The sequence below is a fragment of the Neophocaena asiaeorientalis genome, unplaced genomic scaffold (genome assembly GCF_003031525.2).
Source record: "Neophocaena asiaeorientalis asiaeorientalis breed wild unplaced genomic scaffold, Neophocaena_asiaeorientalis_V1.1 scaffold59, whole genome shotgun sequence".
Classification (NCBI taxonomy): domain Eukaryota; kingdom Metazoa; phylum Chordata; class Mammalia; order Artiodactyla; family Phocoenidae; genus Neophocaena; species Neophocaena asiaeorientalis.
The window spans coordinates 3,407,804-3,519,684 of NW_020174268.1; the positions used below are offsets into that span (position 1 = coordinate 3,407,804).

General features: G+C 46.5%; 1 protein-coding gene across 1 annotated transcript; it reads right to left on the bottom strand.

The window, feature by feature from the left end:
* Positions 1 to 24,086: 24,086 nt before the first annotated feature.
* On the bottom strand, positions 24,087 to 92,588 carry SIAH3 (siah E3 ubiquitin protein ligase family member 3). The gene is made up of 2 exons (XM_024755303.1): positions 92,380 to 92,588; positions 24,087 to 24,761 (listed from the first exon to the last, which is right to left on the bottom strand). The coding sequence occupies exons 1-2, from the start codon at positions 92,512 to 92,514 to the stop codon at positions 24,087 to 24,089; spliced, it is 810 nt and encodes a 269-aa protein (XP_024611071.1). The 5' UTR covers positions 92,515 to 92,588.
* Positions 92,589 to 111,881: the final 19,293 nt, after the last annotated feature.

Here is a 111,881-nt window from a genome sequence, read left to right on the forward strand (position 1 = left end):
ACCCCGTTCCTAGAGGCAGGGCCGGCTCTCTACAAACTTGAGCTTAACCCAGGGCCTGGCTCAAAACACTCGCTCTGTAAATGTCGTCAAATTACCGTGTTGAAGAAATGTCCACAGGCAGAAAGCAGAACCTGTGTATATGACTTCACTGTGGGGTAGGGGTGTATGAGGAATTATATCCCTAAGAATTGAAACTGATTTTTAGAAGTCAGACTCTAGCACTTGATTGCCAGGAATCAAATCCTGGCTCTGTTCCTTACTGGCTGTGTGACCTTAGCCAAGTTGCAAAACCTCCCTGTGCTTAACATCTCTCCATCTACAAAATGGCACCTACCTAAGAGGTTGGTTGTGATAGAGTACACACTATGCATGAAGCACCTGTAACAGTGCCTGCCTGGCTCACAGTAACAACGTAACGTTGCTTCTCAAAGTGTGGTCCATGGACCAGGTGAATCCGTAACATCTATGAACTTGTTAGAAATGCAGGAATCTCGGACCTCAACACAGACCAATCAAATCCTAATCTGCATTTTAACAAAATCTCCAGGTGATTCATGTGCCTATAAAAACTTGAGAAAGACCGCCTTGGCAAGCCTTAGCTCTTATTATGGTGTGGAAAAGAATTGTCATGCATGGGGAAAACCCCTTCCTAAAAATTGTGTGTTGCCCCAACATGCAGGGGTTTACAGAGTGAGGTGACTTTGGGGATTAGGCCAAGCGAAGGACAATGCCAAGGGCCGCCACACACTTGGCCAGCAGAATCTTCTTCCCTGGCCCCCCTACACTCCACCCTTCAGGCTTGCCTCTCTTCTCGATTTCAGGCTAATGCACGCCTTGCCACGTGGCTCCTGGTTTATTTCTGGGCCTCATTCCTCTCTGCAGTACAAGTGCGGCTCAGTGTTCAGTGCGTGTTCCAGATGAAGGGAAGTGGTATCGTCTGCCATATCCCATGCCATGGAAATTTACTTTACATTGTCAGAGGCACCCTCCTTTGTTACCACTGTAAGTGCACCTGTAATTTGATCTCAAACCAGCTGCCCATTTAAAAAAGTATTCCTTTGTGTAAAGCCAGAGACAGCCCCACAGTTAACACCTCTGCCACTCTTGTGCAGAAATAACGATCGTGGCCTATTTGTGGACTGGTTCTTTTTAAATTTTCATTAGAGTACAGTTGATTTACAATGTTGTGTTACCGTTAGGTGTACAGCAAAGTGAATCAGTTATACATATACTTGTATCCACTCGTTTTTAGATTATTTTCCCATAAGGTCGTTACAGATTATTGAGTAGAGTTCCCTGTGCTATACAGTGTTGGGAAAATAGGAAATCAATGGATTCTGCATTAGGAGTCCTTGGGCCCCTATGTTGTCATTTGACTGATAAGGGGCCACCCAGGGCTGGGAATGCAGTTTCTTTGAGGGCATGGTGGTGGCTGGGTCTTCCCCAGGAGCAGCAGGCGGGCTACAGCCACCGCACGGCTCTCTGGACCTTGTGATGGGGTTGGGAGCCGGCGGGGTTGGGGATGTATTGTCTACTCCCCCATGGAGCCGCTCCAGCCTCTCCCTGCCCCATGGACTCCCCCTCACCTCCTTTGCTCACAGCCGTAGCCTCTTAAGTAAGACACCATGAGATGCCAGACGCGAAGTGGTTTGGAACAAAAAGGGAGGAAGAAGCGACAGCTTCGCTGAGGCCCCTGCGCTCATGCCGCCCCCTCCTCCCGCTGTGGTTTAAAGATTCCGTTGTGGGCACAGAAAGCTGCATGTCTTTATGTCCCCAAAGGGAGTCGTTCAAATTTGCAAAGCCTTCATCCCAGCACGCAGGAGTCCGAAGGTTTTCTGGACCAAATGATCTCCCCCAGTACAAATGTTATTGTTTTAATATAATGAAAAATGCAGTGACATCAAGGGCTCACAATAACCTCCATCATTCATCCTTTCAAGCCCTGCAAGTGTATTTAGTAAACGGATAGAGTAATCAGGGAGCACAAGGCAAGCTGCTCTATTATTGAGGTTATTATGGAATCGGCAATGTTTCCCTTCTTATTATAGTTTTCCAATTAGTGGGAAAGCAATGGCAATAGCCCAGCTTGGGGTCTCCAGGGAGATGCCTGAAATTTTGCATGGGACTTAAAGGGGTAGTAGGAGTTATCAGGGCTGCGGACTTGTGCTAATCTTTCCTTTCACCAAGGGATTAGGTGGAGAATTGTGGATTTTCAGTTTTAATCAGAGGAGCTGCTGGAACTTTCATCACAGCTCTGAATTATGCCCGTGGCTCCTTCCCTCTCTGATGGAACAGGTTCACTGGATCCTTTGTGTGCAGGATCTAGGATTATCAGGGCTTTCTGGAATTGGCAGCCACGTGGGCAGCTGTTTCCTGCTCTGCGTCTGAGGAACCTTCACTCCACTCCAGGCTCTGTGCCCCCCTGTTCCTCCATGGGTGTGTCCGAGGACACCATACTTAGCTGGGCACCTCCCCTGCTCCAGCCATCCTGGCCAACCCCACTGCCTGTGCCCATCGTCTTCCCCGGAATGATGCGTCTCCTTCCTCTCGGGCCTCTACTAATCTGTAAATAGATCCTTGCTTCTTAAAAAATAGAGTATGCTGACATCCGATTATAAGAACAATTCATTTTAGAAAATGTTGATAATACAGAATATAATATAAACCACCATATATCCCACTGCCCCCAAAGGTAGTCATTTTTAGCTCTTTAACGAGGGTTTTCATATATGAATATTCAGTTACTTTCCGCACTTGACAGTGTGCCATGAGCTTTTCCTCACATCATCAACAGTTCTTCTACGGCAGTGTTCTAAAGGGCAGAATGGTATTGGCTTGGCCAAAAAGTTCATTCGGATTTTGCCATAAGATGTTATGGAAAAACCTGAACGAACTTTCTGGCCAACCCAATATTTTATTATATGGATATCTCGTTATTGTTTTAAAATCAGTTCCTTATTTTGGGCCATTTAAGAGGCTTCTAAGAGTTCTCTCATATAAACTATGCTGTGATGAATGTCTTTGCACATATCTGTTATTATTTCCTTAAGATAACATCTTAGAAGCAGAATTGCTCTGTTAAAGTGCATGTGGATTCTGAGGGGTTTTGAGCGATATTGGCATTTTAGGTTAAATAAATATTGCTCCAACTTCCGTTGGCCCAGCAAGCAGTTGTACTGTTAGGAGTGCACCCTAGTTTCACCAGGATAAACCTGTAAGTTTGTGAAGGGCGGGAACCACGCCTCCTCCTTTTGTCCCTGCACCAAATGTGGGGCACTAGGTCTCTTGCCCAGCTAATCGAGGCTGGACCAGGTGAGGAACTCACTCTCAGGGTTGTACAAAGTTCAGGGTCACATCTGGTCTTTATTTATAATACTGATCATTTTTTTCTGCATGGAATTTTGGGGCATCAATTTTGATTTTTTAAATAATATTGCATTAAAATATTATTTATCTCGATTACTAATTTTGGGCACTCCCTTAAATTTTGCTCCCGAAGTGAATGCCTCGCTCCCCTCACCCTATTCCTGCCCTGTGCCAGCTTTCAAGGTCTTCCCCAACCTACTGTCACTTTCAATGCAGGGCCTTGACCGTGTTGTCCTGCCGGAGCTGACCATTGGCCGAGCAGTCAGCCATGTCTCTCTGGTCCTCTTTTTGCAACTGTAAATGTGTCCCGTCCCTTGTAGATGTAGCTGATGAAAATGAGAGCTCTAAGGTTGAGGTCATCTTTGCCCCACTTCCCTACTGGGTGTCTGATGCTTCAGGAAGGGGAATCACTGATTCAGAGCAAGAGAATGAGAGCCACACTTCTTGGTTCTGGGCTTTCCATGTGCAGAGGTTTAATTCTGGCCAGGAGGTTCAGGAGCCTCCCAGCGGTCCTCCCTTCCTTCCCCTGCTTTCTAAATCCACAGGCATCCTGCCCCATGGTCTCAATTAATGGTAATAATTATGATAGTAATAATAGACACTGTGATCAAGCACTTACTGCATGCTCAAGAGAACACAGCCAGGAGGAGATGGGAGTCCTCATTTAAATGCAAGTCACCTGGCCATGGCAAATTGATGGCAGATTATAGCGATTTCAGCTCTGGGCTTGGCCTACTGTGTTCAAAATCTAATTTGGCCATTTTCAAGGTGGGTAACTTGGGGCAAATAACTTAAGCCTTCTTAAGCAAGCCTCAGTTTCCTCAGCTATAAAATGGGAATAACAAGAGTGGCCATCTTTTTTTTTTAAATTTTTATTGGAGTATAGTTGATTTACAGTGTTGTGTTAGTTTCTGGTGTACAGCAAAGTGATTCGGTTTTGTATATATATACATATTCTTTTTCATCTTTTCCATTATACGTTGCTTATTACAAGATATTGAATATAGTTCCCTATGCTGTACTGTAGGGCCTTGTTGTTTATTTTGTAGAGTAGTTTGTATCTGCTAATCCTAAACTCCTTATTTATCTGTCCCCCCACTTTCTCCTTGGGTAACCATAAATCTGTTTTCTATGTCTATGAGTCTGTTTCTGTTCTGTGAATAAGTTCATTTGTATCATATTTTAGATTCCACATGTGATACAATATTTGTCTTTCTCTGTCTGACTTACTTCACTTAGTATGATAATCTCTAGGTCCATCGTTGTTGCAAATGGCATTATGTCATTCTTTTTTTATGGCTGACTAGTATTCCATTGATGTGTACCACATCTTCTTTATCCATTCATCTGTTGACAGGCGTTTAGGTTGTTTCCATATCTTGGCTATTGTAAATAGTGCTGCTATGAACATTGGGGTACACGTATCTTTTCAAGTTAGTTTCCTCTGGATACATGCCCAGGAGTGGGATTGCTGGATCATATGGTAGTTCTATTTTTAGTTTTTTAAGGAACCTCCATACTGTTTTCCATAGTGACTGTACCAATTTACATTGCCACCAACAGTGTAGGAGGGTGTCCTTTTCTCCACTCCCTCTCCAGTGTTTATTATTTGTAGACTTTTAATGATGGCCATTCTGACTGGTGTCAGGTGATACATCATTGTAGTTTTGATCTGCATTTCTCTAATAATTAGCAACGTTGACCATCTTTTCATGTGCCTATTGGCCATCTCTATGTCTTGTTTGAAATGTCTGTTTAGGTCTTCTGCCCAGTTTTTGATTGGGTGGTTTTTTTGATTTTGAGTGGTATGAGCTATTTGTATATTTTGGAAATTAAGCCCTTGTCAGTTACATCGTTTGCAAATATTTTCTCCCAGTCTGTAGGTTGTCTTTTCATTTTGTTGATGGTTTCGTTTGCTGTGCAAAGGCTTATAAGTTCGATTAGGTCCCATTTATTTTTGCTTTTATGTTTTGCCTTGGGGGACTGATCTAAGAAAATACTGTTACGATTTATGTCAGAGAATGTTTTGCCTATGTTTTCTTCTAGGAGTTTTATGGTGTCATGTCTTACATTTAAGTCTTTAAGCCCTTTTGAGTTTATTTTTGTGTATGGTGTGAGGGAGTATTCTAACTTCATTGATTTACATGAACCTGTCCAGCTTTCCCAACACCACTTGCTGAATAGACTGTCTTTTCTCCATTGTATATTTTTGCCTCACTTGTTGAAGATTAATTGATCATAGGTGTGTGGGTTTACTTCTGGGCTCCAAGAATATCTGTCTTACAGGTCATGCTTTGCCAATAGAGTACCAAGCCCAACGTTCAGCACACAACAAGTGGTGATTCAGTGTCAGTGTGGCAGAAGCAGTAGTGATCCTCCAAAATCTGTTCTCTCCTTCTTTTATAGTACCAGAATCTCCCATTTTTACTAGGCATATGGTCATACTGAATAAAGACACCTCTTCACAGCCCCCACCAGTCAGTGTGGTCACCCTACTTCTAAGCCTTTAGAGAATTATAGGCTCAATCCCTGCACAGAAGGGGCCTTAAGAAATCATCTTAGTCTTTTTTTTTTTTAATATTTATTTATTTATTTGTCTGCACCGGGTCTTAGCTGTGGCACGCGGGATCTTCGTTGCAGCACGCGGGATCTTTGTTGCGGCACGTGGACTCCTAGTCGTGGCATGCAAACACTTAGTTGCGGCATGTGGAATCCAGTTCCCTGACCAGGGATCGAACCCGGGCCCCCTGCACTGGGAGCGCGGAGTCAGCCACCGGACCTCCAGGGAAGTCCCTCCGTCTTTATTACACAGTGTGTGTGGTCTGAGGCCCAGCAGTGCAGCCGTCACCCGTGGGCTTGTCAGAAAAGCAGTCTGAGATGCTGCGCAGCCCTGTGGAATCAGAACCTGCATTTTTACAAGATCCCCAAGTGATTCCGGGGCACCCTAAAGCTTGAGAAGACTAATCTAGTCTAATCCTTAGCTCTGCCTCTCCCTCCCCCATTCATCACCTCTGCCATCTCTCCATTGCACCCCTACCTGCTCTTTCTCCCTCTCCTTTCCCTCTGGTGGCCCTCCTCCCGTATGGGGCAGAGAAATAGGACAACTTGATGCGATGTTCTTGAGAAGTTGCTTGCTTGCTTACCTAGGCTCTCAAGGTGCTCCTGCCTTGCCTCACATTCTGGATGTCCCCATACCACCAGGCTTGGCCCTGACTTACAGAGGAATGGTGGTTGCTTATGTGGAAGCAGAGTCACCAGCTTCTGCAGGGACTGCAGCATCCTCAAACGTGCATGAGAAGAGAACATGTCCCTGGTGGGCCCTAGAGGACATACTGTCAACATAGGCGCTGGGCCTGGGGATAGGCCTGGAGAGGGAGCTCAGTGAACCAAAGAGCTAGGATAGCTGAGTGACGACAGCACGGCACTGATGTCACAGCAGCCAGTCCTCAAATCTGCAGACAGGGACCCAGTAGATCCTGTCAGAAAGGCCAACAGGTGTGGAATTATTTTTTCAGAGTTTGCAAAAGTCAGCTTGCTCCAGACGTAAACTTCTGCACACTAGCCTTCAAATTCAGCTTTTTCAAAGATGGCAAATGTTAATTGAGCTCCTACTGTAGGCTGGGCAGTGTGCAGGGTTGAGGAAGTGATGGTTCCTGTCTTCCTGTTCACAAATGGAGACAGAGACACTTGTGAATCCCTGGAATTGAAGAGAGCCTGAGCTGGAGCTGTGGTATAGACACGGAGAGGACAGGAGAGATGAGGCTGGCATGGGGGAAGGTGGCCCGTCCGCTGGCTGTCAACCCCTAGGCCGTCGGTCTTGCTTCTTCCCTACTGACGTTACCCTAATATCGTGCAGGTATTGGGTGATCATGGCCTTCAAGGGAGTTGGGATGTATGCAACTTCGGCAACTTGAACAAGTTAATAGAGAAAGGGAGGATTTTACTTTTTCAAAAACATCACTGTTGGAAGTAATCAGGTTCCTTTTTCATCTGTTTATGTCTTTTTAAAATCTATCTCCTCCCACTGCAGTGTAAGACCCTTGACAACAGAGATTCTGCCCGCCTTGCTCAGAGCTGTTCTCCAACACTGTTGGGAACAATGTCTGGCCCGTGGTAGATATTCCCATGAAACCTGAAGACCCACGCAGTCATGCAGCTCATTTCAATTCAGCAAATAGTTATTGATCTGCTGTTGTGTGCCACACCCTGTGTTGGGCCCTGGGGATACTGTGGCGAACGGACACACACAAGAAGACAAACGCAAAGCACTACAAGTGCCGGGAAAGCCCTGCGAGCCTTTCGTTAAATCAGAGGTGCTGGGAGAGCCCTCCCTGAGGCTCGAGGCAGAGTGAGAATTACCCAGATATCTGGAGGTGAGTGGGCAGGAGGGAGAGTGTTCCAGGCAGAAGCAACAGCATGAAGACTTTGAAGAGAGAGGGGACACCGTGCAGGTCCCAGAGCCTGAAAGAAGGTCAGAGCTGTAGGAGGATGGAGTGAGGAGAAGACGGGTGACGTGAGAAGGCAGAGGGGGCCAGGTGGACAGAGACGACAGAGACAGAAGGGAGAGCAGGTGGGGGGAAGGATCCAGACCAGGGCTGGGTGACCGTGGAGGTCCACGCGGGGGCACACGGCAGAGCTGCGTGCTAGGCACTGCAGGTGCGCGTGCCTCAGTGTTGCTGAGACCTGACTGCACGGAGTGCTTCCCCCATCGGCCCAAAGCCCACCGCTGAGTGAGGAGCGTGGATTCCATGCTTGGCTGGAAGAGCAGTGGCGGGAGAGTCACCCCAACTCCAACAGCACCACCGGGAGGGGCTTTGGGGCAGAAACGGTGATGGTGGTGGGTTGCTATGGAGCGGAGCTCTGGCAGTCGAGCTGGCCTGACAGTATGGGCTTTTTAAAAAAAAATTTTTTTTTTAATTAATTAATTTATTTTTGTCTGCGTTGGGTCTTCGTTGCTGCGCGCGGGCTTTCTCTAGTTGCGGCGAGCGGGGGCTACTCTTCGTTGCGGTGCACAGGACCAGCAGGCAGGATCTTCATTGCAGCATGTGGGATCTTTAGTTGTGACATGCAGGTTCTTTAGTTTCGGCATGTGGACTTTTTAGTTGTGGCATGCGGGCTTCTTAGTTGGGGCATGGGGACTCTTAGTTGCGGCATGCATGTGGGATCTAGTTCCCCGACCAGGGATTGAACCCAGGCCCCCTGCATTGGAAGCTCGGGGTCCTACCCAGTGGACCACCAGGGAAGTCCCAAGAAAATGCTGTGTGTATTCCTTATTATTTTATTGACATGTGCCTTTAATTTTAATTAAAATAACAGGAAGGAAGTATCTGAGGCTTTTCCTGGGGGCTCTAAGCCCTGCAGTTAGCCTTGTGAATAGAGCTGTGTACACTTTCTTTCCCTGGGTCTTGCTCAACTGATGATCTTTGTTGAAAAATGCTTCTCGCTCTGGCAGGACTTGCTATTTCAACTGAACTCAAGAAGTATTTCTCGAGCACACACTATATCAGAAGGGTTACAGAGGTAAATGAGACAGTCCTGGCTCGGGGGACCACACCGTAGGGAAGAGGTATGTAATCACCAGAACTGTGGTGCAGGGAGGAACTGTGTGCTCTAATGGGTTTAAGTAACATGCTTAGAGGAGTGGGGGACCTGGGGGCAGGGAAGGTTTTGCTGAGGGGTGACTCTTGTACTGATGCTTGGAGGACGGATAGGCAGTTGAAGCGGAGGGAACAGCATAAGTGAAGGACCAGAGGAGTAAACACACCCCAGTGTCAGAAGCATAGAATGTGTGCAGGGACACAGCATGAGATGTGGCAGTGACCCCCTTGTGATAGCTTTGCACTCTGTGTTCAGGAGTTAAAACTGCCTCTCGAGACAGTGGGGAGGCATTGAAGGAGGGTAGAGACACAGTCTGACGTGTGCTATATAATGATCACCTTTCTCATCAGAGGGAGGATTGGAGAGGCAAGAAGTTGGAGATACGATGGGGCAGGGGACGGATGAAAATTTTAGTATATGGCTAAGCAATTGGAAAGGACCAGTGGGTCTGGAAAGGAAAGATTAAATACTAGCTCTACAAGAGAGAGGTGTTTACCAACCTCACCTGAAATGAAGCTCACAAATAATCTAACCAACCTACTCTCGTAATTTCAGAAATTGTAATACACTAAGTGTAGTGTAAAGGAGAAACACCAAGAAAGTCATTTATAATCAAATAACATGCATTTCAGTATGAAGTAGTCAGATATTCTCACCCACACTAAAATCACTGTGGAGGTGACAGTCACAAATACAACATGATGTGAAGTGGAGCTCTTTACATGCGATTTGAATACCTTGAGGGGTTTTCTGAAGTGCAGGACAGTTCTTGGAGAGCCAGTGATGTAGGGGAAGAATCAGTGGATACCAAGGTGGACTGGAAAAGCCAGGGGAGGGTAAGGGAAGGTGTTAAGATGCCTCTGGCTTTCTAGTCTAGGTGACCGGGAGGAGAGCGCTGCCTCGCCAGAGGCTGGGAACTCAAGAATGGAAGGTTGGCGGGGTGGCTCCCGTGCAGGTAGAGGAAGCAGGTCAGCATTGACTTTGGGGAAAAGCTGGGTGTGAGATGCGCAGTGGACCTCTCTGGGTAGGGCTCAGGAATTTCCCGGAAATCCATGAGCACTCCCTCTGAAACAAGAGGTCACTGAATTTGGCAATAAAGCAGTAGCTTGTGATGTGAGAGAGCCGAGGTAGTTACAGTAGTGAGGGATGAAGCTAGAGCACAGATAAAGGATGACATTAGCGGTTAAGGAAGTAAAGCAGCAGGGTTTTTTTTGTTTTGTTTTGTTTTTTGCGGTACGCGGGCCTCTCACTGTTGTGGCCTCTCCCGTTGTGGAGCACAGGCTCCGGACGCGCAGGCTCAGTGGCCATGGCTCACGGGCCCAGCCACTCCGCGGCATGTGGGATCTTCCCGGACCGGGGCACGAACCCGTGTCCCCTGCATCGGCAGACGGACTCTCAACCACTGTGCCACCAGGGAAGCCCAAGCAGCAGGTTTTAAGCATTGTTGCAAGGAGTGGTGAGTGGGAAACTAGTTTGGATACAGAGTGTGTGTGTGTGTGTGTGTGTGTGTGTGTGTGTGCGCGCGCGTGTCTAGCGTTAGGGGTGGGTGGCATAGAGAAGGGGACTTACTATTCATTTGGCATGTGTTCTATTTAGCATTTGGAGAATTATACCCTAGCCAGCATTTTATAAAATTTGTTGAATTAATAAAAAACAATATCAAGGCTTTTTTTTTTTCCTTAAAAAAATTTCAAAGGCATCTGGCCCCGTGTTCCTGGTACACATCATTACCACTTGATCATTGTCAGTTGAATCTAGGCGTTGACTGGCCTTCCAGTGAAACGGAGGTAACGTAGTTAAAGGATGTGTTGGCAGTTTAATTATTGTTTTCTAATGACCAAGCCAAAGGATCTCCTGGGATTGGTAGGAGATTCTGTTGGGCTAAGGCTCCTTGAAGAGACAGTGGGCAGATCACAAGTATTTTTCCATTTGGACATGGACAAAGAAAAATGTGATTTTTTTTTTTAAAGGTCACCTGCCTGGTACCAGGACAGAAACTCACGTAGGTTTTAGTCCTGAGATTAGTAGAATAGGTAGAGGCTGACCTTTGAGCTCATTCAAAGGCAACATAGCCCCCTAGCCCCTCCCTCTGAGCCCTCGGTAGAAAAATTCTTCTAATCCCATTTTATAGCTCTGACCTGCTGGGCTTATTACCTTGGTCTTCTCCTATTCACCCAGTTGTTTACTACAACTGAATCAAGCTGGTGTTTCGATAATAAACTCCAGGACAGGGAGAGTTTTCAAATTTGGTGTCTTTTTCCCTAATGTGGTTTTCATTGATTCCGAGAGTTGTTGGAACAGCAGTGGCTGGTTTACAATTCCCAGGCAGGGACTGAGGCGGTCTTGTGGGCTGGTGTGCGAGAACACTGTCTCCCTTTGTACAAAGATGGCTTAGGTTTCTTCACAGCTTCCTCTCCTGCAACAGCTCAGGAAGCGTAAATGGATTGGGGGATGGGGCATGTGTCGAATGGAAAGGTTTTGTAATTTCAAGGCAACCAAACAAAATAGATCCTGCAGAAAGGTTTTACCTCGTCACTAGCAGACAATAGGATTTCTCACCTACAGATGGTGAGGAGAGAAGAGCCTAGCGAGAACATTACGTAGAAATTACTTGTCAAGTTTGATCAATTCAGAGAAAATCCAAATCCCCTTTGAAAAGGCACAGTTGATATTCGAGGATTAGTGGGGGATGTCCTTATAGATCCATTGTTTGGCTAAACGGTCTGCATATGCAGCTTGTTTGCTAAATGAATGATACATTTGCATCTAAATGGTCCAGAAATAATTTGATTCTGCTCTAGACAGGGTAATAAACAAGCCCCCTCTCCACTGTTGCACTTGTGAGCGGGCTGGGAGTGTGGATTCCTCTCTTACTGCTTGGACTGTGCTATTATTTGACAAGGCACTGGGGAAGGAGTACATGAATCTATTAAGGAGAACCAATCTCCATTATGCGCTGGGATTTGAGGGAACTAGCAGAGGAAGCTTTCATAATGTACAGCTTTTGGTCTCCGGCTGTCTGGGCAAAAATTAAAAAAAAAAAAAGAAAAAGAAATCAGAAATCAGAGTCGCTGCCACTGTAGCAAATCTGCCTTGTGCGTTTGGGGACAGTGTGAGGCGTTAATTACCATCTGCGTGCTGCTTTTTATGAGAGCGTTAAGTACCTGTGCCTCCCATCCAGCACCTGAGTGAGTATTTAGAGCACACATGTGAACGTGGGACCCAGGATCTGCGTTCAAGTTGATACTGAGGACTTTAGCTACTAAGTGGACACAGCCAGGTATTAGGATCACACAGATCGTTCCCTCCGTGTCCAAGCTGATGAGTTCCAGCTCTTAATTTGGAAGGCAGGGAGCTTAACGGCGGCACTGCCAACTGCTAGTTTCCATTTTGCAGTTATGTCGTGCCTGTTATGTCAAAACTGTGACTCTTTATGGCATCCTTTCATGAGATTTGTGACGTTCCGTTCTTTCAAAGGCTCCAGGGGGATAGCATACCTCGATTTAAGAAAGCTCAATCTATTAAATCCAGCTTCGCGTGAGAGAGATAGAGAAGTACAGTTACTTCGCAGAGGACACACAATGGGGTTCTTTAAGTAGTAAATAGTATGTGTGGCACTTAGCATGTGATTTAGTCCATTGTTTCAGGAATAGGTCTATTGGCAAAATGCAGTCTACTTCAAGGATTTTGGTGCTTCTTACTTCGGGTTATTCACCCCTTGTTTCCCAGCCCACGCCGGCACTGGGACAAGCCAGAACTCAGGCGATCAGCCCAGTGGTAGCTGCTTTGAATCCCCAGTTGTGTTCCTGGAACTCTAAGCCTCTCATTCTTTACTGTGACGGGTAGTGTAAGTTGACTTGTGTAGTACAGATTCCAGTCCCTTTCAGTTTGATTTCTGGAGCTTAGAGAGCCTGAAAGCTAAGACCAATTCTGCCTAGTTTCCCTGGCATTTAGAACTCCTCATATGATTTAGGGATTTGATCTCCTGGCAAGCACAGCGGCAGGGATAGCTGGCCTTTGTAGGGGAGGAAAACTACTTTCCCTCTACCCTTCTGAGTTCTTAGCTGAGATCCCTGTAATAAAACACAGATGGACAAGAGAAAAGCAAACAGCAGTTTATTAACATGTACACCTCATGTATACATGGGAGACACCCAGGAAAAGTGAGTAACTCAAAGAGGTGGCTTAGAATTCAGGCTTAAAAACCATCTTCATAGGGACAGGGAGAGGCGGGTATAGGCCTTTGCGGTGGGAGGGGGAGAAATTGACTTTCAGGAACGATGAATGGACCCTTAGAAGCACAGATGGGAGGTGTGGTAGTTTGTGATGAAGTTTGTCTGAGTGTGGTGTCGACTTCTAGTTCTCTCTCCTGTGATGAGTCCATCTTCCCTGGTTGATGAAACTCCTGGAGAGGGGATTTATGACAGTTGAGTTCCTTCTGAAGGATCTTCTTTAGGCAGATAAGGGGAGTTCAGAGAAAGCCTTTCCTTGTACAATGTTTGAGATTTTCCAAGTGTCTAGGGCTCAAAATAATCAATATACCAAAGTGGCATATTTTGGGGTGGCATGTCCTGAACTCCTATAGTCACATTTTGGGGTGCCGTATTCTGCTTTGGGGTGCCTTCACTCTTCTGAAGCAGCTGTGGCAGAGTTTCTGACCCTAGCATCCGGCCTCCTAGCATCAAGGTATCGAGAAGCAGAAGTCAACACAGTGGTATTTCTGCTGGAAGAATTCTGTGCAGTGGCTGGGTGTTTTCCCTGGCTGCTCTGTCCCTGACTTTGGGACTCTCTGGCCTGCCTGTGAACTACCTCATGTATTTTCTGCTTAAACTAGCTGCAGTAGATTTTATTGTCCACAACTAAAAATCTTGCCTGATATACTCCCCCATTCCTGTGTGTCCTGGGTGGTTCACACTCAGGCCTCTGGTGTACAGCTGTGCAGGTGGGGCACTGCACAACTCCAGAGGGCAGCATTCACCTAGGCTGAACACCTTTTCCTTATGAACTGTTCTCCTGCAAGGCTGTTGTCGGTCTCTAAGCTCTGCTGCTCCCACTGCCTTAGTTTGGGCCTCACTCCACAGCTGGTACTGTAGCCACCCAAGTGTGAAGGGAGAATTTTCTACAAAGATGACAATTCTTTCAGCCCACATGACCTTCTCCAAGGAATTAAAACTCTTTTAGTCTATAATTTCTTCTGTCCAGACATTTAGAACAAAATTTTCCTGGGCCTGGAAAATTGTATTAGTCATGTGTTTTATTTTTTATGATGTTTTGACATCTTGGGGCCTTGAGGACCTAGAAGAGGGACAGCCCCTCCTAAGGTTAGATAGATAATTCCTAGAGAGAGCAAACAACTTGCCTGAGAGCAGGCCCTTGATATGCAAACCAACCAATCCTGAATCCACACCCCTACCCTCCTCCTTTTATCAGGCCCCTGCCCTAAATCACCCCAGGGGCCAAGTGTCCAGCAAATAAGAGACAATCCTTGTAGCCCAGAGGCCACTGAGCTTCAAATACCTAACTCTAAACCTGCTCAGTGTTTCCTCTGCCTCACCCATTCCTTCTCAAAAAATGTACCAATAATATTAGGCTTTTGCCCATGACGCTTTCCCCTCACTCCTGCCTCCTGATCAGCCCTGGTGCTTCCTTGTGTGGCTCTGTGTGGCATGGTGGGTCCCCCCTCCTCTTGGGAATTATAAATAATAAGCTTTTCTTTCAAAGGTAGTTGTCTCTGTGTCTACCATCTTATCATATCTGATTAAAACAAATCCTGGGCATCTTAAAGCACTGGGGAGGAAAATATTTGAGTGGCACTAGATAGTATTGTATTCCAAAGTCTTTATGTCTTATGACAACCTGGATTTCCCAAGACAGCACCCTTGTATTTTGATTGTCCTCTGCTTCCGGGAAGTTATTTAAAGAATTCCCCATCAATGCATTCCCCCTCATTGTTATAATGAAGCAGTAATCCTGGTGTTTTGGACAGGTCACTGACCATCAGACTCAAAGTCCCCTTTATCATTTACTTCAGAGAACCTAGGAGCTATCATGAGTAAGGCTCTCTGTGGCCTTCTAGAATCTCTAGCTCTTCTAGAATTTTGGAGGTGAATATATAGATTAAGATTCCAATAAGACTCTAACTTCATTCTTATATCTGGAAGAAAACTCAAAATGCCTTTAGAGTTTATAGTTACTCTACCAAGACCCTAAACAATTACGGAATCTCAGAGTGATAAAGGATCCTACAAATTACCTAATCTAGATATCTCCTCTATTACTCTCTTCATTATTCAGTGCTTCTTCATCCAACTCTCTTCCCATTGCATGAATCCTTTCTGTCATTTCCAACATTTGATCATCCCCTTGAATCTGTATTAAAGTTCATTGTTGTGTATTCCAGTGCCGGAGTTGACAAACTGTAGCCCATTGGACAAATCCAGTCTGCTCTTTGCTTTTGTAAATAATGTTTTATTGGAGCACAGCACACTCATTCATTCATGTATTGTCTGAGGCTGCTTCCACACCACAATGGCAGAATTAAATAGTTGCCACAGAGGGCATATAGTCTGCAAAACCTAAAATATTTATTATCTGGCCAGCCCCTGTCCTAGCAGATAGAATGGGCTGGAGTCCTGGACATTATTTGTAAGTTCTTCAGGGACAATGTCAAGTTCATCTTCCTCCGTGAAGCATTTTTTAAAATCATATAAGCTTCCATCAAGCTCCTCCTCAAACCATGCCAGTTAAAGTCTTTTTTTTTTTAAGTTTATCTATTATTTTATTTTGGTTTTGGCTGCATTGAGTCTTCGTTGCTGCACGCGGACTTTCTCTAGTTGCGGCGAGCGTGGGCTACTCTTTGTTGTGGTGCGTGGGCTTGTCACTGCGGTGGCTTCTCTTGTTGCAGAGCACGGGCTCTAGGCGTGCGGGCTCAGTAGCTGTGGCTCACAGGCTCTGGAGCGCAGGCTCAGTAGTTGTGGCGCACGGGCTTAGTTGCTCCGCGGCATGTGGGATCTTCCCGGACCAGGGCTCGAACCCGTGTCCCCTGCATTGGCAGGCAGATTCTCAACCACTGCGCCACCAGGGAAGCCCCAGTTAAAGTCTTGATCATTTCATTAGCTCTTTATTATCTAAGGCTGTGTGTTTCTACTCGTCTAGGCGTGGAGAGCCTGTTTGCTCTAGAACTATCTTTTTAGGAATATCAGTGTAAGCATGGAGACAGTGGCTCCTTCTAGAACAAATTTATTTACATTCCTGGGTAGTAAAAAATAGAGGTATTCCCTCCTCAGAGAGATTTGCTTATATTCCAGAGTAATAAAAATAATCTCTCTCTCCAGAAAGGAGGAGGGGCAGGTTTGCTAGCAACCCCGTATAAGATCAGAGTCTCCTGATCTCAGGGTTCCTCTCCCTAATTCATCCCCACTCTGTGCACAGTCAACACCTGTTCACCGTTCTTTCGGAATTGGGGCTCAGGGAACCTGGACTAAAATGTTCTTCTCACTGTAAACTGTAAATCGTCTAAATCCATCTGGGCTCTTTGTCTCCTTCTGGCCAAATCTAGGGATGCATGTAATCCAACCCAACCACTGCTACTGGGCTGCTGCTTAGCAACTGCTGGACCATTTGAGAGTTGCTTTATGCACATTTAAATGCATTTATTTTGGCTCCTTGAGTCCACTAAGACGTTCCTGAGGGCAGGGACCAGACCCTCTTTTCCCTTTGTATCCTCCAGCAAACCCAAGGTACATAGGCATTCAGTAATATTCTTTTGCTTAGGTTGAAGGCACTCCTACATCCTGTCTTGAAGCATTCTTCTTAATGGCACATGAAGACTTGCGACTATTTCTAAATTGCCATGGCTTCCCTGTGCCCAGGTGCCCCTGAGACTCTGGGATCTCAAGCCGTCCTGGGCTTGTTAAGAAGCAGAGGCGAGTTCCAGCCCGCCAGAGCCCACCCAGAGAACAGCCCACCGTGGATGCGGCAGCGAGGCCTAGGGAATACCGCTCCACCAGCCCTGTGGCCGGAGAGAATTGGCCATACACTCGGCTCCCCAGATTACAGGCAGAATTAGCAAGATGGGGACACTCCCCCTGAGGGCCTACTGTGGCTAGTAACCTGCACCCACAATAAAACAAACGCACTTTATGGACTCTTTCCTCCTAGGTGTGCCAGATTTAGCAAATAAAAATACTTTTTACTTTATTTACTAAGCAGGCTTATTCTCTGCCCTCTCCCCTCTAGAGCCCATTCCCCAACTGAGCCTCACCCTCAGGATGTGGCCACATCACTAAACCAGACCCAGTGACAGTGGTTTTCCTGATTCTCTTTTTTTACAGAGCACCTTTCCCGGGTTGGTGAAGATGCAGATCTGAATGTTTAGGGGATGGACCCAGAGTTTCAGGAGACCTTCCTTGCGTTTTGCTGACTGACCTCGACCTCCTGTCATTGTTCGCAGGAAGCAGGACCACAGGGTAGGTGGTGGGCTCACCTTCTGAATGATCTGGAAGCTTTTCTGTTGCAGGAAGGGCGACCCCTTCCCGGGCCTGAGAGTGGGCTCTTGTCAAACACTTGGAAATGGATTGTCCGAGGAGACACACGTACTGATAAACCAAATGATTTTATTGGGAAGGGGTACCCGGGTGGAAAGCGGCAGGGTAAGGCAGCCCAGGAGAACTGCTCTCCACGCGGCTTGCAGTCTCAGGTTTTATGGTAATGGCGTTAGTTTCTGGGTTGTCTCTGGCCAATCATCTTGCTTGGCCCGTAGCTGGTCTGACTCAGGGTCCTTCCCTGTGGCGCGTGCATCTGTCAGTCAAGATGGATCCAGCGTGACGGTTTCTGGGAGGTTGGAAGGGCATGTTGTTTCCTCCCTCCTCCTTTCGGCCCCTCCCGAATTCTCCTGGTTAGCTTTCCTCGGCAGCGCTGCATTCTTCATCGCGACTTTCTGGTGAGGTCCTTCAAGCGGTTGGCATCATGCCTGGCCAAGGCGGGCGGTTTCCGTCAACGATTCCCTAACATTTCGATGTATTGGGGTGCTTGATTTCCCGTTTGATTGTGTTTTGTTTTTTAACTCTGTAATTGCCAGAATTACGCGTCAAGTCAGATGTAAAAATCAAGAAATGTCTATCTCTGTGTATTAACAAAGTTGATTTGGAACCTAGGAAGAGGCAGAGAGAAGGGAAGATTGAATTATCTCATGGATGGGTGGTAATCCATGCCCCCAACTTTATCCTTAATAGATGCTTTTCCCAGTGGCCCCCTTACAGAGGGTGTACAGAGTTTATCTTGTCTACCTCTAGGCTAGTAAGAAACTAGTTCAGTGATTTCCTTTTCTCTCGCCCCACAGGCAAGGCTTACATGGGGCTGAGCTCTGAGCGGCTGCCGAAAGAGGCTTGATAATTCGCATTCCCCACAGAGGGCCCTGAAATGGTGACCCCTGTTCAGGCATCCTGGGGAGATTTGCAGGATAAATAAATGCCTCCCTGGGGATTTGCGAGGTATCTCCCTGTCAGGGCTGGGGGCAGAGATTTAAATATGAATTACCATCCCAACCTGGCAGGGATTTACAAGATAAGCCCCTTCTGTGCTCCTGGGGAAGATTTACACAGAAGGCTGCCTGCCCAGCCTTCTCTCGCGCCTCTGTACATACCATCTCTGCCCCCAAATGACAGGAGAATAGAGTTCCCTCTGCCAACTTGGTTTACAGGGAACCCCTACACAATTGCCGTCTGCTCTCCTTTTTGGACTCCATTTAAGTGTTTCCTGCTTCTCCATCTGAAGGTAACTGATCGATTCCCATCACCTCCTTTCCTGCCTTCCTTCCTCCCGCAGAAAGACCGGCTTTCTTCTTCAGGTGGCTTTATCTGCTCCTTTATTATAGTCTCCTGTGGCCCCTGTTAACATCAGTGTGTTCAGTTCTGGATTTGAGAATCTAATCCTCAGCCACATACGTCCAGCAGAATCCTCTGGGGGAGAATGTTAAGTCAGAGCCCTGGGTTCCACTCTGGACCTCCTGAAGGAAAATCTCTAGTTTCTGGGGCCCAGAAATCAAGTTCTGTTGATCATTTTTAAGCACACTCAAGTCTGAGAACTAACCTTGCGTCCCAGAGTGGGTTCGGGGCTGGGCCTCCCTCCCCGGCTGACTTTCCGATGGGTGAGTTTCCCCCTTCTTTAAGTGGAGTGTCTCTCTGGCACTCAGCAACCTTACTGTGCGTCTTTGAGTGTATTTTTAGGGCAAGGGCAAGTGTTTGGGACACCATGGTGTGCAGAACTGTCCCGAGAAAGGCCGTGGCCTGGAAAGTAACCTGGCTCGTGAATATTCATGCTGGCCCTGTGGTCAGTTTTGATCACTCAGATCAATTCGAGGCGCTTTCTATAAACCTTTGTGAGAGCAGAAAACAGGTTCTGGGACCAAGAACGTAGGGAAGAAGATAGAGATTAAGATGACTTGACAGGCAATAGGATTAAAACTTGCGCAATCCTGATCTTGCCAGTAACTAACAGTGGCCTGAAACTAACGAATTAAACCATGAAGGCTCCCTTGACAACTGATCTGATAGGCCCAGAAGTAAATTTCAGGGACACTGTTGTCAGGCAGAGGTAGGGGAGAGCTGAGATAAGGGGCACTGGGAGGAAGGGGGTGGGCAGTGACGGCCAGCGAGGGAGGCTTTGGTCTCTCTTCTCAGGGTAGCACCAGATGCTGAAATAGTACTGAGGGCAAATTAGCTGCCACAGCATTTATTCACCTTCAGCCGTACTTTCTCCCCTACATCCAATTATGACTTTAAAATGGAGGCAAAAATGAAAAGGGGAGGAAGATAATGAAACATAAGTCAAACGTGGCAGCTGGTGAATTTCTGATAATTGCACTGTCCGGTATCGCGTTTCATTTCTATTCCCTCACGTCGCACAGTAGCCTATGGAGAGAAAAAAAATCCCAACAACGACAAACAACTCCAAAGGTTCGAGGAAACAATATCAACTGCAATTTAATGACATTTTCCATGGGAGACAGAGTAGAGAGAAAGTAGAATTCTAAATCTGCTGCTGCTTCTTGTCTTTAACATCATAAGAAAGCCTAGAAAATTATATACACATCAATTCAGATCAAGTAAAGTGATTCTCAATTTCCTTTCTGTGTCTCATCTCAATACCCTGAAAAAAGGTTGAAAAGGGGAGGGGAGTGTTTATAGTACAGTACTCGAGGTTAAATATTTTCATACAATATTGGAAAACACAAACCCTAACCCATGTAGGTAACCCATGTGATAATCTGATTTGGGGGAAACAAATCAACGCTTATCTACGACAGATTTCTTGGATCTCTTTTTAGTGAAGTTTTTCTTGGCTGGCCATTGTCCAGGTTAATACACTAGAGAGCTCACCAATCCTTAAAGGAAATCTTCAGAACAAATAATCTGAAGGTCTAACAATCTACTAGGAGACTCTACTCTTGATGCTATTTGTAGCTGAACTTTAATCGAAGCATAATTCTTTGATGTCCAGTCCACAATCCCTTCCCCTTCCACCAGAAATTGCATCCAAGTGGAGGCTTCAACAAGCCTCACTTCTTTCACTTACGTTGAAGCCACTGGGATCAGAGTAACTGATTCACTATTGACCTTGGAGATTCTGCCTGCTACAGGGCACTCAGCCTGGAGTTCCTTGTGACTTTTATCCTAGTGGGAACCATACCCTTAATTTGGAAAGAGTATTGGTCTGGGTAGGCTATGGATTGTGAACAGGCTCCTTGTTGGGTTGCAGTGAAGTAGCCAGATTAGCGCTAGGCTCTGTTCTTCATGTAACATCCCCTGATCTGTTCCCTTTTTTGTCCTTCAGCTTTGAGGATGTGAGGGTCCTATTTCTGTGGTCATACATTTTATGTGATGTTTGCAACTACTGCCCACTGTGTCATTCTCAGATGTTGGATATTTCCAATCTCTAATAGCAAAGTAAAATATTTCTTTAGGTTTTGGTCTATGTACAGAGGTAAGAAAAATGACCTATAAGAACAAGCAATGGGAGATTCTAATTTTGTAGAGTTTGGTCTTACTTTTGGGATTGGGATTGCAATAGGTTGGTTTTGTGGAACCATAATTTTTCCATGAAAGTCATCAGATAGAACTTCCCACACTAACAGCAGTAGGGAAGGATCTGGAATAGGGCAGGGAGTGCCCTTGAAGTTGCTTAGAGGCCTCAGACCCCCTTCTCCGGAACAATTTGTGTTTTCCCGAAAATTTGCTATTTGGCTAGCTTGGCTGTTATCTCTGTCCCTGTCAGTGTGGCCACCAGGATCTTGTTTCTCCTTCCAAAGTCCCCTCTCCCCACCCTGCCATGTGCATCAGAACTGTCCAGGCAGTGGTGTGCTGGTAAAGGTTTTCACAGCTAGTTCTCCAAGTGGGAGACACCCTGGCTTATAGCATTGACAATTTCCATGGGGTAAACACTGCCACCGTGGCCAGTTTCAAGCTGTTACCATGATGTCACCAAACATGGGGTTGGTAGCGCATCATTATATAGTATGTTCACCACACACATATGATCAAGGTAAATAATCTTGAGAGCATAGAAAATAAGAGTAGTGAAATAATTAGGAAGTGATGAGTTTTGAGTATTTATTACCTTCTTTTTAATAGAACTTATTTAATTGTAAATTTATATAATTTAATTTTTAATAGTGGCTGTGCTTAACAGTTTGTAAAATTCCTAAAGAATTTAACAACTGTTACACAAGCCGGCTCTAGCACACCGTTCTATCTTGGTCTGGGAAAAGAGGGAGAAAGGGAAGAAATGAAAGGGCGCATTTAATACAACTCTACTAAAAGGCCTCTGTATGCCATTCAGTATTTATGACCGGTCCTTCTGAGCCTTGGGTCCATGAATTTCTAGAAATGACATAGTTGGTATTGGTCTGAAGCCTGGACTTTGGAGCAAGACACGCTAAATTCCAGACCCAGCTGTACCATTTGCTACTGTGTGACCTTAAAAGTGTCTAATCCCTCTTAGCTTAAGTTTCTTCATGGGTGAAATAATAGTACCTGCTTCATAAGGTTGTCATGGGGATTAAATGAGATAATATACTCAAAGTACTTAGCTCACTAGGTTACATAGTAAACCCTCAATAAGTGGTAGCCATGAGTACTATTATTATTATTAACCTGATCCGTTTCTTAAAGGTCCACAATAGCCACAGGTAGTGATGGGGTCTATCGCAGCTGCAGGTACATGGAGAGAAGGATAATTAAAGGCAATCTTCTTTGCCTGGCCTGACTTCCATTCTGCACTGACCATTTATGTAGGCTCAGCCTCAAGGGCTAGCTTGGCTGTTATCTCTGTCCCTGTCAGTGTGGCCACCAGGATCTTGTTTCTCCTTCCAAAGTCCCCTCTCCCCACCCTGCCGTGTGCATCAGAACTGCTGGAGCTGTGGGTTGGCAGCACGGGTGGCTGCAGGATGACCCAGTTGTTGGGGGGAAGGGTGTTGTGTTTCTGGATCAATTATTTTTGGCAGAGAAAAGATTGCTGATGGCCATTCAGGGCAAAAGCTGCCCGAAACTAAATCCTCCCTGGGAGGCCTGCCAGGACCCAGCCGAGATGGCCAGGGGAGGGAACGGGACCGAGAGCAACGTCTGCTTGGCGAAAGGTCCACTGGTGAGCGTCGTGTGGGGTTTGGGGGCCCCGTGTAGCTGCTGCAACCAGGGATTGGCCGAGGGGAGAACAAAAATGACCAAAAGGAGGGGGAAGAGGGCCTACTGGGAAGGCTTACAGGTATTCAGCTTCCATCAGACGAGACGGGGTCGACTGAACATGCTTACTTTCTTCAAAAACACGAGAGACTTCCACAAGAAGAGCTTTGGCAAAGTGTTCTGACAGCCGAATAAGAGAAGGCCATCTACCTGGAGGCAGTATGGATTTTCGTGGCCTCTTCATTCATACTGCAACGGGGCGCTGGACGCATACTGACCAGTGATAGCGTGTGTGTGCTGAATGGGGCCCTCGGAGCATTTTAGAAGTAAGGGAAGGAAAGAGGACCCTCTCAGGTGTCTGAGTGATGGGGACAGCCCTTCAGGTCAGAGGACCTGGTCGCACCCTTCAAGTTCCTTGTGTTTGATGCCGAATCGTGGTTCTGCTTATGAACTGTCAAGGGCACAGAGGGCTCTTTGCCTGATACAAACGTGCTCCACCCCAGGGAAAGGATTGGTGGATTTTATAACTTGATAATAAAGCTCTCTCAGGAGAGAACGCCCTCCCAGAGGTGGGAGATTCATTTTATCCTTCGCTTTTTCAGCTGCTTCTCTTCCCCTGCATCTTGCCCATCCTTTTCTATGAATTGCTCAACAGACGGCAAAGAGATTTTGAAGAAAGCACCAAACCCTTGAGTCCTTTGATTTTGGAGCAGGAAAAAGATGGTCCGGGCTGACAGCAAGCTCATAACAGCCTGGCAAAAGAGGGTTCGACCTCTGCCCGTTCCCCCCAGCCCCGGGATCAAGCCAGAGGACACATGGCGTGGTGGTGCCTCCAGCCCGGCGCCCTGGCCTTCGGAGGAGACGCCATCTCCTTGTGTCCAGGCAGCGTGGCCCCTGAGGTTCCTGGGAAGGTGGCAGACTTGCGTCTGGTTGGTCTGAAATACATACCTCTGAGCTGGCCAGGTCCCGTTCCCTAATCTGCTGTCGGCACGCATTTCAGAGTTAGCTCACTCTGAAATAGATTAAAAAGAGAAGGAAGAAATGATTTGGACACTGTCTCCTTTCAACCCCAAGAGTCTGCTTCGTGACCTTGGTGACTTTTGCTCAATTTAGAAGCAGCGGAGAAGGGAATTGCAAGGAGACGGTGGCGAGAAATCACCATTCTGACTGAATCCGATTAAAAGTGTTCTATAAAACTATACCAACAAATCAGGACAAACCTCACACCCAGATCTTGAATCACAAGATGTTTACCTAACATAATGCCCATGGCAGACGAATATCAAATACCACAAAGTACCTGAGACAAAAAAAGAAAGGAAGGAAGGAGAGAAGGAGGGAGAAGGATAGAAAGGAGCCTGGAGTCCTGGCCTTCTGAGATCCAAGGGCGCAGGCAGAGTTCCTCGGGGAAGGGGGTGCTGCACGTGACCGTCCGGGGCCTCTGCTTCACATCTCAGCTTCCGAGGAGCAGACCTCCGTCGCCGCAGTGATGGCAATCCCGATGGCGAGGCTGCCGTTGTCGGAGAAGAGCTGGGCCAGCGAGGTGTTGAGGACGAGGCAGTCCCCGTCAGTGATCACCGAGTCCACGCACTCCAGCACAGACCTGGGGGTGGCCTCCCACTTGAGACGCCGGTGGTTTCTGTTGAGCTCCAGGCGGTAGGTGAAGCAGTCGGCCTGGGTGGGGGTCCCGATGAGCATCATGGTGGCGAAGAACTGGGGGTGCCCTGCGTGCCTCTCCCGTTTCCTAAGCACCAGCAAAAAGTGGTGGCCGAGGCAGGAGTGCATGCTGATCCAGTCGGCCGGTGCCGGGAGGTGCATGTCCGTGGCCAGGAAGACGATCTCGGCTCCCTGGAGGATGGCCACCCTATGCATCTGCCGCAGGTGGGGCACCACCACCTCCAGGTGGCCTTCCCACTGGCAGGAGAACAAGGGGCAGGTGCAGGGCGTCACCTGGGCAGCGTGGAGCCCCGCCTCCTGGTGTGGGGGGTGGTGGTGAGGGCAGGCGTGGTGGCGGAGGTGGGGCTGGCGGGCGTGGTGGCGGAGGAGTGGGGGGAGGAGGTGAGGGGGGAAGCTGCCGGGCTCCGGGGCGCTCTGGGTGACGGCGCATCGGCCGGACACATACTGTAGGCGAAAGAGAAGAACGTTAGTGGCGGTGAGATCAGTCTCTCAGCCTGGCTGAGACTCCCCCGGTGTTCAGAATGTGGAAAGCAGACTCTCCCTTACCGGTAGAGAAAGCTCTATTTCTTAAAAAAATGAGACCTGCCAGACTCTTTTCCAAAATGGCAGCACCATTCTACATCCCCATCAGGCATCTAAGAGAGTTCCAATTTCTCCACGTCTTTGTCAACACTTGTTATTATCTGTTTTGACAAATATTTTAATGAGACGGAATTCATTGTTTTGAATGTTTTGCCAGATTTAGATGCTGAAGTCTTCTCCAAGTCATTTCATTTCAGTATAGAATGTAAATTTACCCAATCGGAAATAGAAGCTTCTTCAAGAGATTCCTCCTGCAAGAAGAGATTTTCCAAATGTATTAGTATATTTAAAAAGGAAAACAGGGCTTCCCTGGTGGCGCAGTGGTTGAGAGTCTGCCTGCCGATGCAGGGGACGCGGGTTCGTGCCCCGGTCCGGGAGGATCCCACATGCCGCGGAGGGGCTGGGCCCGTGAGCCATAGCCGCTGAGCCTGCGCGTCCGGAACCTGTGCTCCGCAACGGGAGAGGCCACAACAGTGAGAGGCCCGCGTACCGCAAAAAAAAAACTCATCCAAGAAAATGCAATATTTCTGCCTTTCTGATTCTTCAATTAGATACTCAGGCAATTTTCCCCTTCAAATAACTTGCACTGATGGTCATTAGTCAGAAAGAACAAAGAAATCAATTTTTTGTGTGCTTTTTTGATACTGTTGATATTTTTGTGCGGGGACTGGAAGTCAATGGATTTTTCCCCCTCTATTTTATCATTACTATGATTTTTAGAACAAAATTTTGGAAAATACCTATTTGTCCTTCCAGTGCTGCCAGGGGTTGTGCTATCTGCGGTGCCCTTCTAGGTAGTAAGGCAACCATGGGACCCCGAGCTGATTGTGTGCAGCTGGACCACAGTCCCCAGGGAGGGAGCCTGAGCTATGACTCCTGGGACTTTGCCCCACCAGGCACACTTCTGTCCTGCTTTAGGCTCACTGTTCCAGAGCAACTTGCCAGGGGCTCACCACTAGGCAGCTTCCCCCCGAGACTCTCTTGACCTTTTGTTCTTCACGACAGCGTGCCCACCAGTGCCCTCAAAACGTCAGGAGCTGTGACAACACATTCTGATCAGGTATCAGTAAGCATTTACTGAGCACCTGCCATGACCAGACCCTAGAGATAGAGCTGTGAGCAAAATCAACACTGCGTTTCTCGGTGTAGGTGGTACAGACATTAGTGCGTATCTAATTAATTACGGTTTTGAAAAGGCTTCTCCCTGGCACAAGGACTGTGATTCCTGTTTTTCAGTTGAAGAAACAGGCTTCAGTGGTAACATGCCCAAGGTTACAAAGCTGGGAAGTGAAAGATGGGATTCATTTTCACGCCTCATGACTCTGAGCACAGCAACTGCCCTCCCCTCAATAATCCCACCTCCAGCTCCCTCCCCCATTCTTTGAGGTTTTTTTCTTTAATTAGTCTGTGGGATCTGGGCTGTGCAGGGAAGGTGGCTGGTCTGCAGGGTGCTCCAGGCATGAGGCGTTCAAGTGGCAGCCTTCTCTGGGCTGCCCTCGGGTTCGCTCTCCAAGCCCCTCTGGACTTCGGGTGCCTTTGGGCAATTGCCTCGCTTCAGTTCCTTCCCAGCATGACCAGGGTGATGGGTGATGGTCTGTCTCTCATACTCATCACTGTTACGGCCAGTCTCTATCTCCCCGGGCTCAGAGAGTGGCTGAGAGTGGAGGCCTGGCGAGCTTCCCTTTCTTTAGAGCACCCAGGGACACATACACACACACTGGGGGCCCAACTAGCTCTGTTCTGGAGTTGTTCGCCCCCGCTCTCTCCTCCACCAGGAGCCCAGCTGACCTGGAGGGTGAGTTACAGGGCCCTTCCAGTAGCTCCTGCGTGGCAGCTACTGGGCAGCCTGTCATCACCCATCCTGCACACCCGCCAAGCCACCTGTCCCGAGGGGGACAGTGTCTTCCCCTTGATGGAAAGGCTGTGTTCCAGAATCCTGCTAGTGGTGAGTCTGACTCAGCCTTTAGTGTTAAATATGGGGAAGGGAATTAACTAGTATGTAGCATCTACTAAGTGTTAGGCGCTGTGGAAAGTAGATATTTTTTGTGTCATTATTTAATTTCTCACAGAAAAGATCAATTTTCTTACTTTTTAAAAAAGTTGAATCTGGCTTAGTTCCTACCTGCTTGCTGGTGGCTGATATCATTTAGTCAACAGGTGAAGGAGGGGGGCCAATTCCTAGGATCCCTTGGGATTGTACAAGTAGCCCAGGCTCATACACTCCACCAGCCAGATGCAAGAACCCCTCCCAGGTCCTCCCAACAGGCCCGGCAGAAGATCAGCCTCTTCTGTTTCGCTCAAGAGGACCTGGTGTTGCCTTCTCATGGAAAGCCCCAAACGCTGTCCCCTCTCCTAGCCTCTGAGAAGCCCCCCACCCTCATTTAGGTCACAGCAGTCACGAGAGAAACATGTTATGTGTGTCTTCTAGATGAAGAAACGGACACAGAGAGGTTGAGTCACTTGCCCAGGGTCACACAGCTTATAAGGGGTGCAGATGGGAATGGAGCCCAGATCAGTTAAAGGTGATATGGATCATAGCCTGGGAAGATCACCAGCTGGATGTTGGCCAACTTTGGTCTGTTCCACCGTTTACTTGTCCAGCAGCCTTGATTAAGTCAGTTGCCCCATCAGCAAAATATTTATTTCATAGGGTTGTCGGGGGATCAAATGAAACAGTGCCTGTCAAACGGCTTTAACAACCACATCAAGTATTACATCAGCAAGGCATTTCCGTTTGGACACGGTTTGGGATGAAGCGTTTCGGTGGCCTTCCCCCTCGGTCCATGGCTGCCTGCCTTGGTACTGGTCAGCTGACCCTCGCACCTGGGCAGCACTCTGGGCTGAACACAGGCCACCGGAAGGGTCTGGAGACCCCAACATAGCACTTGGCTGGGGCCTCCTGTCCGATGCCAATGCATGATGATGGAATATCCTGAAATTCCCATCTCAGAAATGGCCTCTGGGCTATTCTCTGCCCTTCTGCAGAGGCACCTTCCATCTTCTCCATCCTGTTCTGTGCAGCTAGTATCAGAGATGTGAAACCGAAGTAAGGAGGGCATGAGGAAGAAACACCTCGACCTCCCTTTCTTCCCCGACTCCAGTCTCCTGCCGTACCTCCCATTGGTTAAACGCAGTCAGAGACATAGCAGAAGGAAACCCAGGTGGTGCACTCAGTGAGGGTCAGCCCCCGTTGGAAACGGCGCTTCACCAGTGAGGAGCACATGTGAAGAGGGAATGCCCACCTGTATGCAGATGGCTCAGTTCCCTCCTTTGTGATGTTAGCTGATCCCACCAGTCTGGGCCTCCTAGGCTGAGCTTCGATGAGGCTGACAGTGGGGGAGGCAGGGCGGGCTATTATATGCCCACGATCATTAAGCCGTTCGACAAGAATGGATGCACCAGCTGACACGTGCACCGCCTCGGCACAGGCTGAGAATACTGAGCAGAGTACAATCCCAGTTCCTGTCTCAGTAGCTCACTGTGATTAGTGTAATATAACACAATGCAAAAATGCAGGACCGGAGGGACTCTGAGTGTGCAAAGTGGGGGCCGTAGTTATTCTAGTCAGTGCCCAGTGCCATTTACCCTGGGCGAAGCAGGAAGGGTGATGCTCTAACAAAGTAGGCAAAAGGTTTGCTGATGGGGTGAATAACAGGTTCCAAGGAGCTTGATCTGAAAGACCATGGGATTTTTTTTTTTTTTGCGGTACGCGGGCCTCTCACTGCCGCGGCCTCTCCCGTTGCAGAGCACAGGCTCCGGACGCGCAGACTCAGCGGCCATGGCTCACGGGCCCAGCTGCTCCGCGGCATGTGGGATCTTCCCGGACCGGGGCACGAACCTGTGTCCCCTGCATCGGCAGGTGGACTCTCAACCACTGCGCTACCAGGGAAGCCCCAACTATGGGATTTTTAAGAAATGAAGAGTTCCAAGTGGCTGTCACTAGAGGATCTGCCAGAGATGGTGAGGAGGGGGGCTGGAGAGCCGTCGGACCATATTGCCAAAGTCTTGGCACGGAGATGACACCCAACACTCAGGGGCCATCCGTAGGAGGGCTCAAGGGACACAGCTTCACACTTTAGGGAGCCCCTGCGGGCAAGCATGATGGCCCAAGCCCACCAGCAGAGCCGGTTCCAGCTGTCACTCAGGATGGGGCAACAGTGAGTCCTGGCACTTGTCCAACCCCTGGACCCTAGGCTTGGCCATTCCACCCAGGCTCTCCCCTTGCTTCCTTTTGGCCTCGTCTTCCACCGGCCTTTCCGTTGTTTAATTGCTGCAGGGTAACAGAGCAGCCAGTGGTATAATCCAAAGTGACCGAAGTGAGTGACTATGCAAATAAAGCGAGACATTATTAACTCGCGGAGACCCCTGCGCTTGCTGTGCCCTGAGAAGGCACTAAGAAGAAACACAGCCTTAATTCTCCATCTCTTCCTGCTCTGTCTTCTGACGCAAAATATGTTTCATCTAAATGAGCTTCGGCTGAGCGAGGTCACAGGGCTGCTGGCAGGGAGAAGGGATTCTTTTAATTGGCAAAATGCTAATCGTTTTGGAAAATGAATTCTAATCTTCGCATCTGATACAGCGGATGTGTGAGTAATTACTTTCCTTCACTAAACCGTTAATGCAACATTAGTGATTACATTAATTAAAACTCTTACAGGCTGATAAACCCCTCAGTCAGTCTGAGGATGTCTTCCTTCCATTGGCCATATTTAACTTCCCATTTGGAAGAGAGATCTTGAATCAACCTTTAGGATAATTCGCAAAATTGGGTTTAGAAACGTTAGGCTTTATGGACTGGGTATAATTCTCTCCCCAAGCATTAGTGAGACCATTTCCACTGAGGGTGTAATTGAATTTAAAAATGCCTTCCTTAATTGCATCAGCCACACTCCCATGGTTGGTAATGGCTATCCCTACAAATCCTGGCATCCAAAGAGGAAACCTGCCCCTGGAAAACCACGTGACCCTTTCTCCAGCATCTGTTCCCTCTGGTCAGTGAGCTCATTTGGAGGACTGCTCTCTCCTTCCACTCGATTCCAGGAACTGTGCCATGATAATTAATGCATTTCAGCTGAAGGCAGATGTTTTGCACCCAATTTCAAATGACAGGCACGTGCGGGACTTCCCTGGTGGTCCAGTGGTTAAGACTTCTCCTTCCAATGCAGGGGGTATGGGTTCGATCCCTGGTCGGGGAGCTAAGATCCCACATGCCTTGCAGCCAAAAAACCAAAACATAAAACAGAAGCAGTATTGTAACAAATTCAGTAAAGACTTAAAAATGGTCCACGTCAAAAAGAATAAATGCTCTGAAAAAATAACGACAGGCATGTGCTTTGAGTTTGCCCATGCCCTTATTTGTGAGAATTAATGAAGTGAAGCTTTCAGTACAGGGGGGAAGGGGAAAGGCAGCGATGCTATCGATGTATCTCACACACAGGAGAGAAGAGCGGGGAGGAGTAACACTTAAGGGCAGGTATCAGAACGTTGGGATAAAGTCAAGGATGGAACTTAGTTGGGAATCAGGTCTGCAAAGAAGGGAGGCTGATACGACCCAGCAATCCCACTACTGGGCATATACCCTGAGAAAACCATAATTCAAAAAGAGTCATGTACCACAATGTTCATTGCAGCTCTATTTACAATAGCCAGGACATGGAAGCAACCTAAGTGTCCATCGACAGATGAATGGATAAAGAAGATGTGGCCCATATATACAATGGAATATCTCTCAGCCATAAGAAGAAACGAAATTGAGTTATCTGTAGTGAGGTGGATAGACCTAGAGACTGTCATACGGAGTGAAGTAAGTCAGAAAGAGAAAAACAAATACCATATGCCAACACATATATATGGCATCTAAAAAAAAAGGTTTTTGAAGAACCTAGGGGCAGGACAGGAATAAAGACACAGACCTACGAGAGAACGGACTTGAGGCCACGGGGAGGGGGAAGGGTAAGCTGGGACGAAGTGAGAGAGTGGCACTGACATATATACCCTACCAAATGTAAAATTGATAGCTAGTGGGAAGCAGCCGCAGAGCACAGGGAGATCAGCTCGGTGCTTTGTGACCACCTAGAGGGGTGGGATAGGGAGGGTGGGAGGGAGACGCAAGAGGGAGGAGATATGGGGATATATGTATACATATAGCTGATCCACTTAGCTATACAGCAGAAACTAACACACCATTGTAAAGCAATTATACTCCAATAAAGATGCTAAAAAAAAAGGAAGGGAGGCTGGAACCTAGTTGGGAATCGGGTCTGCAGAGAAGGGTGAGTATCTGTACCCGCTCCAGGTCCCACTCTGTAGTCTTTAAAAATCCCCTCCGTTTCTCAGAAGGACGGTCAAGGCTGAAGGTTTAGTGTTCCGCATTCCATTTTCCTGGGACACCCACCTCTCCACCCCTCTTCCGCAAAACCTAGCATGACTGTGTGCATATGAAACCCAGGAGGACTCTGGAAAGCTTCCAGCAAACAGTTGAGAAATAAGTTACACGGAGATAGGAAACAACGACGGGCCTTTTATTGCCTGGGATAGACTGTCTTCCTTAGAAAATGTGTCTCATGCTCCTTTCCCCCCAGACGGTTATACTGAGAACACAGAATGAATGAGAGCTTCGTGTGGGCAGCATAATGTCTGTAATTTTCTTTAAAAGGCTTTCATAGAGAGAATGTGATAGGAATGTGTACATTTTTAACCTGCACTCCAGGGGCTGTCAATTCCCTAATCAGGAATTCTCACTTCAAGGTGATCGCCTAACATTTTATCGGAAAGACCACACTCCAGAGATAACGACTACAATTGCTTCAATTAGCACTCGGATTTCTGATCCACACCAGATGCTGCTAATTAACATTTCCACAGAGGTTTCCATTGGTGAAATTAGTAGTTTGTTCCTCAGCATAGTAGATGCTAGAAATGGACTCTCCTTGATGAAATTCCTGATTTTCAAGCTACGAAGATTGTTTAAAACACTTCAGAGGAATTCCACACTTTAGGGATGAGCCCGGGAGCTTGTTCCCTGACTATTCCTGCCTCTGGCCACTGAGTCAAGGACTTACCGTGGTCTGGTACCATCTCTAAGAGTATCAGAATCTTGCTCCTGGTAGATCACTGCATACAAACTTTCCTCACTGGCAATTAAAATTTTGTGTAAATTGAGCAAGGAGACACTTGTTAGCAAGCACACAGAAGCCTTGGGTCCTGAGCGTTATATGCCAGAAATAAAAAAGAGGAAAGTGAGTTATTACTGTGAAAAGAGGAAGATAAAAATGTGGGTGGATCAAATTTTTAGAACCCAAGGTCCATGGGTGAAAAACAATGAAAGGGGTTCATACAGATGTCTACACCGGCACTGGTCCTATGGTCTCAAAAGGCTCGTGACTCAGCTGGTCGTCTTATGAATTCAGACCCTGGCAGTGTGAGAGGCTGGGAAGAAATGTGTGGACGACATTGTGAAAACAAAAAATATGACTCAGTCCTCAAGCACCCCAGGCCTTTCTTTAGTTCCTAGATCCTGGCCCATTACCGCCCAGCATGCCTCCATCATGTCCCAACTGGTATTGTCACTTTGAGACCATCAGCCCCTGTAAGATGGAGATGCTGCCTCCCTCCCTGACCTGAGAAGTCAAGCAGTGGTCAAGATCTGTCCGTACAATTCATTTTTAAATTTCAACTCGTTTTGAAAATCACTAGTGCGTGGCTTTCTCTTCTTAGCTAGGTTGGAAGTCAGAGGGCAGAGACAGGGTTTAGTTTGCTCAGTGCTTAGCCCCGTGATGGGCAATGCCAGCACCGTGCAGTGTCTGGCATCTACTAGACTCTCCCTGAGTATTTGTTGCTTGAATGAATGAATGAACGATTCATAAGTGGAACCGTGTCCTGCACTATATCCATGGAAAGGCTGCTTGTCTTCAGTCAGAGGCTCTGTTCTCTACCCTTCCTTCCTGTAGACATATGTGTGGCGTGGTGTGTGTATGTGTATGTGTGTGTACGTGCACGGGAGTCCATAGCTGTTGACTTATCAGGTAGGTCTCCTGGTGGCTCCTCACCCAGACCCCGACAGTGATGGGACAATGGGACCTGACCAGGAGCAGGACACTGAAATGTACCCAGCTGCCATCATGGAAAGTCAAATAACAGCCTCGAAGAAGGAACTTCTCATGCCAGCGAGGTACTTTCTTTGCTTTTACTTTGTATAGAGATTATTCGGAGTCCTAGGCATTCCCTTTATCAATAGCAGATTGTTTCTTACAATTTGTTTGGGAAGGACAACCCTGGATCCAGCAGACTGTCTTAGACTGTCTTAATCTAACCCTCTTAGATTGGGCTAGACCCGCTTTCCCCTCTGGCACTTCGGCAGGACCAGTGACCTAACTAAGGGTTGGATGCCCCCATACTTCCAGTTTCTGTTAACAATCAGCAGGAAGTAACTTCAATCCAACCAAAGATTATGGGCCCTCCCCCAGTTTTCCCCTTCCCCATAAGGTGGGGGGACTAATGGGTTGTGCCCACCCAGAGCCCTGAACTGGCCCTTCCAGACCATACTCCAGATAACTGGGATCCTGGAATTCCCTACCCAGTGGCTCTGAGTCAGCTTCTGGGAGCCTGTGCTATTTCTGGGATCCATTATCCCGAAGGCGGACCATTAGACATGAGGTGTGGCCCATGGGGGACTATTTGGGGCTTGGATGTGTGGGCTAGGGTGTCCACTTGCCTTTGCCTGGGACTCATTTCAGTGCAGCATGAAGCCTCATTAGGAAGAAAGTGAGACGGGTTGCGGACGGGGGGGCTGTGGCCATCCAGATCGTTAGGAAGGGTTCATTATTAAAGTAGGAGGGTACGCCGTAGTTTAAGTGCCTCTTACCTTGATCTTTTAAGTGTTTAGACATGCAGTGTGTGGGCTTCCGCCTTCACTTTTGCCTAGAGCCCCGCAAACGTTAGGGGCGGGCCTGTAGTCAAACCACACAGCAGAGGAATCCTGCTCATTTCCATTTATTCTTCGACTCTGCCTTTCATCTGCGAGGTTTTGAGATGCTACTGAGTTTTGTGAATCTCACCGATGAAAGACCTTTCCTGAAAAGCAACTTCTTGAGTAGTCAGACTTTTATATCTGCAGCTGGCAAGTGAAACCCAGGGTCTGTGTGAGCAATTTAAAGGTTAGGATTTGATTAACTGCAGGGATGTGGGTAGGATTCCTTAAGGACCCTGGGGGTGACTCAAGGGTGGTGTACGTAGCACGCTGGGAGCAGCCTCACCTGATCTGGATAACCTCGGGTTGTGGGCAACGGTTTTGCTCATGTACCTGGTGTCGCTATGGTAGGATCCGGGGCCATAGAGTTAGGGAGGGGGTGGGTTGCTAAAATGATTACACATGCAAATGCAAACTTCAGAAGCAGATGTGTTGGCAGGCTACGAGTGGACAGCGGTATGTCCTGGGTGGTCTGAGACATTCTGATGGCCAGGCTGCCCCAAGGCCACATGCCACCCTTGTTTGTCTGGTTCTTTAAAGACATTGTGACCAGGAACTCCACAAATTCAGCTCTCTCCACCAGGGCTCTCAACCCTCCCCATCTCCCACCCCCGGGGTACCCTTTGGCCTGGCTAAGTTGTATTCCTCCTTCCAGTGTTCGGTACTGACTAGGGCTGCTCTGTCTGCTGCGTGTTCCTTTATGACACATAGCACACTTATGTGTTTTGCTGCTGGACCGTGACGTGAGCTCAGGTGGTTGAGTGTTGCATCTGTTTCTTCCGTGCTGTATCCTCAGTGCCGGCAGTGCTTGGAACATGGTAGGAACCCGAGAAATATTTGTGGAGATGATGAACGAGTGAATCCTCTCCATTGAGCTGTCACCCTAATACAATCCGACCACTTCTCACCATCTGCCTGCCACCACTCTAAGGCAAGTCACCCTTACCGCCTTTCTGGGCTACTGTGATAGCCTCCTGACTAGACGTAGTGGGTTGAAAGGTGGCCTCCAAAAGGTGTCCACATGGTAACCCCTGGAACTGAGAATGTGACTTTATTTGAGAAAACGGTCTCTGTAGATCTAGATAAATTAAGAATTTCAAGATGAGATCGCCCTGGATTATCCAGGTAGGCCCCAAATCCAATGACAAGTGTTCTTAGAAGAGACAGAAGAGGAGAAGACACAGACACAGACGAGAAGACCATGTGAAGGTAGAGGTGGAGGTTGGAACAATGCTGCCACAGCCAAAGAATGCCCGGAGCCACCAGAACCAGAGCAAGGAAGGATTCTCTCCTCGAGCCTTCAGAGGGAGCATGGCCCTGCCGACAACTTGATTTTTACCATTTTGGCCTCTAAAAGTGTGTGAAAATAAATTTCTGTTATTTTGAGCCACCAAGTTTGTGGTTTTGTATGGCAACCCTAAGAAATGAATACACAAGTCTTCCTGCATCCATTTTTGGCCTCATACAGACTGTAACTTTTCTCACAAAATCTTTTAGTAGTTTTCCATCAGTATCAGAGTGAAACACAAACTCCCTATCCATGCCATCAAGAACCAACATACTCTAAAAGACATACCGATGGCCAATAGGCACATGAAAAGATGCTCAACATCACTAATTATTGGAGAAATGCAAATCAAAACTACAACGAAGGGCTTCCCTGGTGGCGCAGTGGTTGGGAGTCCGCCTGCCGATGCAGGGGACACGGGTTCGTGCCCCGGTCCGGGAGGATCCCACATGCCGCGGAGCGGCTGGGCCTGTGAGCCATGGCCGCTGAGCCTGCGTGTCCGGAGCCTGTGCTCCGCAACGGGAGAGGCCACAACAGTGAGAGGCCCACGTACCGCAAAAAACAACAACAACAGAAACTACAATGAAGTATCACCTTACACCGGTCAGAATGGCCATCATCAAAAAGTCTACAAATAATAAATGCTGGAGAGGGTGTGGAGAAAAGGGCAGCCTCCTACACTGTTAGTGGGAATATAAATTGATGTAGCCACTATGGAGAACAGTACAGAGATTTCTTAAAAAACTAAAAATAGAGCTACCATATGATCCAGCAATCCCACTCCTGGGCATATATCCAGAAAAGACGAAAACTCTAATTCAAAAAGATATATGTACCCCAATGTTCATAGCATCATTGTCTACAATAGCCAAGACAAGGAAGCAGCCTAAATGTCTATCAACAGGTGATTGGATAAAGAAGCTTTGGTATATATACACAATGGAATATTAGTCATAAAAAAAGAATGAAATAATACCATTTGCAGCAACATAGATGGACCTAGAGATGATCATACTAAGTGAAGTGAGTCAGAGAACAGTATCATATCACATATATGTGGAATCCAAAAAAGTGATATAAATGAACTTATTTTCAAAACAGAAATAGATTCACAGACATAGAAAACAAACGTATTGTTACCAAAGGGGAAAGAGAAGAGGAGTGATAAGAGTTTGGGAATAACAGATACACACTACTATATATAAAATAGATAAACAGTAAGGACCTATAGCACAGGGGACTATAGTCAATACTTGTAATAACCTGTAATGGAAAAGAATCTGAAAACGAATATATGTTCTTATATGTATAACTGAATCACTTTGCTGAATCACTTTGCTGTACACCTGAAACAAGCACAACATTGTAAGTCAACTATACTTCAGTTAAAAAAAAAAGAAAAAGAACCAACATCCTCTGACGCCCAGCTAACTCTCTGCCTTATCTTTTCCCCCCTGCATCCCTTTGCTACTCTGCCCTAAGCATATCGGCCTCTTGCTGTTCTTCGAACACGCTGTCTACACACTTGCCACAGGGCCTTTGCACTGTCTATTCCCTTTACTTGGAACAACACCAGCTACCCACATGGCTCACTCTCGCACTTCATTCACGTCTCTGCTCCTCTACTCTGAGGCTGTCCTTCACTTATCTGTTAAAGAAACCCTCTCAATCCCCTTAACTCTGCTTTATTTCACTTCCTAGTATTTTATCAGTTCTATACAATTATAACATTATATTATAGTATATATAGTGTAGGTCATATATTTATTTGTGTACCGTCTGTCTTCCCTACTGCAATGTATATTTCTTGGGACTAGGAATTTGGTTGTGTTCACCATTGTATCTCTAGAACATTATCTGATACCTAAAAGAGCTCAGTAGGTTTTTTTGGTTTTGAAAGAATGGATAAATTCCTTTGGGTCTTAAACTTTTCCATCTTAGAGAACCTGGGTAAAGTGCACTTGTCACTGGGATGTTGATATGACAGGGATTCTCCCCGCTCCCCGCTTCCTCCACCCCCCGCCCCCAGGTCTCCCCATCAGGGTTTTGTCCAACTCTGACCTGGCAAATTTCTCATAGCTTGTGGCTGCCGAGACCATGAACTTCTGGTGTCTGTAGGGCACTAGGGCGGCACTGGAGAGCAGTGTTCACTCATGTGCGTCCCTGACTCTGGGTGTATCTTTGACCTGCTTATTTGCGGATTCAAAGTAAAATGCAGCAAAAACAAACCTGACCTCACTCTGACCAGACTTTGACCCTGAACCTGTGCTTGCGATCAGACCTAGCTTACTGTGTAAATATGAGGCCTGGCCTCTAGGACTTTCAAGCCTGTCCCATCCTGGTTCCCAGTCTGTCTCCAAATCTCCCAGCACTGACAAACTCATGCCTACACACCTCTATTCCTCTAAATCTTCTAGGCCCAAGACGACAAGGCTGTGAAAGAAGCCGGGGGTCCCTCTCTGTCTGCTTAGGACCTCTGCTCAGAATTCTGGTTTCCTCCCTGAGGACTTGGCTGAGGACCGCCTCACTGTCAGGAAACACCGTGTCTGCCCCCGGGCGTGGAGGTAGCAGTCTTTCCCAGGATGATTGTCAACTTAGTATCCATGTACTAAAACCAGAGCTGCACAGATCTAGAGCAGAGAATCAGGTCATTTCACACACACACAAATCCATCTTCCAACGGCAGGCTTAATTCTCAATAATCATCCTTAGCAAATTAGGCCTTCCTGTAAGCCCATCCCTAAAATAAGAAGCATGTCGTTTGACCAAGCGTAGATGGAAAGACAGTGCTGCAGAGTAGAAAGAAAACATTTTTGAAGTCAGACCCACTGGGGTACGAATCCTGGCTTTGCTACTAAACGCTGTGAGACCATGGACTCATTAATTAACCTCTCCATACTTGTTTCCTCCTCTGTAAAATGGGAGTTGTAATATCTCATAGGGTTGAAGTAAGGACTGAATGAAATACAAAGTACATTGTATGATGCCCAGCCCAGAGTCAGAAGATCTTATTACTGTTATCATTATCACCGTCATCACTATTGTTATTATTGTTATTGAATAGTTAGCTAATTGAGATGTGAGCTAAGGTAATTCCCCCTACATAATTTCTAGACACGTAACTGAATTGGATGGAATCATAAAAACACCAGAGCCCTTCCAAATCTCTCTTAAAACCTCCCTGACAGCTCTCATCCAAGACCAGTGTTTTCAGTAGCAGAAAGCCTTTTACTAAATCTTTTCATCCCATCACTGGCCAGTGGGTGCTGGCTGCAATGTACAGAGTAATTTAACACACGTAAGGAGCCTAGCTTAGTGCCTGGAACATAGGACGTACTCAATAACTGATTGCTGTTATTTTCATCATCATCATTGTTTTCATCATCTACTAGCATTTTGGTCAGTGCAGCCCCGCTAGAAGGTTCAGGTGATCCTATGAGCAGGTCTGGTCATTGGCCCTCCCGTGTTCCCACCATCGCACCCCTTTCTCCTCCACTGAGCAAGCCTGTCTCCTCGGGCCCCTCATAGTGGCTGGGCCTGAACAGCAGTGCTTCCCCTAAGACCAGCTCCCCCTGCTTAGGAACCACATCCTACTTGCTGTCTTTAAAATGTGTTTCCCGAGAGAAGTTTGCCCTGTGTGTCTGCCCCCCAGAGCCTCCTATCTACATTGCCCACTGCTCACCTGGCATATGGCTGGTAATATGTAGTTGACAAATGAAAATTTGGTAAAGGCAATAGTATTCATGTTGATCTGAACCATCATTATAAATAACATCTAGGGGCTTCCCTGGTGGCGCAGTGGTTGAGAGTCCGCCTGCCGATGCAGGGGACACGGGTTCGTGCCCCGGTCCGGGAAGATCCCACAGGCCGCGGAGCGGCTGGGCCCGTGAGTCATGGCCGCTGAGCCTGCGTGTCCGGAGCCTGTGCTCCGCAACGGGAGAGGCCGCAGCGGTGAGAGAGAGGCCTGCGTACAGCAAAAAAAAAAAAAAAAAAAAAAAAAAAGCATCTAAACATCTGCCATGTGGAAGAGTTCCTGAAAAAACAAAGGCATGGCCATAGTGAAACAGATCAGTACGGCTGTTTGGCTTAAATGAAACAGATCAACAACACCAGGTGCTGGCAAGGATGTGGAGCAATTGAAACCTCAGAGGCTGCTAATGGGAGTATAAATGGGTACAATCACTTTGGGACCCCTTCTTTGGCAGCATCTGCTAAAACTAAATGTAGGCCAGCCCCTTTGACTCAGCAGTTCCACTCCTGGACATTTACCTGTTGGGAAACAATTCTCTGTTGGGCTCTTGCAGTTCTGTACACCTTGTAAGCAAGGCATTGAATGTCCTTTGTTCCAGACTATGTTTTCAAGGCTGTTTGTATACTGAACAGCCTTGAGATACAGAGCTAGTGTCTCCCTAGCAAAAGGCAGATTTGCTTACAGTCTTGGGACACAGATATTGTATCTCCCTCCAGAACTAAAGGCAGGCATGCTTACTGTCCATTATAAAAAAATGTGGGTTCCCCAAGCATTTGTAATACACCCTACTGTGTGTGTGGGCATCATTTGTCCCTTTCTGCATTAATTACCCTTCAGGGATTGGGTCTCAAAGAACTGGTGCAAAAATGCAGATACTCTGCCTGCTGCTCTTGCTGTGGGTGAGAAACGTCCCTTCACCTCTGGCCCAGGAGTGTTGTGTCTTCTGCCAGCATCCATGAAATGGGCAGGCTACTCTGTGAGCCTGTAAATTGAATAAAATCTCAGACGCATCTTGGTTACATTCAGACCCTGACAGAAGTGAGCATTGTGTGATCAAAAAACATACACATGGATATTTATAGAAGGATTAATTCATAGTAGCCAGAAGTCTATAAACCACCTAAACGTCCTTTCAATGGGTACACTGTAGTATATTCCCACAATGGAATGCTACCCAGCTATCACAAGACAATGAAAGACTGCTACACATATGGCTATATTTCAAAAACATGTTGATTAAGAAAAGCTAGACATAGAAGAGCACATACTTAATGATTCTATGTGTATGAAGTTCAAAACCATGCATAACTGACCTATGGTGACAGGTCTGAACAGTGGGACCTTTGTGTGGGAGCATATTGACTAGGAAGGGACATGAGGGAACCTCTTGGTGGGGGGAGATGGAAATATTTTAACTTTTGATCCAGATGGTGGTTAGTTGGATGCGTATATATGTAAAAATCTGTCGGGATATATACTAGAGCTTGTGTACTTCACTGCACGCTATACGTGAAAGAAGAAAAACCAAACAACAAACAGAAAGAGAGCGGTAGAGTGGGTGTGCATGGCTGTTGTCTCCAGGTCACTGTTAAATGGGCCTATCGTACGGGGCTTAAGGCAGAACCCAGAAAACCTTTTCTTTTATGTTCCCCATGTGTTCATTTGATCCTCTAGTGATCTGGTTGCCTGGGATGCTAATAACTAGGGCAATCAGAGGACGGGGATGGGAGTCACAACAGGGACAGGCTCTGAGTATCCAGGGAGAGTTAAGAGTTCCTTGCTCTTGAAAGGTGGGGTCTGGCTGATACTCCCAGGGAGACTGGAAACCAGAGGAAAGGATTGAAGGTATTCACAGCTGTGCCTGGAGTCTGGCAAGCCTAGCCCTTTGGTCCTTGGGGCAGAAGGCTGTTTCCTGAGACCAGATTGGGGGCTAAGGACTGAAACTAATACCACAGCAGGACCAAGGATTAGAGGAGACTAACCCCTGGCTGCGGTCTGAGGCCTGGCTGAGTAAATGTCTCCTCCTGTCTCTGCAGGGAGGCTCTCCCCACCCCTGCTGATGGCTCCAAGTCAATCCCCTTAAGTGAGGTGGGGGCCGGTGTCTCATTGACTCTAAAGCTCTCCCAGTAGCTGCGTACATATTTAACGCAAATCTTAGTTAGGCTTAAAGGGGAAGACACAGGAAAGCAGAAAGGAGAATTGCTGCCCCCTGGGCTTGGGAGGTTAGCAGTCTGGCCAGTCCCCAATAACTCACTCATCCAATATTCATCTTTGAGTTATGACAGTCACCGTGCGTCTCTAAGGAACATGTTTATTAGTGTCCGCAAAGATAATTAGCCCAACGTACTTCAAGGCAATTGAAATTGTCCTCAGAGGTGTATGTCTTTACAGAATTCACCGTGGCTACATTTCAACATTGGTCCTGTTTTGGTCCCGTTTCCCCCATTGGAGGGTGCTCTCTTTCTACAAGGGTCCCAAACTCTCCAGCTGGCCCAAGGGGAAGGAGATGGTCCCCGGGCTCTGGCTCGGCCCTCTGCAGGCTAGGATGGCAACAGCCTGAACAGCGCCTGCAGCGCGGGTCCCCTCTGGGGTCACCCCAGGAGGTTGGGATGGCTTCCTATTTCTCTGCCATTCCCAGTGCTCTCAGGGGATGTTGTAGAAGGGAAGGCACATGCCCTGCACTTGTATAAATCTCCTATAGTAGCGGTCCCCAACCTTTTTGGCACCAGGGACCGGTTTCGTGGAAGACGATTTTTCCACCGACGGTGGGTGTGCGGGGTAGTTCAGGCGGTAACGCGAGCCATGGGGAGCGGCAGGTGAACCTTCGCTCGCTGGCCCGCGCTCTCCTCCTGCTGACCAGTACCGGCCCGCGGCCCAGGAGCTGGGGACCCCTGTCCTATATCATCTCTTGCAGTTTCATAAGGCACAAAACTCTCCTTTCACTGTTCCGCTGAGAGTGGGCTAGACCCGTCGTCCTCAAACACTGCAGCGTGCATGCGAATTACCCGGGCATCTTGTGAAAGCAGGTGTGCGCCGGGGCTGAGATTCTGCGCTCCTACCTGGATGCCAAAGCTGCTGGGTCACAGACCACACTTTGAGGTGGAGCAAGGGGCTAGGCCCACTCTTCCCCGCCTGCTTAGATCCTACTGGGCATCTCTTTTGGAATCAAATAGATGGTCCTTAAGGACCTCAGACATTCCTCTTAAGTCTCTGCTTCTTTTTTTTTTTTTTTTTTTTTTTTTGTGGGCCTCTCACTGTTGTGGCCCCTCCCGTTGTGGAGCACAGGCTCCGGGCGTGCAGGCCCAGCGGCCATGGCTCACGGACCCAGCTACTCCACAGCATGTGGGATCTTCCCGGACCGGGGCACGAACCCGTGTCCCCTGCATCGGCAGGCGGACTGCGCCACCAGGGAAGCCCAAGTTTCTAATTCTTTAACGTACTTTGAGGGCACCTTCGTAATAGAGGTGATCTGGCTCCCCTATTCTGCAGGATAACGGCTTGATTTGTCAGTTGTATGGGGTGCCCAGTACCCAGACAGAGCCTGGTAACACGGGCCCACTTCACAGGAGGAGCAGGGGGGGAGACATAGCTCTGAGGGAATTTTGTGTGTGTGTGTGTTATTATTTTTTTAAATTTTATTGGAGTATAGTTGATTTACAATGTTGCATTAATTTCAGGTGTACAGCATAGAGATTCAGTTATACATATACAAGTGTTCATTCTTTTTCAGATTCTTTTCCCATAAAGGTCATTACAGGGTATTGACTAGAGTTCCCTGTGCTCTACAGTAGGTCCTCGTTGGTTATCTATTTCATATGTAGTAGTGTCTGTATGTTAATCCCAAGCTCCTAATTTATCCCTCCCCCCACTGACGTTTCCCCTTTGGTAACCATAAATTTGTTTTCGAAATCTGTGAGTCTGTTTCTGTTTTGTTAAATAAGTTCATTTATATCATTCTTAAAAAATTAGATTCCACATATGAGTGATATCATATTTGTCTTTCTCTGTCTGACTTAATTTCGCTTAGTATGATAATCTCTGGGTCCATCCACCTCACTGCAAATACCTCAATTTCGTTTCTTTTTATGGCTGAATAATATTTCATTGTATCTATGTGCCACATCTTCTTTATCCATTCATCTCTCGATGGACACTTAGGTTGCTTCCACGTCCTGGCTATTGTAAATAGTGCTGCTATGAACATTTTGGTACATGACTCTTTTCGAATTATGGTTTTCTCAGGGTATATGCCCAGTAGTGGGATTGCTGGGTCATATGGTAGTTCTATTTGTCGTTTTTTAAGGAACCTCCATACTGTTCTCCATAGTGGCTGTATCTATTCACATTCCCATCAACAGTGCAAGAGGGTTCTCTTTTCTCCACACCCTCTCCAGCATTTATTGTTTGTAGATTTTTTGATGGTGGCCATTCTGACTGGTATGAGGTGATACCTCATTGTAGTTTTCATTTGCATTTCTCTAATGATAAGTGATTTTGAGCATCCTTTCATGTGTTTGTTGGCACTCTGTATATCTTCTTTGGAGAAATGTCTGTCTAGGTCTTCTGCCCATTTTTGGATTGGGTTGTTTGTTTTTTTGATACTAAGCTACATGAGCTGCTTGTATATTTTGGAGATTAATCCTTTGTCAGTTGCTTCGTTTGCAACTATTTTCTCCCATTCTGAGGGTTGTCTTTTCCTCTTGTTTATGGTTTCCTTTGCTGTGCAAAACTTTTAAGTTTCATTAGGTCCCATTTGTTTATTTTTGTTTTTATTTCCATTTCTCTAGGAGGTGGGTTAAAAAGGATCTTGCTGTGATTTATGTCATGCTCTGAGGGAATTTTTAAGCACAGAATGGGAAGTTGGTTTATCATCTTTCTTTTCACAGTATTTCAATTCATTTTTTAGGAGCGAGTTTAGCTTTAATTAATAAATTCTTCACTTTTTATGGCTGCCTGTAATTTCCTACTGTTTAGTTTAATTGGGTTTTCACGTTTGGAATTCAGGAACAGCTTCCTCCTCCGAGTTTTAAGTAGTAATACATAAACAAACAAGCATCACCCTCTCCGGCAGTGTCCGTTGATAGCCATGCCGTTCTGCTGTCACAGAGTGAACTCATTCATTCATTCACTCACTCATTCATTCAACAAATCTATATTGAGCTGTTACTGTGTGCCGTGGGACGTGCACAAGACAAGGTGGTCCCAAACTTCACAGAGCAGACTTTCCTAGCAGGGAGAGCACGTGCTCACAGGGGTCAGCCAGGGATTTGTAGGAGAATGATCAGGGCAGTACCCTGTGCGGTGTCTTGCAGAGAGAAGCTGAGTGCAAACGGCCCTGTCTTTTCTGCTTTCTCCTTTCTTCATGTCGAACCCACGGGGAGGGGAGGGAATGTAAGGGGGAAAAGAAGGTGCCTTGGGTGGGAGGTGAGGAAGGAGCTAGAATCCGCTCTAGAATCTAAGGGTCTGGTCTCTGTATAAATTACTTGCAAAGGCAGGGGGGTTTGGAAGGACTTTGTCTTCCTCCCTGTACCTTCCCCCATTCCACCGTGGCCAAAAATTTATTCCATGAATCTAACACTGGAGAATATGTCGGAAAGGAGATAAATTGATAATGGCACAAAGGCCTTCCTCCATAAAACACAGAAATGAGGAGTCCTCAATTCTAGCTCTGCTAACGTGCCAGCCTCCTGACAAAGAGTCAGAGTGAATGGAAGTCTCTTCAGTTCCTCCCTATTACTGGAACTCGGCATTTCCGCAGCATTTGATCTTGGCCGAGCACTTAACAGTAATTTCTTGGCTAATTTTCCCAAGTCTTAGTGGACAAGCCTTGGGATGAAACTTACATTTCCTTGTGTTGGCTAAGAAAGGAACTGAGGCGTAGAGTTGAACCCCCGACCATGTGTGATGGGGCGAGGACAGGGGCACCTGGCCATAAAGGCTCCTAAAGAAATGAGATGTGGTCCCAATTCTTCCACTCCTTCCAAAACCCAAAGCAACTCTTTTCACTTTTCCAGGTCTTCATTTCCATAACTGTAAAATGAGAATGTTGGCACCTGCCCTCCAACTAGAGGAGAGAAAGGAGATGTGAAAATGTGTTTTAAATGGTGAAATCCATTTGCAAGAAAGTATAATATGGATGCAAATCGTGGGCTGCTTGCCCCAGTGTAATTGTCCTGGCTGACACGTGCTGAGGGCCTGGGCTAAGTGCGTTACACGCATCATCTCCTTTAATCCTCCTCTGGCTCCAGGAGGCGGGGACCATTATCACTAGCAGTCTGCATCCCGGGAAACTAGAGCACAGAAAGGATGGGTCTCTCCCCAGCAATCCCACTCCTGGGCATCTACCCGGAGGAAACCATAATTCAAAGAGAGTCATGTACCACAATGTTCACTGCAGCTCTATTTACAATAGCCAGGACATGGAAGCAACCTAGGTGTCCATCGACAGATGAATGGATAAAGAAGATGTGGCACATACATACAATGGAATATGACTCAGCCATAAAAAGTTAACGAAATTGAGTTATTTGTAGTGAGGTGGATGGACCTAGAGTCTGTCATACAGAGTGAAGTAAGTCAGAAAGAGAAAAACAAATACCATATGCCAACATATATGTATGGAATCTATAAAAAAAATGGTTATGATGAACATAGGGGTAGGACAGGAATAAAGGCACAGACATAGAGAATGGACTTGAGGACACGGGGAGGGGGAAGGGTAAGCTGGGATGGAGTGAGAGAGTGGCACGGACATATATACCCTACCAAATGTAAAACTGATAGCTAGTGGGAAGCAGCCGCATAGCACAGGGGGATCAGCTCGGTGCTTTGTGACCACCTAGAGGGGTGGGATAGGGAGAGTGGGAGGGAGACGCAAGAGGGAGGAGATATGGGGATATATGTATACGTATAGCTGATTCACTTTGTTAAACTAACACACCATTGTAAAGCAATTTTACTCCGATAAAGATGTTAAAAAAAAAAAAAGAAAGGATAGGGTCTCTCCCTATAACTTTGGGGTTAGCAGTAGTGAAGCTGGGTTTTGACCCTTGGGAATCTGGCTTCTGAGCAGGGGAACAGAGGCCCCCAGGCCTCCTGCCCCCTCTCTGTGTGCAGCCAAAGCTCAAGTATCTGCCTGTGGATTATCTGCAGCTCGTATTTCATTTTACTCCAAGCTGACTTTTTCTTGCCATCCAGTTCAGCTCATTAGTCGGCAAGGGAGCTCAGGGACTTAGAACTAATCCTGATATTAAGTAAAGAGCAAAGCATAATTAGGAAGATAAATCTTCTGGGGGAAAAATGCATGTAACATATTCCAAAGTCAAGTGTGGATGATTTTCCCCATCTTCTAGATGATCTACACCACTGTTCTCTTTTTCTAGCCCAGATAACTATGGCTTGATGGTGGATTTTTTTTTCTTTTTTTTTTTTTCTCTGATCAGAAGGGAATGAATTCTGGTCAAAGAAATTTCAGAAAATTCTGCATAGTATAAAGAAGAAAATAGAAAACTCAGAAGGCCACTATCCTGTTGGTACCACTGTTAATGTTTTGGTGGGTATTTTTTTCAATGCCTTTTAAACATAAATACCTAAATATTATATGTATGGTCTTGTACACTGTTTCTTCCATTTGAGAGCTTATGGAACAATACAGTACATGTCAAACAATGTTGATTAGCACCAGCATTTTTATTGGCTCCATTGGCCTCAGAGAACTCATGGAAGACTCATATGGAGGGTGGCATAATTGGCTGAGAGATACAGTTGCATGCCTCCAATCGTTTATTCATTCATTCAGCAGACCTGCCAGATATTGGGCTTGGGCATAAAAAGAAAACTAAGATTCAGTTCAGATCTTCAAAGAGTTCACTGTCTTGTTTCAGAGTCTCTGCATCAATTTCTTTTGTGGCCTAATCTCACTGTCCTCTGTTGTCCCCTCCGCCCTTGTCCACAGGGTCCAAGAAGTAGCTTTGTCCCTGGAAGCAGCCAGGCCTTGTTCACTGACCCTCCCCCCCCGACCTCCAGTCCCTTCCCCTTTTTGCCTCTGGGTTTAACAGTAGCATAAAACTAATTTATAGCTCTTGCCAGGAAGAGGACAAGTTTTCATCTCAGCCCGTCATGCGAAAAGCTGTAGTACAAATGAATAATTGTTGACCCATGCTACCTATTAGAGATTGTGCTGGGGTCACCTCGTGTGTTGTTTTAACACAAGAAATTAAGAGCCCTGGCAAAGGTTTTCCACGGGGACTGAATTGGTAATGAGGTAGAACATTGTCTTTGTGGGTGACCTCTCCCGGTGCCATGTTCACAGCGGGGAGGAGGGGATGGGACCTCGCTTCCGCGACCCTCCCACGAGAAGGGCCAATTCTGCCTGTGTCCACTTTTGATTGTAGGCTCAGAGCCATTTTCTCCCAGGGTCCTTATCAACCAGCTTGTGCCTGTGAAGCAACTAGAGTATGCTGGACACCACGTGATGTGTTGAAGGGGACACGCACAGAGACGTCGCTGTTTTGGCCATCAGGGGGCTTGCCAGCACAAGCCATATGTGAAGCCATATGTTTCTGTGATATAAGAGAGCGTGGAGTGATGCAGGCTGCGTTCCCTCTAGTATCAAATGGCTTGGGTCATAGGAAAAGGCTTGTGCAGGGGTTGGCCCTTGAAATGGACCAGAAATGATGGGTGAGAGCTGGATGGTGGAGGGTTGGGAAGAGAGTGCTTCCGGAGGCCAGGGAACAGCGTGAGCTTGGTGAGGAGCTAGTCTTTTCATGGACTGGTGAGGCCTTAGCAGAATAATGAGAAATAAGGCCGAATGAGAAAGGTGTGACCACATTACCGAGAACTTTAAGAGCAAGATGGGGTGGGGGGTAGCATGGGGATTCACTGTGGATTGGTTTCATATCCTGGATACATGATCATGATACACAGGGTGTACTGAATATGCCATGCTTTCTAATATTAGTGACTGAAAATTATAATGGAAATAGTGTGCATAGAGCTCTTCACACAGCAGGAGCTCAACAGATACTTAATAACACGTTACATTATTCATTGTTTTGCCTTGTCTTCAGTCAAGAGCTACTGCCTTAAACCATCACTTTAGCATTTGAAAGTGTTTTCATGCCTAGTGTCTCATGTACTCCTGAATATAGGGAAGGTCAAGTGCACTTGTCACCCAGTTGATGACATTTGCTGATATTCCCTACATTCTAGGCATTGGTCTAGGCTGGCAGCAAAAGACTCTGGCCTAGTGTCACAGTGGCAGGGAGGCTGAGTTTTGGTGCGGATTCTGCCCGTCCAGGCTGACTCTGGAAGATGCAGGTAGCAGGAGGGGAAAACGCTCTTCATGGAGATTGGGACATTATGTAAAAGAATCAGCCAGAAAATTGGTTAAAAAAAAAAAAAAGGAGTTTAAGGTTCAATAAAGTGGCAGAATGACAGGAGTCTAGTTTTTTCCCAGCCACTAGGCCCTGACCTGATGATGAGGGTGGTGAGGTTACAGAGCAAAGTGGGGTGAGCCAGGGAAGGAACTATTGAGTTAATCTTTCTTTTGTATCTTGGAGTATGGTCCCTGAGCAGAAAGGAGAGTGGGAAAAGCTTCTGGATTATTAGGATAATTCTCAGGTAAGGTATTCATACGCTAGACTGGGGAGTCACATTGGCTGTCACTAGGAGCCACGGTTCATGTTTTGGGATAGGGGGTGGGCTTCTCTGGGATGATGCACTATTTTAAAACAGAGAGCAGAGACCTTGGAGAGCTTCATGAAAGTGCCCTGCTAGCTCCAGTTCTGCATTCAGCACATTGCTGTCCCCAATTAGTATTGCACTAGGCAAGTGAAAGATGGCAGAACCAGGAGTTCTGGGTTGAGCAGCCTTGGATTACAAAGCCTGTTCAGTAGAGTGTGGGCAGGGGCAACTTACTCTTTGAAGTAGTTTGAAATGGGGACCGCACTTCATACAACTCTGACTTTCTCAAGTCACTGGTGGGTATGTAGAGGTGATCAAGAGTGTCTGTTGATTTGCCTAAAGCTGGAGCGTATGGATTTCATTTTATTCATTCATTCACTCACTCAGCACACTTTATCAACCATCTTCCATGTGCCAGGAACTGTGATACATCCTGATGATAAAATGATAAATAAGGCCTAGTGTCCGCCCTCTAAATAGAGGACAGTCTGATGGAAGGACAGGCTGGAAAACAGACAACTACAATACATGTGTGGTCAGTGCTATGGTAGAAATATGGCCAGGAAGTGATGGGAGCAGAGGAGAGACAAGGAGAGAAGTCCAGCCAGGGAAAGTTTCATAGAGGAGTTGATAGTTGAGCCTAGCCTTGAAGGACAAATAGGGACTACCTTGGCAAAGGGCAGGTTGTGGGGAGAAGGAAAGGACGTTCAGGTAGACAAAAAGCAAGGACATGTCAACAGAGTTGAAGGCTACAAATAATTCAGCCAGCCTGGGAAGTCGAGGTGGTCAAGGTCAAGGTGGGTGGGAATGATGAGAAATGACACAGAAGAGGCCATGGAGCTGTGGATGTCCTGCTAAGGAGTTCGGGTCTTGTCATGAAGTCTTTGGTGGATCCACTAAAGGATTTTAAGGGGGAAAGGGAAGAGGCTGACATCAGCAAATTTCTTACTAAAAATTTGACACGTAGATGGGGTGGGATGTAAAGAGGGATATAAGGTTAGTAGCAGTTAAAGTGTATATTTTTATCTAATTATATACATCCCTTTTTAGAGATGCATATAGTTGTACACTGAAAACAGATCGATTCCTAGAAAGTAAATTGTGGTTGGAACTTTTACAAATAGAATGGTTTTACATATTACATTTTAAAAAATAAAATCACTTTATATGTAATTTAGGTGAGTTCATTATTACCATTCCTACTATTAATATATTAATATTCTATAAATACATATGAATTAAAGCAAATCTATTTGTAAAAAGCAAAGACTTCTTTATATTGCACATACTCCATCTTAGGCTGTAAAGTCATACATTCAAGTTTTGTGTACTCTATCAGGTATTTTCTTTAATTATATTTTTATTTTGAACTCATTTTAGACTTAGAGAAAAGTTGCAAAAAGATTTCAGAGATTTCCTATGTACCGTGAATCCAGCTTCACCTAATGCTAACAATTTGTATAACCATCTTGCAATTGTCAATATCAGGAAAATAAAATTGGTGCAATGCTCTTAACAAATTACAGACCTTATTCAAATTTAGCAATAAGCTACTTCCTAAGTCTTGATTAGCATATGTTTGTTCAGGGAATCACTCAAAGGGAATAAGGGGAAATGAGAAGAACATTCAAGAGAAGGAGAGGAAAATGGCTCTTGACTTGGTGGAACGTGTACCAAGTGTGCTGCGTGGAGAGCCTGGGTTGACCAAGCTGGATCTAACTTCTTGTCTCACGTTTAAATTGATCCACTGGGGTTAGTGGGCAAAGGTGGGACACACAGAGGGGTCTCCTTTCCCCCAGAGAACACCTTGAGTCATTACTAAAGGACAGTGTACAAATAAGAAATGAAAATAAGCAGAGAGGAAATTTGTAAAAATTATGAAACACTGTTTTACTTCAGCCTATGCAAATGTATGTATATTTTCCCTAGAAGAGATGAGTTCACAAAAGTAATCTCAGAAGAGATGGAAAATCTAAGAAGCAATAGAGGAAGCTGTCATTCCTCTCTCACACCCTCCCAAGATGCAACCACCAGGCCGAGGTGGTTCCACAGAGGAATTCCACCAAATCTTCACCAAACAGATGATCCTTATCGTATTTAAATTGTTAAGCAGACTAAAAGGAAATCTGATTTTTAGAAAACCATCAAAATATTAACAATAAAATTTAATGAAGATAGCACAAAAAGAGAGCTTAGACTAATCTCACTTATGAATATTGGTGTAAATTTCTAAATAAAATGGTACAAATAGAGTATGGTAGCAGCATGTTGAAAGAATAATACCCCTTGGCTAAGAAGGATTCATATCAGGAATGCAAGAATGATTCAATATTAGAAGGCTGATAATATGATTTACCATATAAATAGATAAAAAAGAATTACATAATTATCTTCCTTGATGTTGAAAAGATATTTGATAAAGCAAAAAATGAGAGAAACTATCTGCAAATCATATATCCAATAAGGGGCTTAAATCCAGAATATATAAAGAACTTTTACAACTCAACAACAAAAAGACAAATAACCCAATTAAGAAATGGGTTAAGGATTTGAATATGCATTTCTCAAAAGAAGATATATAGCCAATAAGCACATAAAAGGAGTTCAATGTCATCAGCTTTCAGAGAAATTCAACTCAAAAGCACAATGAGATACCAATTCACACCCACTAGGATGGCTAAAATAAAAAAGATAGATAACAAGTGTTGGTGAGGAGGTAGAGAAATTGGAACACTCATACACTGTGTGTGGACATAGAATGGAGAAAATACAAGAAACGTTTAACAAGGACCTAGAAGAACTAAAGAGCAAACAAACAATGATGAACAACACAATAAATGAAATTGAAAATTCTCAAGAAGGAATCAATAGTAGAATAACTGAGGGAGAAGAACAGATAAGTGACCTGGAATATAAAATAGTGGAAATAACTACCACAGAGCAGAATAAAGAAAAAAGAATGAAAAGAATTGAGGATAATCTGAGACACCTCTGGGACAACATTAAACACAACAACATTTGAATTATACAGGTCCCAGAAGAAGAAGAGAAAAAGAAAGAGTCTGAGAAAATATTTGAAGAGATTATAGTTGAAAACTTCCCTAATATGGGAAAGGAGATAGTCAATCAAGTCCAGGAAGGGCAGAGAGTCCCATACTGGATAAATTCAAGGAGAAACACATCAAGACACATATTAATCAAACTATCAAAAATTAAATTCAAAGAAAACATATTAAAAGCAGCAAGGGAAAAGCAACAAATAACATACAAGGGAATCCCCATAAGGTTAACAGCTGATCTTTCAGCAGAAACTCTGCAAGCCAGAAGGGTGTGGCAGGACATATTTAAAGACATGAAAGGGAAAGACCTACAACCAAGATTACTCTACCCAGCAAGGATCTCATTCAGACTTGACAGAGAAATTAAAACCTTTACAGACAAGCAAAAGCTAAGAGAATTCAACACCAACAAACCAGCTCTACAACAAATGCTAAAGGAACTTCTCTAGGCAGGGAACACACACAAGGAAAAGACCTACAAAAACAAACCCAAAACAATTAAGAAAATGGTAATAGGAACATACATATCGATAATAACATATCGATAATTACCTTAAATGTAAATACATTAAATGCTCCAACCAAAAGACATAGACTGGCTGAATGGATACAGAAACAAGACCCGTGTATATGCTGTCTACAAGAGACCCACTTCAGACCTAGGGACACATATAGACTGAAAGTGAGGGGATGGAAAAAGATATTCTATGCAAATGGAAATCAAAAGAAAGCTGGAGTAGCAATTCTCATATCAGACAAAATATACTTTATAATAAAGACTATTACAAGAGACAAAGAAAGACACTACGTAATGATCAAGGGATCAATCCAAGAAGAAGATATAGGTGTGGAGAAAAGGGAACCCTCTTGCACTGTTGGTGGGAATGTAAATTGATACAGCCACTATGGACAAGAGTATAGAGTTTCCTTAAAAAACTGAAAATAAAACTACCATATGACCCAGAAATCCCACTCCTGGGCATATACCCTGAGAAAACCATAATTAAAAAAGAGTCATGTACCACAATGTTCATTGTAGCTCTATTTACAATAGCCAGGACATGGAAGCAACCTAAGTGTCCATTGACAGATGAATGGATAAAGAAGATGTGGCACATATATACAATGGAATATGACTCAGCCGTATAAAGAAACGAAATGGAGTTATTTGTAGTGAGGTGGATGGACCTTGAGTCTGAAATGTGTTTTAGAGTCTGCATCCCCAGTTCGTCCATAGAGGCACAGGAGTGAGCTGAGAGCTTATGGACCTGGAGAAAGACACTGTGTGTAGAGAAATCAGGACACAGCGGTGACCTGCTCGGACCCATGACCAGAGACCAGAGGTCAGCAAGACCTCTTAGTGGGTGTCAGTATGGATAGCTGACAGTGGCTAGAAAGAATGCCCACCAAACCCAATCATTGACAGCCCATAGGCAAGTGTCTATCAGCTCACAAGAGCTAATTGTTAAAGTTTCAGGAATTTTATGTGCTGATTGTTAAACCCAGCCATTACTAAAATTAAATTATGTAAACTGACAGGTAAATTACATTAAAACAAGAAAGGCAGTAAATACTCAAAAGTTATCACTTCCTAATCATTTTACTATTATATGTGTTCTTGAGGTTATTTACATATCTCTAAACCTTTGTATCTTTATCTGTATGATGGAAATGCTAAATAATGGTAAACATCTCTTCACAAGTTCAGGTATAATGTCACGTAAGTAGCTTGAAATTAGCCACGGTGAGTGTTTAGGAAATTGGCAAATGCTGGAAACCAGGGCGTGATTTCCTGTTTTTTTGACTGTCTAGAGTAGATTGAAGAAAGTAATGGAGAAAATGTTAATAAGGCAAATTACATTTAAAAGTGTGTTGTGTATATAGCTGGTTTTTTGGTGAGTTAAATAGCGCAAAAAATTGAGGAAATATTCTTGTAGTATTCTAAAATTATTACCTGATTCAGACAAGAGGTCATTCAGATCACTGAGGAGTGAGTGATATTCTGTTATTTACCTTTGCTGGTTTACTTTTATCTTGTTCACATAAAAGAAACTATCAACCAACATTCACAGGGAAATCATACACATTGATCAGTGCTGTGGTGACTTCTCATAGTAATCTGACCTTGTCAGAGGATGGCTGAATTGCAACCATAGGTTGGCTATGGGTACAAAAGTTCAGCAAAACCAAGGCATTCTGTGCGGCTATATGGAATTTAAAATTAAGAATATTGTATATTTTATTATTTTTTTAGAATTGTCTCACATCCTCTGTATAAGTTTATAATAAACTTACGTACATATGTATACGCGTACTTTTTCCCCAGAGAGCTGATTGTTAAACATAGATCAGAATATCACTCCAGGGACTTCCCTGGTAGTCCAGTGGTTAGGACTCCGAGCTTCCACTGCAGGGAGCCCGGGTTCCATCCCCGGTCGGGGAGCTAAGATCCTGCAAGCCGTGCAGTGACACAACTCTGGGCAAAAGTGGGGAATGTTCAACTTGGCTAAGATTGTTTCCACTCTTGACAGAATGGGAGCTCAATATATATATTAAATTCAGTTATAGAGAAAAGAGTCTTGCATTTATTGCACTTCACAAATTATGAATATGTTTAAGATTTGTACTTATTTCTCATCTGAAAGAGCTTAGTTGAATAAGAAGCTTCTGAGACCAGAGTGCCCTTGGTTTATGCTTTCCGCGGCACATCCCACACGGGGAATGAGCGGGCCTCCAACTCTGTTGTAACAATATTGATGGTCCCTTCTCAGTCCTGACACATAAGAGAAGTTGATGAGGGTCACTGAGTCTTGAAGTGGACATAAATCCTGAGGCTGCCCTGCATAACCTTTGACCTTTCAGTGGCTGCCGCCTTAAGGTAATTGGCTGAGTTGTTGGGAGTTAGGGTGGAGGGAATTGGGGATGTTGGGGGTCTATAGAACCGAGACCTTTAAATGGACTCCATAATTTCCATTCCACATTTAAGGCTACCCTGGAAATTTATAGACTATGGTTTGGAAATCATTACAAGTACTAGACATGTTTTTCGTGCCTGCAGATCTGTGGAATGAGAATCTCTGGACGTTGTAACAAATGCCCTAAATAAATCAGATGTGCCCACTAGAGATGGAGAGCTGTGTCTCATGGGGATTTTGCCAGGCATGACTCCTGATCATGGGCAGATCAGTTGCTTCAAGACTGCAAGGAAAGTTTCAGCCAAGGGCATCAGTAATTTGGACCATCGTCCTCTAGCCTGGCTGAGACTCCAGTCAGGGAACACTGGGCTGAAAAGTACCCAAGGTGCTTACCCAAAAAGGTCCTACCTTCATACTGACCTTGTAAAATGTTTACAATATATTAATTTTTTAAAAAGAAAGATAAGACTGTATATGCATAATGCTATTTAATGCTCCTCTTATAAAAATACAATCAAAGGTATTGTGTTAAAAATTTACTGGAGGGCTTCCCTGGTGGCGCGGTGGTTGGGAGTCCGCCTGCCGATGCAGGGGACATGGGTTCGTGCCCCGGTCCGGGAAGATCCCACATGCCGCGGAGCGGCTGGGCCCGTGAGCCATGGCTGCTGAGCCTCCGCATCCGGAGCCTGTGCTCCGCAACGGGAGAGGCCACAACAGTGAGAGGCCCACGTACCGCAAAAAACAAAACAAAACAAAAATTTGCTGGAAGCACGATCACCAGAACTGTGGTTATCTCTGGGTGGGATTGATTATAGGCAATTTTTTTCTTAGTGGTTTTCTATATTTTATAAGCATCCTTACAGAGCATGTGCTGATTTTGTCATTAGAAAAGTAAATGTTATTTTAAAAATAATGTGTGTAGCAGGGAGAGAGGGAGAAAGAGAGAGAGAGAAAGGGACAGGAATGAAACAAAGCAAAAACAGAAGAAAAAAACCACTTCCATTCAGAACTCCTCCTATCAGTAGGCCCCCTATTTGAGCCAGTTCCGACCCACAGCACCCAAAGTTCCTAAACCAGTGCAAAGTCCTGGGGCAACAAGCTGAGGGCACAATTCAGCAAAGGTAGCTGAGGAGCTGTCGGCTTAGATCACAGCGGCCCACAGCCAACATTCTGGACCCTCCCAGGAAACCGAGCTCTGCATCCTCCCCCAGGAGATGCCAGGGCCCTCCGGTTGCTCAACCCAACCTCCACCTTTCAGTGAAGGTGAGAGACAAGCAGGTCCGGCCCTTATCCCGTGTGCATCGGGGATGCTCCGCAATGGCTAGCTGGCTGAATGGATGGATGCGCTTCTGCTTCGCATGGGAGTCAGCTTCCACACAGAGCCTGGGTGAAGGATGGTTTGTACCAGGAGCACACATATATCTTGGCTCGTGTTGTCGGGCTGATGTAGTGCTGCTGCAAACCACCCTGGATACTTAAAATCCAGGAGGTATTTTTCAGACTCTGCTACCAGTGGCTGATTTGGTGGCTTAGACATGGGGTATTGATGTGTCCTGGAATCAGAGCAAATCACACTCAGGAAATAGAAAAATGCTGCCACAGGGAGTGATGTAGGACGGGAATTTTAGCCCAGTGTTTGTGTGGAGCTAGTCAATTTCTCCACTTCTAGTCTTGGAGTCAGAGACAAACCCTTAGAGAAACAATGTGCTGCTCTACTTGTGTGACTGATGGGAATCTAGAATGGTACTCTACCAAAATGATTACTCTGAACGGATTCTACTGTGAAAATTTGACTGTGAATTGTCACTACCGATTCAGTTACAGGCAGTTCTGGAGATACGAAGCAACAAACTTTACAAAGTTCCCCTGGGCCCTCTGGTTCATTTTCTTTAGTTAGAGTGAGGATCTGCATGTACATCACCTGCAAGGGCCTGGGACAGACAGAAACCAGGCCCAGAGTCAGAAAGAAAGAAAATGCACAGCTTGCATGCCCGTATCTCTCTGGTTGGTTTCCACGGGAATATGGTGGAGGAACTATTCTGTTACGCCCAGGAGCAGTAAAATAGAGAAGTTCAGAGCATGAACGTTGGAGTTCTGGTTCAGCTGTTTATTCGCTGTGCAACCTGGGGAAAGTTACTTAACCTCTCTGAGCTTCCTATGTAAAATTAGGACAATGAGAGAAGTTCTGTCATAGGGTGATTTTAAGAATTAAAAGAGAGAGTCATGTACCGTAGCACATTGTCTGGGACAGAGGAGTTGCTAATCAGTGTCAGTAGTGGTAGTGATGATGATGATGGTGGTGGTGGTGTTCGATTCTGGAACTTAGCGAGGCAGGACTAGTTGGAGGGGTTGAAGGGTGGTGGTAGTTCGTACTCTGGCCATGAGGGAGGCAATGAACATTTCCTTAGAGAAATGAATGTTTTCAGGGAATTCCCTGGTGGTCCAGTGGTTAGGACTCTGTGCTTTCACTGCCGACAGCACGAGTTCTATCCCTGGTTGGGGAACTAAGATCCCGCAAGCCGTGCAGCGTGGCCAAAAAAAAAAAAAATGTTTTCAGCCTAACTAGATTTTGAAAACTCTGTAGTGAAAACTCTGTAATTAGGCTTTGTTGATAGGACAAACAGATGTTCTGGAAAAGCATTTTTAGTGCCCTCTAAATGACACCTCTTATGGGTGACTTTTTTTTTTTTTTTTAATTTCAGGAAACCACTTCAGGGTCTTAGGCTATGAAACTGTGGTCCTGGTACAATTCCTGTCCTGAAGTTTCTTGCAGACAGGAGATAACTACTTTTGTTGTCACCTGCTCCAGTTTCTCCTTCCAAGGTTCGCAGGGCCACCCTATCCTGGAGTTTGCTGCTCTTGGTTTAACTTCCACTCCATATGTGTACCAACCTCTACTGACCTAGGGCTCAGAGGTCATTTTAGGGAAAGAGTCTTCCAAAAGGAAGGTGATTCTGTCTCTGGGGAACCAGAGAGCTTTTAACCTGGTCTTGTTGTGAGAAGGGCTCAGGGCTTGAACTCTGCCCTGGAACCCTGTGGGAAGCCTCCATCTGAACTTTCAGAGATTCCTCAGCCGTTGATTGGGCAGGGATAGATGCCGAAGGACATATTCAGAGAACGGGAGCCTAACTCTCCCCATGTGCTCCTTTTAGCCTAGAGCCACTCATCCAAAGGACACCTCCCAGCACCAGTGGAGATAGAGAAGAAACCAGTGAGTCATGTCGAGCAGACCAGGGACTTCTGAGAAGGAGCTGCCAGTGGATTCCCAAGCTGTTTGATGCAGAAACATGGCCTGAGGTTGATAACGCAGGGTCAGGCTTGGGAATGTGTCCCAAGCTTGCTAGTTTTCACAAGGCATTCACTTACAGGATCTCCTTTTGTCCTCACCCAAATCCCAGGAGAGAGGACGGACAAGCCCTGTGAGCCCATTTTATGGATGAGGAAACAGAGTCAGAGGGGTGACACAACTGGCCTAAGGCCTTGCAGCTAGGACATGGCAGGGCGATGGCCAGGATGTGGTCCCGTTCCTAGTTTATCCTTTCTTCCCCCCCACCCGAAAGAGGTTAAAGACAGTCCCTGCTAAAGAGCTTTCCCCAAGGACTTTGTGAACAGCATCCCATTAATCCTCACAGCCATTCTGGAGCAGCGGGTGGCTAATATTATAATGATCGTTATCATGACATAGAATCACTGGGAGCCTGGGGAACAGCTTCCTTACTGCCGCGCTTTTCTGTGACCCATATGGGCGTGCGCCTGTGTGTACATCTAGATATCTAGATATAGACTCTCCCCATGTGCTCCTTTTAGCCTAGAGCCACTCATCCAAAGGACACCTCCCAGCACCAGTGGAGATAGAGAAGAAACCAGTGAGTCATGTCGAGCAGACCAGGGACTTCTGAGAAGGAGCTGCCAGTGGATTCCCAAGCTGTTTGATGCAGAAACATGGCCTGAGGTTGATAACGCAGGGTCAGGCTTGGGAATGTGTCCCAAGCTTGCTAGTTTTCACAAGGCATTCACTTACAGGATCTCCTTTTGTCCTCACCCAAATCCCAGGAGAGAGGACGGACAAGCCCTGTGAGCCCATTTTATGGATGAGGAAACAGAGTCAGAGGGGTGACACAACTGGCCTAAGGCCTTGAAGCTAGGACATGGCAGGGCGATGGCCAGAATGTGGTCCCGTTCCTAGTTTATCCTTTCTTCCCCCCCCACCTGAAAGAGGTTAAAGACAGTCCCTGCTAAAGAGCTTTCCCCAAGGACTTTGTGAACAGCATCCCATTAATCCTCACAGCCATTCTGGAGCAGCGGGTGGCTAATATTATAATGATCGTTATCATGACATAGAATCACTGGGAGCCTGGGGAACAGCTTCCTTACTGCCGCGCTTTTCTGTGACCCATATGGGCGTGCGCCTGTGTGTACATCTAGATATCTAGATATAGCTAGGTAGATAGAGAGATAGATAGATAGACAGACCGACCTCCCCGTCTGCAGGGCATCCAGGTGAGGCAGCTCGCGCTGGGTGCTGAGAACAAGGCCTAAGGTCCCAGCACTTGTGAGCAGGAATTCTGTATGTTTTTCTGATGATCTAGGGGCACAAAAGCCTTTGAGGATGACAGGCACAGGGAGTTAACACGATTAGAGAAATTTGGGGGCGTCTTCACGGGCTCGAGTGCAGGCAGCAAATAAAGGTGCTGAGCCCCTTCCTGACTGGAAATGTGAGGCCACAGCCTGTTCTCAGGAGTGGAAGGGAGCCAGTGTATGGAGGCCCGCCCAGGCCTTCTGGGCTCCCAGGGGGCTGCTGGGAAGTGAGAGGGTACCCAGCCCTTGCTGTCAGCACAGTCCACACTCAGAAGCAGATTGGCCAGACCAGCGAGAAGGTGGTGAGTCTGCCCCAGGACCGGGTCCTCGTTCACTGCCGGCCTCAGCTCTTTACTCTGTGATGCTCTCGTGCGGCTGAGAAGGGGAGAGGGCCAGGTGGGAAGGAGGCTGTTTGGCTTCCACGCGTAAGGGGCAAGAGGAAAATCCCTGCCCTTGGTGCCGGGGACCCTGGATGCTCTGGTCTGAACGTTTGTGTCCTCCACCAATTCATATGTTGAAATCTTAATGCCCTACGTGATGGTATTAGTACAGTAGGTGGGGCCTTTGGGAGATGCTTACGTCACGAGGATGGAACCGACATGAATGGGCTTAGAGCTCTCAGAAAAGAGGCTCCAGAGATCTCCCTGCCTTTTCTGCCGTGTGAGGACATATGACTCTGAAGAGACCCCCACCTGGTCATGCTGGCGCCCTGATCTCAGGCTTCCAGCCTTCACAGCTGTGAGCAATACATCTCCATGGTCTATAAGACGCTCAGTCTGCGGTACTTCGTTTTAGCAGCCCAAACGGACTAAGACACTGCAGGTTGTTGCTCCCGGTGTCCTGCGTCTGAGGCCCCTTTGGTCAGCTTTATGCTGACAAGCCCTTCTTCCTGGCCTTATAGAGTCATTCACTCTTTTTTTTCTTCTTTTTTTTCTTTCTTGGCTGCACTGCATGCAGAATCTCAGTTCCCCTACCAGGGATTGAACCCAGGGCCACAGCAGTGAAAGCCCAGAATCCTAACCACTAGGCCACCAGGGAACTCCCCAGGGTCATTCCTTCTTTCATTCACTCATCTGTCTTAGTTCAGGCTGCTGTAGCAGAATAATACAGACTGGGTGGCTTAAACAACAATTTATTTTTCACAGTTCTGGAGGCTGGGAAGTCCAAGGTCGAGTGTGGGTAGCTCCAGTGTCTGGTGAGAGCCCTTTTCCTGGTTTGCAGATGGCTGTCTTCTTGCTGTGTCCTCACATGGTGGAGGGAGCTCTAGTCTTTTCTTAGAAGGAGGACACTAATCCCATCACGGGGGCTCCAGCCTCATAACCTCACCTCAACCTAATTACCCCCCAGAGGCTCCACCTCCTCATATCATCCCCTTGGAGGCTAAGGTTTCAGTATATGAGTTTGGCGGGGGGACACAAACATGAAGTCCATAACACTCCTCCATCCATTCAAGAAGTGTTTGTGGAACATAGTCCCCGAGGCCCTGACAGTCCGGTGTGAGCAACTGACAAGTAACCAGCAGTGACGTTACATGGGAGAAGTGCCCTGGCACGGCGTGGTCACTGGGTGCCAGGGAATATTTAAGAGGAAAACGGGCACCATTTCAGAGTGTCGGGGGAGGCTTCCCAGAAGAAGTGACCTCTCAGGGAATGAACAAGAACTGGGCAAGCAAAGAGAAACAGGGGAGCAGGCTAGCTGGCACAGTCAGCAGCACCTGCAGAGATAATGCCGCAGCGTGTAGGCTTCATTCTCATCTCAGCTCCTCCCCACAATCCCATGCTGCTCGGGTCCTTCTGGGCTGCAAGTCGTGAGTTTATTTTCCTGCAGAGCTCTAGCAGAAATAAAAAAATCACTGTGGGTGCTTGTTGGGTAGGGCCTGCACTGCTGCCTGTTTTGGATGTGATGGTTAATTTTATGGGTCAGTTTGGCTAGGCCATGGTACACAGACATGTGATCAAAGACCAGTGCACATGTTGCTATGAAGGTAAATGTTTGGGGGACGAGATTAAAATTTAAATCAGTAGACTTTGAATAGAGCAGATTACCCTCCACAACGTGGGTGGGCCTCATCCAATCAGTTGAAGGCCTTAAGAGAAAACAGAACGACATACCCTGAGGAAGAGGGAATTCTGCCTGCAGTCTGCCTTCAGATTCTAGTTGCAACATCAACCCTTCCCTGGGTCTCTAGCCTGCCACCTGCCCTGCAGATTTTGTTCTTGCCAGCCTCCACAATCGTGTGAGCCAATTGCTTAAAATAAATCTCTCTCTTTCGATGCATTGATTGATCGATCGATAGATAGATACAGATCCTATTGGTTCTGTTCTCTGGAGAGCCTTGACTATTACACTGGATAAACCCTGGCGCCTTGAGGTTGCCTTGATTCATTTGAAAGTGTTAACGTTTTATCCACCAGGAAAGACCATGCTTTCTGGCTTTTTCTGCTGATCACAAAGGACTTGGTAGGAAAAAAACAGCCCCGAATTCCATGCCTGCCCCGGGTCTCTAGAGTCCAGACAAGTCAATTAACTTCCTGGGAGTTGGTTTCTTCATCTGTCACACAGCTGACAGCGGCAGTTAAGGTGACATGGCAGCATGGGGAGCCTCATAATAAAAATGACAATAGGTACTACTTACGTAACATTTTTCCAGGAGCCAGCCCTCAAGGGAAGCACATTACATACATGATCTCATTTCATTCTCACAGCAAAGCCACCAGTTAGGAATCATCCTCAACCCCGTGCTAGAGATGAGGAAACTGAGGCACAGAGAAACTTAGCTGCATCACCCAGATTCACCCAGGTGGATTGGAGGCAGGAGTGAAGAAGCCCAGGCAGCCGCCCTGCTAGGCCTGCATTGAGACAGAGGAGGGAGGCTGAAGCCCCCTCTAGTTTGTGTCTGTTTTGCGCCACTCCATTGCTCCGCTCCGGGGGAAAGGCCACAGGCGACCTTCTGGCCCTGGTTCTGCCAGCCTCTTCACCTTAGGATCCTGGTGACCAGACTGGAATAAAGACAGTGAAGTGAGGCTTTATCCGGTGTTCACATCCCAGCAAAAGAAGAGAGGTGTTTACAGCCACTTATCTCCACTAACAAGTGGAGTGGAAAATTATGTGCATGTATCTGTTTTTTAAAGTGTTGTTATAAATTAGACCAGTTGAGTTATAAAACCCTTTAGGAATGGCATTCATCCGGATGGACACATCCACAGAAGCCCCAGGACGGCAGCCCTCTGGGGCGCACCCTCTGATGACGCTTGCTTGGCACGGGTAACGGAGCGCACCGTTCACCTTCGCCTGCTTCCCCTCCTCGAGATGCCGAAGGCTCGTGGGGCTGCTCTTTGCAAAGTGTTGACGTATGAGATGGGGGCTTCCACTTGCCCCAGGCCTCACAAGTGTTAGGGGCAGGTCTGCTCAGGGTGATGGTGCCTGGTGATTCCAGAGTCCTTCTGAGCAGCCGCTGCCCCTCTTCCCACCACCTTCCCATCCTTCTTCACATCCTGAATAACCTGGGGAGAAACACTGTCCACCAGGGCCGCTTCTGTGGGAGTCTCTGGGTTCCCAGGGACTTCACTTTCTCCTCCTCCCCCAGATTCTGGGGTCCTTGGAGCGGCCTCACCGGGGAACAGCCAGCTGTGGGGCATCTCTCTGACATGCTGCTGCTGGTGTCTTCCTGGAAAGTCCTCTCCTTCCCACACTCTCCCAGCAGGCTCTGTTGCTTCTCTTCTGTGTTCCCCTCTGGGCTTTGTACATAGATACAGGTACCATTATGGGTCAGTTGTGTCCCCGAAAAAGATGCTGAGGTCCTAACCCCCAGTACCCGAGAACGTGGCCTTATTTGGAAATAGGGTCTTTGCAGATGATCAAATTAAAATGAGGCTGTTAGGGTGGGCCCTGATCCAATATGATTGGTGCCTTTATCAAAAGATAATTTTGAACCCAAAGACAGACACATACAGAGGAAAGAGGATGTGGAGACACAGGGAGAACGCCATCTACAAGCCAAGGAACTCCCGAGGCCACCGGAATGAGGTGTGGGACAGATTCTCCCTCCCAGCGTCAACCCTGCCTGTGGCTTGATTTTGGACTTCCAGAATCATGCGACAATTAATCTCTTAGGCTCAAGCCCGCTAAGCTGTGGTACTTTGTTATAGCAGCCTTAGGAAACTAACACAGATACTGATAGCCCAATCACAGCCTGTTACATTTATTTGATTTCTTGTCTCCACAACTATAAGCCTTCAGCTCCTTGAAGGCCTGGACCGTATTGCCCCAGGATCTAGTACAGTGCCTGACACATAGTAGGCCATCAGAAAATGTCAGTGCCATAAGAATAATTAGACTTTGAGGTGGAAAACTGCTAGAGAGAATTTTGACCGTTGTCCTAATTAACTATACAAAGATGCAAATTACAAACACGTATTACTTAAACAGCTCTGTAGCCCTCTTAATTATATCATCAGCTAGATGGTGCCCCCAGGAAATACCTGTTCTGGATTATTGGGTTGATAATCAATGAAGTGGGGCAGAAAGGCAGTGAAGGGGGCGATTTGCAGCTCAGCAAGCTGCGTAGGAAGAGAGAATAGAACAAGTGTGCCCTGCAAGATACCTGGAGGTGCTTCTTCACGTGCCAAATTGATTTCTGGTTCTATGCTTCGGCACCACCCTCCAGGAAGCAGGGCTGAGGGCCTGGGGAAGAGGCAGGAGGGATTTATGAGGGCCATCGTCAGGGAATGCATCATACCTGTGTGTTCCTACCTGGGATTACACGCTTTTGCTCCTGGGGCATGTGTGCCCCGCTGCGGGGGACACGTGGGACCCAGGGCGTCTCAGAGAAGTCTGGCTCCTGGAGCTACCAGCCCAGGCCCCCCAGAGTTAGTCCTGACACCTGCTCAGCTACTCACAGGGCACCTTCTAAAGACACTGAGGTCTCAACCCGCACCCGTCTGATATCCTGCTCCCATAACTGGGGAGCAATGAGCAGAAAAGTTGCAGTCTTTCTGGAACGTGACTTGGGAACTTGTTCTTCAACTCTAATGTCAATTTCTCAGAGGTGACTATATTTCCCCAGTAATCACTCATTACTTTTTCAAAGTCCAGGCAGACCTCAGAGATCTCGCCGGTTCGGTTCCAGACCACCGCAATAAAGAGAATATTGCAATAAAGCAATTCACACACATTTTTAAACTTCGCAGGGCATGTACAAGTTACAGTTCACTACACTGTAGCCTGTTAAGTGTCTAAAAAAACAATGTACATACCTTAATTTAAAAATAATTTATTGCTAAAAAATGCGAACCATCAACTGGCAATGCAGGGTGGTCACAAACCTTCAGTTTGTAAACAAGGCAATATCTGTGTAGCACGATAAAACGAGGTGTGCCTGGTCATGTGAAAACACACTGAGCCAAAGGGGTTTTTCTTGTAACGTAATAAACTGCATTTGAATTTGAATCTTTTCTGATTTAAGCTTCCGCTCTGAATTATTACTCAGGAGTGATTAATGCCATGAAAAAGTGAGCTAAAGTTTTCATTATCAAGTGAGTATAGAGAGAGAGAGAATGGGGAAGAAAAGGCATAAATAATGTTAATTAATAAGGATTGCCTCTGGGCTGTGGGATTATGGGCAATTTAAGTTTTTAATATTTTTATTGCGAAATTTTGATAATGAACGTGTATTTTTCATACAATCAGAAAAACGTTGTTTTTTAAAAAGTCGGTAGCCTAAGTACAGTTGACACATATCTGTTGTGTGAGAGCTGGGTGTACGCAGACCTGGGAGATAGAAATTCATCCTCATTCTGAAACAGGAGGAGCTGTTCCGAAAGCTGAAGTGCTCTCCAACTCCACCTCCTGCCGCCACGGCCTCCAGCTCAGCCTTAAATATTAGCTCCGTGCGGTTCTACTTATTTCCTTTATTCAAGAGCAAATGAAGGCTGGAGGTCACATGGTCGTGGAGTCTATGCTCGGGTTGCCCTAGAGAGGCAACCACAAGGGAGTCTCTTAATCCCCCACTCAGGACGGACAGCTCCTCCTTTGGTTTAACTGGTCCCTTCTGCTGTAGATAACGCCGTTAGCTCTTATTTGGACCTCAGTAGAAGGTGGGCAGCGTATTCCATAGTGGTCTTGGGGGTACTTGCATAGTAACATAATCACAGCTCAGATTTGCACGATGCTTCAGAGGGGTGGTTTCTCAGGTCTGACTGCGCAACTGATTCGCCTGGGGAGCTTTTACTGCCTGGCCCACCCCCAGCCTGCTGACTTAATCCGCTTCTGGAGTCTTGTGAAAGCTCCCCAGGTGATTCTGATATGCAGCCAGCGCTGAGAAGCGCTCGTCCGCTCATTCAGCTGATTCTCAGAACCGCTACAGGCAAGGCAAGTCTGCCCCAGTTTCCAAGGCAAATCTTTTTATAGCTACTACTTTAGAAACCCTAAGTCTCGTTCTACCTCTGGAGTTTTTCCCATTTCCTTCGTGAAACCTACAGTTGATATGACTTCCAGCTTTAAAATTTTCCAATTATCTGAATGTAAACTCTCGGCCCTAGAGAGTTTGGTCTATTCCGTGATCCCCCAAGCACTGGCAGTATTTTGGCCTCAGATTTAACACCATCCAAAGACACTAGGAAGCTTTTCCTACTCCTCTCCGCCCACATTATCCTACCCTTCCTTTAAGACAGAGGTCTAAAGACGCAGATGCCTTCAGGGCAACCAGGTACCATGAAAATGTTCATCTGGTGGTTTAATCCTATAGGTCCACAGTAGAGGAGGTGATACGGATTTGTATCTGGAGTGTGTCCGTCCTGCCTGTGACCTTGGGCAACTTGCTTCCTGCTCTGATCCTCAGTGTTTTTCCTCTGTAGTATCATCAGGACATTGTGTTTTTTGTTTTTTTTGTTTTTTGTTTTTTGCTGTATGCGGGCCTCTCACTGTTGTGGCCTCTCCCGTTGCGGAGCACAGGCTCCGGATGCGCAGGCTCAGCGGCCATGGCTCACGGGCCCAGCCGCTCCGCGGCACGTGGGATCCTACCGGACCGGGACACGAACCCGTGCCCCCTGCATCGGCAGGCGGACTCTCAACCACTGCTGCGCCACCAGGAAAGCCCCAGGACGTTGTTTTGATGGCCTACACAGTAGACTCTACAAAGTTCAAAGACACGCTTTCTTCCGTTTGATCTCCACACACTATAACTTAGGCAATTTTTACATCCCATTTTACAAACCAGGCAAATTTGACTTAAAGAGGTTTAAGTGACTTGTTCAAAATCACACAAATAGAAACCGACAGAACTTGGTTTTGAAGTCAGTTCCTATTAGTTCCAAGCCCTTAATTCGTCTCACTGTGCCATATTAAGTTGCCTAAAAGTGTCAATTATGTTCTCCGCCCCCGAGGGTAGTTAGTGGGATTGAGTGTGATAAGGCCCAGAAGCAGGCAGGGCACTTGGCGGTTCTTGCAGTCACTAAAGCATTGATAGTAATAAAAGTAGTAACAGAGTAACCACGGCCCCCCTACGATTCAGCGTCTTTCCCATATTCTTCCTTCTCTCTCATCTCTGTAAGCTCAAAAGGGTCTGGGCCTGACCTCATCTAATTAAAGCAGAATCTCTGGGGGTGGGGACCAGGTTTTGACATTATTTTCTTCTTTTAAAGCTTCCTAGCTGAGTCTAACATGCAGGCAGGGTTGGAAACCACTTGCTAAAATCTCTCCAGACCCCCAGACTGCATCACACAGAGCCTGGCATGTAAAGAAAGGGGTGTGATGGATTTATAAAAACAGTGCACCGGGAATGGAAAACCCAGCTTTAAATCCTGCTCTACCACTTATTAGAGAAAGGGACTTATTCTTTCTGAGCCTCAGATTCCTCATTCTAAAAAAACGAAAATGGAAAACAGGGCATCCTCTCCTGTCTGCAGGGCTGGGCTGAGAAATGGACGCGAGACCTAGCGTGTGCTGATGTGCTCACATCTAGGAGTGCCAGAACGTGGTACCTGGGCAAGGCACTGGGACAGCATCACTAAGTATTTAGTGATTTTCACTAGATCTTTTCTACCCATCTTTTCTTCACCCTTAAATATGAGGCCGGAGGAAATAAATAAGAAATATAATTGCACCTCACACTTCAGGACTCCCCAGGCAGCTCGCATTAATAGGTCTCTTCAGCCATCCTCTAAGTGCTAATAATTCCTGGGTGTTTTGATGGTAGCACTTTCTCCCAGAGATGAATTGACCCCAGCTAAGAGCTCAGCTCCTTCCCAAATCTCATTACAATCAGCCTTGATGGCAGACAGGCTTCAGAATGTAACAAAATTAGAGCTTTTAAATCATTATCTCGACTCTGGGAACATCACATTAATAAATGGGAAGGAAGATGATGGAGAAAAGGCAGGGAAGGGATTGCAGCCTCCACGCCAGAGCTTCCCACCATGCTGTTCACCATAAAACACAGGAGGGGAAACCGATTTCACCGAAGCCGGGAGCCCTGCCCCCAGCCAAGTCGGGGTGATGTGCTCAGTGGTAAATCTGAAGCGACCTTTTCGCACCTCTGTAAATTAGTTTAGTGCTCCAGATGACCACTTCTCCCAGCTTGCTTTCCTGCCGAAGGTAACGGTAGGGAAAACTAAAAAAGTCAGTGTCTTTTATGAAACATCTTGGTAAACAGAAAGTGACTTAGGAGGCAGCCCTTTCTGCTGCTGCAACTCATTTCCCTCTCGCTGCTCTCTGGAGCTGCTGAGCCTCGCATCATCTGTTCATTCATTCCACTGCCGTCAGAGCACGCTTGTAACAGGTAGAGTACCAGGTGGGCCCAGCGGAGCTTCCAAAGATGAAAGCCCGGTCATGTTTTCTACTTGCTACTCATCTCCCAAATCGACGATGTTTCCCACCACCCAGCCCCCTCCAAGGTGTGTGTCCTCGTCGTTTCTTTTCTGGATATTTCGACGCCTCTAGAGGGTCTCCCACTGGCATTCTCTGCCCTGAGTTTAAGACTCCTCTCCGCACTCACTCTCCCCCAGGCAGTTCTCAAGGGTCTAGGACAGGGACACTTGTCAGCGGCCCCTTGTGTCTCGGAGGACTTTCCCTTTCCCCCCCGCGTCACACTTGCCCAGCCACACACAGCCTCTGGGCTTTGCCATTATCCTGCTTTGTCCATAGGATGACCCTTCCCCCTGCTCCCTCCTCACTACCTGGACTCATCCTCTAAGACCCAGCTCTCTTCCGGAGGCTCCACCCATTCGCTGACAAAGCCCAGGACCCTCAGCACTCAGAGGTCCCTGCCTGCCTCCCTCTGGCTCCCAACACCCCAGCCCTGAAGCTTTGTTTCTTGTTTTCTCCTCTGTTTAGCCTCTGCCCGAAAGGTGTTTTCCCCCAAGCCCTGCAGGGCCGGTTCTGGAAACGCTCTCTTCATTCAGATTTGAAGTCAAGTGCAATTTGTTTAGAGAAGGCTTTCCTGGATGACCCAATTCCTAGAAGCTTGTAATTCTCTGTAAAGCGAGTAACGTTACCCTATATATTTGTTTATTTACTTGAGCTTTATTTTTCTTTTTCCCTGGACTAGATTGCGATCAGCCCCGTGAGATTAGGGACCTGTTTATCTTATTCATTAATATATCCCCAGAGCCTAGGACAGTGCTTGGCACATAGTGTTAAATCAACATTTAAACGGATGGATGGATGGATAGGTCAACAGCCTTCTCTGCCAGCCCTCCTTCTCTCTCCAAGTTGTGTTATTACAGGCACTCTGTGCTTTCTCTTATCACTCTCCTCGTGTCTGTGCTGCAGCCTTTATTATGCATTAATGGATTGCAGCAAAATCTCAGTTCCTAACAACTGACATCCTTAAATACATTTCTTCAAATTGAACATGGATATTCCCTCTCGGAGTTTATAGTCCCACAGGAGAGAAAGGGCATCCTTGGAAAGACCTCAGTCCTCTGTGTGAGTTGTAAGTGCCCTAAAGGGAAGAGGTGAGGCGCCACGGGAACGCAGGTCATCGCTTCGAAGACCGCCTAGCTGCCCACAGTCCTGGGATAACAGGCACCCCCAGATTAATACCCAGGCCAACCATGTCCCGAAGATTCCCTAGGACTGTTTCTGGGAGACATACAGGTGGACTGGAATGAACACCGGGCACTAGATTCACCCATAGAGTGACGAACAGGCTGAAGACCTACTCAACACCAGTTCTCTTTTTTTCATGGCAGCTTAGTGGCCAGTTCCAGTGCTGAGCCAGTCACTGTTCTTTGATTCTCCGCCCTTCTTGGCAGTTCTGGGTGGCTGTGACCCAGCTCTAGTCAATGAAATTTAAGGGCCACCATTTGGAGGTGGGGATCCTGAGAAAGCTTTTGCTTTCCCTATTGTGTGTAGTGTCACCCTTTCCTCTTCTACTTATCTTGAATGCAGTCAAGATGGCTGGAGCTACAGTAAGCATATTGCAACCATGAGGTGATACCCTGACAAAAAGGGCAGGAGAATCACAGAGAGGCCAATACTGACATTTTGAGAACTGAACAAATGCTAGAAACTGTCTACTCTTAGACTTTGTTTTGTGAGAAAAATAGGCCTATATTTGTTCAAGCCACTGATGCTGAATTATTCTGTTATTTTCGACGTATTCTTAACTGATAGGGAACTAGTCAGACATGTCCAGTCTAGGCCTGGAGCTGGTCCGGAAGGTCACAGAGTTCTCAGAGGGATTGGGAAAGCTGCAGACAGCAAAGAATTAGACCAAGCACTGATAGCTTGCTCCCGGGACAGACTCTTTCGTCTCATAGGCTTCAGGAGCTACCTAAGCTCCTGGCTACATCTTGCTCAGGTTAAAAAGCACCACCAGGGTGGTCTTGGGTCTGACTATATGAAACCAAAGTGACATTCCCCTTCCAGCTCATTGCCACCCCTATCAATAAAGCTTTTCATTTTATCAACCTTTCCAACCAAGATTAATCTGTCTTTCCTTCCACAATTCTTTGTAGCTCCTCCATTCAAGGCTGGCTTCGTGGGCATCAAAACTGTGCAGGTACACAGGGCCCTGCACTTGGAATGGTCCCATGCTTGATTTTAATGCACTACTGTCACTGCTGTGAAATTCTTAATTTTTTAACATACGGTCCTAGATTTTCACTTTGTGTTGTGCCTCTCAAATGTCGCCAGTCCCGCCTCTGTTACAAACTTTGACTTTGGGCTATGTCTTAGCTTCTCTGAGCCTCAGTTTCCTCATCTATGAGATGAGAATAATCCTAGCTGCTTTGCCCGGTTGTTGGGGAGACTAAATGAGACATAAGCAAAGCGCCGCACTGCGCCTTGCCTCTGTGAGTGCCCTGTTCTGGTTCCTTCTCCCGCCCTTCTCTTGAGTATTGGTCCTGGCCTGACTCACACTGCAGTTAGTTGCACCCACGCCCATTTCCATAGTTGAAGTTCACATTCCTGATACGTCATTTAGGGGGTTGATTGCCAGTTAAGCTCTTTGAGAGCCGAGATCCTCTTTATTTCTTCCCATGGTACCTGTGATGGTCCTTTGTCCTTGGCGGGCACCAGGTAAAGGTTTGATGATGTACAGATGCTGCTCTCGAAGCTTCTAGGACTCTAGGAGAAGCCCACTTCTCCTTTGGAAGTGGGATTTGGAGAACAGCAGAATTTAACATCAGTATGACAAAGAAGGCATAGTCAATATTTTGTGAGACTCCAAACTTGCTATCCTGGCTTGGCTTACCTAACATAAAACAGTCAGAAAAATCTCTCCACATCCTCTGAGCTTACATGTGGAATTAGATTAGAGCTGAGACATCACCATAAGGAATCAATGCAACCAGGACCAGGCCTCTTTTGGGGGCCCAAGGTGAAGTCCACTACAAGGGTAATAAAGGTCTTTTTCAATAAGCCAGTTTCCACAGTGGGCTCTAGTTTCCCTTAGGATTGAATTCCAGTCACATCATAATGCCCGATAGCCAAGGGGAAACCTGCTTACCACGCAGGAAAGTTGACACCTAGACCCAAGTGTGGTTTCCATGGAATCCGTCAGTGAAAATGAGTGGTATTGACAGACTTGTTAGGCGGAGGAGAGTTTTGGACAGAACTAACTCATTCTGTTGCATTTAGAAAAACTCTACCTTAAACAAATCCATACCTTTCAAAGTTTCAAGCATTTTAAGCACCAGCTTACATAGCTAACGCACAGGTAGTTAATGTCGCTGATATAATATAATAACCACCAGTGATGAAGCGCTTGCATGTCCTTCCTCTCCTGCAATACCCTGAGGTAGGGAGTTGACCTTACCTACTCCTCGTGAGTAAATTGAGGTTTAAGAGGATAAGTGACTTGCTTGAGGGCGTGGAGCTGGCCAGCCCCAGCTGACTGACTCCCAAAACTGCTCGTGTGTAAAATGCATTAATCTCAAGTGTGCAGCTTGGTGAATTTTAACATGTGCATGACCCAGTAGCCGCCACTCTGATCAAGATGTGGAACACTTGCAGCGTTCTGGAAGCTTCTCTCCGTCTCCCCCCCACCCCCCAGTAATTCCTCTTCTGACATCAATTAGTTTGAGACAGAACAATCTTGCTTGTTTCCCTTCCTGCATTTTTTCCTCAGAGAAGACGGAGAGGTTCTTCTGTCTCTCAGCCCTGCTAATAAATCCTATCTATATCATGTGTTCAGTTATATGTAAAATCTCTATTTAGAGTAAAAAAAATACCTTGTATTTCTAGAGGCTTCTGTGTTCGAGACACAAGCCCCACGATCCGTGATGCCCCTCTCCTGGTGGTGAGGTCAGGCCTGCCCTTAACATTAGGGAGACCCCAGCCAAGGGTAACATAGAGGCCCACAGACCACTTGTCGAGATGTTTCAGAGTTACAGCTAAGCCAATAGATTGATAAAGTACTTTTTTTTTTTCCGTCTTGATAAGTAAACATCTTCATAACATGTTAGAAGACCAGGCTTGAATTTAGAGTGCTCAAACTCCTCGGAATTCTGAAACATGGTGGTAGAGAGTCAGCTGTGGTTCTAGGCTGGGCAGCCTGCCCTGCCTCTCTTCCTATTTCTGGCTCCATCCCATACCCGATGTATGTACATGGCCACCCCAGCTTGTACGTCTAAGCTCTGTCCACGGTCTCCACAAAAATGGAAGCCTTAATGTTCCTTAATCAGCCGCCCAGCACGGTGGTGGCATGGGACACCTTTGGAAGGACAGATCTGCAAAAGATAAGCTCTGGATACCCAGAGAGAGGCCTGGAAGGGAATGTGCGAGCTCCAGGTAGGAATGTTCACTTGTGGCTGCAGGTTCCTTACCCCTCACAGCATGAGGAGGGCCAGGTGGGACGTGCAGAGCTCGGGGCTTAAAATGCCCTTTTGTCTGGTCCAAGGGTGGTTCTACAGAATTGCAATCATTGGTCTCAAACAAGAGACCATTCTTGTCCTTCTCAAGTTCACTCTGAACAGTTGGGTTTGGTGAAGCCCTTCTTCACTGAGGGCTTGCCATATGCCGGGCAGTGAGCCCTGTCCCGACATGAACGGAGCTTGCTCCCAGCTCTCCTGCCTCGAGTCTAGTGGGGGAGCCCAGCGGTTAACAATTCTGGATCATGATAGAGGTTTGGGGAAGGCATCCTGCAAAGAGATGGCATCTCAGCAGTCTTGATGGGTGGGAAAGTACTAACCAGACGAAGAAGCAGGGAATGGTATTCTGGGGAGAGAGAACAGCGTGGGTTAAGAACGGTCTGTGTAGTGAGCTTAGAGCCCTCCAACCTGGGAAGGTTTGAGCGGTGACATGGGGTGTGTCAGGAGAGGTCAGTGTATGCTCTGACAGGAACAGGGACCATACCTCTGGACCCTCGCTTAAAGCAGAAGTGGGACACAGGCAAATCAACATCTGTAGCCGTATGACTCTGGCGTTGATATGGAGACCATGAAATCGAGAAGAAGATAATCCAGGCAGGAGCTAATGAAGGTCTGCTTATTCATTGATCGAATGGATATCCATTGAGCCCTACAATATGGCAGGCACTGTTCTATATTGGGGGTAGTGCAGTGGACAAGGCAGAAAAGGGCCCTACTCTGAAGGGGTTCGAATGAGAAGGCAGGGACACCACAGATACATAAAGAAATAAATACTTCAGATTATTTCAGACAGACCTAAGTCCTGTGGATAATAAATCATGGGATAGAGATGATGGAGGAGGTGGGAAGAAGACAGACTAGCTCAATCTTTCATGTGTTTCTACAGCCAGCACGTATTTATTTACTGAGGGCCTGCTATGGGCAATGGCACTAAAATGGAGAGATTTAAACAGACACTGTCCCTGGGAGAGCCAGGGGGAGTCAGGCATCATTGGAATATCCCATCACTGGAGGCTGTACTTTGAAGAGAAAGAGTATAGGCTTTGAGAGCGTATAACCAAGGAACCTGACCTAGCCTGGGTGGTCTGAAAAGGCTTGCTTTGGGCGGGTGGAGAAACATTCCAAAGGCCCAGTGATGGGAGAGAGCACAATGGACAGGAAGGCTGAGCCAGGCCCAAGAGACCGGAGAATGAGGGGGAGAGCGGCGTGGCGTGAAGCTACCCATGGTAAGCCAGGGCCCCGCTATGACCAGCAAGTTCAAGGACTTGACTTTTTTTTTTTTTTTTGAACAAAGTATACTTTTGGTATGGTAAAAAAATATATAACACAAAATTCGGCACATTTCGTAGTTTTAAGTGTGCGATTCAGTGACATTTACATTCACAGTGTTGTACCACCACCACCATTATCTCTTTCCAGAACTCTAAAAAATCACCCCAGACAGAAACTCTGACCATTAAGCAAAAACTCCCTAGTTCCCCTTTCCCTCAGCCCCTGGTACCCTCGAATCTACTTTTTGTCTCTATGAACTTGCCTATTTGAAATATTTCATGTAAGTGCAGTCACGCAGTTTTTGTCTTTTTGGGACTGGTTTATTCACTTAGCATCGTAGTTTCAAGGTTCATCCATGTTGTAGCGTATGTCAGAATTTCATTTCTTTTTCTGGCTGAACAATATTCCACTATATGGATATACCATATGGATTTTGCTTATCCATTCATCTGTGGATGGACACGGGTTGTTTCCACCCTTTGGCTGTTGTGACTAATGCGTCTGTGAACATGGGTGTACAAATGCCTGTTTGAGCCCATTTCCAGTTTTTGTGGTGTGTACCCAGGAGTGGAATTGCTGGGTCAGATGGTAATTCTATGCTAAACTTTTTGAGGAACTGCATACTGTTACTTTCAGCAGCTGCTCCGTTTCACAGGCTCACCAGTAGTGCACAAGGCTTCCAGTTTCACCACATCCTCTGACAACACTTGTGATCTTCCATTGACTAGGATCACCAAGTCTGCACCCTCTCTCAGTACCTGCTCTGACCACTCAAGTCTGGCAGGCAATCCTGGGATTCCTCATTTGTGATGAGCATGCCTTCCAGTTAGTTGAAAGAACTCAGCACCTCTATTACCAATGTCAGCTAGGAAGAGGGATGGAGATGGGAGGGAAATGGATAAGAACTGGGAAACTGGTGAAGAATTGGGGACCTCTCCCATGGGTATTTGTTAAGTAGGTATCTTTTTTTTTTTCTTTGCTGTACGCGGGCCTCTCACTGTTGTGGGCTCTCCCGTTGCAGAGCACAGGCTCCGGACGCGCAGGCTCAGCGGCCATGGCTCACGGGCCCAGCCGCTCCGCGGCATGTGGGATCCTCCCGGACCGGGCACGAACCTGTGTCCCCTGCATCGGCAGGCGGACTCTCAACCACTGCGCCACCGGGGAAGCCCAAGTAGGTATCTTTTGAGGGTCCTTTTACTCTGTCCATGATAGAGCCAATCCTCATAGCAGGTCCTCAATGAATATATGCTCATAGCAGGAGCTCAGTAAGTAGACACATGAACAAATGGGCTACCCCGTCTTCGTTTCCCCATCACGTTCAATGCTCTGAAGACCTGCTAAGGGTTCTGCTCCCACCGGGACCCTCAGACTCCTGTCCAGTGGACCCAGCAAACCATCCTGGGTCTTTTCTGGTGCTGAACACTGCTCGCCATGACAATTTTTCTACAGAGTACTTATTACTCTGCAAGAAATGAGGAAAAAATAGGCAGGTTGCCTTGAGTCCTTTTTAGAACAACAAGGGCTAAGCAAACAAAAGGATGTGGAAGGGGGTAATTTTTCCACCCACATTGTGATTTAAAGATCACAAAGCACTTTGCCAGGTATTTTCTTGTTTGATCCTTACAATAAGCCATTGAGGTTGGCAGGGTAAGTACTGCAGTCCATCCCAGATTTGCAGGAGAGGGCAGATTGAGAAAGCAGGGGTGATCTGCTGAAGGTCAAGCTGAAGTGTCAGGGGCGGGTCTGTCTCCATGCTTGGCACCCGTTCCCTCTCCCTCAGCGCGGTGATGATTCACCCCTGCCTTGCTGCCCCCAAACCTGCTCAGGGATTCTAGGACGAGCTCAGCCAGGCTTTCACTAATCAATCAAGAGTTTTCCTGGGGCTTCCTTGGTGGCGCAGTGGTTGAGAGTCCGCCTGCCGATGCAGGGGACGTGGGTTCGTGCCCCGGTCTGGGAAGATCCCACATGCCGCGGAGCGGCTGCCCCCGTGAGCCATGGCCGCTGAGCCTGTGCTCCGCAACGGGGAGACCACAACAGTGAGAGGCCCGCATACCGCAAAAAAAAAAAAAAAAAAAAAAGAGTTTTCCTGAGGCGTCCTCACAGATTTCGGGCTAGTCTTCTCAGAAGGTGTTCTTGCAAAATGCTTTCTGATTTTTTCGCCCAGTCGGTAGTGAGGTTAAAAAAAAAAAAAGTCCTCCATTCTCTTTTTCTGTATCAGCCAGCCTGGCAAGGTCTGTTTCATTCCTGAGACTCAAATTGGAAACTGTCTTCTGTTCTCATTCATTTGGGTTGTAGCGGTCATTACATTCTAAACAATTAATCCCTGGGTGCCAATTTCTTACTAGAATTATCCTGGACTCAACCACTGGTTTTCTTACCAGCAAGGCCGCAGCAATTATTTCCTGGCTTTTGTAAGTAAACATGCTGTGCTTGGCACTTTACAATTTTTATCATCATCACTGAGTTATCAACATTTACCTCTGTCAGGGGAAAGGAAAGGCTGTCCAATTGTGAAGGCCTGGCGATCACGTACACCTGTTTACCAGCATCCGTGGGGCTCCCTGGGGCTCCCTCCACTTGCTGAGAAGAGGGAGGAAGTCCCCCAGGCCCCCAGTCCTCTGTCTGAGTCAGGGACCATCTGAGAGGTAATAGTAAACCAAGGGGAAGAAGCGATCTGCCTCTAAGGTCTCAGGTTACAGGGCTGTGCTCCCTGGGTGCTCAGGCCCCATAGCTGGCAGGCAGTGTCCTTGACCTCATGGGGGTTGCCTGCCTGGGTTCTCAGCTCCTTTTCTGGGGGGGCCACAGAACTTCCCTTCCAAAGCTGGGCCACTTGGAGTCAACCCAGGGAGTCTGATGTGGTCTGTGGGATACTCCTTTCCTTCCAGCAGGAAAGACTGAGCTACCCTAGCACCATCAGGCAGCTCAACCCACCCTGGGCTGGGAGAGGCCCGCTTACCTTCCTGTGAATTTACCTAAACTTAGATCTTCTGGCATAACAGGTGTAACAGGAGACACCGGAGCAGCTCTGGGGCCAGGCTCCTGAGTTCATGCTCCTGGCTCCACCTCTCAGTGCTGTGTGGCTGCGGACACAGTGCTTACCCTCTCTCTGCCTCTTTCTTCATCTGTATACTAGTGAGAGTTATCGCCCCATTTCACAGGGTTATTTTAAGGATTCAGTGAGTTAATATTTGTAATTAGAACAGCGTGCCTGGCTCATAGTAAATGTGCCTTTAAAAACAGAAAGGAACTTTAACATCTAAAGGAGCTTTCTAATGTTCTTTTGTCTCTTTTAGGTAGAATATAAAGACAGAAAGCCTAAACCACAAAACCCACTGGTTCATTTGAATACACCAGCAAACCAAGCCCAAACCCATGTTCTTTTAAAAGTACCTGTGGCACCATCATGGTAGTGACTCCCAGACTCTCCCAACGTGGACCTTAAAACATTTTTCAGCAGCATGTAGAGAGAGAACTGACCTGCAGATGATCAACTACCCAGTTTAAGGTAGAGCAGCTGTAATAGAGTGGATAGAAGTCAGAACCCACTAGATTCCTCTTTCCTCTTACACTGCATCACTGTCAGGACCTGTGGACTAAGTGTGCCTTCCTTGCATCCGGTAATGACAACAACAGCCCTTACAACAATCCCAGGATACAAGTACTACTGTTACGATTCCCATTTTACAGATGGGAAAACTGAGGCCGAAAAAAGCTAGGTTGCAAGTCCAACGTTGCACAGCTTATAGCTGCAGAGGCAGTGGTTGAACCCAGGCAGCGTGGCTCCAGAGTCCCTCCCTCAGCATCACACTACACTTGATTGAATCACTGACCCCAACTGTGAGCCCAGACCCAGTCCAGGCTCAGAAACCCAACACTGTCCTCAAGCAGGAGGGACTTGCGGGGGCTTGGGCCAAATTTCACTGCTCGTCTAGCTCTGGCCTTGTAACCCGACTGTCCTCCTCATAAGTTTCCAGCTTAGCGTAGGCTTCAGGAGACGGGCTTTGTCTCTTTCCTACCCTTGAACCTCTGTCTTGCTAACCCGCTCAGTTCTTCCGCTTCCTTACCATGTTCTTACAGTCCTGAGCCTTCCATTCATTAATTAGACCCGCATTCACCAAGCACCTAGTGTGCCATGGTCGTTTACGCGAGGCCTGGGGATACAGGGCCTTGGGGGGGGGGTGTCTCACCGTGTGTGACAGGGACACAAATGTGCAAATGGTTGCATAGAATGGAAGAGTCTGAGGGCTGTGAGGAACATCAATTCAGTTGAGGTGGACAAGGCAGGTTTGATTCTCCCTGGGGAGAGAGGTTATCAGGACAGGCTATACAGAGGAGGCGGCACGGGCTGCTTCCTGCTGCTGCACATCCCTGATACCAGCCAGTTGCCTGGTATTTTGCTGGTTGTCTCTTTGCCTGCCTGGACACACCCACGTGACCTCAGAGTGCAAGAAGGAGCTGCACTTATCATCTTTACTTTCTAATTGGTTAGTAGAAAATGTGCAGACGTCTGCCGTCCAGTGCCAGCTCCAGGAACAGGGGACTGGCAGGTTCTAGCGCCCCCTAGACCGCCCAGGCGTCCTGATGTTGCAAAGTTTCACGTCTGTCTGGAGTTGTACCCCTTGCCCTCCCTGACAGTGACCCTGCCCCTGGTCTTCCCAGCTTCACGTGGAAAAAACATCCTCCCAGGGTTCCCTGTCCTACTCCCAGATACCCTTGGGAGAGCTCAGTTGTAGAGAGAACTTACTGTATTAATTCTACACCCAGATAACAAAAATACGATGTAGAGAATGTAAAAGACTCATCTGGTGACTGGATAAGTTAACCGAGTCATTTCTCATCTTGAAGATTTCTCCCTTTCCTGCATGACAAGCTCTCTTCCTTTCATAATTTCAAACTTTCTCATTCTCAGAGAGTTTCCTGTAACCCACTATTCAAATAATGCCAGAAGTGTTTCCTGGAGACTTCCTTATTTACCATGGGAAAAAAAAATGAAAAGAGGAAGGAAGGAAGGCAAAAAGAAATCAACGTCTACGAGGGTACTACTGCGTGCTTGGCACTGATCTAGGGGCTTTCGCATGTATTTGTCCCGTTTAATCCTCCACCAGCTTCTCAGCATTTGTCTTATTATAGACAAGAAAAATGAAGCTCAGAGGGGTTGTCACTTGCCAAGGGTCACACAGCTATGAATATTGGAACTAAATTTGAAGCCACATCTGAGTCCAAAGGCCATGATCTTTCCAGTACACTGAGAGGTGTTTAAAATACATCTGTAGAATTTCACTTCTCTACTAAATTTCTGTCAGGATAAATGGGTTAAGCTTTCCAATTAACTACTTGCGTCCTCCATTTTTCTTCCATTTTATTCACCTGTTCACGCTACCATTTGGCTTCAATTGTCTCAAACCCCTTTGAAAAGAGACCACGTGTGGATGAGGTCAGCAGTGAAGAGCGGTCCTCCGCACACCAAGGTCACCCAGGAGGGAGGCACAGAGCAAGTGTCACCTCTCACCTGACAGATGGAGAAGCCAAGGTTAAATGACTTGCCTAAGACCCCGTGGGAACAGAGCCAGACCGCAGATAAGGGCTCCAGCCTCTCGGTTCTGAGGAAGCCTCCTCGGCCGAGCATTTTCATGGAGCCGTGGTGAGTGCCTGGGAGCCCGCCTTTCCGCTCTCATTTCTCTTGGGTTCTTGGAGAGCCTCAGGTGTCTGGCACTGACTTCAGCAAGCACGCTGAGAAGGGTCCAACTGGCTTTATTTAATTACCATAAACAGATGCATCACTGGGGCTTCATGAGGCAGCTTCTATTTTTTTGTCTTTTGTTATTTATTTGTTTTAATTGAACTATAGTTGATTTACAATATTGTGTTAGCTTCAGGTGTAGACGAAATGATTCAGTTCACACACACACACACACACACACACACACACACACACACACACACATATATATGTATATTCTTTTTCAGATTCTTTTCCATTACAGCTTATTACAAGACACTGAATATAGTTCCCTGTGCTATGCAATAGGACCTTGTTGTTTATCTATTTTATATATAGTAGTGTGTATCTGTTAATTCCATACTCCTAATTCATCCCTCCCTTTCCCCTTTAGTAACCATAAGATTGTTTTCTATGTCTGTGAGTCTGTTTCTGTTTTGTAAATAAGTTCATTTGTATTATTTTGTAGATTCCACATATAAGGAATATTATATAATATTTGTCTTTCTCTGTCTGACTTCATTCAGTATGATAATTTCTAGGTCCATCCATGTTGCCGTAAATGACAATATCTCATTCTTTTTTATGGCCGAGTAATATTCCATTGTGTATCTGTACCGCATCTTCTTTATCTATTCATCTGTTGATGGACACTTGGGTTGTTTCCATGCCGTGGCTATTGTAAATAGCACTGCTATGAACATTAGGGTGCATGTATCTTTTTGAATTAGAGGTTTTGTCTTTTCCAGATATATACCCAGGAGTGGGATTGCTGGATCATATGGTAGTTCTATTTTTTAGTTTTTTAAGGACCCTCCATACTGTTTTCCATAGTGGCTGCACCAATTTACATTCCCACCAGCAGTGTAGGAGGCTACCCTTTTCTCCACACCCTCTCCAGCATTTATTATTTGTAGACTTTTTGATGATGGCCATTCTGACCCATGTAAGGTGATACTTCATTGTCGTTTTGATTTGCATTTCTCTAATAACTAGCGATGTGGACCATCTTTTCATGTGCCTGTTGGCCATCTGTATGTCTTCATTGGAGAAATTTCTATTTAGGTCTTCTGACTTTTTTTTTTTTTTTTTTTTTAGCACGTGGGATCTTCCCGGACCGGGGCACGAACTCGTGTCCCCTGCGTCGGCAGGCGGACTCTCAACCACTGCGCCACCAGGGAAGCCCTTCTGACTATTTTTTGATTGGGTTGTTTGTTTTTTTGATATTGAGTTCTATGAGCTGTTTGTATATTTTGGAAATTAAGCCGTTGTCAGTCACATTGTTTGCAAATATTTTCTCCCAAACTGTAGGTTGTCTTTTCATTTTGTTGATGGTTTCCTTTGCTGTGCAAAGGTTTATAAGCTTGATTAGGTCCCATTTGTTTATTTTTGTTTTTATTTCTTTTGCCTTGGGAGACTCATGTAAGAAAATATCGCTACGATTTATGTCAGAGAAAGTTTTTTGGTCTATGTTCTCTTCTAGGAGTTTTATGGTGTTGTGTCTTATATTTAAGTCTTTAAGCCCCTTTGAGTTTATTTGTGTGTATGGTGTGAGGGTGTCTTCTAACTTCATTGATGTACATGAGGCTGTCCAGCTTTCCTAGCACCACTTGCTGAAGAGACTGTCTTTTCAATGAGGCGGCTTCTTCACGTGCTTATCAGCTCTCCTGCTTACGGGGAGGCCGGGCAGGGCTGGGGTCGGCAGAGGTGCCTGCAGTGCCAGCCCCCTGCCCCCGCTGTGGTCCTTCAGGCTGTCACCCCGAGGGCCGTGGGGATGAGCAGGGGTCATGCGGGGCTGGGAATGGTGGTGATGGCACATCGCTCAAGTCTGAGGCACTTTCCTCACAGAATTCCTTTAGTTCCTTCGTGTCAGTGTCCCCCGTGAGCCCTCTGCAGCCTCTGTGACTTTCCCCAGATGTCGGAGCTGCTGGATGAGGTGACCCCTGGGGGATTACCTTGGTGGCCTCCCCTCCACAGCGCCTGGCTGAGCGTTTTCCTCATGCCCCCTGAAGTCAGTATAGACGCTGCCCCTCGCGGCTCCAGCTTGTACCCTGGAAACAGGGCTCACAAACGTCATTCCGCCGTCCTCCCAGAAGCTCACCTCTCACCCGGACACCTCCCTCAACTCGGTTCTTCCCACGGCAGTTTTGGAAAAAGGAAATGTTCGAAGAGCGTTAGGGGGAACGGTCGACCCTTCCCCTAATCAAGGTAGAGGCTCAGTTAAGTGAGGTAGAAGATGGTCCTTAAAATCGCGTTCCTCTTCGATTTTCGTTTAAGAAAATAAATTTAGTAATAAAGTATGGCTGCTAGTGGGAAAGGAAACTCCGAAGGCCTGTGGATCTCAGAGAACTGGTGTGGCAGGGTAAGAGCCACATTCCAGCTAAACTCTACCACTGATTGGCTGCATCCTTGGACAAGTTACTTAATCTCTCTGTGCTTCAGCTTCCTTGTGTGTAATTTGGGGATAGATTGTCGGCGTAGTTCTGAGGATTTTTTAAAAGGCAATTCAGGTAAATCGCTTAGCATCACACTTAGCACTTAGTGAGTGCTCAATAAACGTGAGCTAATTCAAAAACATATACACAGGGCTTCCCTGGTGGCGCAGTGGTTGAGAGTCCGCCTGCCGATGCAGGGGACACGGGTTCGTGCCCTGGTCCGGGAAGATCCCACGTGCCGCGGAGCGGCTGGGCCCGTGAGCCATGGCCGCTGAGCCTGCGCGTCCGGAGCCTGTGCTCCGCAACGGGAGAGGCCACAACGGTGAGAGGCCCGTGTACCGCAAAAAAAACAAAAAACAAAAAACATATACACATATGTAGTTTTAACTTGGGTTCCCCCAAAGTAGAGCCTGAGATAAAAACTTGGATGCAGTGGTTTATTTGGGAAGTGATTCCAGGAAGCAGGAGGAAGGGACAGAGTCACTGCCATTGGCCACAGGGCTCCATTCCACCAGGCAGCCCTGGGGAGCCTAGAGCATGCCTCCCAGGATCGGCCCCCAGGAGCTGGGGCATCTGTGTGTGTTTGACGTATGCAGACAGAGGGTGAATGAGACAGGATCTTAGCTCAGTATTTTTAAATGAAATATAATATATTCAATATTAGTCCTATGGCCAGTTGTTTGTTGTGAAAAGAGAACACTGAGGGATGACATACCAAGAAGTGCTTAAAAGCGCAGAATTTTAATTTTAAACGGCTCCGCCACAAACAGTTGTGTAAGAGTGAGTAAGCGCTTTACCTTTCCTTTGCTTTGATAGAATGATAATATACTATTTCCAAGGGAGAATCAAATGCATAGCATTTAACACAGTTCCTAGACATAGCACGCCTTCAATAAATGGGAGCTATTTTGTGGTTGTTCTGATCATTGCTGTTATTATTGTGTGCGTAACTGTGACAGCAGAAGACGACAGTCTGTGGATTTCAGGATATGTAGCCAGCTTAGCCTAAGTCACAATATACCTCTAATTTATAGAAAGGGAACGCGAGCTTCTGAGTGACTACTTGCCTGGGACTTCCCAGCACATCCTTGGTGAAGTCGTAGGAATTAGATCTGAGGGACCATGGCATTGGCTGCAAAGCTGGGCAGATCGCTAGATGGGCTGGCCAGTCTTTTGTAAAATCTGGTATTGATCTGATTTGGTTCTGTTTCTGTGGAGCCTTCCTAATGCCATGCTAACGCCGTCTTCCATCCCCAAATGTGGTCTGCGATGGCCTTTCCCTTCCATAGAGGACACTCTCCAGTTTCGTCCTGTGGGGCCCTGTCCCTTCCACAGGCCAGTGTCTCCTGGCTGGAGTTCTCTGTGCCACCTGGAGATAGCTCTGCGGCTCACAGCTCCCTCCTAATCACCGGTTCGTGATTAAACATCCATTAAAGGACTAAGGAATTATTGAGATACAGCATGTTGCAAGTAAAACTGCTATTTCCTGTTATACCACAATTCTAAATTATCCACAAGACCTTTGTTCTTCTGCTAAAAACATTAGGCTGGTTTCTGATGGTGCTTTCATCCTGGGGCCAAGGTCAAGATGAAAATGCAGCCTTTTGTAGCAGAACTTGATCCACCCTGCTATGTGAAAGCCTGGGGTCATGGCTTCCTGGCTTAGGTGATTTCACGTAGAGCCTCATCTCAGTCACTCGCTATGTATTTGTGCCAGCACTAGAGACATGAGGAACATTGCCTTTTTAACGCCCCGCTCTCACCCGGCTGGTTTATACCTTGGCAAGGTCCTGAGGACAGGGACCCCTTGGGAAGATGCCCAGTGTGTATGGGTCATAGTAGACAGGCAGCATCCTTATCCAACGCCCCTACCCCCCAGCAGTGTGGTGGCCCAGGTAGAGCAGCGGACCCTGCCCCTTATCAGCTGTGACCTTGGGCATCACCCCTTTGGGCCTCATCTGTTAGACCAGGACCTGGAACTGGAGTGTGGCTCTGGTTCTCTGAGCTTGGACCTGCCATGCTCAAAATCTTGGTCACTCAACAGACAGGTCCTGTTACTGCTGACCCATCCCTCTCTTTCCCCCAACATCCAGTTTGAGTAGAAGTTTGATCACTCATACAAGTTGGGCAAAAGAATCTTGGTCACATCTTGTGCATCAGGTAACATCTCTAAGGGACTCCACTTACTAGCAGTGATGGTTACCATTTATGGAGTGTGTATTAGGTGCTGGGTGCTATGCTAAGCACTTGATGTATATCACAATATTTCACCTTCAGAACAGTCATTTTATAGTTGAGGAAATGCGGGCTTAGGGAAGTCAAAGAGATTACTCCAGGCAAGTGACAGCATTGGATTCAAACCCAGATCAGTCTGACTCCAAAGCCCATATTCCAGGACCTCAGCTAGAATGTTGCTCTTTTCTCACCCATCACTGACTTCCCCCTTTTACCTCTTTCCTGAGGCTGGAGTGGTCAATTACAGGTTGGGCTGGGGAGAGGGACCTTGTTCATCTCCGTGCTTTCCTCCACAGTGCTGGGGACCAGGTTTCCCCATCCAGTGGGCTTCGTACCCTGTGATCTTTATATATATATATATATATATATAGTGTGTTGGCAGATGGATTCTTAACCACTGTGCCACCAGGGGAGCCCTGTACCCTGTGATCTTGTGCTATTCAGAGACCACTCAGGGTACAAACAGGTTGGCATCTCAGAACCTTCACTGACTCTGTGTGTGTGTGTGTGTGTGTGTGTGTGTGTGTGTGTGTGTGTGTGTGTGTAGAAACTCAGGTTGGAGTAAGGGAACTCAGCCCTGTGGCCTACCTCCGTGCTTTTTAAAAAGTGTCCAATGACAGTGGGATCCAGGAATTCTTTCTTGGCTTAGAAAGGTCAGAGCACCCCTCACCTGCCCTTGATGCCAGGGGCTGCATCCTCCATTAAGCATCAACCCCCTTCATCCTGCCCAGCTCAGAGGGAAGCTACTTCCTCAAGGCAGAATGAACTGAAGGGCAGAGAGAAAATGTCCAGTCTCCCAGGGGGCTTGCAGGTTTTGCCCACCTACCTCTCCCCACCCCTCTGCATCTCTCAGCGGTGTCACTCAGCCTCAGACCCACGCCCTCCGGATCAGGTGCCCCTCACAGGGCCGCTTGCCCCTGTGCTAGTCAGCTGCCTCTAATGAAAAGAAAGCATGCATAAGTCACGAGGGCCCGTTCCCGGGGTGGGAGGAAAAGGGGCCTCATCCGCATGGCTCCTGGCTCCGATGACGGGCACCAGCTCCTCAGCCCCTGTTCCACCGCAGGCACACGTGTCCTCCCAGCCCCAGCCCCTCCTCTCCCATTGCACTTCAGGGCTCAGAACCCAAGCAGGGTTCAGGGCTTTCTTTGAAGTTAGGCAGTAAGGACAAATCTGACTTCTACGTAAGGCAAGAAATGGTTCCGTTCAAAATCTCTTCAAGGCCAAGGGCAATTCACGGATACCAAGGAACAGCAAGCACTGAGGCCTGCCGGGAGGGAGGAGAGGCGGAGAAAGACGGAAGGTGGGGTTTCGGGGAGTTGACTCTAACTTCCCAGGAGTGGCTTTAGTTTTTATTGTAATGACCCGTGTTGACAATAACTGCTACTATTTATCTACTCTCTCCTCTGTGGTAGACATTTTCCTTCTGTGAACTCATTTACGCCTGCAGCGGCCATAGAAGGTGGGCGTTTTTTTTTTTTTTTTAACATCTTTATTGGAGTATAATTGCTTTACAGTGGTGTGTTAGTTTCTGCTGTATAACAAAGTGAATCAGCTATATGTATACATATACCCCCATATCCCCTCCCGCTTGTGTCTCCCTCCCACCCTCCCTATCCCACCCCTCTAGGTGGTCACAAGGTGGGCATTCTTTTGTCCTTCTTATAGAGGAGGAAATGGAGCCTCTGAGAGGCAGTCATTTGTTCAAAATCACACATCGGCCAATGGCACAGCCTGGATTTGAGTTCAGACCTGTCTGCCCCAAAGCCCATGTTTTTTTCCTACACCCACTGCTTCTCCCCATATTGACCTGGTGGATTTATAAAATATGTACTAAGGGCAAAATATAATGCTCTATGCTTTTTTTTTTTTTTTGGCCTCGTGGCTTGCAGGACCTTAGTTCCCCGACCAGGGATTAAACCCAGGCCCTCAGCAGTAAAACCATGGAGTCCTAACCACTAGACCGCCAGGGAATTCCCTATGCTCTATGCTTTTGACAGTGTATCTCTTTCCATGTGATTTTTAAATATGATGTGCATGCATCCATGTTAATTATATTGTTTTTAAAATAATTCAGAAAAGAAAAGGGAAGAAGATTTATGGAGGGGGAAGGAGAATAAGGGAGGAGGATGGAGAGGCTCCAAATTGAAATGTGGATCTGACAAAGGGGAGATGGTGGGTGTGTGGTGCAGCCCATGGGGTCACACTGCTGGCCTGGGCCTGATGGGGTGCAGGAAGGGGGGTTCCCGCAATTTTCTGCTTCCACAGCATGCAAGGGATATTTAGTTAGGGCTAATTGGAAGGCAGCCTGGGGCAGTGCAGGGGATCTAGGTCTGACATCAGGAGAGCCGACTTCTGGTTCCTAAATTCTGCCGCTAAATAGGTTGACTCTGCAAAAGTCGAGTAGTGGGTTGAAAAGATAGATTCACATCCTAATGCCTGGAACCTGTGAATGTTACCTTAACTAGCAAGACAGTGAATATTACATGACCGAAGGTGAGATTAAATTAAGGATCTTGCAATGAGAAGCTTACCCTGGATCACCCAAGGAGGCCCTAAATGCAATAACCTGTATCCTTATAAGATGTACACACAAAGGAGAGAAGGAGGCCATGTGACCCCAGAGGCAGAGATTGGAGGGATGTGGCCACAAGCCTAAAAGCACGTGGAGTTCTCAGAAGCCAGATGAGGCAAGGGACAGACTCTTCCTTGGAGCCTTGGAGAGGCCTGGCCCTGCTGACACCTTGATTTTGGACTTCCAGCCTCCTGATTTCTCTGAGAAATAGATCACTCTGATTTTCAGCTGCCCCATTTGTGGTAATTTGTTACAGCAGCCGTAGGAACCGAATACAAGTCATTCCCCTCTCTGGCCTCCGTTTCCTCAATTGTAAACTAAGACGGTTCAGGCTCCCAGTTCTGACATTCTCCCCGTCACTCTCTGAGCCATAGAGAACGGAGCTCCGTTCTCCAGGTAACCCCTTCCACGTGGCACTTTGTGTCTAAACAGGCCACCTTTCCCCTTTGGGGAACAGAGTTGGTTGAGTCCAGATGACTTTGTTAAGAGTAAAATACCACCCCAGACAGTTAATTTTATTTTTCTTATTGTTAATTGCTAGAGAAACGTTCTGCCTTGCCCCAGGGAAGCCATCCAAATAACTCTGACCTCTCTGTGGATTTCAAAAAAAGTGTTCAGTCTCAGTTTTCTCATTTCTTCCAAACAGTCCCTGCAGCTTGAGGGACCATGGTGAAGGGAGAGCCACAAAATTTGCTCTGGGGCTGCCGGATAAATGCAGTACGGAGGCAAGGGGCTCACATCACCTCTGCGCCAGCTTCAGCCTCCCCTGTTCCCCGTCACCAGCACGCTGCTAACCGAATGGCTGCTCGGGGCTCGCGCCTCCAGTTATATGACTCAGGAGCCTCATTTGCAATCACCATTAACCAGAAAAGCCGCATGACTGCTCTGTGCCTACAGTGTCTAGTGTCTTATAATATTCACAGAAACCAAAGGGCTGGAGGAGGCAGCAAGGGAAAGCCTTTATAATAACACTCACAGAGTGAGGACAGCCAGCTCAGCTCCTCCCTCATCCTTCCCCCGCCCCCGTCTAAGGTGCTGTTGGAGCTGTGAAGAGCCTCCAGCCTGGGCAGCAAAGGAAGATGGTGAAATGTCCAGAAGACTGGGGATGCGACCCTCAGACATGGCTGTGTCAGGAAGAGCTGAGCAACCCACACCCTGCCTATGAAACAATCTTATCGGAAGCCTTTAACTGCCTTAAGCTAGTTATTCAGGCTGAATACTCCAGGACCACCTCTAAACCTCTAAAAACGATGTTCATGTCTTTAGCGTTCCTTCAGCTGCCTGCCATGCTATGTCAAGCAGAGTTAGTGAAAGCCCCAGGGCAGGCGCGGGATCTCCAAAGATCAGCCCATGAACGGTAGAGGTGAGGGTTGCCCTTGCCCCCCTGCCTCTCCTCAGCTTCCTCCTTTAATGATCCCCAGTCCACCAGCTCCACCATCACTCAGAACACGTTCATCCATAAGGGTTGGTCTTAGAATGAAAGGCACATGGATGCTTTAAGTGATCGTACTAAAATGCCCTAATTTTAGATTTAGTATCTGTCAGGCACAAATTAAAGCCGTCATTGTCCCATATGCCCTTCCCACTGTGTGTGTGACTGTGAGCGTGTGTGTGTGTGTCTGTCTGTTTGTCTGTCAACTCAAGGTTAACGGGTAATAATCGAAAAGAGCTCCAGGGACTGGACCGGCTGGATGGAGGTATGAATAGCCTTCCAGGAGAGGTGGGAGAGGTTCCGCCCTCGGGTCTGGGTGCCGGGGAGGGCACTGGGGGTCTCAGCAATGACATTGGCCCTGGTGGGGGCCTTTTGGAAGTCTGCCAGAAAGTGTTTTGCTGGACTTCTTTCAGAACCTCGTTTACCAAGCACTGTGGCTACAGGGAGGAAGTCGCCCAGCCAGCCTCAGATCAGCGCCTGTCCGCTTGGGAAGCGCTGAGCACTGACCCCAGAGGGGTCTGGCTGCCACTACAGACCCTTCCCTGGAGAGGCCTGGGTGCAGAGACTGGCCAGGTCACCCCTCAAAGGGCACCTCTAGGGATGGGACAGAAGCAGGGAGGGCTGCCCGGGGCAGGGCATTGTACAAGCAGCGAGTGTCGATGGGAGAGGAGCCGGGAGAGGATCCAGGAGAGAAAGGCTTTCTTGGTTTGGAAACAAGCAAAGGACACGAGGGAGAAAGCAGTGCTGAATCAGGACCAGGAGTCCGCACCCTCCCCGGTGCCAGCCTGCAGCCCGTGGGCCACATTTCAGTGACCTCCATGAATGGGGAAGCAGATGGCAGCCAGCCAAGGTCACCGGCTCCTTGGTGGTCCCTTTTCATGGGGTGGGAAGGAGAAGTGGGGGCCCGGGTCCCTTTAAGGAGCCATCCCTGTAGGCAGAGACAGACAGACAGACACAGGGCAACACGGAGTGCCATTTGCAGTCCACAGAGCCAGCTCTGCTATGGATTCTTCTTGAAGCAGAAGACCCTCCTATTCCAGGCCAGCGACTCTAAACACCCCTTTAAAGCAGGGTGGGCTTAAGGAGTGTAATGGCTTTAACTGGGTTGTCTGCATTCCCCAGGAAGGCTTCTGCCTTCCACTTAGAAGGAAAGGCATCAGCTTGCTTGAAGGAATCCCAGGTTACCGAGTAATCGCCATAATAAAATTGAGACTGAAGGTGACCCATAGAAGCACGGTAAATACACAATTTTGTCTGCTCAGTAAGTGAATTTTGATTATAACTCAGCACTTGCCTCAGGTCGTAAAGTACTGCTAGCATTCTCAGGAAAGGACAAAGTGCAAAAAATGCTTCCACAAAGAAAAACACAGGCTTCCCAGCCCTCTTTGTAGCAATATGCAACCTAGAAAATTGAAAGCAAGGTTGCAGTCTCTCTGTCCTTCGTCACCATTTTATGTACCAGCCTGTCATTACAAAATGCGGGGAGGCACCGCAGATCAATAGCTATTCTGGGTTAACATTGCCACAGCTTTTTTTTTTTTTTTCTTTAAAAGAAGAATTTTTCTTCCTATGTGGATCACAGCTTATTACATCTAAGGCATACTTCTGTGGTCTGCCTATGGAAAGGAACGCTGAGAAGGGGCAGTTTCTTTCGAGGTTTTATGCATTTTTTAATATCAGTGATGGGGTAGCAATTTTCCTAGAGAACTGTTCCTTTATAAGCTCCAAAGGGTTGTTAGCCCTCAGGTTTGAGAAGCAGGTAAAACTTACCTGATGGGCCACCTGGAGCCTGGATGAGACCTCCCCAGGGGCAACCTGGGATGCGGAAGTCTGTCTCCACCTGGTACAGCCTCTGTAAATCCTGTGTGTCCTGCTGCAACCCCTGGTAACATTAGCGGCCGTCGATTTGATTTGTTTATCTGCAGTGACACTCATCTGAGCAAACTCTCTAAGTGGCTTTTTATAGGAAATGAAAAGCCAAATGAGAATGTATGTGAAAAAGTGAGCCATGGGAAATAGCCTCTCAAAGCATATGTCACCTATTTTTATGTTACTAAGTTGGCTGAAGGCTTTAAGTGATAACTTTTGAAGTTCCTAATGGAACCGTACAAATTATGTACGATAATGTAATCTTTTTTCGGAGGAGACCGTTATAAAGCACAGCTACCTTGAGTATCATCTCTTTTTCAGCCTCACAGAGTCGTGGAGGAGGCAGGCTAAAGATACATAGGTTAATTTTGCAGGTGAGGGAGGGAAGGCTCAGAGACATCGAGTCCTTCAAGGTCACACAGCTAGTCAGCACTGACCCAAGGACTCGGACACTGACTCTGGACTCCTGAGTCCGGGCAGCAGGACTACCTGTCAATATCCAGGCTGACATCACTGAAACATACACACAGATGCTTTTCACTCCACCCCACACCAAGATCTTAGCACCCTTCTTCCCCTCCGTCACCTGCTGCAGCCAACGAACCATCCAAATTCAAACTTTGGAAATGCTAAGTCTTATAAAAAATTTGTAAAGGTCTTAAAATGCGAAACAGGAATAAACAAAATTTCTTACCACAGGGAAAACTAACTAATGTAAAGCGACAAAACAATGGGAGTTTGAATGCGGTCTCAAAAGTGGCCATAAAATGGAATTCAGCATCATATTTTAATAGGTACATCATACACTCGCTTTGCCAAGGATGACTGGGGGTGAATTCTCATTTATAAAAGTAAGCCGTGAAGGGAAAAAGAAAATAGGAGAATGAGGGGAAGAGAGAGGAGGGGAGGGGGGGAGGGAGAAAGGGAGAGAGAGAGTGAGAGAAGGAGGGATTGCAGTTGGGGAGGCTGAGTGGTTGAGGGAGATGGTATTAGTCACAGCTTGGGGACCGCGGAAAGCCGGTTCCTAGGTCAGGAGCACCATAGCTGTCCCAGAGTAGCGCATCACCCCTCCATCCAGGAGTGGCCTTGGCATATGGCCCCAGGGGCTCCAGGCAGCTGTCCCTCCTGAGGACTTCCAGGAATTGTGGGGAAGCGGGGGTGGGGGGGTTGCAGGGAGGCATCCTTCAGCACTGGCCTGCAGGGCTCCAGCCGAAGAGAGTTTATAAAGTGATGAGCAACAAGCAACATCTGCCCAGCAGCAGTGGTCAGAATAATGACAGTTCTATTCTGGTAGAGACTATTCCGTGGCTCCGCTGCAGACGTGCCCTTCCCCCGTCACTCCGCCTTGGGTATAATGAGGACAGGAAAGCAACTCCCAAACGAGTCCATCGTTTATTTGGGGACAGAGCCCATTGGGCTCAGACTTTCACACCGGGGGGAGTTCAGCTGCGCCCTCGCACCGCCGCTCCCGCCCTACCTTCCCGTCTCCCCTGCCTCCCCTAGCCAGGGGCTCTGCATTCATTTCCCCCAGTCTTGGCGGTGATGTGAAGCGGTCCCTCCAGCCCTTATTTTGGCTGTTCTCTTAAAGGGCATTGACCTAAAGGCACAAACGCAGCGGCAGCGGCGTCGGAAGCGCAGCCGGGCGGGCGGCCACAGCAAAGAGGCACCCGCAGCGCCTGCGGTGATTCGGGCAGTGGCAGCTCGGGGCCGGTTTCATTTCGATACTCTTGAAGCAAATCTGCCCCTCCTGTCCTCTGCGCACCGGGCGCATCTAGCTCGAAGGAAGGAAAGAAGACAAACTCCTCCCGACATCCCCGCCCCCCCCCCGATCCCCACTCACGCTGAGTCTGAGCACAAGGGGAAAACACTCTGAAGAAGGAGCCCTCTCCCCAACTCCCAGATCCCTGCCTCGGGGTTCCTGTCCCCCCACTCCGACCCCAGTTACTTCAGTGGCAGCCAGAGGAGCTTCCTAAATCCGTGTGCTCGCCTGCCTTTCCAGCACGTGGGACAGACTGCGATTTGAATAACTTTTCAAATCCTGTCTCCTAAACACTTGCCCACAAATACTTGGGAGAGAGAGGGGCAAGCCCCCTGCTCTGTCCACCGCCCCAGTCCTAGGCTGATAGCGTGGAAAAAAAAAAAAAAAAAGACTCTCACTCCAGTTGCTCTTGCCAGTCGGGGAAACAACACACTGTCGCCGAGAGCATCCAACCACCAAGAGAGGGAGAATGAGCCCCGAGGCCCCGGCCCCGGGTACCCAACACCGTCCTGGCGCCAGTGGACCAGCCTTTGCCGCGAGTTCCCCGCGCTCGCGGGAGGGTCACAGACGCCCCCGGAGGATGGACTTGAACCCAAGCCGCGGGAACATCAAGCGAGAGAGAGCCACTCACCTTTAGGTTGTGCGTGGGGTTTACAACGCAGACAAGTTGCCCAGCGGCGGAGAACACCCGTTTAGCCTTGTAGTGTTGAAAGCGGAGGTGAATGAGATCTAACACAGCCCCAAAGCACTGGGTGAAGAAAAGCATCACAACTTTTTGGGGGGGTTGTTGGCACAGGAAGGCAGCGGAGGAAGCTGTAAGTCCTTGGGCTCTGGAAGGAGCGCAGCCCCTGAGACACTACGCTCCAGCCCGGCTTACTGTGCTTTCGTATTCATCATCAACATAAGACGGTTAGAATCTTGCCGCAGTGAGGCGGCCAATCAAAAGGACAGAAATGTTATCCTTGAGGTGCAGAGACAGCCAATAACAAATGCCTCCCCTACCGAAACTCCCTGATGAATTGAGCCTGGCGGAGAATGTATTATTGAACATTACCATAGATCAGCACATTGCATTTATCTTGTGATTACAGCCAACCATACATAATGCTGGGGAGATAGGCTGACAAAATTGATTGCCTAATGTGTCTCCATTTATTAATTGACTTAATTTAACATGAGAGGCTTTCTTAACGCGCTGGCAAAAACGTAAAGCATTTAAACCGCCGAATAGTAAAACACCCTGCTCCAAAGTAAGCAGATGGATAACGCAGATCGCGGCTTGATTCACCAGAGCTGCTTGGGAGAAAATCAAATATTACAAGACTCCTCCGATTCCAGATAAGGGTTTGGCAACAGCAGAAACGTGCATCTTTCAATCTTGTGCTCCGACTCTCTCTGCAGTTTGGATTTCAGCCCCTTGATAAATCTGACTCTCCACTCTTTATCAGAGAAAAAGCATTCCCGACAAATAAATGCTTTTGGAGTTGAGGGGGAAAAAATGTATGTATATCTATAATACTGTAATTACTGAAGCCTGAAAATATTAAAGCATAAAAGTGTACGGAGTATGCTTCTAAAAATAATGAAATCCCTGATGCATGAATGCACACACACAGAAAAACCTACACACAGAGGAGAGTGGCTTGTAAATCAGCAAAATAATTACAGATGCGGAGGGCTTTTGCTTGTCATTCATTTGCATATTGGTGGGCAGCAAATTGCTAATTAACCACTAGATTGTTGGAGACGTTAAAATAGAGGTTAAGAGCACACATACAACATCATTTGCTTGTCTCTGCAAATGCCAGTAGCACATTTCTGTGCTAGAGGAGGCAGAGGGCATTCCAGTCCTCAGACTGCACTCCCTCTCTCTCCAGAACTGGGCTGGTAGAGGTGCTAAGCCCATCCACTGGTTCTGGAAGAAAGACTCCTGTGCAGTACACGAGGAGTCTTAGGGTTTGGGGGGAGCAAGCTCTGATGGCTTAGTCAGCCTTTGGGACTAAATCAGGAGAATTGCATGTGTTGTGTTTCTCATTCTCTTTGGTTGTTTCTCGGCTGGGAAGCCAGCCCAGACGCAGTGAGCCTGTGTGAGCATCAGTCTTGGGTGTGAATTACACTCAGAGTGTGAGCCCATTACTTCTTCCTGAATGGCTCTCGCTCCACTCCGGCTACAGTACTTGGGTTGTAACGTAGGCAAAGCGTACACACACCTGGGACACCTACATCTGTGACCTGGTCAGGCAATTAAACCAACTACTGATTAAAGTATAGGGGGGAAAAGTGCACAGTTTTCCTGAAACCAGGACAAAGCCTAGGTGTTGGTTTTCACTTGAGTTTAAAACCAAACCAATGTGTTCAGAAACAAATAAGCCAAGCACCATTTAAAATGGAAACTTTGTACTTTCTAGAATAATTGCACTGGCACAAAATTAGAAGATGACAACATTTGAACTGATTAGAATCATCTGTATGATGCTTTTATAGGATATGAGTCCCCGGACCAATTCATAATATGGTTCATAGATAAGAGTTGCTGACCTACAATACCAGAATTCTCTTTGTAAAGTTTTCATTTTCCAGAACAAGCTTTCAGCAGTTCAGCAGGAAAACATTCAGTATTCTTTTATTGCCTTCCTTAAAAGAAATAAATAAAAGTGACCATACTCCACCAGTTCATAATTCAGAAGGTCCGAACTTCCTCTTTCCACATCCTTTGTTAGAGTGGAACTATTATGCTGTTTGTTTCTACCTCTGGGTAACCTCAGACAGGTTTCTTAAAACCTCACTTAGGCTCAGTTCCCACGCCTGTAACATGGGGATAATAGCAAATTATTTCGCCCTCAAGGTTATTGTGAAGGCTAAGATGATGTACCTGGAAGAGCCCAGCACAGTGCCTGATTCAAAGCAGCCTTTCAATACTTGAGTCTATTGAGTGTCTCGTGGAAGAGTGATTATGTTCAGAATGTCTTTCCTTCCTGTTCCGCAAAATATTTTTCCCCATGAATATTCACCCTACCATCCAGGGTCACAAAAGCAGAGGACATGATAAGAGCAGACTTGACTCTTGCTATGTTCTTAAGGGTGGATGTTCCTGGTATTACCTGGACACTGGGTCTGGGAGTGAGGGCTGAAGGGCTAAGGAGTGCATATTGACATCAGTGGTGAGAACAGAGCCACAGACCCGCTATTATGGATGGTTTTCCTTAATCCCAGACCTGACCTTTTGTCCTACTCTCTAGCCCCAAACTGGCTTACGTCACTCTGCTTTCGAATATTAAGCATACCCATCTGTTCTCGGAATCAGTCCTCAAAATAATCATCCGTCGGGAAATGTCTGAAGCTAACCCTGATAACAAACGCTCATGGTAATGTCCCCCAAAACAGGGTGGCACAAACTAGCCTTCGTGTAGAGATTTAGAGCTGTGTTCACCTCTTGCCACTAAGTTGGCCCCTCTGCGGTAGCCGCACCAATCCTCTCGTGCTGCACTACGATGCCCAAGGCTTCCCGTTCGCCTCCAGAGCAACCGGCTTTACCTTTTATCTGGACCAGCAAGCCTCAGAGATTGGTAATTGGACAAATTTGGATTGAAAGCCTACTTACTGTTACTTTGGGTAAATTATGTAATCTTACTGACACTTAGTTTTGTTTGTCTGTAAAAATGAAGCTAATGACTCCCTTGTAAAGTAGTTTAAAGGTGAAGTGAGATGATATAAGTAAAGTAAGCAGCCCAATGACTGGTTTTCATAATAACTTTAATGAGAAGCTAGTATCATCATTATCATCATCTTCTCATCAAAAACATTTTTGTCCAAGGCAACCCAAAGTTCTGCTGAGCATATAGAACAACCAAAATTCTCATGCACTGCTGGAAACCACTTTGGAAAGCTGCTTGGAAGCATCTAGTAAAGCCAAACATATGGGTACCCTATGACCCAGAAAGCCCACTCCATAGACCCAACAGAGATGTGAGCATGTGCTTAGCAAAAGACTGGTACTAGGATTTTCACTGCAATGTATTCATAATATAGTTTCATAGCAACTGTAGTCACGATAGATAGAAACTGGAAACAACCTCAGTATCTATCAAAAATAAGATGGATAAATTACATTATTTTTTTCCTTCCTTTGTTAAATACTACATAAAAAATAGAATAAACTATCGCTACGTGCAACAAGGCAATAACATGGATGGATCTCACAGGTACAGTTTTGAGGTAGAGAAGCCACACGCAAAAGAATACATGTTGTGTGATTCCATTTATATGAAGTTCGGGAACATAGAATAGGTTATCCACGGGGCAGGAGATCGGGAGATTGGTAACCTTGGCGGGGGGTTACGACCGAAGGGGACATGGGGTAGGTTTTAGAAAGCTAGGTAGATTCTGTTTCTTGATCTGTGTTCTAGTTTCATGAATATTGTGGATTGACTTGTTTTCCTGAAAACAGATATGCTGAAGCCCTAATCCCCAGTGCCTCAGAATGTGACCTTATTTGGAAATAGGGTCATTACAGAGGTCATCAAGTTAACATGAGGTCATTCGTGTGGGCTTTAATCCAATATGACTAGTGCTCATCTAAAAAGGGAGAATTTTGATGTAGAGATATACACACAGGGAGGATGCCACATGAACGTGAAGACAGAGATCGGGACAGTACATCTATAAGCTGAGGAACACCAGAGATGACCAGCAAACCACCAGAAGCCAAGGGAGAGGCATGGAAAAGATTCTCCCTCATAGCCTCCAGGAGGAACCAACCCTGCTGACACGTTGACATCAGACTTCTAAGATGTCTCCAGCACTGTCAAGACAATAGATTTATGCTGTTTAAGCCACCCAGTTTGTGGTACTTTGTTATGGCAGCCCTAGAAAACAATACAATGGATATATCTGTTGGGTGGAGATTCTTTAGGCTGTGAACTTATGATCAATGCCCTTTTCTGTATGTAAGGTATATGCCCCAATTATACTGAAATAACATGTGGATGAGCATATAATTGAACTTTGAAGTAGTGAAGTATTCATAAAGATTTTTAAAGTTTATTGAAGTAATCACAAAGGAAAATACTCGGTTACATAAAATGTTAAACTCTATGTCAAAATAATGTCTGACAACTGACATTGAAAAAACCCAAAATACTGAGGGATGTATTTGCAGCAATTATGACAGCAAAAGATTTGTATTCCTAATAAAGAACTCTTGTATATCATTTTAAAGAGCTAAAATTATATAAAACAAGATAGACAGAGGATATACACAGAAGAAATTTAAAAATTCGTAAATGAATGGTAGATGTTCAATAGAACTAGAAATCAAAGAAATGCATTAAAACAGGATGGCACCTTTGGGCTTCCCTGGTGGCGCAGTGGCAGAGAGTCCGCCTGCCGATGCAGGGGACGCGGGTTCGTGCCCCGGTCCGGGAAGATCCCACGTGCCGCGGAGCGGCTGGGCCCGTGAGCCATGGCCGCTGGGCCTGCGCGTCCGGAGCCTGTGCTCCGCAACGGGAGAGGCCACAGCAGTGAGAGGCCCGCGTACCGCAAAAAAAAAAAAAAAACCAAAAAATCAAGATGGCATCTTTTATGTGTCAAATTGGCACTTTTTATTTTTAAACAATAATAACCAGGGCTGATGAATCTTCACTGAGAAGGACGTTGTCCTCTGCTGCTGATGTGGATAGTAATAACAGACATTTAAATGCTTTGTAGATATCAGGCACCATGCCAAATAGTTGGTCTTTGTAGTCAAGTATATCTACAGTCAAATATCTTATTTTCCTTTTCACAGTAACCCCATCAGATGCTCTTCTCGTTTCCAGACAAGAAAGCTGTGGCTCAGGAATATTAACTTGTCCACGGTTACCTAACTAATAGACGGTAAAGGTAGGATTTGACCCCAGACTTCTGCAGTGCCAGATACTGAGATTTACTGCCTCTGAGAGTGTATACTTGTTGTACCCTTTTCTTGAAAACAATTTGACAATATGCATTAGCTGCCTAAGAAGGTCCGTAAACTTTGACCTTCTAACGAAGTATCTAGAAATCTGTTCTTATGATATAAACAGAAATGTCAACAAATATTTAAGTATGAGGATGTTCATTGTTGTATCACTTATACTACTGGAAATAATAGAAAGAACCTGTGTGTCCAACATTATTTAAGTGGACTTAAGTAATTTAAGATACATCTAGCCACAGCATGGAATAAATTATAGCTGTAAAAATAGGTTTCTGGAAAAAGTATAGAAAGACGTATGCATAAAGCTATTCACTGTGGCACTATTTGTAATAGTTCAAGACTAGAAGCCTCCACATTATCCCTCCATAGGGGACTGGCTGAATAAACTGTATACATTTATCAAATGGTGACAATTAACCATAGAAAGAAATGACAGTTATCTCCAAATACTGCTAAGCAATGAATTCAGGTTATCCTGGTAGATTAAAAAAAAGTAATGTGAAGAATTTTGTGCATAACATGAAAATATTTATCTTAGAATGGGGGATATCTATTTATTTCTTATTTATGTTTTAAAAGTGGAAGAATGAATTAAAAACTAACAACAGGGCTTCCCTGGTGGCGCAGCGGTTGAGAGTCCGCCTGCCGATGCAGGGGACATGGGTTCGTGCCCCAGTCCGGGAAGATCCCACATGCTGCAGAGCGGCTAGGCCCGTGAGCCATGGCTGCTGAGCCTGTGCGTCTGGAGCCTGTGCTCTGCAACGGGAGAGGCCACAACAGTGAGAGGCCCACGTACCGCAAAAAAACCCCAACAAAACAAAAATAAAAACTAACAACGAAGTTACTTATAGGGGCGAGAAGGGAAGAGGGTAGAGGAGGCAAAAATAAAGGTAGACTTCTCTGAATATATCTTGTTCTGTAGTTGGACTTCAAAACCTTGAAATTATTTTATAAAATTATAAAACAAAAATAAAAAAGAAATCTTCAAAAGTCAAAACCAAAATAAAACAAATCAACTATTTGACAAGCTGGTGGCATATGCACACAGAAAAGACAATTTTAAGTTACTTTGGAACACAGTAAGATGACTAGAAATCCTTAGTAAAATGTACTCCAAAGACAGAAAGAAGTTCAAAAAATTTAACTACCTTTAGCACATGTATTGCTGGTGGTAGTGTTTGTAGTGGTTTAAAAATATATCACCACCTTCAGAAAGTGGAGCCTAATCTCTCTCCCCTTGAACGTGAACCAGACTTGATGACTTACTTCTGATGAAGTGTGGAAATGATGATGTGTGATTTTTGAAGCTAGATCATCAAAGGAATTGCAGTTTCCCCATTGTTCTCTTGGATCACTTGCTCTGGGGCCGGATTTCATGCCATGAAGACATTCAACTAGCCCTCTGGAGAGGCCTATATGGAAAGGAACTAATGTCTCATGCTAACAGCCAGTACCAACTTGCCAACCGTGCAGATGAGATTCTTTGGAAGCAGATCCTTCACCCTTGGTCAAGCCTTCAGATAACTGCAACTCTGGTCAAATTCTTTACTGCAACCTATAAGAAAGTCCCCACCAGAACTACCTAACTGAGCTGCTCTCAAATTCCTAACTCACAGAAACTGTGACATAATAGTTGTTTAGTGTTACTTTAAGCCACTAAGTTTTGGGATAATTTGTCATGTAGAAATAGATAGCGAATACAGAATTTGTTCCAGGACTGGGGTGCTGCCATGACAAAACCGTAAAATTTATGAGTGGCTTTGGAATTGGGCAGTGGACAGAAGCTGAGAGTATTAATGAAAGCCTAAAGGGCCTCGAGAAGACTGTGAATAGAAGCCCAAGGTCAGGAAGGGCTTATTTTGGAAGGGTTTGTGAATGTGGTTTTGTCTGAGTGGGCTACACCCAGAATCATAGGAGATCCATAAAGTTTTTAAGAGAAGTAAACTAGCAGAAGTACCACATGGATTGGATTGAAAGGGGCAGAATTAGTATAAAATGATAAGAGGCCTTTGGACCCTGAAGCTTCTACTGGTAGGAAGGAAGCTGAGAATACTCTTCAGTAGAAAACATGGGCTACCTTTTATGAAAAAGAGAGGATGACCTACAGGGTGGAAACAAGAGCTCAGAGGCTGGAGCTTAAAGCTGCGGAGACTCATTTTCAGACCTGGAGTCCTAAACAAGAAACTTTCAACATTTGCCCTGATGCATTTTCCTATCTTTTGCTTCTGTGTGTCTCCTATTTTCCTTTATTTTGAATGATGGTAGTGGCGGTGGGGTGATGGTCCATGGTAGTTATCCTGTGCTTACCCTACCATTGGATGTTGTGTGTGTGTGTGTGTGTGTGTAGGTGGCAACTAACTTTTCTTTTTAGGTCATAGGTCTTCAGATTGTGAGGGACTGTACTCGAGGAGCCGTTCTCTAGGACACCTGAGGAGTCTTCTCCACACTTGTACATGATTTAGTACCAAGATCATGGACTTCAAGCTGATGCTCTAAGAGAATAAGACATTGGGGAAGTCTTTGGTAGGGGTGAGTATATTTTACATTTATAATGTAAATTAGGTTGCAGCCAGAGAGTGAAAAGAAATATGCCTGCAAATTCTTTGACATTCCCCTTTCAGTGGGTAGAGACTAATTCTTCTCCCTTTGAATATGAGCCATACACAGTGATTCACTTATAACAACAGAATGTGGTAGACGTGACACTGTGTGATTTTTGAGGCTAGATTACCAAAGGCCTTGCCATTCACACCTTGCATTCTTGAATAGCTCACTTTGGGGGAAGCCAGAAATCATACCATCTGGACCCTCCAGCAGCCCTCTGAGACCCACTGAAGTCTTCTTTCAACACCCAGCGTCAACTTGGTAGCCATGTCAGTAGGTCCCCTTGGAAGCAGATCTCCCAGCCCCTTTCGTACCTTCATATGACTGTGGCCCTGGCTAACATCTTGTCTGCAATCTCATGAGAGACTCAGACCCAGACCGTGCAGCTAAGCTGCTTCTGATTTGCTGATCCATAGGAACTGTGACATAATTAGTGTTTATTGTTGCTTTGAACCATTAGTTTTGCGGTAATTTGATGTGTGTGTATTGTTAATGAAGCAAATAAGTAATTATGTTGGTGTCATTGATGTAAGGGAAAGGAGCCACAGGTGTAAGACTGATGAGGTTAGAGAAAAATACTGTAATCTTGAATTCAAATGGCGATCATTGCAACGGCATATTTTATGTTAAAGGGCAGTAAGAGCAGAAGGAGAGGAGGAGGGACAAGGGAAAGTGAAAGCAGAGTTCCTTAATTCTGTCCACAGAAAAGACCTCGAAAATGAATACCTGAGGGCTTCCCTGGTGGCGCAGTGGTTGAGAGTCCGCCTGCCGATGCCGGGGACATGGGTTCGTGCCCCAGTCCGGGAGGATCCCACATGCCGCGGAGCGGCTGGGCCCGTGAGCCATGGCCGCTGCGCCTGCGCGAGATCTTTTTCAGGATGTAGAAAGCAACGTGAAGAGGCTCCCACGGCCTGAAGATGGGACGGTTGGAGCACGATTAAGAATAATAACTGCAAGGGACTGAAACACATCAAATATGTTTCAATCCACACATACATAATGATACCAGCAAAACTAATTAGTTCCCTTCGCATGGTGCTTGGCACTTAATTCATTATTTTGATAACTGGCAAATAAAGGGAATAAATAAGGTATTTATCCTGCCTTTCTTCGACGAACTGTACCTCAGTGTAATTAAATAGTCAGTGAGGAGAAGTTTCTCTTTATAGCAGTTAACGAATGAAGAAATAATGGTAAAGTGAGAATATTCACCTTTTTGAAATTCCTAATGAAGTAAGGGATCTGGGCGGTGATCATCATTGGCTGCTGACTTCACAGAAAGACAACCAGGTATTGGGTACCTCCTGGGAAGTCACAACAGAGCATTCTTACCAAAGTAACAACATGAATCTGATTAGTCTTTGAGATGTAGCTACTGATTTTCAGGAGATACAGGGGACAGAGGAACATGATAAATGACAACATGGAGATCTAATTAGCAAAATCCAGGGCGTAGGAAACTCTACAGGAAAAATGACCAGGTTCTTGAATAAATAAATAAAACAGTGCTTAGAGAGAGAGGGATGGGGAAAAGGAGAGAGAGAGAAAGACATCATGTTTCAAACGGTTTTTACAATGTGCAAAAATGCCCAATGTATATTAAGTTAGGAAAATCAGAATATAAAATTGTATTTATAAAACAAATCCATCTTACTTTTTGAAGAAACATATAGCACAAGAGAAAAAAATGTTCAAAAATAGTAACAATGTGTGTGGGTAGCAGGATTATTGGTAATTTTGGAATATGGTATTTTTCAAATCTGTTTTAAGATGGAAATATTTTTATAATCACTGTCTCTCTTGAAATAAGGACAAATAGATAAATTACTAAAAATATGTCTATAGTGAGGGGAGAAAAAGCGTATTACTTTAACACTTGTTTTACATGTGGTGGCCCTGTGCTGTCCATTGAGATTCTGTTTTCTGCAAGAACACTGACTAATGCCATTGTAGTGTGTTGATGGGTCCCATCTCCCTAGTATCAAGCATATATTTTATTAAGGGTCCTTTGGGAAAGACCTGAATTCAAAGGAATAAGCCAGCCCTTCTAACTCTGAGATGGGCGTGAGAAGTTAGCCCTCACATAACTGTTGAGGAAGGTCAGCATCTGAATTATGAAGTCTGGCTTTTGGTAGGTGATGAACAGGAAAAGGAAACAGACCACCTCGACATAGCCCAGGTTGGGTACAGATGGTCTAAAAGCAACAAGTTTATTCTGTAATGTTGCCAAGGCAACAGCAGCTGCTTCTGGCATTGCGGAGGGTGAGGGAGGGAGAAAACAGGAGAAAGAGGCAGAATGATTCTGTACATCTTTCCTAGGAAAATAGGAAAGAATACTGACTATTTTCTGGGTGAACATGCTTCCATAACGCTTGAAGTGTCATCAGTGAAAGGCAAATGGTGTTTTTCACGTTGTAATCTGCCTCGAACTAAATAGGAACGCGGTCCCTCTTGTCATATTGTCATTTTCCCATCTATGACTCCAAACAGCGGTGGATGGGGCTTTCTTACAGCTCTATAGCTCTACCCCCTTGAGTGTTAAAACACCTTGATGTTTTCTTGTGACAGTGACTGCACCATCTATTCACATGGCTGAAAGATGCTTATGTTTTGACTGTGTCTGGATTTGCAAGGGAAGAAGAGAGGAAAGGAATAGCCTTGGCCCTTTTCTTCCTCTTCTCCTCCCCTTAGCTCCTGCCTCCAGATCTTTCTACCTGCAAAGGAAGAGGATGAAGGAAGTAGAATGTGGCAGTGAGGAGGGAAAGAGAGCAGCAGGTCTGGGGAGTGTGCTAGAGATATTTTCAGCCAAGGGCTACCTGGCCGCAAGGCAGCCCGCCTGGGGACACTGGGAGCCTGGGAAGAGTTGAGTCAGGGTGACGTAAGCAGGGCTGGAGCCCAGCTCTGCATGTGATGGCCTCAGAGAGAGAGATCAGAGTTGGAGATGAAGACAGAGCTACAGAGACGGTCGGTGGCAGATGTTGAGCATCAAAATCATTCTCGAACTGGAGAAACTCACAGCTCTGATGCCCTGGCTCAGGGGAAGACTCTCTTTCCTGCCTGAACCTCATTTTGCGTGTTCAGAACCTGAAACAGTCTCTGGGCAGTTTTCACTTGCTCAGAAGGGAAGAGAATTTAGAGCCCTGCTCGTGCCCAGTTGAGGCTGAATGTTTTTTCAAATGCCAAACCACTTTTAACACAGCAGAATGGCCTAGAGATCAAAAGTCTGAACTTGAGAGTCAGGCAAGTGAGGGGAGCCTGGATCTCCTGACTGGAGCTGCCACTCCAGCTGCTTATTCATTACTTGTTATATATTATTTCACTGGCGTCACGTTTACAAGGATGGAAGCAGGTGGCTCAGCTGTGCCAGGCCTTAGCTTCCTCTCTGTCGGTGGGGATGCCAGGGCCAGCCTCCTAGTGTTGGGTTGTGACTAGGACTGCACAGTGGACTGCAGTTCAAGTCCACTGTGCCTAGTGTTGGCACAGCTTCTGTGACATTACTGTTATTATCATCTTATTCGTCTTTGAACATGTCTTTGAAAAGTGGGAAGGAATAGAGTTCAGCTGTGCTTGCTTCTTGGATTTGAAAGTGACACTAGAGTAGGTAGAAACCCTGACCAGAAAGTTAGGTCACAAGTTGGCCATGGACCTGTATTAGGGTTCTCTAGAAAAACAAAATCAGCAGGAGATTTTATATATACATATATAATGTAATATTATATATATAATGTAATATATATATAATGTAATATTATATATATAATATGTTATATATTATCTCTATTACATATAGCTATAATTATATATATCTATAATCTCTATGTATTAAAGAGAGAGAGAGCAGGGGCTGGGGGGTTGGAATTTATTTTAAGGAATTGGTGCACACATCATGGATGCTGGCAAGTTCAAAATCTGCAGAGCAGGCCAGCAGCCTAGAGGCCCAGGGAAGAGCCGACGCTGCAGTTCAAGTCCGCAGGCAGTCTGGAGGCAGAACTTCCTCTTCTTAAGAGGAAATGAGTTTTTTCTATTAAGGCCTTCAACTAATTGGATGAAGCCTGCCCACATTATGGAGGGTAATTTGCTCTACTCAAAGTTTGCTGATTTAAATGTTACGCTCATCAAAAAATACTTTCACAGAATTATGTAGAGTTATGTTTGACCAAATATCTGAGTACCATGACCTAGCCAAGTTGACAGATAAAAATTGACCATGACAGGGCCCCTTAGAGCACCGTCCAAACATTGGTACCTCCTCATGAGTCAGTAACCATGACCCCAGAGAGTCACTCACACAATAGATAAGTTCCATTAATGCAGCTTATTTCATGGCATCTGCCGAATAGCTGGGACCAGATTTCAGTTTTTCCTTATTTGTGCTGCCCCCTTCTTTAGGAGAAAATCAAAGCACAGCAAAAGTTGATAGCAGGAATTATGTCAAAAAAGGAATTTCTACCACAGGTCCTGGGGTTAATATGTGTTTATTCCAATCTCTTAAATATTAAGCAAAAGAGGGAAATATTTAAAGGGAGCTCTAGACTGGGGACCAGAGGTTCAACACTCCACCCTGCCACTTAGGCAAGTGTCCTGATCCATAGTGAGGTGGATAATCACACCTGCACCAAATCAGGCAGCGGGGAGGACTTGCCACGATCATCTGTGTCAAAGTGCACAGATATCGGGCTTCCCTGGTGGCGCAGTGGTTGAGAGTCCGCCTGCCGATGCAGGGGACACGGGTTCGTGCCCCGGTCCGGGAAGATCCCACATGCCACGGAGCGGCTGGGCCCGTGAGCCATGGCCGCTGAGTCTGCGCGTCTGGAGCCTATGCTCTGCAACGGGAGAGGCCACAACAGTGAGAGGCCCGCGTACCACACACACACACACACACACACACACAAAAGTTCACAGATATCAATTATACTTGAATCTGGAAAAGGGTTGAAAGCTGAAACCTTGCTGTGTAAACAGAAAGTATTGCTGCTTTTAACACTAGAAGGAAGGGAAGAGGGAACCAAGCCACATATCTCTGAGACTGACACCTCACTCTTTTCTCTCTTTCTCTTGAGCAAAATTTCGCTATGTCCTGACAGCCCATCTCAGCTGTTCCTCCAGTTTATGGCTGCCTGCCCATCTTTCTATGTCTGGTGCACACGAGTGATACAGAGCTCTTTCTGTAAGCTGCAGTCAGGAAAGGAGTGTGTCCTGGTTGGGAGTTCAAGGGCAAAGATGATACACAGGATTTTTTTTTTTTTTTTGGCGGTACGCAGGCCTCTCACTGTTGTGGCCTCTCCCATAGCGGAGCACAGGCTCCGGACGCACAGGCTCAGCGGCCACGGCTCACGGGCCCAGCCGCTCGGCGGCATGTGGGGTCTTCCCGGACCGGGGCACGAACCCGTGTCCCCTGCATCAGCAGGCGGACTCTCAACCACTGCGCCACCAGGGAAGCCCAATACACAGGATTTTAAAAGGTGCCTCTAGTGCATCTAGGGAAAAAGACTCAGACACTGTTGCTAAAAGTGTAAATCGGTACAAATCCTGGCGTACAGTTTGGAAATATTGAGCAAATGCTTATAAAAGGGAAAGATACCTAGTAATTCTATTCTAAGGACTTTATCCTTAAGTAAGTTACAGACGGGTATGCAAATATAGGTACAGGGATACTCATTAGGGTCTTCTTTTAAAAGTGAAAAACCTGCAAGCAGCCTAAGTGTCCAGTGATATCCAGGATTGAATAGATGAATTACAGTCCATCTTGAGAGCAGAATATTATTTAACCATTAAAAATAATAAGCTGATGTGTACGCATGTGTGTGTGTGTATAAAGAGATTCATGATACATTAAGGGGGAAAAGTAGGTCACAAAATATTAAATTTAGATTTAATTCCATTAAAAATAACCACACACAGATATGTGAAAAAGTTTTGATGATGTTTTAGTTCGTTTGGGCTGCTATAATAGAATACCACAGACAAGGTGGCTTATAAACAACAGAATTTTTTTTCTCATAGTTCTGGAGGCTGGGAAGCCCAAGATCAAGGCATGGGCACATTTGGTGTCTGCTAAGGACCCACTTCCTGATTCGTAGATGGCGGTCTTTTACATACTGTCTCCTTACATGGCGGAAGGGAAGAGGGAGCTCTCTGAGGTTTCTTTTGTAAGGGCACTCATCTCATTCATGAGGGCTTTGCCCTCGTGACCTAATCACCTGCCAAAGGCCCTGCCTCCAAATACCGTGACGTTGGAGGTTAGGATTTCAACAGAGGAATTTATGTTTGAGACATAAACATTCAATCTATAGCAGTGGATGTACACCAAAATATTTACAGTCATCTTCTCTGGGTAATAGAATGTTGGGTGGTTAACTCTTTTTAATATTTGTATCTTCTGTTTTTCTACATTGAGTGTATGATTATTTGTATCAATATAACTGAGAAAATCAAGGGGGAAAATGCCTTTCTTGGATATTATTTACTACCCTACGATCTGCTCATCCTTGGTTAGAAGGGTGAGCGCTGTGTATCCTTGAGGCCTATCAGGACATCTGAGGAGGAAAACTGTACTCAGCGTTATTTATTTTTCACCCTCCATGGCGTTTTAACATCAATGTTGACAGTAACCTCTCAGATTGATTTTCTCTGTCTTGTAAAAAAGAAAATCCTAGCAGACACCAAACCAGAGAGCTCTCTTTCTAACAAGTCTACATTGTGAACCATTGCAAGGCAAAGCAGCCGTTTAATCCCATAAGAGGCCCTAGCACCCGTATTGTCATAAAGACTGCAACCTTTGAGGTTTGTTAACAAAAATTCATCAAGAAGTTTCTGGGGTTAATGGCAAAAACCAGAAATCAGGGATATAAACAAAGGTGGCACTGAGAAACCTTGATAGGTGTGTGTGTGTGTGTTTCTGTAAGCAGAGTTGATAATTTTTCTTCCTCTCGGCCAACCATGAGACCTGATATTTTTAGCGTATGTAATAGCAGGGCTTGAAACGCTGCTGTTTCTTGATAATACTGGGACGTTTCACCCTGAGTGCTCAGGGTGTAGATAACCCAGAAAACAGCTAGCACTTTTCAGATTGGACACTGCAGAAATGCCAGTGTATAATCACGTTACCCTGTTCTCCTTTTGCACCGTTGACCTGTAATCAGGGGTTTAGTCTCCTGACTGCACATACGTTAGGACCGCTTGAAGTAGTTTCAGGCTTCTAGATCCTGAAACACCAAGCAGAAGGCCCAAATCACTCTATATCTTAAAGAGGCAGCAAATAATGAGTCAAGATGGAGGGAGAAAGGGATCGCAGGCAGGAAACCGACACATGCCCCTATATCTGCAATCTCAGATGGGCTTCAGAGGGCCGGGCAGTCAGCGTTTTGATGGGCCACTTGCCTCTCCGCATTCTCATTAATCATGGAGATGATAGATTCTTCTCTCGCCATGTCTCTACCGCCTTAGAACTCCTACTAGCCTTTATTTGCATTTCTCTCAGGGCATTTAACTTATTCTGCCCTGCCTTGTAGTAAAATATGAAGACTTCTTAGACTCTTACTAGATTGCAAGCTCCCTGAGGGCACTGACAATTTCTGCATTGGCTTGGCGTTGATGACGTACAGTACCTAGCAGATATTCAGTAAAAAAAAAAAAAAAAAAAACATTGAATGAATAATAGACAGTAGCGCTCAAAATTTCCTCCCTTCCACTGACAGAGAGAACAAGAAGTTGAAGCTCTTTAGGAAAAACAAACGCTGATTTTTCAGTCTCCTAATGGTTCAGTGGTTGTGTGTGATTCTTCCTTTTCAAGAGAGGAGATGGCTCTGATATCCCTAACGTCACCACTGTGATGCTTCCTTACGCTTCCCCTCTCAGCAGAAAAGGTGAATTTAGCGATGCAATCCAAAGGGCTCATTATTCAAGGGCCTGTTCTGTATCTGGGACCCAGCCCGGTCCATTTCTGTTTGCGCGCCACTGTTGACAAGCTGTCTGATGGTGCAACAGGTACTTCCACTTAACAGTCTATGAAATGGATTCGTAAAATCAGTCCATAGGTATTTATTATTCAACTGTTAGGTGTACAATTCTGAAAGGTCCAATACTCACATTCATAGAACTTTTGGACTGAATAGGAAAGCAAAGTGGTTTCTCGTAGGTTACAAGTAGCCTAGATCACTTAATCCATCCTCGTTACAGAAAAGATTGCACCAAACGATTCCAAGACATCCTTAGCAACAGCACCTCCTCTTCCTCTCCCTCACCCCCCTCCTCTGTCCTCCAGTCATCACACAACCTTCAACAAAGGACCTGTGCTCAGAGTACTATGCTAAATGCGTACAATGAACACAGAGGACTGTTGGATCAATATATGTGTGCTCATAGAACTGTTTTTCATGGTGTAGTTTTACACCGTGGGCTGAAAGAGAACATATCTTCCATGTCTAATGATATCCTAGCACTCTGTCACTTCTTTGAAGGACGTGCCAATAACGTTAATAGAATGTACAGCGACTTGCTGGCCCCATGCCCCTCCCCATCTCCCAGGGTCCAAAGGAGCATGGCCAGTGGCAACCTCCGGGTGTTTCTGTTAAAGGTGGCCATGGCTTCCCCAATGAGAGCTCCCGGGAGAGGGAGGCTGCCCCTGTAATTCGGCGGTGGCCCCAACTTGAGTTCCCCCAAGAAGTGTGAGCTACGAATTTCATTACCCGCACCAGCCCTTCCTTCCTTACTCCTCTGGTACCTGTAGGTCTTTCTTCAGTGAAGGAGCTTCACTCTTCCCTTACCTGAGGTTTAAATTGCGCCTCACAAGTGCCCCCAAATCACTGGGTCAAATCCTCCAGGGATCATAAAGAAAAAAAACCAACGTTTCCAGGAGTGAGTTATATATGGCAGTGAATTCATGCATTTTCTGTAGCTCCTCATTTCCTTCCATTATGTTAATTCTTCCAACTCAATAACCTAATTCCCTGCCCCCCACTGCACACATTTTTTTTCCCCCCTCAGGGAAGAAGCTGATTGATGCTGAAGTAAGAATCCATCCAATTTTGTGATGGTCTGAGTACTCCAGGCAATCGCCCTGCAGCTGCCAGTGGCTATCTTAAGCCCACACCAGAGCAACCACGGTTTCAGCAGGCTCATTCAGAGCTGCAGGGAGGTCGGAGGTGTGTGCTAGGTGTGCATTTCGGAGGTTGTTTGCACCACGTGTCTTGGACAAACGCCAAGGTCAGGAAATCTCCAGAAGGCTGTCCTAACACTTCCTCTGTGATCTGTCTCGACCTGCCTTTGTGCCACTTGGGGAGGTGCTCCTCCTGTCTGCTGCCATCGCCCCCTCCTACCGTCTGTCTTGACTCAATGCTTATTTATTATTCAGTTATTAGAGTTATTGGACGTGTTCATGGCTTATTACCCTCTGGGCGCATTTACAAGTAGGATAGGAAAAACCCACCGCAGCTTCATTTCTGTTGTTACCACAAAGTGTGCACTTACTGTGAAACATAGTCTTTGTTCCACAAAGCTTTTATGGAATATTCAGCCTCTCAAACCTTGATTTTCCTTTTAGGGGCTACCTAAAATGTATATAGGCGTCTTCTATACAAAGTAGGTTAGAAGCAGGCGCTACCGATCGACAGGCTGGGCTAACAGCCACAGTTACTGGGAGGAGGACCCCATGAAATAAAACCTGCTTCCTGAAGGTGATACCTGGTCTTGATCATGTCAACATTTGCTTCATAGACTGTGTTTCCATGCCTTTCTGGTCTTTCTCAGAAGCTTGTTCTCTCTCTTCCCTGTGTTGTGTGAACAAACACGTGGGCATGCAAACACACACACACACACACACACACAGAGCGGCAATATCACAGGCTCTTATTCACAACAAAAAGAAGTATTAACAGTTTTCTGGGGACAAAGGGGACACATTTCATGTCATCATAGCCAGCCTCCCTTGTGGATTCTTTCAAAGAAGAGAGGTTCCTAATTTTCTGCCTTGCTGTAAACCCTGATGCAGAAGGAAGGCCGAGAATATATGGGCTGACAGTACCTGGGGCTGGTCTGCTTCTCTGCGTGTAAGATGATAACGGATTTGTAAAGCGCCAAGAATGCAGACCATTTCTCCTTCCTGCTTCAGAAGAGGAATGCTGGAATGAAAGGGACAGGGGAACCCAAGTTTTATTATGCTGGCTGTAAATATTCAGTGATTGTCAAGAACGCAGGGGAATGTGAGAGTTCCGTCATTTCTCCTTCCTCATTTTCTCTCATTCCTGCCGTTGTCTTAGTGCAACCCATCCCAGTGATTAGGTGGACACCCCTATGACCGGGTGCCCTGGCATCACTGCAGGACCACCTGGAGCCCAAATGATGTCCTTGCCTCCTGGCAGCTCATGTCACAGGTCCTGACCCTGTCTACCCACCAGGTATTCACCAGAATCTCTGCTCTGTCTTCTTGTAGTTCCCTGCAGGAACAGGGCAGCATGTAGCTCTGACCTCTCCTGGCAATAACACCTGGATGCTTTATCCACTTATCTTTTCAAGGCTTGAAGGGAATGTGTCCCAAACGAAAGGCATTTGGCTTGTTCTGCCCAGGGTCCCACTCAACCAGTGAAAGCGATGCTGACTCTGAAGCACTGGAAAGGACCATTTGGAGTAATTTAAACACTAAAGGAGTGTTTGCTGGTTGTCCAGCAAACACTGCTCTGTTATCTGCTGCTCTGTTGTCGGGCGGGCCAGCAGCGCTTTCACCCCCAAGTCACTCCCTCCGCGTAATTTGCCGACCACAACAGGACAGCACCTGAACGAAACACTCTTCCGTGGGAGGCTGTGTTACAATGCCATTTTCATCTCAGCATCCTTCTTCCTTGAGAGATGCCTGCAGCAGTTCTCACTCCCTGCTGCATCTGTAGAGTTTCCACTGCCCGTTCCGTCATGATACACTTTAGTTTGTCTCTCGGAAACATTGTCATTCCAGTCCAGAAACACAGCCCCCAGACTGTTGCATCCAGCCTTTTATTTTTTCCCCTCGGCTGTTTGAATCAGGGGATGAGGGTGACTGGCGCTGCAGTACAGTAACCCGCAATCACTTATTGTACCGGCTCCCGGGAGGAAAAGCTTTGCCATTGGATGGCAAATGGCTGATCAAAAGCAGTAAACCTCTTCCAAGAACAGGGTCTGGCTTTGCCGCGTTGGGCTTTGCCAAATATTTCAAATAACCTTTCTGATCTAAGCAAGGTGGGATGTTGGAATTTATCATTCGTCTAAGGCAGTGTTCTTAAACTATAGGTCGTGATCCACTAGGGGTGTCTAAAATCAGTTGTGTAGTTTACAAGTAGCATTAAAAAATAGAATTGAGGGAATTCCCTGGTGGTCCAGTGGTTATGACTCCACCCTTCCACCACAGGGGGCATGGGTTTGATCCCTGTTATGGGAACTAAGATCCCTCAAGCCGGGTAGAGCGGCCAAAAAAGAAAAAAAAAAAAAACAAACCAAACTGAATAAAATAAACACATGAATACACCTCGTAATAAAGGTAGATGTCTTTGGATTTTTTTTTTTTTTTTTTTTTGGGGGACGCGGGGCCCTCCCTGTTGTGGCCCCTC

What these genes read in the sequence shown, in the direction of transcription:
- SIAH3 (XM_024755303.1), bottom strand. Translation starts at nt 92,514, where the DNA reads ATGCTTTTCTTCACCCAGTGCTTTGGGGCTGTGTTAGATCTCATTCAC. An exon ending in ACCCCACGCACAACCTAAAG is followed by an intron (nt 24,762 to 92,379) that starts GTGAGTGGCTCT and finishes TTTCGCCTACAG; the next exon opens with TATGTGTCCGGCCGATGCGC.